The sequence below is a fragment of the Theropithecus gelada genome, chromosome 15, assembly GCF_003255815.1.
Source record: "Theropithecus gelada isolate Dixy chromosome 15, Tgel_1.0, whole genome shotgun sequence".
Taxonomy (NCBI): domain Eukaryota; kingdom Metazoa; phylum Chordata; class Mammalia; order Primates; family Cercopithecidae; genus Theropithecus; species Theropithecus gelada.
The window spans coordinates 103867542-104011720 of NC_037683.1; the positions used below are offsets into that span (position 1 = coordinate 103867542).

Consider the following 144179-nt stretch of genomic DNA (forward strand, 5'->3'; position numbering starts at 1 on the left):
TTGTGTTGCAACTTGGCCCCCAGGTCTATGGTATGGCGAACTGGGTCCCTAGGGCTGCTCACTAGGGAAAGGGAACCCAGAAACCTGGTATGTCAGCAAAAGGGTAAGAATTTCTTATCAGCAGACTTCTGGCCTGTCTCTCTCTCTCTCTTTCTCTCTCTCTCTCTCTTTCTCTCTCTCTCTCCCTCTCTCCCCCACCCCCTTCTCTGCAAACCATTTGAATGAATGGTAAAAAACAAGAAAACAAAAACAAAACAAAGAAACAAAAAAAAACCACACTGTAAAGTTTTGATTAATGCAAAAAAGAATTCTGAGGCTAGTCTTAAGCTGTAGCAAATCTTGTGTACTTTGTGCTATGAATTTGTCTTTCTGTATCATTCTGTCATAAAGAGGGGTACCTTAAGACATAATGCAGGCCTAGGGAAACCTATGAGCCTGCTGTACAAGATTGCCCAGCAAACTGGTCAGTTATGTCTTTCAGAGCTTGATCTTGTAACCACATGGCAGTACTTTCTCTTGGTCTCCACCTTCCAGGGAAAAGGTATTTTAGGGCTTGTGTCATAGTTAGCTTTAAAAATTATCTTGAGTGCTTAAAAGCCTTTGCTCAAAATTAACTACTCTGGACTCCTGGGAAGGGCAATGGAGACTGCCCAGTGCTGCAGCTCAGCAGCTAAAGTTTTGTCCTTTTACAGTGGCAGCTGGGCTTTCATTCCCAACTTAGGGAATGAGACCTTTCTGGTTTGATGTCTGCATTACCTTTACTGTTTATTTATTCTATTCTCTTCCCCTCCACAAACTGCACTGAATTTTCCTTTCTCTGAGCACCTGGGAGATTACTTTTGGTAAAGTTAAGAAGCCAAAAATATTGGCAGTTTGGTGTGGCTAAAGTCAAATAATAAGATATTTAAAAGGACTCCACCCTGGCTGCGCACGGTGGCTCATGCCTGTAATCCCAGCACTTTGGGAGGCCAAGGCAGGCAGATCACAAGGTCAGGAGATCAAGACCATCCTGGCTAACATGGTGAAACCCTGTCTCTACTAAAAATACAAAAAATTAGCTGGGTGTGGTGTCAGGCACCCATAGTCCCAGCTATTCAGGAGGCTGAGGCAGGAGAATGGCATGAACCCAGGAGGCAGAGCTTGCAGTGAGCCAAGATCGTGCCACTGCACTCCAGGCTGATCGACAGAGCAAGACTCCGTCTCAAAAAAAAAAAAAGAAAAGAAAAAGAAAGGACTCCACTCTAACGCCAGTAATCCAATAAAGAAACTTAGAAACTGGTAAATAAAAAATATTGCAACTAATGGACCTTGTTCCATCTATGGGTGTAATCACATATGTGTTGTGTGTGCGATGTTTATATAAAAGAGCTCTAATTGGCATAAAGAAAAATAAGCACTTAAATCAAATATTTTGAAAGAAAAATAAAAACTGTAATGTCTTTTAGTTCACATAACTTTAGTAATCTTTGGGAAATAAAAACAGCTTTAAAGATTATTGGAAAAATATAAACATATGGTCTAAATTATGCAGGTCAGATATAAGGTTTGCTAAATGCTTTAAGGTCATAACTGCTTCTTTGACTTTTGAAAATTGTTCAGTTTACCTATTTTGGAGCATCAGATTCTAGATAAGGCCTGGAGACATGTGGAATTAGCCATGTCCCCTAGCTATGCAAAGAAGGTTACAAAGAAAAGAGATTCTATAGAAGAAAGAATCTTGTATGGTAAATTATTGTTCTAAGGTAAAATAACTGGTTGCTTAAAAAGAGGGATGTTTAGGACAAGCCAGAAAATCTAAGCATGTCATAGATGGTCTGCGTAAGTCGTGAAAAGATTCATGAAAGGGAATTTATGCACCAGAAGTAAAAGTTGCTAAGAGTTACCATTATCACATGTGATTGAGATTACTGAAAACAAAGTCCTTTCAGTAGTATGTGTAAGGAGAGTTAAATATGTCTTTGGTAAAAGATTATAAAAAGGCATAGGAATGTAAATTTTTGCCTAGTTTATCAGGTTAAAGGACTGTTTTAAATTAGGTAAGATAAAGCTAAAGGTTTGAACAAGTTGTGGAAGGTTCATGACAAATTAATCTTGTAAAAAGAAATTCTGTGGGGACATTGGCTAAAGTTAAAGGGGTATTAAGTTTTTCTGTAAATTGAACATTAGAATAAAAGCACAACAGGTTTTTCTTGGAGCACTAATCTGCTTACTTTCACAAAAATTATGAAGAGTTATAAAAGGTTCATGAGACCCTCACCTTGTAGTCAAACTGATTAAGATTGATAGACTTATCTATAAGGTTTTATTAAAAATTGGGCCTGAGTGTGGTGGCTCACGCCTGTAATCCCAGCACTTTGGAAGGCTGAGGCGGGTGGATTACCTGAGGTCAAGAGTTCAAGACCAGCTTGGCTAACATGGCAAAACCCCATCTCTACTAAATATACAAAAATTAGCCAGGTGTGGTGGCACACACCTGTAGTCTCAGCTACCCAGGAGGCTGAGGCAGGAGAATCAGTTGAACCCAGGAGGCAGAGGTTGCAGTGAGCTGAGATTATACCACTGTACTCTAGCCTGAGTGACAGACTGAGACTCTGTCTCAAAAACAAACAAAAAATTTGAGTTGACATTAATAGAACACTAATGCAAGGGTGAAATTTGACTTTCTCTCTTAAACATGATTTTCCTATAATATTAAAGGATAATGACAGATTTTTGTTTGTCTTTTGAATAAACTACTGAAAAAAGAAGGGAAAGATAAGAGACAGATTGTTTGGAAACCTAAGTCTTCCCTCTATCAAACAGCAAAGGTTTTTGCCTTCTTAAAATTTTTGAGTCATCATTTTGGCTAAATGAATGACATGGTAACCTGGAATTCTATTTCATGATATCAAGTGTTTTAAACCTTTAACATATTTAATAGGCTTCCCAAAATCAAATTTCAGCTTCACAACTGTCTCTTCTGACCTGCAACTTTGGGAGGCTACAGAGGGTCCCTGAAGCATCCAAAAGAGGTAAACAGTCTGACATGTTCAGTCACATGGGAAGCATTGTCAAAATAAAGGATAATGTTTTACCTTCTTCAGGTTATATTTTACTGTGTGTGATCAATATGTTCCAAAATTGTATGGGATTTCTAAAATTCTTATATGTCTCAGTATATACTACCAATCATAATTATAATTATTAATATGTTAAGTTATTGTAGACCACAGAAATGACCAAATTTCCTTGTCAACTGTGTCTTTAACTATGACTATTTAAAATCATTTCACAGTTAATTGCATAATGCTGATGCAGTTTCTGGAAACCTCACAAGTATACAAAATCCTAGGATATGGTTTCTTTTAGGAAGTTCATGAAAGGATGGAAAGGACCCTGAAAATCGCTCTTAAATACAAGTTTCTAATTACTTTAATATCATATAATGGGTAAGAATTCCGCATGAATTCTCCAATTCTACAAGAATTGGACTGGGTAAGAATTCCTGAAACTTTAATAAAAGACTGATTGGTTTATAAAACTGCTAACCCAAGTAAAACAAAAATTAGTTAAATACCAAGAAAATACTTTGCCAGATTTTCATGCTAAATGAGTGAATACTAAAACTGTTTAGATATACAATTTGAATCAACTCCATGGTCTAAGTCAAATTACCTATGATAACCCATCAGTTACCAGTGCTATGCACATAAATTGGAGAAACAACTGGTATTCGAGAGGACATGAGTCCAATGTTAAGCATGGACTCATAGAGAACCAGGATGGCTGCCTTGTCCTTTCAGAGTCCTTATTGTTACTAAAAGTTCTGCATTCCATGACTCATCATGGAAAAGATAAAATAATTCCAATTAAATATATTGGTATGGTGACTTATAAAGTTTATAACCAATGTTTGGTGTGTTAAATCCATATTCCTGGGAAGACAATTAAAGCCTCAGGTATGTTTGGTTACCTGATGGGCCATTTAAACATTTTATAAAGGGATTTCTATTCAATTGTCATTTTCAATGCATGTTTTTTGGTTGTATAAAAGCTTTCCCATGCAAGAGGACTGATGTTATAACAGTAGATTATTATGCTACAGGGTATTTTCACCAGGTTAAAAAAAAAGCTTTTTATGGTTCACTGAGGACAGTTGATCCTTTCACAATCTAGACCTCAAAGATTGGATCTTCTGAGAACATCAGAGAAAGACTGTCCTTGCCATCCACACTACAGCAAAACTTCAGGAACTTTAACTTCAGGTTCATAATGTCACAGCTGAGAACAGTCCCTCTATGCTCTTGAAACCGTACACCCACTGGAACCCTGAAGGTAAAGCTAACCAGGGAAATTTCTCCTGAGAAGAAGATGGCATCCTTGATGTGAGCAGCTTTCCCCAAGGTCATGGATCAAGGCTTCTACTATCATGAGACTCTTACCTTCAAATCGTTTTTCCTTGTTCATGCCTCTATGAATAATAGAAATGAAAAGGGGGTCTGTTGTGTGCACTTATGGGGTATACTTTTATTTGTGAAGGTTTTTTTCAGCCAGCCTTATACATGGATAACCTTATACTTTGATAGATAAAAGATGAAGGCCCCTCGCAGGTGAGAAACTTTAATGGCACATACATTGCCTCATAATCAGTCAGAAATAGAACATTGATTCACTTCTCTTAACCCACATCATGGGTCAAAGAGAACATTGGCAGAAGGCCTTCACTCTTCTAAAAGGCATCATTTGGCCGGGCACGATGGCTCATGCCTGTAATCCCAGCACTTTGGGAGGCAGAGGTGGGTGGATCACCTGAGGTCAGGAGTCTAAGACCAGCCTGGCCAATATGGTGAAACCCCGTCTGTACTAAAAATATAAAAATTAGCTGGGCATGTTGGTGGGTGCCTGTAATCCCAGCTACTTAGGATGCTGAGGCAGGAGAATTGCTTGAACCTAGGAGGTGGAGTGCAGTGAGTGGAGACCATACCACTGCACTCCAGCCTGGGTGACAGAGGAAGACTCTATCTCAAGATAAAAAGAAAAAAGAAAAAAAAAAGCATCATTAGGTCCTTTTCCCATGGTTTGAAGTAAAAGAGGCAATGATTAGAAATGTATCACTCATGATAGGCCCTACAGCAGATTCTACTGTAAAGGCTATGGTTACACAACAGATTTTAAATTCTCTTGTGAAAGTTGTGCTAAATAGTAGAATTGGCTAAACAGAGAAGTATCTATGCAACTACTGGCACTTGTGGTCTATGAAAAAATACACGGGTGTTATACAGATTCAGTTGTAGGTGATAAATGAAAAGACCACCTAGTTAAGTGAGTACATTCTTTATCCAACTTATTCTTTAATCTATTTGATTCTAGGTGGTTTGGTTTATGGGCATCCTGGGTAAGGAGCATACTCTAAACTCTTGGTATTATCCTCCTGGTAGTCACAAATAGTAGTCTCCCTGATGCACTGTATTCTGTCAAAGGTTTTAAATGTTTGCACATAGCCATCTCTAGAATGCCAAATGGTCTCTCTTCAACTAGAATGACAAAAGTTGAAAGAAATGTGCAACTATTAGGACACCCTAACCTATGAATGACATGCTGAGACTAGAAATCTGAAATGAACACTGAGAGAGGTGCTAAGCCTAAGTTTTGGTCACACTCTCACCAAAGTGAGAACCTGAACAAAAAGGGGAAATTTTATTAAACAAAACTATGGGAGGCCATTGTTTTGGGCTGAGCTCATGCACTAGGCCCCAACAGACCAAACTGAACCAAAATGGAGCCGCTTGTGCTAAATGTGCCTAGAACAGACCAGGTTTTGTTTTTCCCCAACAAACAGGACGTTCCAGCATGAGTTGTTATCCTCTACCCACTCCTTGTTCCCTCCCTGCAAAACCCACTGTTCTACTGTTTCCCAGTGGGTGTCAAGACCATATAAGTGCATTTACAATGGTGATAGTGACATCAATGACCAAAGTTTTGGTCGTTTTCTGAAAACTGAGAAAATGACCCAAAGAGAGGAATTGTTAAAGCAAACTAAATATGGCCTGAGAAGGACCCCATACTTCTATATTTGAGTCCTTGTGGATGAACTGTAACCTAGCTTAATAGGCAGACAAGACTGAAAATCTAACTTAGGAGTATGTGCCTGTAACAATAGCTGAGTCTTCACCAACCCCAGCGGCCATACTTCAACCACTCATGCACTGTTGAATGTTCAGATTGTGTTGAAATAAGGCAAACGCCAACTTATAACCAGTTCAGCTGTTTCTCGACCTCACTTCCGATTTCTGTTCCTATCGTCCCCTTTTTTATCTATAAATTTGTTCTGACCATGAGGCATCCCTGGAGTCTCTGAATCCCCTGGGATTCTGGAAGCTGCCCCATTCGTAAATCATTCATTGCTCAATTAAACTGCTTTAAATTTAATTCGACTGAAGTTTTCTTTTAACAGGTTTAGAAAAAATAATGGCAAAAATGAATGAAAATCCAAAAACACTGGAAGCAGAAAAAGCCAAGGGTTCCAATAAGTGTAAATAGTCCCATCCCTATATTTTCTCCATGGCAATTACTATCCAGCACTATATATATAAAATTTTTTTTTTCTTCTTCTCACATTTTGGCTTAGGGTAAAGCTTTTTAAAACAGGCACTGCCAACCAGTGTTATTAAGAAGGTCTGGATACCGTTTTGTGGGAACATTTTAAAGAGGAATGTCCAACAGGAAAAGGAAGATGGGTTGGGAGAACGGTATCAGGCAGGTATCTCAAAACCATTTTTAGGACTGTAAGTTTAATTGATTTGGTTGTAGATGTCAGAGCCGTCTTGGAAAGAAGCAAAGACTGTTGTAATAATTGAAGCCTTCAGAAGCAGCGTGCCCCATTGCGCACTAGTGCGCCGTGAAGTCTGGTGTTCACCTACACAGTCCCTCTCGGCACTGCCCAGGCCTCCCGTGTGCTCCAGCAAGGCAGCTTGGAGCTTGTTGGCTTGGTGACCCAGATACACCCTCCAGGGAATATGCCATGCGGTGGAGTCTCTTCCCCAGCACCGCACAGCAAAAGGAAAGGGCCGCTGAGTGTCTGTGGGTCCTGGGCAGTCACAGAAGCCACTGCGCTGGCGGGGAGGTGGGGGACCGATGCGGTCCCTGTGCCGGGCAGTCCCACCTTCTCTGCCTACGAAGGGCCCTTACCCTGCGCGGGGAGAGCGCCGCGCCCCACCTGGGCTCCTCTGCTCCTGCCGCCGCCTGGGCCGATTCCGCGGGCCTCGCCCGGCGCTCCAGCCAGTGCGCGCCCAGCTCCCGGCGCATGGGCGCGGTCAGCAGGGCGGGCCGGGGCGGGCCAGGGCGGCGGGGCGCCACACCGGGAGGAAGTGCGGGCCGCCTGCCCGGGCGCGTTAAGGAAGTTGCCGAAAATGAGGAAGCGCCGCGGGCCCGGCGGCTGAGGCCACCCCGGCGGCGGGAGAGCGAGGAGGAGCTGGGGGCCCCGCGCTGAGCCCGCCCTCGCCTCACCTGGCGCAGGTAGGTGTGGCCGCGTCCCCTCTCCGGTCGGGACTTTCTGGTGAGGAGAGGAGGTTACGGGGGACGACGCGCGGCGTTCATGCCCCTTCTTGTTCTGCCTTTCTTGTGCGCCCAGTCACACCGGGTAGGTGCCCGCAGGGCCTTCACCGGCGGAGGTAAAAGTGTTGAAACCACGTGAATAAATACAGGTGGGTTCCGCCAGCTTCGCTACTGAACCTGCCGGCGCTCGGGATCCAGAAGCTGCGCCGGGAGAGAGGGGCTCGGGCCTGGGCGGAGGGGACCCGGGCACCCCAGGGCGCCCAGGCCACCAGGGAGCGCGGAAAGTGCCGTCGCGGCCCGGCCCTCGGGAGACGCGAGACTGGGCTCAGGCACAGCGCGAGGAATTCGATCTTGGAGCTAGAACATTTTCGTTTGGCCATTTACACGAATCCACTGGAAAATGCCGCAGTGTTTATCGAAGTTACTCAAAGTAGAAATGTCCCAGCCGTCTTATAAGCTTAGACAAATCTTTTACTACAGAAAGAAACAGCAGTTGCATTCAAACACCAAACTTTCTGAACCACTACTAACGTTTAGCATAATTACACTTGTGGGTACATTTTCATTGTCAAGCAATTTACTTAGCCAATGAACTTGGAGAGCAAGAAAGTTTTATGTAGTAAAATGTAAATTTGAGTTAAGAATTAAGGGTATTTCTTTTTGTTTGTTGGTTTGTTTTTGGCAATATGGCCCCAAAAGCTTAAGCCCACCTAAAAACTATAAAAATGCAATCCATTCTTTTGTTTGAATGTTCAAGGACTAGAAAGACAATTGGAGAAGTGAGAGTTTGACTCTTTTTATGTTGGAAACAGTGTTGCAAAATATTTTGAGTTTTGCCTGACTTACCAAAGATTCAGTTGAACTCAAGTAGAACTGTTGACTGGAAGACTTTTACTTTTCTTTTTCTTCTTCTCCTTCTTCTTCTTCCTCCTCCTCCTCCTCCTTTTTAAAAATCTTCAAAGCATTGCAGCTTGTAGTAAAAGAAAAAAAGAAAAAAGAAAAAAAGAGTTGAAGATGTGCCACATCTGATTCTTCATATTAAAAATAAAATTAAAAAAAAAAAAAAAGAACCGTTTAATCCCTGAGAGTTCCTGGAAGAAATGGAATTGATTCTAGCATCTGACTTCTTTGTCCTAGTAGGGACAAATTCATTGCCTTTACAGAGGCAGCATTTTAATTAAATGCAACTAAATACATTGAAGTCCTCCTTCTCCCCAATGAAAGTCCGAGCAGTGCATAGATAGAATTCTATTTGCTCGAGAAGGCTTAAATATATGTAAATTATTACGTGTTTTAAGTGAGAAATCTTTGTCAGTTGAAATTATTTTATCAAATCATTTTGTTCTATCTGAATGGCACTTTTGTTTTGACGTATTTAGAAAAATCTTGCACTAAAACAGAAATTGATTTGTGTTATCCCCTGTATTTGAAGTGCACTTTAAAGTGTATTTGAATGAGAGATTATAATCAAATTACTTGATTTATGTCTTATCCTCTTACTCTTCTATCTTGGATTTGAACAGGTTGAATTTGAACACTAGGAGAAAAGAGATTTTTCTACTGAGGGATTGTGGGAAGATTTTTTTAAAAGCCTCTGTATTTGAAGTGAAACATAAAATAGGATTTTATAATAGTCTTAATAACTAGAAAGTTTTAAGCTAGGATAAAAATGGGGTGTAGACTTTAGGTCTTTATCTTTCCTGAGAGATGAAATTGGTGGAAATGTTATTTTATTGCTAGATTTGCACTTTAGAAATGAATCTCCCTGATCTTTGTTGGGCCCCTATTTGATATTCTAAATGCAGGTCTAATCTCTCTGCTTTTTTTGATGGAAGACTTCTTAGTAGAACTTCACTTATTTAGCACATTGTCTGCCCATGGTTATAATCCAATATACTTGTGCCAAGGTGTATTTTGGAATTCAAGCTTTTTCAGACTTTGGAATTAAAATTTAGAATCTAAATTTCAGAATTGAGAAAGACATTGCTCAGAATTTAGGAAGGTAAACATACATGTTGACCTTGCCGGTTACATGCCATTCCAGTATTGTCTGGAGAGAATCCTGTAATTCCATGCATCAATATTTCTGCACTTTTACATTTAAGAACATGAATTCTCACTAAGTGGAATGAAGACTATAAATAGCTGTGTGTCCGTTTAGAGCAGGTGTTATCACTACAAGAGCTTCTCTAAAACTTACCAAAAAAAAAAAAGTCTTGTTTTTCAGAACTTTTTAGAGCTGAAGCTGAGGGACTGAGTCTGTATTAGACTCCATTGAACTATGGTTTGCTTTTGAAAGCAAAGTGCATTTATATTGCTCAATACTTCACACTTTCCAGTAATTAGAAGGGCAGTTCCTCTCTCTTTAGGGAGTCTAAAATAGCGAGATTTTACTGAATTTTCAATCATATCGATCAAAATAGAGGTCCTTCAAGTAAGAGTGGATGTCTCATCTTTGTAATATAATTTCAAACAGCAGAGTTTCTGACAGTCTACGATTTTAGAGAAAGAGAGCAGAAGTTACTTACAGGAGGGGTTACTGTCACCCTTTACAACTGCAGCCTGTCCATGGAAGAAATATTATTTCCTGTTAACTTTGCAACCAGCTGGGTTTGTGTCAGTTATCTAAGCCTAAGTGAGGGCTAATTTTTACTTTCTCAATTTTCCCTGTATAGATTTTTTTCCAGCTACCCCCTGACTTTTCTACTCTTGCTTTGCTGGTTTTAACATTTCCTCTACTTCTGGATTGGTTTATCTGTAACTGAGTGGAGAAAACAATAACAACAACAGGAATTTAGGCCTTTGGGGAAGAATTTGTTTTAAAAGCCTACACGTTGAGCATTACTTTTTCTTCTACAGCAACTAAAATCAGAAGGCAGAGTCCTAACGAGAGATTGTAATCAAATTGCCTGATTTGTGTCTTATCACCTTCCTCTTCTACTTAGATTTGAACAGGATGGATTTGAACACTAGGAAAAAAGGGTTTTCCACTGAGGGATTGTGGGAAGATGTTTTAAGAACTAGTCTGATTGGATTTTAGGAAAGCTCATTCATTTTGATATGATGTTATCAGGGAAATTTTTGGTTTGCTTATAATTTTATCTGACCAAATATTAACTTGTATCCATTTGAGGTTTTGTTTTTTTGTTTATTTGTTTTTTGCCTTTATGAATCAATTGTGTACATTTTGCCCTATGTCTCTTAAAAGGTGGTTATACTGGAATCTTAAAGACAGTTGAATTTAGCCAAGGTCAAAGATACCCAAAGAAAGAATATTTTGTTTATGTTATAGTACGTTTAACAAATCCAAATGGCTCGCTTGATTCTTTTCTTTCTGGGAAACCACGTATTGATTTCTGGCAGCTGGCCAAAGGCAGATGGTGGTGGAGCAAGCGAGGACAGTTAAGAACGTTGATGATGACTGGATTACTGAGGAGTACTGTGAGCTTTCTGGTCCTCTGCTCAGAGGTAGCTAGCACTGAAACTGGGATCCTGGCTCGGAGCTGGAGAGGCGCTTCCAGTCACTGCTGTCCTGAAGTGCTGGAAGGGAGTATAGGTGTGAGGAGACAGTGGGCCTCTAGCCTGGGATGCAGAGTGGGAGTGAAAACCTTGCAGGCAATCTGCAGGTCTACGGAGCAGGGTGAGGGAGGCTCTCAACCTGGATACTGTGAACTGGGGAGAGAATGTAAATTCAATAGGAGGAGGGCTCATGGCAGAGATTTAGGGAAATCCACAGTTTAAATATTGTTTTACTTAAGTGTACTCTGCCTGATTATAAGTAGCATTTGAATGTTCAACATACGACCTTTCATTTCCCTCCTTCATTGGTTTGTCTTAACTGGTAAATCTTTATTTTACTTTGGTCAGCCTGGTAGTTTATTAATATTACATCTATCAGTTCCTGTTGAGTTGACATGAAAATGTTTTGGTGTGACTTAAGTTGATTTCTCTTTTTGTTTAATTTTAATTTGCAATGAGTTCCTCTTTTCATTCTGCCCATCTTTTGGTACTGCTTTGAGTTATTTCCTTTAGAATTCTCATTATTTCCTTATGATTGGCGTATTTTCAAAGTTTTTTGGAGTACTAATTTTAAACAGTGTTTGTTGACACTGAGAATTCAGGACTTGGGAGTTTTAGACCACTGTCACCTTCCACTCCTTCTCACACCATCCCAGGATAATTATTCTCTCATTTGAGGTTAAGAAGTTATTTGGTTTACTTTATTATGGTTATATAAATATAGTTTACTGCTAAAGCAAAGTATATAATTCCATTTTCTGTCTTGTACCCCTTTTTGCTTTTCCTGGAGTAAACCCTTGCTTTGTTTTTGTGGTTTCTTAGTTTGCACTGTGCCTATCATCATTTCCTTCCCAACTTTCTGACATAAAGATGAAAGCCCTATTGACACCATTTTCTACGGTGTCAGATACACCAAATAATCTCATGGTTCCATTTTTCTTTCTTTTTTTCTGGAATCTTCCATCTTCCTCTTCTTGTCTAACAGTTGCTCTTCGGTCTTGCTCTTCAGTTATTACATATAATAATACCTGAAGAATGGTTGGGGGTTTTTGGTGTGGGATTTTTCTTTTTTTTCTTTTTGTTGGGATGGGCTCTCACTATGTTGCCGAGGCTACTCACAAACTCCTGGGCTCAAGCAATCCTCTTGCCTCGGCCTCCCAAAGTGCTGGGATTATAGGCATGATCCACTGTGCCCGGGCCTATGGGGAATATTTGTTGACCAAATATGTTTTCTGTAAATTGCTTATCATACTCTTTGTTGTACCATCTGTGGCATTAATATGCCACTTGTCAACACTCACCTACATTTTACCTGTCATAAATCCACTGTCATAATTATTGAAAATATTTCTCCAGAGCTTTTTAATTCTATGGTTATTTATTTATTGTAGCATAGAACTTTTATGATTTCTTCCATCAGGGTGCATTCTGAGTCGTGCTTAGTGAAAGATGATTTTTAACTCTACTTTAACAGTTAGCATCCACGTTTTACATCAGTGTCAATGTCACTTTTGTATTAGATACGAAACCAACATTTTATTATCTGAGTGATGAGGATGCTTATTTTTGTGGAAATGGAGATCCCATGAGACTTTAAGCAGATTGCTGGCCTTCTCCTCGATTTCCTTGATTGATTCCTGAAGTGGACACTGCAATGCTAAGTGGAATTCCCCATGAAGCTTGCTCAAGTAAGCGTGAGAAATGCTGGATGGAATGAGGTGCAGCAAGCAGGGATAAATATCATGGGCATCTTCAGAGCCTTTGTGCAGGTGACATGCATGGAGATTCTCCGAGAGGAGCAGTCTCAGCCAGTGGTCCTACACTTCCATGACCCTGCAGTACGTTTGTTCTTAGAGTGGCTTTCAGGACGGGCTCTGCCACAGCCTCTTTGGAAAACACTGTGTGGCCTCTTGCTCCTCCTTCACCAGCTCCTTAGGCTTTGCTTGGTAGAGGCAGAATGTTGTGGTTGTTTTCATCTTAAATGCTAACAATATATGAATTATTTGGTGGATACAGTGCCTCGAAGTGACATTTATTGAATATTTTTGTAGCTAGTGGTTGAGAGTAAGGGTCTGAGGCCCCACTGGGTTCAAGTCCCCCTTCTTTATTTGTGAGCTATTCTTGAAGCTTTTGTAAATGGAGCAGTCACAGGGGGCTTCGCTGTGGTACCTAACAGAGACCGTGCCTGCAGTGCTCGGTACCTGGTGTGTGGTTAAAACTGACATAACTGTCAGAGCCTCTCCCAGGCGGGCTAACTCTGGGAATCTGCCCTGCAGTCTTGGAGGGAAGGCGCATCCGGATAGGTTTCAGATGAGCAACTACAATTGCCAAAGTTAGTTTCTCTGACCTCCAAGATGGGAGAGCTTTCTAATATTTTCTTTTAGAAAAATTGTCAATTGCATAACTGATACACGAGTACATGTCCTTCAGTACAGGATTCAGATAGAGTGAGCAACAGAAAAGCCCTTCTTAACCTCCACCCTCAGTCCCAGCCCTGCCCCCAGTCGCACTATGGGGGAGCAGTTGGAGCTCTAACCTCCCCTCTTTCGTCCTGTGCATTCGTGTGTGTATGTGTGCATATCTTCAGAAGACATAATGGTGGGGTGTGTACGTCTTCTTAATACCTTTATCTCTCTGAAACTTTCTTTTTTATTAACAATATGTTGGGGTGCGGGGAGGTCTCCATATTCAGTGATTGTTGTATTTTTTATGACAGTCCAGAACAGGCATGTGGATTTGTTTTCTTGTTTTTGATATTATAAACAGTGCTGCAATGAATGCACTTTTACTTTTCATTCTTTCCCTCTCCTTTGCCATTTGCACTGTGTTTTCATGAAACCATCAGGTTAATCTTTATCTCAAGGAAGCCCTTCCTCCCTGTCCATCCTGTTCTTCAGCCCATCCACTTAATTTTTCTATGATTATTTTAGCAAGCAGGTGGTTAATTTCCAAGGAATGTAGTTACTTCTTTGGGATTTTTTTAAAGTGATGTATTAGGTTCCTGTGTATTTATTACTTGTTTGAGTGCACCATTACCCCTGTCTCCTGGGGCATCAGTTCATCTGCTTGCATGCTTTGTGCCTCTCACTCCTGATGTCAGCTTTCCTGATGTGCTGGGTATTTTTAGGTACCCTAGGCATTACTCTTTTTTTTTTTTTTTTTTTTTTTGAGACAGAGTCTCACTCGGTCGCCCAGGCTGGAGTGCAGTGGCACGATCTCAGCTCACTGTAAGCTCCGCCTCCCAGGTTCACGCCATTCTCCTACCTCAGCCTCCCCAGTAGCTGGGACTACAGGCGCCTGCCACCAGGCCCGGCTAATTTTTTTGTATTTTTTTGGTAGAGACGCAGTTTCATCATGTTAGCCAGGATGGTCTTGATATCCTGGCCTCGTGATCCGCCCGGCTCGGACTCCCAAAGTGCTGGGATTACAGGCGTGAGCCACTGCACCCGGCCTAGGTGTTAGTCTTTTAAGGCTACATTCTTGCAGCCTGCCCCACATGAGACAGGAGGAGGGCAAGACCTGGATGTGCACAGGGTAGGATGGGCCCATAACTGGTCTGTGTGGTGTGTGGGTGGCAGGAACTCCCCATTCTTTGTGGATGTGGCCGTGCCTTCCCTGTTCAAAGGAAGCCACACACATGTATTTTCCTTCAAGGGGGCTTCTGCTGCTTTCTTGGAGCTGGGGAGCATCTACTCTTCCGTTGTCCTCCCGCTCCTCCCTGTTCCTCCCTCAGGTCTCTGTCACTTCTAAGGCACTCCGCCTTTGGTCTTCTCCCACCTTGCACCCCCCACACTGCTGCCTGCTACACTGGGGGCTGTGATTGCCCCCTTCAGTGTGAGCCTGTCTTGCTTCATGCCTTTCAAGGACAGCATTCATCGCCAAGCTACTCATGGAATATCTCCTCAGCTCCTCAGTGTGCTATGACTTCATTTTCTGTGATATTGTTTTTCATGTTTCTTCCCCTTCTCTGCATTTATAGCTGTGCATAGGCTTGAGGTGGAAGGCCACCACTTCCTTTCGGTTAGCAACGCCAATCAGCTGATGGTCATGGCTACATGAAGGAACTCACAGTGAGGGCGAGGGGAAGAGCCTGGCTTGAGCAGGCTGCATCGCAGGCCTTGGCGTTAGGTTCCCCAAATCACTGCCGGTGATCTTGTAGCTCCGTCATGAAGTCTGTCCTGCTTATTAGGACACTGAGAGTCCAAATTCATAGATTTCTTAGAAGCCTGTTTAAATATGCAGAGCATCTAATTCAACCCGATTAGACACTGGCTCAGAAAGGTGAAGGGATTTGTCCAACCACTAAGTGATGCTGCTGGGATTAGAACTCTCAAAACGAGGTGTTTCTAATCCAGAGCCAGAATCCGTATCCACTACTCTAATAAGGCGTAAAAGAGGATCTGCCGTCCTGCATAAGTGGTGGGCAGGTTTGGAGTCCTGTCAGCAGCTCAGGAAAGCTTGGAGAGGCAGAGGGAGGACACAGGCTCTGTCAGACATGCCGATTTTACTCTTCACCAATGGTTACACAGAACTTGTTATGATCTTTGTGGCTTTTGCATTGAAAAGTTAAGCATATACAATAGGAATCAGACACAATCCCAAACCAATGAGAGGTTCAAGTGAGAACAGTGAAGCTTTTGTGCATGCCTTCCTTCCACAGAGATAAATTTATTATCCAGAGTGAACTAGAGCCTCGTGGGAAGTGAGCACTGAGCCCCTAGCAGTGAGTGTCTCTGTCCTTCCCACATCAGACCTCCATGTCTGTGGCTATCTCCCTACGGGCAGAACTGCTGCTCTCTGCCTGCGTTGCTGTCATGAGGGTTGGGAGGGGACAGGTGTGGACAGATCTCAGACCCATTTCCCTCCTGTTATGGAAACATTTGTGAGGCAGGAGGGATTTCAATGATTTGGTCAAGGGAAAGCAGCTTGGCAGCTGGGGAGAAGGACTCATGCTAGAAAGAAGACAGAAAGGCAAGTATTTGCAAGGGATGATTTCTCCGAAGGAACCAGCAGTGTCTGCAAAGACTTCTGTGTAAGGTATTCCCCAGAGCTTATTTCTTCTAAGAAGACTCTGGAAGCTGTGTCAGTGTCTGTTATGGAGGAATGGAGTATCAGTCCGATCGGGTTTTCATAGAGCACCGCGTACTGGACGGCTTGAACAGCCTAATATGTCGCCTCCCTACTCTGGGCCAGAGAGACTGAGGTCAGGGTGTCCGGGGGTGTCTCCTTCTGAGGGCTGGGTGGGAGAATGTGCTCCTGGTGTCTCCTTGGCTTGGTGGGTGACTGTCTCCAGTTCCACATGGCATGCTCCCTCTGTGCCTGTCTCTGGGTCCAGATCTGCTTTTCATGTAAGGACACCAGTCATGTTGGAGCAGGGCTCACCCTAAGGACTTCAATGTGGCGTAATCACTGCTGTAAAGACCCTGTCCTTAAATAAGGTCTCACTTAGAGGAGTTAGGGAGTTAGGACATCAACATTTGAATTTGCGGGGGACACAATTCAACCTGTAACAAATGGGTGAGTGAAGACTGGCACCTCCCCTTGATGGCTTTTCTGTGATGCCAAGAGCACCAGGGAGCGCTCCAGATACGAAGATGGAGAGATGTCTAAGGCCCCCGAAATGTGCCTGCTGTATAGATGATTCCAGAACTTTGTCAGTGTGAACAGCAAACACAATTAAGCACATTAAAATACTTACGGTAAAGTGTTTCTTTCACTTTAGATGTGCAAAAACTTTAAAAAAGAGAGAGAGACTTATGAGAAGAGAAGACTCAGGGAAGACATGTAAGATAAAGGTGTTGAGGGAGACAGACTCCACAAGATTGCAAGGTGAAGCTGCTGTGGGGAGTAGAGCCCAAATACCATGCAGGCATGGGCCAAGGGAGGCTTTGCATACCACGCTGGGGAGGCACAGGGCCATGGATGAATGGTCTTGGGAAAACTGCAAATCGTTTGGAAAAAAACAAAACTTTGCTCTTTATAGCAAAATAAATTCCAAGCTGAACAAAGAATAAAAATATAGCATTGAAACAATAAAGCTATTAAAAGAAAACTTAGGGTGAGTTTTAAAATAATTGTGAAGAGGCCTGCCTAAATGTGATAAAACATATGAATTTATAATCATACTCACCACAAGATTGATAAGTACGATTTCCTAGAATTTTAAGTAAATCCCCATAAAATGAAAACATATATAAATAAATGAAAAAATGGTAAGGTATATTTAATTTTAATGCTTGTGATAAAGCATCAATAGCTTTAATATGCAGTGAGTTTTTTCAAATCAATAAGAAAAAAAATACAAGGGGGTGCTGACAGGGCCATTTGGTAATATCTTTTAAAATTTAAAACACAAGTGCTTTCACTGAATAATTTCACTTTTAGGAACCTATTACATATATAAATTGACAAAAGTAGAGAAATACATATGCATACTGTAATTCATTACAACATTTTATTTTATAATAGCAAAAAAAAAAAAAACACTAAGGGAAGTGCAGTTGATTCATACGTTGGAATCCTATGCAGTCTTCTAAAAAATGTGGAATTTATTTCATTCACCAAATATAACAGTGTCCAAGTTCTACTAGTGAAAAAGCAAGATGTGACATATCATTATATTTGTTTAAAAAACTCATGCTGGGTCAGGTGCAGTGACTCACACCTATAATTCCAGCACTTTGGGAAGCCGAGGTGGGCGGATTGCTGGAGCTCAGGAGTTTGAAACCAGCCTGGGCAACATGGCAAAACCCCACCTTTATGAGAAATACAAAAAAAAAAAAAAATTAGCCTGGAGTGATGGTGTGCTCCTGTAGTCGCAGCTACATGGGGGGCTGAGGTGGGAGGATTGCATGAGTCCAAGAGGTCAAGGCTGCAGTGAGCCGAGATCATGCCACTGCACTCCAGCCTGGGTGACAGAGCAAGACCCTGTTTCAAGAATCATAATCATAATCATAATCATAATAAGTAAAAACTAAAAATCTCACACATGCACATAATAATTTAAGTGATATTGGATTGTTGTTTACTACTTATACATACATTTCTGCCTATACATATTTTGTCCAGTGTGTACACATGTGTATGTAAATATATAGCGTGATCTGGAAGTTTAAGCACCAAATTAAGAACAGCAGTTTTGGGGGGAGGGGAATATAATTGGTTTAGAGAAAAAGGTGAAATCTACATTTTTATTCTGCCTGCTTCAGTGTGCCTGCAGCATTTACAATGATCAGGAGTGTGTATATTTTTCAGTTTAGAAAAATGATAGTAAGGTTTCCTTGGGGCGGAAAGGGTGAGTAGAATGAGACCAGGAAGAGAAGTAACTTAGAAACACGTCATGCATTGTGACTGCTGGCACCATTCTGTCCTCCATTGAAGAGTGAGGCTTCGAGAGGTTCAGCGGTTCACCCAAAGGTATACAGCCGTGGTCTCAAACATGCTTGCACCCTGCTGTCACTCAGGTTCTGAAGCCCAGGCCACCTCCAAGGACACTGGGGTGCTCTGGTGTGCAGCCTGCCTTCAGATGTTTCTTAAAGCCACTCCTACTCCACCCCACCCAGTGCAGCAGCCAAGATTGAGGACCACCATTTGACAGCTAGTTCGTAGGATTTCATAGCACACAAACACATCTTTAAAGGCTGACAAGGATGCTACCAAATTGGGATTTATTGGTATGCTGGGTATATAGGCAGCTGTGTGTGCCTTTGACTGCAAAGACACTGGGCAGACCAGAGTGGCCCCTCCCCATTTGATGTGTGTGTGTGTGTGTATGTGAGATTGAGAGAGAGAGGGCTCGTGTTTTTCTGTTGCGAAGAGTCCTTTCCACAGGAACTTATATTCTCCTAAGGTTTGCCATTCTGCAGAATTTTTGGAGGAAGGCTGTAGAGTGAGAATGTCAGTGCCTTCTCAGCATGCAGCTGTAAGCCTTGCAGGAGGTGAATGCACAGGAAATAATTCTCAGAGGAAGAATATGTGCACTGGTCAGATAGGAAAACCGACCTGTAACATTTTCTACACAAGATGATTTGAATGGTTTTCGTCTTTAAGATTTTTTTTAACATTATGCTTAGTCCACCGTGCTTTATTCTGTCAGACTATTTGTCATCTGCATGCTTCGTGTGAAACGTTTTTTTCTTGTGAGAAGGACGTAAGCAATTTCGCTTCTGGTTGAGAACTTGGGCCATGGTTTCTTGGTGTCTGTGGCTTGGCTTCTGGGCCTCACTGGCTGCAGCTGATGGTGACCAGAAGGGCTGTTCTTGTGGGTCATTAGGGGATGGGCTGCTGCTGCTACCTCCCCACCCCAGCTGCCTCCATCAGCACTGTGCCATACTCGCCCAGGAGAGGCCCTGGAGTCATCGCCTGCCCCCGTGTTTACACTTTACAATAAAATCTCTAGAATTGTGCCTTTGACGTGTAAACGTCCAGTTCCAAGAAGTGGCTCTAAAGCCCTCTCTGAGGGCAGAGTGGTTGTCAGAAGCAGACCAGGCCCTGGGCTCTAGATTCCATCCTTCGCTTGAAACTTCTGGGGGCTGGTAGTACCCCATCTGCAAAATGAGGTTAAAAATACCTAGCCCTTGGGTTGCCATCAAGCTCAGAGATGCTCTATGCAAAGCACCAATCAGACTGGCTCACAAAGAATAGGCCCGCTGTCAAATGTTCATGGTTGAGTGCAGGATGTCAAGGATTAATAGCTACTGGTTACCAGGGAATTAAAGAGAGGGTTCTTTTACAAGCAAAAGATTTTGTGAGAGGGTCACAGAGACAGAGTGGCTCTTGCCCAACAGTATTATAAGCAAATAAGCTGTGTCTAGATCCTAATCATGTGTGTAGGGCCCTGCTGGGTTTAATAAGCAACACATAGGGGGTGTGTTGTCCTCCACTCTCACATCCCCAGTCACTAGACAAGGTCACTCCCCCAGGGGGCATCTTACTCAGAAGCTCTAAGAGACTTTTTCGCATGACTTTGGCCTCTGCACTTTTAAAATGTCCGGTTGGAGACCATGGCATGGAGAGTTTGTTATACTCTCTTCCCAGCATGGCACCCTCTTTGCATATGGTGGGCACTCTTAAAGTTATTTCTCATATTTTAATATATCAGATATGACTTGGATACAGTCAACTAGATATTTAGAGAAAAATGTATCACCCCCATTATCAAAAGAAAACCCAGAGCCTTCAAGTTTGGCCCAAGTAGAAGGAATTTCTGGAAGGGAGAATTGCCAGGACCACACATTCTCTGGTCCTGGGAGTGTGTTTAGAAGATGCAGCTCATCATGTCATCTGTCATCCCTGCTAAGGATGTTCAGTATGGGGCCACTAGCCACAGGTGGCCGTTGACCATTCAATTACTCAAAACCATTTAAAATAAATGTTAAATTTCATTTAAAATTTAAAATTCAGTTCTCAGTCACCTTGGCCATGTTTCAGGGACCAGTTGCCACACTGGTAGGTCTGTGTCAGGCAGAGTAGAACAGGTATTTCCATTGTTGCAGCAAGGTCTGCCAGACACCAAGCAGCTCTCAGCCCATCCCCTGAGGAGCCCAGGAGGGACATGAACTTCCACCCACCTCTCCGCTTTCCTAGCTCTCAGTGCCACCCCTTGCCTAAGTGCATGGTAACACTCGCCACTATTTCATGTGTTGATAACCTGCAGCTCCCAGTTTTCTTAAGAGGATCTGACCCTGGGAACTGATGAGGGCAGCAGGAGTGCCCTCTCCTTTGACATGAGAACTTGAGTCTTGTCCATGGGGCTCTGGCCTGGCCCTTTCCATCCCCAAGGCTGTAACATTCTCCTGCTCAACACGACACACACACACACACACACACACACACACACACACAAATGTTACTTCTCAGTCACCCAGGAACTGACATCGTTCCCAGCTACTTCCTTGCAGCAGTCCTCCAAACGGTAACACAGCTTTGAAGAAAGCTACGAAGTCACGTATCCTTGGGGTAAGCACTCTTGGTTCAGAATAGTTTCTGAAAGAACAAACCAAGTTTTTGCTCAAGAGGGTTTTGAGGGACTGGAGAAAACCTTAGTGCTTGTTCCTTTCTCTTTGGTTAAAAAAAAATCCAACATAGTTTCCTTGAAACATCTGGAACCTGAGGTTTTGCCCATTTTGAAAAGAAGATATGGAGAGGGAACATGTTTCTCATGAAGGCAAAACAAAAAAAAATAAGATTTTAAGCAAGTGGCCCTTGTACGTTCAAGTCCAAGAAACAAGGCGTTTGTTTCTGGGAATGCCTTCCATTTGCTCATTTTGTAAGTACTCAAGGCGGGCTGAGACGGGAGCATTCTGAGGCACTCCAGTGAGCAGAGGAGGGGTCCTGCCACTGGCCCCTCGGCTCCAACCTTGCCTCACTCCAGGCGCTGGGGCAGAGATGTGTGGCTGGCCTGTCTCTGGAGTTCCTGTGCTGCTTAATTTGAGTAGAGATAAAATGCCACAAGAGAAGTCGTTTTGAAGGGTTTGTGAATTATAGGACTTCCTTTCATGATTCAGCCTGACTCCAGGAAGTGCAGTCACGTGCTGCCCTCCTAGGGGAGCTTCACCCCACCACCAGCACTCAGGCTCCACTTGCTGCAAAAGGTGCGATCAAGATGCTTCTTCCTGAATTATTATCTTAACAAAATTAATATGTCTAAAAATTGAGTTAAACTTTCATTCACTAAAAATGTTTTTCGGAATAGTGCCTTTCATGTGACTTCTTTATAGTCCCACGTGAAACTGGGAATATGCTCAGCTCTGTGCTTGTTCCCCTCTGTTTGGGAGCCTGTGCGGCTGCTCACTTTGCAGTCAGCTCTGTTTGGATCAGTTTTGAACCCCAGAACCTTCCACATAGAGGTGATAATTCTAGATAATTCTAGAGCAACTGCTTCTCTATCCTGGCTGTATGGTAGGCTCTCTAGAGAGCTTTACAAGAAATACCGATGCCTGGGCCCATCCCCCAGAGATTCTGAGTGTTAGGGCTGGGAAAAGAGCACCCTGTGTGATCCTAACCCGCAGCTGAAATGCAGAGCCACTGTTCTCAGCTGGAGCTTTTCATTGTTGTTTTTGTTTATTTGTTTTGTTTGTGAATTGAGCTTACTAATGGAAGCAGGAGCTTGTTCTGCTTAGCGGTCATGAGAACCACCTAGGCAGTGGAGGCTGCCCTTAGAATCTGGTTCACTGGGCTGTGCTGGGCTGGACATGGGCAGTTTTAGGACACATCTAGATGGAGTGATTTTGAAGCAGGTGTTTAGAAGACAGATAGCTGTGCTTCTGTTCTTCTGATTCTTGACAGAGACACCAGAACCTTCCACAGTCATTTTAGTCTAAGTCCTGAAATCGTTCACTGCCAGCCCTGAGCCTAGCTGGACTAGGTGCCTCTGGTTGGACACATTTGCCACCTCTGAGAACTGTGTGGATGTAACTCTTCGGTCTTCTGGCTCGATGTGTTTCTAAGGAGAAGCTTGAGGCCCAGTAATATTTAAAACGTTTTTGGATAAATTTAATCTTACGTAATTATGGGGTACACAGTGATGTTATATCTGTACAGTGTGGAAGGGTTGAATCAAGCCAATTAACACACCCATCATCATCAACGCTTATCATTAATCCTCCTCTCTATCTGCAACTTCGTACTCTTTGACTGTCATCTCCTCATTCTCTCACTCCCCAGCCCCTGGTAACCACTATTTTGTTCTCTGTTTCTATAAGTTCAACCGTTTTAGATTCCAAATATGAGTGAGATCATGAGGTATTTTTCTGTGCTTGACTTATTTCGCTTTATGTAACTTTCTCCAGCTTCTTCTGTGTTATCACAAACAATAGAATTTCCTGCTTTTTCATGACTGAATAGTATTCCATTGTGTGTGTGCCACATTTTCCTTAGCCATTTATTCCTTGACGGACTTTTAAGTTGATTTTGTATCTTGGCTATTGTGCATAGTGCTGCAGTGAAGCATGGGAGTACAGATATCTTTTCAACATAAATTTGTAAACTTTCTTAAAATATTATGAGTTTTTGTTGTTGTTGTTGTTGTTGGTTTTGTTTTTGTTTTTGTGTTTTTGCAATTTTTTGTTTTTGGCTCATCAGCTATCATTAATGTTAGTATATTTTATGTGTGGCTCAGGACAATTCTTCTTCTTCCAGTGTGGTCCAGGAAAGCCAAAAGATTGCACACCCCTGCTCTAGAGGTTCCTGGATAATATGCTCTTTTAACCCCTCTAGATAAGACTTTTTTATTTCTGGAAATTTTATAACTTTAAACATGTGTTCTACTCCTTTATTTTAATTATCTATTTCAGGGATACTAATTTTATATATTTTAGATCTCCTCTGTCTTTCTCAATTTTTCTGTTGAATTTCTGAAGTCTTTGTTAATTCCTATTTCATTTTTCTCAAGCACCACAGATCCTGTCCCCCATGCTGCCTGCAGTGTTAATATCCATTCACTTCTCCTTGCTTGGTATAATAGCCATCATTTCTTTTCTGGCCTTTTCCCCTGATATCTGCCAGCTTATCGCTGTTGTCTTTTTTTGCCTCTTCCTCTCTTTTGAGCTGTTATTTTAACCAAGTGATTATTCTGTTAAGTTCTTTGATTCCATATCTGTGTGTGGTCATGGGTTCATCTGCCTTTTGGGATATTTTTCTAGTGAATGTCCTTTGCCATTTGTTTCTTCTGTTGCTTCTCTTCTTTAATTTTTTCAGCATAATTGTACAAACCCAAGGTAGGATCCTCATCTTTGAAATAAATCGTGGAGGGGCCTTGGATATATTCCGGCCGACCAGAATATTTCCTCCTTTCTCAATAATGTGTCTGTGTGTGTGTGAGAGAGAGAGAGACAGAGAGTGAAAGAGAGAGAATGAATTGGTTTAATATGTATTTCTCCCCAGTGAGGCTGCCAGCCATTCAGTCTCCTCTCTTCAGCATTCTAAGAAATGATTGACTTTCCATTGCTGTGTATATCCTTCCACTCCACAGGCCTTGTCTGAAGTCTACAGCAGCTGGTCCCCACTAAGGGTCTTCATAATCCCAGGGTGAACACAGCTGCATTGTGCTCTGCTTGCGGCATGTTATTGCTCAGGATCAGGAGTGCCCACTGGTTCCATTGTATTTCTCTTTCTGGTTCTTGTTGCAAGGTCGTTTCAGAGAGGAAGGGGCAGTGTCTCTGCCAACACCCAAGCAATCTGATATTTTGATGTTTATCTTTTTTTTTTTGAGACGGAGTCTCGCTCTGCCGCCCAGGCTGGAGTGCAGTGGCCGGATCTCAGCTCACTGCAAGCTCCGCCTCCCGGGTTCACGCCATTCTCCTGCCTCAGCCTCCCGAGTAGCTGGGACTACAGGCGCCCGCCACCTCGCCCGGCTAGTTTTCTGTATTTTTTAGTAGAGACGGGGTTTCACCATGTCGGCCAGGATGGTCTCGATCTCCTGACCTCGTGATCCACCCGTCTCGGCCTCCCAAAGTTTGATGTTTATCTTACAGAGTGACTTAGAGCATGTGGCATCGAAACAAAACCAATGGTTAAAAATCAACAAATAAGCAGGAAACAACTTCAGAATGACCAAAAAAGTTCCTGGGGCACTCTCAGCTTCCGCCAGCCTCTCTGCTGGCCAACCAGGCCATTTCACTGGCTTTGATCTGTTCAGCACATTGAGTTAAGGGGAGCCTCCCAAGTGTCAGGAGTGGGGTGAGGTAGCAGGGGCTGTCACAGCAGCTGAAATGCTTCCCTGCACTCGATTTGTTTATGGTCAGATCGTAAGGAAGCATGGGAGCCCAGCATCAGGCCCCGGTCATGCATAATCTCATTTATTCGTGACAGCAACCGTAGGGTTTTTCTTTGGGAAAAAAATTATAAAATACAGAAAAGTGTAGCACCATCCAAATTAATAAATGTTGCCATTTTACCCATTTATGCCTTTATTTTTCCTAAAGGAAGAACAGTCCAAATAAAGTAGAAGCTATAACCTTTTATGGATGAGGAAGTAGAGAGTAATCTGCTCAAGGCTGGCTAGCTGGTGAGCAGCAGGCCTGGCTCAGGCCCCTCTGGTGCCCCTTATTTAGGCTGCGTGGCCTTCTCTGCCCTGCAGGAATTGTGCTGGCTCGGCTGTGCAGGTTGGTGACTGCAAATATCAACCCCTCTAATAGAAAACCAGGCAGATTTTTCTCATGCCATCAGCTGATTTTTGATATATGTAAATAAAACCTATGTTTTTGAGAGTAGCAGGAAACATTTTGTTAGAAAACCAAATGAATACAGGGAGATATGACTATCAGGAGCTGAGACTGATATTATAATTTTTCAAGTACTAGTATCTGTGTATTGATTTTTACAGTAATTTGTACTTTCCCATCCAGCTTGTTTGTGACCACTGAGGCCCTTTGTGAACATCTTAGAAGTCACTCAAAATGGATAAAGAATGAATGTGAGTCACCCGTAGCAGTCTTATGTGAGATAATATACGGTTGATCCTCAGTATTCATGGCTTCTGAATTTGTGAATTTGCCTACTTCCAATCATTTATCTGTAATCCCCAAATCAACAACCATGGTGCTTTCAAGGCCATGTGAGGTCATACACACAGTGTATTAGTTCATTTTCACACTGCTGATAAAGACATGCCCAAGACTGGGAAGAAAAAGAGGTTTAATGGGACTTACAGTTCCACATGGCTCAGGAGGCCTCAGAATCATGGCAGGAGGTGAAAGGCACTTCTTACATGGTGGCGGCAAGAGAAAATGAGGAAGAAGCAAAAGCGGAAACCCCTGATAAACCGATGAGATCTTGTGAGACTTAATCACTATCACAAGAATAGCGTGGAAAAGACTGGCTCCCATGATTCAATTACCCCCCTGCCCTGGGTCCCTCCCATAACATGTGGGAATTCTGGGAGGTACAATTCAAGTTGAGATTTGGGTGGGAACACAGCCAAACCATATCACCCACACCTGGCCCCTTCAAATCTCATGTCCTCAAATTTCAAAACCAATCATGCCTTCCCAATAGTCCTCCAAAGCCTTAACTCATTTCAGCATTAACCCAAAAGTCCAAAGTCCAAAGTCTCATCTGAGACAAGGCAAGTCCCTTCCACTTCTGAGCCTGTAAAATCAAAAGCAAGCTAGTTACTTCCTAGATACAGTGGGGGTACAGGTGTTGGGTAAATACACCCATTCCAACTGGGAGAAATTGGCCAAAACAAAGGGATTACAGGGCCAATGCAAGTCTGAAATCCAGCTGTGCAGTCAAATTTTAAGCTCCAAGATGATCTCCTTTGACTCCAGGTCACACATCCAGGTCACACGGATGCAAGAGATGGGTTCCCATGGTCTTGGGCAGCTCCATCCCTGTGGCTTTGCAGGGTACAGCTTCCCTTGTGGCTGCTTTCACAGGCTGGCATTGAGCATCTGCGGCTTTTCCAGGCACATGGTGCAAGGTGTCAGTGGATCTACCATTCTGAGGTCTGTAGGATGGTGACCCTCTACTCACAGCTCCACTAGGCAGTTCCCCAGTAGGGACTCTGTGTGGGGGCTCTGACCCCACATTTCCCTTCTGTGCTGCTCTAGCAGAGGTTGTCCATGAGGGCCCTGCCCCTGCAGCAAACTTTTGCCTAGGCATCCAGGCATTTTCATAACATCTTCTGAAGTCTAGGCAGAGGTTCCCAAACCTCAATTCTTGACTTCTGTGCACTCGCAGGCTCAACACCACGTGGAAGCTGCCAAGGCTTGGGGCTTTCACCCTCTGAAGCCACAGCCTGAGTTTCACATTGGCTCCTTTCAGCCACGGCTAGAGCAGCTGGGACACAGGGCACCAAGTCCCTAGGCTGCACACGCATGAGGACCCTGGGCCCAGCCCATGAAACCACTTTTTCCTTCTGGGCCTTCAGGCCTGTGATGGGAGGGGTTGCTGTGAAGGTCTCTGACATGGCCTGGAGACATCTTCCCCGTGGTCTTGGGGATTAACATTAGGCTCAATGCTACTTATGCAAATTTCTGCAGATGGCTTGAATTTCTTCCCAGAAAATGGGTATTTATTTTCTATTACATAGTCAGGCTGCAAATTTTCCAAACTTTTATGCTCTGCTTTTTTTATAAAACTGAATGCCTTTAACAGTACCCAACTCACCTCTCGAATGCTTTGCTGCTTAGAAATTTCTTCTGCCAGATACCCTAAATTATCTCTCTCAATTTCAAAGTTTCACAGATCTTTAGGGCAGGGGCAAAATGCTGCCTATCTCTTTGCTAAAACATAACAAGAGTCACCTTTTCTCCAGTTCCCAACAAGTTCCTCATCTCCATCTGAGACCACCTCAACCTGGACCTTATTGTTCATATCACTATCAGCATTTTTGTCAAAACCATTCAGCAAGTCTCTAGGAGGTTCCAAACTTTCCCGCATTTTCCTGTCTTCTTCTGAGCCCTCCAAACTGTTCCAGTCTCTGCCTGTTACCCAGTTCCAAAGTCGCTTCCACATTTTGGGGTATCTTTTCAGCAACACCCCATTCTTCTGGTACCAATTTACTGTATTCATTTATTTTCAAACTGCTGATAAAGACATATCTAAGACTGGGAAGAAAAAGAGGTTTGATTGGACTTAAAGTTCCACATCGCTGGAGAGGCCTCAGAATCATGGTGGGAGGTGAAAGTCACTTCTTACATGGCAGCAGCAAGAGAAAATAAGGAAGAAGCAAAAGCAGAAACCCCTGATAAACTCATCAGATCTCATGAGACTTATTCACTACCATGAGAATAGCATGGGAAACATCGGCCCCAATGATTCAATTTCCTCCCCCTGGGTCCCTCCCACAACATGTGGGAATTCCAGGAGATACAATTCAAGTTGAGATTTGGGTAGGGACACAACCAAACCATATCACAGAGTGGCACAAAATTTTAGCCACATGCATTTTTCGGACACTCCAACTCCTCCTTTCACCTCATATTATAAGTAAGTGTCTTTTTCCTAGTCTACTTAGTGCCATATTTTTTGCATTTTTGTTCCTTTTTTCAAATTGTGGTGACTTTGCTGTTTAGAGTAGCCCCCAGTGAAGTGCTATCTGGTGTCCCTAGGTGTAAGAAGACTGTGCTGTGCCTTATAGAGAAAATATGTGGGTTAGAGAAGCCTCTGTCAGGTGTGAGTTATAGTTAGTGCTGTTGGCCATGAGTTCAATGGTAATGCATCAACAATAGATATGAAATAAGGTGCCTTTACACAGAAACACATAAAACAAGTGATGCATTAATCAGTTGATGAAAATATGTTGACCACAGGCTCTCAGGCACATAACCCCTGAGAAGCAATGGGCTACTACTTGCTAATTCAGTTTTGGGGGTGACTTTATGGAACATATAACCTGAAATAATGAGAATAAACTATATTTTACTTCTTTCTTTTACAAAACAAGGAAATAATTTTTAAAAGCAAGTTAAATTTGACTCTTTTTGTAAGAGATATGGTTATGAAATGGTTGACCTGTTTTATAATACAGAGAAAGTCTCTTAGCCTTACACTTTATATTAGTTAATTAAGTCAGCAGATTTTTATTGGGATGATGTGACTGGCACAGTTTTGGTACCAGAAGGGCATCAGCAAAAAAAGTCCAGAAGTAGACAGATCACAGCCTTCAGGATTAAAAGCAGTCTCATCAATGTGATATTTCTGTTTAAACTTAGTAGCAAGTCCAAAATAAGAATCTTCTAATTACCACACATTTTTCTTATGAAAGAATAATTTTTCATAGTCAATATTTCTAAAACATAATCAGTATCTTTCTCATTAGCAGAGACTGATTGTATGGCAGATGTACTTGCACCTGCAGAAGCTGGAGAAGGGTGATGATTTAGTGTAGTGCACACCCACCAGGCAGTCCTCCTGGCTCCCAATATTTAGGCCCACAGTATGAGCCTAGGTCATATTGGGCACAGGCTCACTCAGAGGCTATCAGGCAGAAATCTCTGCCTCACCACACAGCAGCTTCAAACATTGCCTTCAGTGGGAGTCTTACTTGCACTCCACACAGCTCAGGTACAAGGCCCTGAGGTCCACACCTGGAGCTAATTATCTCTTTGAATAACACCGTAGACAGAGCTACCAGAAAATAAAAGAAACTAAAAGGCATGATTAATACAAGCCTCACTAGGTTCTTAAGGTGAAGATCTGAGAAAGAGCTCCTCATGGCCCTGGAAGGGGAGGGGAAGAGTGATAACTGTGAAATACACCTAGGCTTTCTCCATGACAAAGGTTACTCTCCAAGGGAAAACACTTTGCAAGAGCCTTGCCTCAGCTGGGAATTCCCAAGGAAATTCCTCAAGTTCCAGCACCCTCCTCACTTTATCACTTAAAGGACAAAAAACTCATAGTCAACAGGGGTCAGGGCTTCAAGGAAATTGTTACAGAATGGTAAAAGGGTCGAATATCCAAGAAGACATAACAATCCTAAAAGTGTATGCACATAACAACAAAGCATCAAAATATGCAAGACTAACACTGATAAGACTGAAAAGAGAAATAGACAAGTCCTGTCTTATAGTTAGAGATTTTAATCTCTTTCTCACAATAGTTGATAGACCAAATAGATAGGATTAAAATGACCTGAGCAGTACTGTCAACTTGATCTAATTGACATTTATAAAATATTCCATTCAACAACAGAAAAATGCACATTCTTCTCAAGCTCACATGGCATATTCACCAAGATAGAACACATTCTTGGAAAACATGTTAACACATTTGAAAGAATAGATGTCATACCAATTATGTTCTCAGAACACAATAGAATTAAACTAGATATCAACAACAAAAAGATGGGGGTTTTAGGAAATTTCCCAAATACCTGGAAATTAAACAACAGACTTCTGTATAACCTATGTGTCAAAGAAGAAGTCTCCAAAATTAAAAAAATGTTTTGAAGTGAATAAAAATAAAAATATAATTTATCAAAAATTTTGGGATGTAGTAAAAGCAGTGCTTACAGAGATATTTATAGCACTAAGTGCACACATTAGGTAAAAAATATATAAAGCAAATTACTTGCGATTCTACTTTTAAGAAACTACAGAAAGAAGAGCAAATTAAGCCTAAACCAAGCAAAAGAAAATAAATAAATAAAGCAGAAATCATTGAAATTAAAAACAGGAAAACAGTAAAGTCAATAAAACAATGTTGGTTCTTTGAAATTATCAACCAAATTGATAAACCTTTAGCCAAGAAAAAAAGGAAAAACAACGTAGAAGATGCAATTTACCAATATCAGAAATGAACAAAAGGTCACCACTGTTGATCTAATAGATATAAAAATATGATAAAGGAAGATCATGAACAACTCTATACTCACAAATGTGGTATGCTTGAATGACACAAACTACTAAAACTTACAGAAGAAATAGGTAGCCTGAATAGCCCTATGTCTTTAAAATTTAAATTAATATAACCTTTAAAACAGAAATCTTCAGGCCCAGATGGGTCCACTGGTTAATTCTATCAAACAGTTAAGAAAGAAAGAATACCAGTTTTCCATAATCTTTTCCAGAAAATAGAAATGGAGAAAACAGTTTCTAATTCATTTTATGAGTTCAGATTTCACCTAATACCAAAACCAGTTAAGGCATTACAAGAAAACTGCAAAGCAATATTACTTATACATACAAAAACCCTCAGTAAAATGTTAGAAAATCAAACCCAACAATGTATAAAAAGATCTATGTGCCACAACCAAGCGGTGGAATTTATTCCAGGTAAGTGGAATTTATTCCAGGTAATGCAAAACAGGTTCAACATTTGAAAATAAATTAATGTGATCCATCACATCAATGGGCTAAAGAAGAAAAATCATATGACCATGTTAATAGAGGCAGAAAGGGCATTTGACGAAATCAAAACACTCTTTCATGGCAAAAAAAAACAATCTTAAACTAGGAATAGAGGGAAACTTTTGTAACTTGATAAAGAACATTAAGGGAAAAAAAAAAAAAAACCCTACAGGTAACATCATACTTAAGGTGAGAGACTGAACACTTTCCCTCTGATATTGAAAACAAGGTAAGACTGTCCTGTCTTACCACTTTGGTTCAACATCCTACTGGGAGCCCGAGCTAGTGCAAGAAAACAAAATAAAACTTATACAGATCAGAAAAGAAGAAATAAGACATCTTTATTCACAGATAATACACATGTCCATATGGAGAACTTCAAAGAATCCATAAAACAACTCTCATAACCAATAAGTGAGTTTGCAAGATGCTAGATCAATATACAAAAGTCAGTTGCTTTCCTATATGCGAGTAGTAAACTACTGAAATTTGAAATAAGAACAATTACCATTTATAATAGCACCAAAAAGACAAAAAACACAAAAAAATACTTAGGCATAAATCTAACAAAATATGTACAGGATCTGTATGCAGAAAACTACAAAATACTGATGGAAGAAATCAAAGAAGATGTAAATAAATGGAAAAGTAGTCCATGTTCATACATTGGAAGACTCAATGTTGTTAAAATGTTCATTCTGCCAAGCTTGATCTATAGATTCAACCCAATCCCAATCAAAATCCCAACAAGCTGTTTTGTAGATAATGACAAAATGATTCTAAACTTTACTTGGGAAGATAAAAGACCTAGAATACCCAACACAACACCCACTAAAAAAGGGACAAAGTTGGAGGACTCACACTACTCAATTTCAAGTCTTACTAGAAACAGATACAATTCCTGCCCTTATGGGACAAACAGACATTCATCAAAAATGCACATGCTAGAAAGTAAAGGTAAATTAAATCAAAACAGTGGTCAGTGGTACAAAAGGAAAGCATGTTGGTTTTGACGGTGGGGACAGGGACATGTTTATCCTGAGCTCAAAGGGTAGTCTGGACAGTGGGAGGATTTTTAGCAGAGAAAAGGGCCACAGCTTAGAACATGTGGGAAGGGAGCAAGGTGGGGGCACTGATAGCCAGGGCTACTCAAAAGAGATGTGGAGGGAAAGGATGTTATGTGGTTTTGGAGACAAGTGGGCATGTGTGGGAGGCTGAGAGGTGAGATAGGTGGGATTGGCAAGGGGTTGACTTTAAGCGGTGTAGAGAAGGGAGTGATCTAAGAGAATTTGGATTTTTATCTTCATAAATGGATGGAGCTCTTGGGCCAAAGTTCTCAAACTTGAGCTTTTGAAATACAGAGCCTAGAGCTTCACCCCAGAGTTTCTACTTGGCAGGTCAGGGTGGAACCCTAAGAATTTTCATATCTTCCATGTTTCCTGGTGATGCTGACATTGCTCGTCCAGAGACACACATTGAGAACCCAGCTCCAGGGAACAAGAAGGAGCTCCAGGTTAGGCAGGAAAGCCCCAAGCTTACATTTGGATAGGTTGACTATGAGTGCCTTTTTACCGCCACCTGAAGATGGTAGCTAAGAGAAGAGGTGGGCTTCAAATATTGGCTCCACTACATACGGTGTGTTCTTCAGCAAGCCAGTTGACCCTCCTGAGCCTCAATGGCCAGGTCTGTGAATTGAGGATGACAATAGTATCTACCATTAGGGATGTTGTGCAGATCAGTTGATATCTGTTGAGTCAGGTACTCATGGAATAGCTGTTTTGCATTATCCTCATCACCTTCATCATCATGGTCACTCTGGCCAGCACTAAAGCCATACACCCAACCTTTCTGTGGCTGAAGTTTATTTTCTATAAAATGAGAACCTGTTTTTCATGAAGCTGTCATTTTCACCAGTTTGGGGTGCAGGTGCAGATTGCCTACTGTTGCGTTTCTGAACACTCCCTTCGCGAGGCTCCTAACCCCACCCCAGCAAACTCATCAACATGACTCCTTCCAGCTTCCACCGCTCTGGGGAGGATTCCTTTTTATCTTGCATTTCCAGTGATGTTTCACGGCCTTTTGTGGAGTGGACCCTGGCTGAGCTTCTGGCTCTTCTTAAGCGTGGGGGATATCTCAGACTGCAGTGGGAAATTCAAAAGCTGCTTGCTTCACAAAGTAAGGGAATGTTAGTAGATGCTTGAAAAGTATCCTGAGGGAGCTGGTCAGAGGCGCTCTGTAAAGTTGCATCTGTTGCTAGCACCATGAGCAGCTGTCTGCCCAGGAGGCCTGGGAACAGGGACAGAGAGAGCTGGCACCCTTCCTTCCTCTGCCCTACACATTGGCCCTTCCACCATTAAGACCATCTCCGCTTGACTTTTTCAGTCTTCTGGCTGGGAATTAGCATCTTGAGGTCTCCATTAAGATCTTTTCAAGGATGCTTTTCCTATTTGTTTCAATCTTCTGGTTGAATTTGATCCATGTTATGATGTCGGACTTTTTAAAAAAACATAAAACAATCAGGAAAACGTTGCTATACCCATCCTAGCAATTCAAGACCAAGTTCATTTTGGTAAAAACACTTGGGAAAGGGCATTTCCAGGCTGGCTAATCATTAAATGGCGCAGTCCTGTCCACTGACTCCCTCTTCAACTGGTGTGTGTTCTGGAGGGATCTATGTCTCAGAGCATTACTTCATTTTGAATGTGCAATTAAAAGAGGCCCCATGCTGCTGGGGATCTCACACTTCTGCTTTCTGGTTTGTTTTGCATGCTGACACTTTGAGGAAAAGCCCACTTCCCTAATTACAGACATCGTCCAGCAGCAGGAAGCACTCTGGCTTGTTGATGCCTGTCTTGTGCTTTCTCTCTGTTTCAGCTGTTTTCCTTTTAAGATACTCCTCTCAGATTTGTGCGCTTCTTCCCTTCCCACATTTTATACTGCCCAGCACCTGGGATTCCAGACCTGCGTTTGAATCCAGGAGAGGGAGGTAGGTCAAATTTGTGGGAATCAGGCATATTTAGAAACCCTGACCTCAGGCTCTGCGCCTCTGTGGGTGTCTGTGGGAGGGATACTTAGCTTTCATGCCTGTGTCTGTGTTTCCTCTCCTCTGCCGCCAACAGTCTCCCACTGAGCACATGTCCATCTTGAGCTGGAAGGTTTAGCGGTTTGCCATCTTGTCTTGCCTGCAGTTGTGATGCAGCTAAACCATCTTTCTCTCCTTCCCATAACCTATGCCACTTTGCTTTAAGCATTGGGTATATTTATGTCTCAGGTTTATGAAAGACAGTTATAAAATCTCAGGAGACCATCATAAGCCCTGTAATATCTTGCAGTCCTGAGTCACCCACAATTATTTTTTAGCTGGCTAGGAAAAAGAATGCTAGCGATTTTTTTTAAATAGACATTCAGTAAACTCTGGATATTTCTTAATCCATGTTTACTGTGTCCTTTTTGCTTAAGTCAAGTGTTTTGGTTTCTCTGGCAGCTGCAGGGTCCCCATAAAGGTTATGCTAATGAGGTAGTGATAGAAAAGTAAAATAGAGCCTGAAAGCGGGAAACTTCAGCAAGGTACTAAGGCACAGACAGGAGATGTTAGGTCTGCCGGCTGTTGTCATTGCAGTCTGCTGTGGCCTCACCCCCAGGCCTTCACAGCTGATTAGGAAAGGGTCTTGGGATGGGTACCAGGGCAGGATCAAGGAAAGCCTGCGACTGTTCTGCCTTTCTCATCATCCATGTGTGGTTTGCCTAGATAAAAACAAGACAGTAAGATCTATCAGGCATATTCAACATGAGTTCTTTTGTGTAGCATCTTGTTAGTTGTTTGTATTTTTCCACAGAGAAGAGTGAGTGATGAGGTGGCCCTGGGACATAGTAGATGGTGCAGTTCACTGGGAAGACGTCCTTGGCCCCACTCAGGGTCAATATGGGCCCCAGACTGCTGGCTGCAACCCCACCCTGTCCTCTTCTGCTCAAAAGAGCATGCAAGGGACATTGCTAAGTGGCAACTGTGGTTGCAACCCAGCGTTCAGTTAATTATTCACAATGGCTAGCTCTCTTTTTAATTACCAATTGCATGTGCATTGCGTGTGCGTCCCTTCCCCCTCCTCTGAGCACACCTGTGTGATGAGGCGTGTACTTCCTCCTGGTGGAGAAGAACTACAGAGATGTCTCCCAGGTGGAGCCCGCAGCCCGGCCCCGTCACCAGCACAGCACAGTGACTTGACTGTCCTCCCTGGCTCCCTTCCCTACCCGTGGCAAGTGCCAACTTGCTTCCACTCACATTGAACGTGGTCAACTTGCCTCCCTCCCACACTGTAGCACTTGAACAGGGCAATACTAGATTATAGCAGAGGTTCTCAGGCATTCGAGTGCTTAAAAATCACCTGGGAAGCAGGCCAGGTGCGGAGGCTCACGCCTATAATCCCAACACTTTGGGAGGCCAAGTCGGGCGAATCATGAGGTCAGGAGTTTGAGACCAGCGTGGCCAACATGGTGAAACCCTGTCTCTACTAAAAATACAAAAAATTAACCGGGTGTGGTGGTGTGCGCTGTAGTCCCAGCTACTCGGGAGGCTGTGGCAGGAGACTCTCTTGAATCCAGGAGGCAGAGGTCGCAGTGAGTGGAGATCATATCATTGCGCTCCAGCCTGGGCAACAGAGTAAGACTCAGTCTCAGAAAAAAAAAAAAAAAACCACCTAGGAGGCTGTTTAAAATTTACATTTCTTGTCTGTATGCCCTATTTGCTGGGTCTGAGGTGGACCCAGGACCCTGCTTTCCAGAAGGGAGCCTGAGTGTGGGGTGCGCTGAAGACCACACTCAGGGAGAACTGGACATGTGGGCTTTCATGAGCCAGAGTCCTGCCAAGAACTAGAATCTGCAGGTGGCTTTGGCCGGTCCCACTTAGAGGCAAGAAGAGGTGTGGATAGTAGAGAACCTGGAAATCACACAGTCCCCAGGATGAAAGTGGAACTCTCGGACCAGATCCTTAGTCTCTTCCTTTTGTGAGCCATTTCTGCCTACCTGTTGTCAGGGAGGCAGGAGGTTCGTTTTTCTCTCACATGGCGCCTGACATAATGACTTGCACATGGTAGATGCTCAACAAGCGTATTGAGTGAATCAATCATTTAGATGTAAATTAAATGCACCAGATGGGCTGGTTGTTTATTTATAACTATGTAGAGAGTTAACATTTATGTTGACACTCAAGCATAATATCTGTTTTCTGTGTTAATTATGGCAAGGTGGGCATAGAAAAGAGATTTCTGAGTGTTTCTTGTGGAGCTTGAAAAAGTCTATGTGTGGGTTGAGATCAGCCTTTACTTGGTGCACTTTCAAGTCTTTTAAGTTCTGAAGGCACAGCAAGAGAATTTGGTGTTGAAGGTTTGGATAATGTTTCCAAGTATTTCAATATCCCTGTCTTTCTAAACATTAGTAAAAATCATGCCTCATGCTGCCATCCTTAGCTTCACTTTTTGTTTCTGAAATGTGTATCTCTGTATACTAAGAAGTCCCCTGTGCATGCCCACACGTACAGCAAAGTCAACTGCTCAGCGGAATGTGCACGATGTAAGGCTGTGCCTTGGAGACCAGGCACCCTGTGCAGTGTGATGCACTGGCAGGCCTCAGGATGGCGTCCTGGAGGACAAGTGATACCTGTTAATGAAGCCAGTGGAGTGGATGCAAGGCCAACTCAGGCCCTGCAGCTGGGTTCTGTTCCTCAGTGTTGAGGCCACAGGTCTGTGTCCACATGTTTTCTTTTGCACAGTGGGATCCTGCCGCACAAGGCAGTGCCCCCAGCCCTTTGCAGACGAGTCAAACGTGCTTGTCTGCAGAGCCTGGTACTGGGTGGGGTGGTCCCACCACATCACTCTTCCTTGGTCATTTCTCTGTAACTAATCAGCCAGTCCCTGACCAAACCAGCAAGATCAATTCTCCCTCTGGCTGGGCTCATTCTTCTGTTTTTTCTTTTCTTTTTTTTTTTGAGATGGAGTCTCGCTCTGTCGCCTAGGCTGGAATGCAATGTTGCAATCTCTGCTCACTGCAAACTCCACCTCCTGGGTTCATGCCATTCTCTTGCCTCAGCCTCCCGAGTAGCTGGGACTACAGGTACCCACCACCACGCCCAGCTAATTTTTTTGTATTTTCAGTAGAGACAGGGTTTCACAGTGTTAGCCAGGATGGTCTTGATCTCCTGACCTTGTGATCCGCCCGCCTTGGCCTCCCAAAGTGCTGGGATTACAGGCATGAGCCACCGCGCCCGGCCTCCTCTTTCTTATGAAAATTAATCTAACCCACAGATGAAGTATCCTTTCACCCAAGTCTTGACAATTTTCTCAGCTTCAAGCTTCAGAGGAAATTCCCAGGCGCATCTTAACAGGGCTGCTTTGCATTGAGGGGCTGTGTGGTTTGAGCGTGACAAGCCTGGATAGCTTTCTGCACTATGCTGATTTTGTTCCCTTCAATGGTATGGATTTGGCAGCAATTGTTTCCAGGTGATCTTTGCCCAAAGAACCACTTATTTCCCCCACTGTCACCTCAGTCTGTATGATAGCAGGGCTCTCATGGCCCAGGGATGTGAAAGTGAGACACCTTCAATTGCTAAGCGCTGCTGGAAATGTGCACTACAGGAAGTTGAGGGGGCTGGAGGGGAGGGAGCAGCACCTGCAGGAGCCATGCTTCAGTGGGTCTCAAGAAAAGCAGAAGGCTGGAATCTCAGGGCTGAGGCCCCTTGATAACTAGGACAGATGGGGTAAAAAAAAAGGGGGGGGGGAGTGTTTATAGAGACATAGGCTACCTCTTCTGGTTTGATGCCAAGCTAGAAAATGCTGAAATGAACACACATTTATGAGATAGGAGTAATGTATTTAAGAACACAGTCTTACATAGAGATAACTGTTTTCCCAAAACATCCAAGGTAAATTTATATATCTTTATGGATGAGGTTGGGTCTTTTCAGGGAAGTTTGGGGAGATGGAAGGGAAATTACTTATGCTCAGGCCTCATGATTCATGGATTCCATATCTCTACATTCACCTACTCATTTAAATCTATTTGCAACCCCAGAATCAATATTCACAGCACCTTTGCAGTCATTTGTGACATGCACAAAGCAGTGAAAAATTTGAGGTCACCCAATACATATGCTTAGGTTGCACAAAGTGACACTCTGCTTTCTTGTTTTAGCTCTTATAAACACATTTTCTTTTTTCTTGGCCCATTTAGTCCATGGTTTTTGCATTTTTGTGCTTTTTGGGGGTGATTTTGCTATTTAAAATGGCCCCAAGAACAGTGCTTAAAGTACTTACTGTCTGGTGTCTCTAAGTACAAGAAGGCTGTGATGTGCTTTACAGAGAAAATACATGTGTTAGGGAAGCTACTTTCAGGCATGAGTTATTGTGCTATTGACCATGAGTTCAAGGTTAATGAATCAACAATATATATGAAATAAATATCTTTAAATAGAAATACATATAAAACAAGGTTCTGTATTGAGTGACAAAAATGTTGTAACCAGAGGATCAAAAGAACCTAAGCCCGTATTTCCCTAGGAGCAACTGTTCAGGATTTGAAATTCAGCCTTCATGGTGACTTTACAGAGCATGACTACTGTGAAGAACAAGGAGCAACTGTATTTCGCTTCATGCATCAGATGGAAAGAGAATAGAACCAGAAGTAGTGACATTGATGAAATGGAGAGAGGAGAAAGAAGAGAAAGAAATGACACTATGAAGATTTATTAGTTAAAATGTTACTAGTGATAATAAATTAATCAGAACTTTGGCCTCTGCCTTTGATCCTGGTTCCCGTAATCTCTAAGTGCCAGGCTCAGATAATGTGGCCCTTGCAGGGTTTGGGCAGCTAGTCCTCTAACCATTTCTATAGGTAAACGCGGCCATGAAGGAAGCCAGGCTGAGGCAGGCAGCTTCCGGGAGCATACACTGGGCTCAGCTCCTTCCTTCCTAACCTCTCTTCTAGCCCCACATACCTCTTCAATACCAGAAAGTCTTCTTCTGACTCTGCCAGAGCCCAGCTCCTAGAACCTAGCTCATTCACTCACCAGCCTTTTTTGTCAACAATTCATTCAAATATTTATTTCTTTAAATATCTATTAAGCACTGTTGCTTCTCTCGCCCAACTCCATTGCACATGCTATATCAGTTATCTGTTGCTACATAACAGATCACTCTAAACTTAGTAGTTTAAAACAACAATAATTACTTATTATTGCTCATAATTTCTGTGGGCCAAGCATTTGAGATAGCTGGGAAGGCTCAAGCCCTCTGTAGGGTTGCAGTCAGGTGTGTGGGCCAGGGCTACAGTCTCACCTGAAGGCTTGATAGAGGCTGGAGGATCCTCTTCCGAGGTGGCTGCTCGTACGGCGGGTCACTTAGTGCTGGCTATTGGCTAGAGGCCTCAGTTCCTTACCACATGAGCCTCCCCAAAGAGCTGCTTGAGCATCTTTCCAACAAGGCATCTGGTTTCCCCAGAGTGAGCAATCCAAAAGCTGAGGAAAAGTGTTAAGTGCTCTCGTGAGCTAGCTTCAGAGACCCAACATTGTCACTCTGCAATCAGCCACTCTGTGTGCAAGGGGTGGGTGTACCAGGAAGTGAGGATCGCTGGGCACCATCTTGGAGGCTGCCTACCGTGTGTACATTTTAACTCTCCAACAGAATTTGAAGGCTGAAGACCCATACTTAAAGTAGCCTCTGTTCTAGGCAATAGGGAACAAAATGGTAAACGTACTTACACTAATGGAGTGTCTATTCTAGTGGCTTTGAGGAACGTAGACCAAAAAAAAAAAAAACAGAACTAAAACTCCAAGGTGGGACAGGTAGCTGGGAGGGTTAGTGTCAGGTAGGCCTGTAGAGCTCAGCCCCTCTTCATCATGCTGGCTGTTCCTCTGTAGGGGATGAAATTTTCCTCTGCCAGAGCAATGGCCTCTGGACAACTTGTTCAGCTGCTTGCCCAGGTGTGATCGTCTGTGCCTAATCTTCCAGTCAGACTGCCCCTAGAAACGTGACTTCTTAATTAGCTCAAAGGATATCTGAAACATTGTACTTACGGTGGCAAGCATGGATCTGTTGCTCTTCATCTATAAAGTTGCTGCCTGATAAGGTAGAACTACACAAATGATAGTTTCCCAACTAAATGCATTTTAAAGGGCAAAGGTTGTATAGTCAGCCTTAGTCCTGGCATAGGGGAAATGGACTACGGAAGTCTAGTTGGAAGAGAAGATTGAAACATGCCAGCAAGTGCAAAAGGATACAGTGTAATTTAAATAAAACACATGGAAGACATGAGGAGACTAGCGGGATATCATGGGCTCATCCATTTCTGCATGTTCCAGGAGGGTGGCTGGCAGGGCTCCTTGAGTGTGGAGCAGAAAGAATCAAAGCCTGTAGAATAAATCTGACTCTGTTCTAGATTTAACTCCTCACGATGTATCACATGCAGGGTGAAGCCTGACTGGCACTAGGGAGGATTTTGAGGTAAGGAAGCATTTTTTTGGTTCAGTCCAAGCCCTCATTGACTTTCCACCATCCTCAGGTGGGGGTGGGCATGTCTGTCTCCCGACCTCATGCACACACATGTGTGCACACACATGCACACACATACACACCCTTCTTATGAAGTGTGGGGCTGCCTGTGCTTTTCTCTTTTCTTCATCTCACCATGACTTATCCTCTTCTCTATTCAGAGTTCCCACTTGAGAGGGTCCAGTTGCCCTGGGCACCCCTCCACACTCCCCACTTATGACTTCAATTAGGTACAGTGGCTTTGGTATACTGTCATTCCCTTTCACCAGTGAGGAATTCTGGTGCTATGGTGCCCAGGTCACACAAAGCTGGGCTGAGTCACCGGCCTTCCCTCATTCTCACCTCTGTACCCTTGGGTTCCCTGCTCTCTGGCCCAGGGGAACCACCTCCATGGGGTTCCATTCCTTTCCAGCCCTCCTTGTCCTTTGTTCATTGGCAATGATGTTAACAAATCATATAGGGGAATATTTGTTCATCTAATTTATTGGTAAAAAGGCTGGAACAAACTTGTCCAACCCGTGGCCCACTGGCCACATGTGGTCCAGGATAGCTATGAATGTGGCCCAACTAAAATTTGTAAGCTTTCTTAAAACATTGTGAGATTTCTTTCCCTTGTTTTTTGTAGTTCATCAGCTATCATTAGTATTAGTATATTTTACATGTGGCCCAAGACAATCCTTCTTTTACCAGTGTGGCCCAGGCAAGCCAAAAGATTGGATACCACTGGGCTAGAGCAATAGAAGGGGCACATCAGATTTGTGTCCACAACAGCTAACACAGTGGTTTCCAGGCAGGGGTAAGTTACCCTTACGGAACACTTGGCAATATCTGGAGATGATGTTTGGCTGTCATGATTGGGGAATGGGGTGGGGAGAGGCCAGGGATGCTGCTTAACAGTCTGTACTGGACAAGACAGTCCCCGACCCTACACACATAACAGAGAAGGATCCAGTCCAAATGTCAGGAGTGCCAAGGTTGAGTAACCCCGAGCAAATATGATGAATGGTGCCAGATGGAAATGGGTGGAACCATCATAAGGAGTGGGAGCAGGATAAAGGCAACTGTCTTAATCTGTAAATCGAGGGTGGGGGATGTGTTTTGACCACATGCTTTTAAGGGAAGCTTTTCATTGTCCAGAAGCCCAGTGGGGATCCTGGATGGCTGGGGCCACCCACAGCTGCATTTGTGGACAGCTGGACACAGGCTCAGGAGATCTTGGCAGCATCACTGGGGTCGGTGCACTTTTAAGAGGGGCTTGAGTGATGTGAAATTGTTTGGACAAAATGAGCAGGACAGTGAGAGGTCTTGAAATAATGTCAAGGCAGGAAGAATGCATTGCCTTGGAGTGACTGCCAAGAGCGAGCATTTGCAGGTTGTTTGGGGGAAGCAGAACTGGCTGTGTTCTGTTTGTCCTGTGGGCAAGCGGAAGATGGGAAATGGAGGAGGAGAGATGGGGAAGGAGAGATGGGGAATCAGATAAGAAAGTGTTTTCCGGCTGGGCACCGTGGCTCACGCCTGGAATCCCAGCACTTTGGGAGGCCAAGGTGGGTAGATCACAAGGTCAGGAGATCGAGACCATCCTGGCTAACACAGTGAAACCCCATCTCTACTAAAAATACAAAAAATTAGCCAGGTGAGGTGGCGAACACCTGTAGTCCCAGCTACTCGGGAGGCTGAGGCAGGAGAATGGCGTGAACCCAGGAGGCAGAGCTTACAGTGAGCCCAGATCCCGCCACTGCACTCCAGCCTGGGCGACAGAGCGAGACTCCGTCTCAAAAAAAAAAAAAAAAAAAAAAACGAAACAAAGAAAGTGTTTTCCAACAGAAGCATCAGGCACACATTGGAGTGAGTTCCCTTCCCTGAAGAGGCCAGGAGCTCATGCAGGAACCAAGCTCCATCTGAGGCAGCCACAGGGCGGGGGCATCTAGAAGATTAGTTTCTGGGGCTCTCTGACTCTGGCCCTGTTAGCCGCCATCTGGACACACAGCAATTGCATGTTTAGCATTTTTGTTACAAAAGCAACATACGGTTGACCCTTGAACATTATAGGTTTGAACTGTGTGGGTTCACTTATATGCGGACTTTTTTTTCAGTAAAAATATTGGAAAATTTTTTGAAGGTTTTTGACAATTTTAAAAAACTTGCAGTTTAACTCCATAGCCCAGAAATATAAAAACTGTTAAGAAAAAGTTAAGTATATATTGAATGCACAAAATATATGTAGTCTATTTTTTCATTTACTACCGTAACATATATACAAATCTATTATTAAAATTAAAATCTATCAAAACTTACACACAAACACTTATAGACCATATATGGTGCCATTCACAGTCAAGGAAAAGGTAAATGAATATAAAGATGCAGTATTAAATCATAACTGCATAAAATTAACTGCAGTACACACTGTACTGCTGTAATCATTTCATAGCCACTTCCTGTTGCTATTGTGATGAGCTTGAGAGTTGCAAGTGCTCGCCTAAATCACTGTATGGTGCTCATCATCTCTGCATGAGCAGTTCATCTCTCCAGTAAATTGCATATTGCAGTAAAAAGTGACCTTTAATAAGTGATCTCTTGCCGTTCTCAAGTATTTTTCATGTCTAGTGCAATACCGTGCAACTTGAATAACGCCATGGGTCCCCTATAAAGGGTCACAGTGAGGCTGGAAGTGCTCTCAAGAAATCATGACATTATAAGAAAAATCTGAATTGCTTGATGAGGCTTGCAGATGGAGGACTGTAGCCACAGTTGCCTGCCATTCCAGATGGATGAGTTGTCTTGTAAACAGATGACAATAAATGTATGGCACTGATAAATACAGTACAGTATTGTAAATATATATCCTATTCCTTATGATTTTCTTAGTGACATTTTTTTCTCTAGCTTACCTCACTATAAGAATATCGTATATGATACATATAATATGCAAAATATGTGTTAATCAATTATTTATGTTACAGGTAAGCCTTCTGGTCAACAGTAGACTATTAGTTAAGTTTTGGGGGAGTCAAAAGTTATACAGGAATTTTTACTACATGGGGGGGTGGTCAGCATCCCCACATTGTTCAAGGGTCAGTTGTATATTCCTTGTGGAAACCCTAAAAAGCAAAGAACAGCATGTTTCCACTGAGCAGGATTTTGCCAGCCTCTGGTTACACCCTGAAGCCTGAGCAAGGCAGTGAAATCTCCAGACCTTTGGTGCTCACATTTTAGGGCAAGGGCAGTTTTGTGTTATTGCTACAAAGGTAATAGATGCTTTTGAGAAGTTAACTATGTGTGGGGGTGGCCGAGGTAGGCCGAAGCAGCACCTGAGACTGGATCATCATGATGCAACTCTTTCAGTACAGGCCTGAGAAGGAGAAAGCCAAGCAGGAGGCAGGAGAGGCCTCCACCCGGAGGCAGAAGCACAGTGTGGTGGAGATAGTGAGCAAGGTGAGGCTGCAGGTCTCGGGCCTGCTCAAGGAGAGCCTTGTGGAAGAGGGATGAAGATTTGCGATGTGATGGAGAGGTCCCTTGGGAGCCTCACTCCACCTTCAGGGGTAGGGAATGGTCAGCAAGGAAAGGAAGGACCAGGTGAGACTTCCATCACCTGAGAGATGGTGGTGGCTTTCATAAGGACAGCATCAAGGGCTATAGGGACACACGATGGCTTGGGAATAAATTTTAAAGAAAAGCTACTGAGAGGACCCTGGAGACCAGCTCATCTAACCTGCTTCGAGATTCTCCATCCCTGTGACTGCATCAGATGGAGCTCAGCTCCTGCGCAAGCTCATGGCTTCCCTGCATCAGTGTGAGTGGCCGATGCTTCTGGTAGAAAGCACGTTCCTTTCTGACTTGGTGACAGGGGAGACTCCTGAAAGCCGCTAGGGTCTCATCCTCAGCAACTGTGGTGCTCAGTGTCACTTCCTCAATTAGGAGAGACTGAGGAAGGAATAGGTTTGCTGAGGAAGTGACATGAGGAGTCAAAAGCCTCATCTGGAGTATGTGGAGGTCAACTTGTCTGCTACACATCCAAGGGGGGTGTCAGATAAGCAGATATGCAGATCAGGAGCTCAGTGAAGAGAAACAAATACCCGTTAACCAACAAACATTTTTGATGAGTTCTGCACCGGGAGCTGTTCCAGGCATGGTGATACGGCAGTGAACAAGGTCATCCTATTCTCGCCTCCAGAGCTGGCCGTCTGGTGGGAAGAATAAGACAATACTCAAATTCAACAGTGAATCATGATTTAGAGGACTGCTGCCTTATGGAGATATGCTGCGGAGAAAAATTAGGCAGGGAAGGGAGGTATGCGGCCCAGGACATTACAAAAGATTATTTCATGTCAAAAAACACCTTTCTACTACTAAGTGCACATTTAACTTGTGTCACAAAAAAGGTCTTAAAAGAGCAAGGGATGTGCAGTGTTTTCAGCTCACCTGACACCTGAAAACCCTCCTTGCTGAACCGCTACCTGCCCAGGTGTGCATTGACGTGCCAGACCCAGCAGGCTGAGGGGTACAGGTGGAGTTAAGGAGGAGCCAAAGGGCCTGGTTTGTTTCGCAGTTTTGTGCTTTGGAATGAAGTAGTTTCACATGTGGGAAAAAAAAACTGGGAATGTTGAATTAAGAAAAGCTGGGGAGCAAGTTCTAAACACTATTGAGAAGAAGATGATCCCTGGGAATGCTAAAGAGAATTTGAGCGGTGGGCTGTTCCTGTAGTCAGAGTTAAGCATTGTGAGTTGGCAGAAGCATCAGGTGGGAAGGGCTGAGTCTGTGTGTGCAGGAGGAATGCGTACAAGGGGAAGTCGCAGGCTCTGTCCCTGTCTCAGTTGGTGGGAGTGGCAGAGATGCCACAGCTGTGGACAAGACTACGGCTGGGTGAAAAGTGAGACTCTCTGGATTTGCCATACTGACTGAGAGCTGGTATCTGAAAAGTGGAGCTGAGAACAGCAGCCTGGGCCACTGTGGGCAGTGGCTGGAATGGAGATGGCCAACTCCTGCCAAGGTGGCCTGAGAAAGAGGAGGTTGGAGACCAGGACAAGGCCCCGGGTGGGTGCCGGCGGGTGTCAGTCCTGAGAAGATAGGCACAGGAACACCATGGACACTGTTTATTCCCCCAATTAAATAGCCCAAAAATGTGCCATAAGCTGTCCTTGCAGTGAAGCAGTGATTCTGCCCAAACCATCACCACCAACACGCCCAGGTCAACTCCAGCACAGGAAGTCACATGGCCAGAAAAGGGCCATCAGCCACATCGGTGCTGACACAGTGTAGCACATTCTTCTGCCGCCTGCTTGGGAATGTACCTGCAATGCACCATCAGAGCCACACAGTGTCCCTGGCATGTGCCTGGAGGTTGCTCCGGGTCTGCAGATGCTCCCCGAGACCTGGCCACAGCCTGTCTCACTTCCTTTCCATTCACTTCTATATGGGATTCATGCCAAAGTGCCAGCACCCATGTAATGATTAGTGACAAGCCAATGAATTTTAAAAATAGTAGCTATGTTAAGATTTATATAAGTTAAAAAGTATTTGCTCACATTTTATTTAAAATTTTGTTCTTACAAAATTACTGTCTCAGTTGGAGCTGATGGTGCAGTCTGCTGTTCTGCAACTACATAAAAAGTAACCTGGGCCCTGCAGAGGGGACACAAGCATCAGGGCCAGGTACACAGCAACAGGGGTATTTGAGCTGGGTCTGCAAGGATGACCTAGATGGCCAGGAGGAAGAGCTGTGTGCGTCAGCAGAAAGCACATGTGGTGAGGACAAGAAGGGGAAGCCACAGCATCCCAGTGCTGTCCAGTGTGGTCTGTGGACTGGGCATGTTGGAAGAGGCAGGGAGGGCTGATGTGTGCTTTGAGGGAGGACCAGGCAGCTGGAGAGGGAGGCATCAGGAAGCTGGAGGGCAGAAGGTGAGGGGTGAAGGGCAGCAGTGGAAAGGACAGGGTTAAGCCAGGCAGGGGTCATGGATACAGGCAGTAAGGAGCATGCACCAGGGGCGCTTGGAAAATGAACCTTAGAGAATGCAAGGCCTGCGGAGGACTCCTGGGTTCCTGGCTGGGGCACTGCCTGGGCAGGGAAGGCAGAGAAAATGGAGAGCCTGGTCTCAGATGGTGTCAGAACCTGGCATCCGCATCATCAGGATTGCAGGAACAGCAGCGTCCCAGTCCCTGGGTGTATCAGAGCCCCCAGACCACGTGGAAGTGTGAGACCTGCTGGGCTGCAGGGGAAACAATGGATATGGGGTTGGAGGCCTGAGAAGACCCACTGCAGGAAAAGGGAGGAGCGTGAGAAAGGCAGGCTGGGGGCAGTGACTGACCTTCAACCAAAGCATTGTAGAAAGGGGAAAGCAGTCAAAAGAGTAGTATTTCTTCCAAGAGACTCATCGGCACACTGTGTTTCCAGAGGCGTCTTTCTGTTAACAGCCTTCTTAGACTCCAAAGTAATGTAGATATACTTTAAAAAACAAAAACACCTTGCTAAGAGATGAAATTTTAGAAACCTGCTGGGCAAAGAAAAGTCACTGATAGTCAACTGCTGTGAGAGGCAAGCCAGGAAATGATGATGAATACCCTCAAATTATAATAAAACCCATGCCTCATTAGGGGCTCGCCCAGGAGTAGTGACTTGAGGACACCATCTGGGGAGAACTCTGTTGCCTGTGTCAGGCTGACGCTCTTACCTGTTGTAGCCCCTCGTAGGATAGTGCATGTTAAGAAGCCACTTCACATCATCGTGGTGCGGGGTCTGTGGTGTGGTGTGCTTCACGTGTGTGTTTTGTGTGTGTAGTGTGTACTATGGTGTGTGTGGCATGCATGTAGTTTGTGTGTGGTGTGTGCGCAGTGTGTGTGATGTGTATAGTGTGCATGTAGTGGTGTGGTGTGGTTTGTGTGTGTTTTCTGTGTGTAGTGTGTATGTAGTGTTTTGTGTGTTGCATGTAGTGTTTTGTGTGTAGTATGTATGTAGTTTGTATGTGGTGTGTGTGTGGTGTGTGTAGTGTGTTACCTGTGAAATGTGTGTGTAGTGTGTTGTGTGTAGTGTGTGTGTAGTTTGTGTGTGGCGTGTGTGCAGTGTGTGTGAGATACGTGTAATGTGTTGCATGTGTAGTGTGTATGTAGTTTGTGTGTGGTATGTGTGCAGTGTGTGCTTTGTGTGTGTAGTGTGTATGTAGTTTGTGTGTGTGTGGTGTGTGTGACATGTGTAGTGTGCATGTAGTTGTGTGGTGTGTTTTGTGTGTGTTTTGTATGTGTAGTGTGTAGTGTAGCATGTGTTGTGTATATTATGGTGTGTGGGTGTGTATGTAGTTTGTGATATGTGTGTAGTATGTGTGATGTGTGTAGTGTGTGGTGTGTATGTAATTTGTGTGTGTTGTGTGTGCAGTGTGTGATGTGTGTAGTGTATGTGATATGTGTATTGTGCATGTAGTGGTGTGTGTTTCATGTATGCTTTGTGTGTGTAGTGTGTATGTAGTGTAGTGTGTGATGTGTGTAGTGTGTTTTGTGTGTGTGGTGTGTGTGTGCAGTTTGTGTGTTTGGTGTGTGTGATGCATATAGTGTGCGTGTAGGGCATGGTGTGTGTGTAGTGCAGGTGTGGTATGTGTTCGTAGTGTGTGTGGCATGCTTGTGGTATGCATGTGGTATGGGGGGTCTGTGTGTGTGTGTGTGGACCATGAGGGGCATGCACTTTGTTCCCTGGATGAATGGATGGAGTCATCTAGATAATTTTCCATTCATGACGAGCCCCTTTTGGTTAAAATGTGCCTTGTTGGATACTTTTGGGGCTGGCAATATGTATCCTTCTCATTTACAACTATGATTGAGAGGAAATACTCTCCATATTAAATATGCATTGGCCGCCTTCCTTTTTGCTTCTGAAATGTATTTATTTACTGCAAGCAGTGTCTCTCCTATGTCAGATGTCCTCGTGGCCTGGGAACAGGCACTATCTCTTTAACACGAGCCCTGCAGATGGGAAGTGGAGTTGCCCAGGAAGTGGTCTGGAGAAGTGGGGAGAGGACAGCCTATGGGCCCCAGGCCTCAGGGGCTGGGAGGGTGTCACTCTTCATGTCTCAGGCAGTGGCTTGTTGCTGTCATAGCCCTGGGCTGAAGGTGGGAAGGCCTTGTGGTGACCACAAGTCACAGTTCCGTGTGGGCCCTCAACGTGGCCTCACTTCACCTCTGGGGCTCAGCACCAGCGTGTGACTGACTGCTCCAGGCAGAGTCTGGCAGCCCAGGTGGGTGAGGCGGTGGTAGCATCCTCCTTGGACACTGTGATGAGGAGCGGGACTTCTCTAACGTTGTCTGGACTCAGCAGGAGCAGGTGGTTTGTGCTCATGTAGACTCTGCCTCCTGTGTGCGCGCTGGGACCCTTAGGGTCAGCCCGAAAGTCCTGTTTTGCAATAGCCCTTCTGTTTGCTTCTCTTTGTGGCATGTTTATTTTTAGAATTCTTTGTCCTTCCCCACCCCGCCGACAAAAAGATAATTATTTAATTTGGTCACTTCCATCAAATACTCTGATTTTAGCTTAGTTAGAAGGCATGCTGGAAACTGTAATGATGTGAACAGAAAGACAACTGTGTGTTGGGAGGGCCAAAGAAGGAAGTGTCTGTTCAGGGCTGGAAGGGTTTGTCTCCGCTTTGAAAGAGTTTGAGTGGTTTTAGCAAATGTTCCCTGCCACGTGGGTTCCTCACCAAAGTTCTCTGTCTCTGTCTTGCCCAGGTGGACACCTGCGTAGGCGTGTGCCCTCCGGCCTCTGAAGCATGGCGAGCAGCGGCATGGCTGACAACGCCAACCACCTGCCCTTCTTTTTCGGCAACATCACCCGGGAGGAGGCAGAAGATTACCTGGTCCAGGGGGGCATGAGCGATGGGCTCTATTTGCTGCGCCAGAGCCGCAACTACCTGGGCGGCTTCGCCCTGTCCGTGGCGCACGGGAGGAAGGCACACCACTACACCATCGAGCGGGAGCTGAACGGCACCTACGCCATCGCTGGCGGCAGGACCCACGCCAGCCCCGCCGACCTCTGCCACTACCACTCGCAGGAGTCTGATGGCCTGGTCTGCCTCCTGAAGAAGCCCTTCAACCGGCCCCAGGGGGTGCAGCCCAAGACTGGGCCCTTTGAGGACTTGAAGGAAAACCTCATCAGGGAATATGTGAAGCAGACATGGAACCTGCAGGTGCGCCACAGCTGGTCCTGCTCCCTGGACCCAGGGGGCCCTGTGACCCCACACAGACTTCCTGGCTACATGCAACACCTATGCCTATGTACCCTGTGTGCCCAAATAACACAACCACCTCCTGAAGCATCAACTTTGGCCAAAAAGTGCCTCTCTCTAATACGAGTCTTTCCCCTTTCACAGCCACAGCTGAGAGGGTGGGCCCCTTTGTGCCAGCAATGTGAGTTTCTCCACCACAGGGAACCACCGTTACCCAGTGCATGGAGGGCCTTTTCAGAGAGGCATTGATAGGTGTTGATTGGTTTCTATTTATCTGACAAGGTCCTACTAGACACACTGATAGGCACTTGATTTTATGGCTTCCTAATATCTCTTGCAGAACTTTCTGTGTCAACACTCATGAAGCTGCATCACCTGTTCTTTGGCTATCTGGTGTCACCTGCTATGCACCGTAATTTATTTAATTAGTACCTATTGATAAACACATTTGCTGTTTATGAATAAATGCTGCTAACAACATTGCTTTAGACCTATCGTATACTATGCTCATATGCAATGTCTGCAGGATAAACTTTGAAAGGGTTGGGATTGCCACAGCAAAGGATATGTATGTTTTTTTTAATTTTATTTTTTATTTTTTGAGACAGAGTCTTGCTCTGTCACCCAGGCTGGAGTGCAGTGGCATGATCTCAGCTCAGTGCAACCTCTGCCTCCCAGGTTCAAGCAATTCTCCTGCCTCAGCCTCTCAAGTAGCTGGGATTACAGGCATGTGCCACCACACCTGGCTAATTTTTGTATTTTTAGTAGAGATGGAGTTTCACCATGCTGGCCAGGCTGGTCTCGAACTCCTGACCTCAAGTGATCCACCCACCTTGGCCTCCCAAAATGCTGGCATTACAAGTGTGAACCACCGTGCCCAGCCATGTTCTTTTTATTTATACACTTGAAAGTACTTAAGTAATGTGTAAAGATCTTTCTGGTTTTATTTACTGCATGAATGAGTGAATAAGGTTTGATCCTGTTTTACCATGCCAGGACTCGAGACAGACTGGAAATGCCTTCTGCATCATTTTCATTTTTCCTCGGTGTGGTTTACTCTGCTCTGCTCTCCACGTGGCAGGGTCAGGCTCTGGAGCAGGCCATCATCAGCCAGAAGCCTCAGCTGGAGAAGCTGATCGCCACCACAGCCCATGAAAAAATGCCTTGGTTCCATGGAAAAATCTCTCGAGAAGAGTCTGAGCAAATTGTCCTGATAGGATCAAAGACAAACGGAAAGTTCCTGTGAGTATTGTGCCTTCCCCCTCACCTCCTGCCACCAGGCCTGTGGGGACAATTGGGAATAATTCAGCTTCCCTGTGACTGGCCTCACATGACCCTGGGAAGAGGCCATACATTGTCGTTTGACAACATGCATGCTGGCCTGTCCTAAAGACATTTCTAACTAAAGCTATCACCTGTGACCCAGTGTTTATTTTGCCCAGTCTAACTCTAAAATGAACACTCTTTTTGGGCACCGAGGGACACAACGTTTAAAGAAAATGTGATTCAGCCCCATATTCTCCTTTTAATGGCAAATTATAGGATGCATAGCAAATTCTGTGGTTATCCAACTGAAATTAAAATACTGCAGTTTTTTTCACTCAAACTACCCCCTTGATCTCAGACTTTACTTCTATTTTTACATGAAACAAGATGCTAACACGAAAGATGTTCAGGAAAGTTTCCTGGGAGTAATGTCCATGAGTGGTGAGTGCGGGTTTGTGGGCTTCAGCCTTAGGCCCACAATCATTAGAGGGTCTGTCTGAATCTTGGGTTCTGTTTGTTATCCTCACTGGTTCAATGTAAATCTAAATTGTAGAAGGTTCTGAGATACAGGCCAACGTGGTCAGTCAGTTGTCCAGAGAAGGTAAAGAACTGTCTTTGGGAGATGTCAACCTTGTTCCTTCGAGGGTGCCTGGTCAAGGTGGCTCAGTGGGGCGGTTTTCTCTGGGGGAAATGATCCCCTGGTCACCTCTCAGTGTCCTTACAGAGGTGCTTACCTTGGAAGCATAACCAGAACCAGCGATGCAGCCTCATGGTTTGGCAATTGGCGAATCCCCAGCTGACTTTGTAAACTTTTCCTGGATTTAGAAGTCTTTTCTCTGCATATCCATCTAGTCAAAGGAATTTCCTCAGACTTGACTGTCATACCTTGTATTTCAAAAATGATCTTAGCTGAGTGCAGTGGCACGCACCTGTAGTCCCAGCTACTCCTGGCAAGAGGATCACTTGATCCTCACTGTGATCTCACTATGGTTTGAGGCTGGTTTGAGACCAGCCTGGGCAACATAGTGAGACCCTGTCTCAAAAGAAGGAAAAAAGAAGAGAAAAGAAATTGACCACAATACTATTAAAAAAAAAAGAAGAAGAAGAAGGAAGAGTGGCCCAGGTTGCCACGCGGCGGTGCCTACAGCGATAGTCTTTATTGGGATGCAGCCCCATGCAGCAGCAGAACACTGTGGGGAGGGAAGACATTGGCCCTCACTGGAGGCACCTATGGCTGTTTTTGCTGAGGTTTGGCCTCTTACCATCTTCTCAGCAATAATTTCCAACATGAATGTCATGGAGCCATGCACATAGCATCTTGGCATATGAAGTCAGCCCAAAATAGCATAATCCGCACGATGAGGTTGGCCAGCTTCCTGCTGGTTAAGAAGCCTGCTCATAGCCTCTTCAGCCACGAAGCCATTTCTTTATTCAGCGTTGTCTGTTCCTGAAAACAGTAGTTGCACCCTTCATGGCCATGACTTCTGCTCTCTCCTTCCTTTCCAGGGGACGTGTATAAACCCCATGCGGAAGGCTGGGAGGTAAAGCTCTTATTTGCCGAACATACCTTGTTCTCTATCTGCCCTGTGCAGACCGACATCTCATGTGTCCTCACAGCACATGCACCTGACACTGGGGCTTATGGTTTATGCAAGGGAGTCTCAAACTTGCTGTGCTTCCTATTCAGCTGGAGTCAGAGCTAACCAGGCATGGGCCTGTGGGAAAGGAGTCTGGGCTTCTGCATTTTCACCAAGCGCCCCCTCCTTAGCTGTCCTCTTCTCCTGGGTTCCTGTTCTACCTTATATTGCAGTTGCCCAGTTATCACCCCATAATCGCCAACCTCCCAGATAATAGCTTCCAAGGCTTTCTCCCTTGTGTTGTCCACAGCTCAGTCCCCCATCTTCTTGTGCTCCCTTCACACCTGCAGGGCTCACCTGTGGACTGGCGGTGCATAGCACCCCATGCCCAGGCCTGGCATCAGGAAGGGTATTAGTGAGAGGGAAGAGTAGAGCTAAACCTGAGCAGCAAGACCCAGCTTCAGAACCCATGTTCCCATGACGGTTGAAGAACCTTAGGCTAAGGGGAACTTTCCCCAGGCTCTGCTGCGCTGGGTCTGTGACCGTCTTGAGGATTCAATGAAAACGCACACCATGTACACAGCACAGTACATGTGGTCATCACCGGTGTAGCTTTTCTTCTCTCTTCAATGCTCTTTCTCCATCATGAGGACCAGGAAAGTCTCCTTGTCAGGGTATCTTATGGTGTTTTTAACAGAGAAAATGTGAGGAAATATCCTGGAAGGCTTTACCACCTGGCAATTTCACCTCGTGGCAACCTTTCATCTCCTACAGAACCTGGCTGGGGTTCTTAGCTATTGCCAAGTGTGTAAACCTTCCTTGTTGCAGTGTAGGGGGTGTGTTATCCTGTGAGTGTTTGAATATGGTTGTGTATGCTTGTGGAGAGCATGGAGAATTTGCCACTGTACTGAATACAGTCCAAATCTACCATGCTTCCAGCATGGGGCACAGTGTGCATCCCTGAATGCAATGTCTCCCAAGTCCAGGTTGCCTAGATGTTGGTCCAGATTCTTTCATCTTTGGAACTGTTTCTTTGTGTGTTTCTTTCATGGGAAATAGAGCTAAAAGCCTCCAGGGAACTCTTGTGAACCATCACCAGATGCTGTGGCTGCCCTTTCGGTGTGAGTGCGTCAGCTCCTGATCCACTGCGGGAGTCTGTCCTTTACTCCCCTGTGGGGTCAGGCCAACGCTGCAGGAAGTCCCAGACCTGGTTTTGAATCATCCAAATCTGCCCTACTTGCAGACAGTTTTATAAAAGTCCATTATTTGCAACGAATAGCCACAGCACAAGGTCTTTGGAGTGAGAACTAGATTCCAGTCACTGCTGGATGTCCTCACTGAGCCAGCGGCTGTTTTTTTCCCACCGTTCTTCTTGGGCCCTCATTTAGATTCTCCTAAAGAATGTGCCCATGTCTACTTTCCAACCATCATGTCAGCTAATCCATCCATGGACCAACGTTACTGGAGTCTGTAGTTGCTTGAAGCACTAAGTGCCAGGCACCATTCTGGACTTTGGGAAGGGAGAAGTCAATCAGCAAGCCCCTGCCCTCGTGGAGCCTGCATTTCAGTGGGAGAAAGGACACTGAACAATGGGAAAGACTGCATTTAAGTAAGGATGTAGAGCGTACTGGGGTCGGGATGCTGGGGCTTGTTTCTGCTGCGTGGAGAGGATGGGCCTTGCTGTGAGGGAGGCCACTGAGAAGAGGCCTGAAGGCAGCGAGGAAACATCCCTGCCCAGGGAATGGCAAATTCAAATGCCCTGTGGAAGGAGTGTGCCTGGGGACCTGGGCACCCACAGAGGCCAGTGTCACTGGCACAGAGTGAATGGAGAAGGGTGGAGTTGGGGGCCAGGTTGCAGAGCACTCACGGCACTGGGAGGACCCTACTTTGGGCGAGTTGGGGGGCTGTCTTTAGGAAGCAAAGGGCCAGGGTCAGCTGACATTCGGTGGGCTCTGCCTGTCTACACCGGTTTGCTGTAGGGAGGTGTGCGTGTTCATGTATTTGCAAACCAAATGTGTTGATTTCTTCATCGTGATTTCAGGGCCTTCACTTTCTCATGCCTGAGCATCAGTCAGTTTGTCTCCGTTCTGATCTCCTGTCCACCCCACCCACTGTGCTTTGACCTGGGTCCTGTACAGGCCTGTGGGCTGGCCCTTAGGAGGTGTTCAATGAATGCCTGTCGCCTAAATCAATGAATTGTTTGGACCCATTCTCCATCTCCCTGCTCGTTTTTGCTTTCCACTTCCTGACATGTAGTAATACCACTGCAGTTCTGTGTGGGGACAGCCCCACACCTGTCTGTGTTGGGGAAGGAATGGGGATTCTTGCACCTTTCTACCTCCTCTTAAATCATTACTGATGGACAGATGCAGGGACACAGCAATAGATATAGAAATATAAAAACATGACACTGTGCACTCCATGGTTTGTAAGATTTGCTTTCTCTGGGTAGGAGGCCGGGTGGACTGTTAACAACGTATCGTTCGGGTTGCCTGGCCCCAAATGCTGGCTCCACCGTATCACCAGCTATGGGACCTTGAGCAACTTACTCAGTGATCTGTCTCCTTCATTTCTTTGTCTGTAAAATAGCTTTATTGTCTGTAAAATAGCTTTAATGTCATCTCTGACTCTCAGAGTCATTCAGGGTTATAGTGTATCATAAACTGAAGGCCCTCTGCATGGTGCTTGGCACTGAATGAAGCAACTTCATCCCCCTCCCGCTACAGTGACCTGGAGTACACTTGGATGCATCAGTAACATACACTGAATGTCAGGTCCTCCATGCAAACTCTTCCCGTCCCTGCATCACAGGTGTATCATGGCCTCTGCAGGTGAGTCATTCTTCTGCAGGTGGGAAAACCAGGCAGGTCTCCCTTATCCTTCCCTTCTGTTCTTCAGTCTGCCGTAGGTGTTTGTTTCCACTCTGTGGCTGTGAATATATACAGTGAGAGTCACTGTCTGGCCATAAAAGGATTCACACTAAGCTTTTGCTTTTATGAAGTGACAGACTTAAATAAAGAATAATTATTTCTGCCAGGCACGGTGGCTCACGCCTGTAATCCCAGCACTTTGGGAGGCGGAGGCGGGCGATCACACGGTCAAGATATCGAGACCATCCTGACTAACATGGTGAAACCCCATCTCTACTAACAATACAAGAATTAGCTGGATGTAGTGACGCGTGCCTGTAGTCCCAGCTACTCAGGAGGCTGAGGCAGGAGAATTGCTTGAACCCAGGAGGCGGAGGTTGCAGTGAGCCGAGATCACACCACTGCACTCCAGCCTGGGCAACAGAGCAAGACTCTATCTCAAAAAAAAAAATTATTATTATTATTTCACAGAGGGGGTTGGAAGTTTATTTTTGCATTGCAAGTCATAAACTAACAGGATTTTACTAGTTTGGTAGATAATACGGGTAAACAAAATCCCAGCAATTACTCTTCACACTTCCATCGTGAGTACCAATATGCGGTCTCCACCATTCAGATGCCGGCATTTCAGCCTGAGAATCGCTTTATGTGGAAAGCGGCATTAGTAAGAATTGTACTAAAAGGTGAAAAAAACAAAAGAATTCCTGAAACACATGCACCCTCCATGGCCATCGCAAAATGCCTTTGCTCCAACAGACCTTGAAAACACTGAGGGTAAGGCAACCTATTTCGGAGAGCTAGATCAGATTATAAATCCTCGGTAATGCAGTTCAAAATGCAGATGATAGAAGCAGATTACGTCTGGAAGATGCCGTCCAACTCGGCTCCCAGTTTTCTCTCCTCAGGAACTATACGTGAAATCCACTTACAGTGACAGTACACCTGAGCCAGAGGGCATTTACCACTTACGGGGGTGAAATTTCTTGTTTTTCAAAGAAGAACTCAGCTGTGGAGGAGCTTGTCCAAGGCTGGAAGGCAAAACCAGGTCCCTGATGTTGTCTGCGGCTAAACAGAAACAGCAGCCAGCGACCAAATCCATCTCCAGAGACTCCACAACCATGGGCCCCTCCCTATTCCCCGTGCAAGGTGCAGCACCCAGGGATGTCCGTGTGAAATCTCAGAACACACAGAGGTGTCCATCAGCTTTCCCCTCTCTTGTGTCCTGTCCACACAGCTCACCCACACCTTTCAGGAGTGACTCTGAGAAGGTAGTTACAGGGCCTTTGCACATGTGCTTGAAGAATCACGAATATAGACAGAGGCTGTTCATGGAGGGGTTGGGCAGTACGGGCCAGTGGTTGTCCGTTGCAGTCGCCTGTGGCGTTTCTGGAGGTGATGTTCATCACCTGGCCTTTGCCATAGCGGCCCTGCCCTTGTCTGGGGTCCAGCTGGCTAGAAGCGAGCACTAGAGGGGGAGTCCTCCAGCCCACATTCGGTGGGTGAGGGTCAGAGTGCTGCCTCGTTGGTGACATCAGGGACCAAGTCTAGGGAGAGGGGCTGAGTGGGGAGGGAGATCCCCTGCCCCTAGAGGCCTTGTATGACAGCACAGGTTGCTATTTTGAGAAGCTAGTCACAGCTGTCTGTGAAAAATGAATTTGTTAGAAAAAGGAAACAAAGCTTACTTTCCAAAAATTATATATCCCTTCCCCAAAAGGGAGGATCCAGGATTGAGGGGTCCGAAGCATACACAATTTGAAGACCCTCTTATTTTTGAAAAAATATAAAATTAGGCATACAATAGAGCATATTTTCTAGACTAAGAAAAAAATTCAATAAATTAGAATTTTTTAAAGGCTAGTAAATACTACAAGCGTACAAAATTTAGAAAAGATAATGTCATATTTTACTTAATTGCCTGACACGTCTCTATAACACCTTTTATTTCCTCCATGTCCTTGATTTCACTGTGTTTGACTGCGTCTTAGTTCAACAATAATTTATTAATATATTTGTCTATATATAGAAAAAGAGACTTTTCACTCCTTCCTCTAGGTTCACACTTCATTATTAGTAATAGCATGTACATTTTTAGAATCCTTGTCATATTTGGGAGGGGAGGTTAAAGTAGAACAGAGTGATCTTCCCTGGCTGTGACTAAAATATATTTTACAATCTGTGCAAAACCTATGGCCATGCAGTCACATTGCTGGGCTCCTCTTGGTCTAGAGGAGGCTGTGATCATCTCTGACCCTCATCCACTTGGTTCACACAATGTGGTTTGTTGCCATTGTGCACAGCCAATTCTCCCACACACGTTACTCTGCTAAAATGTAATGGGATGTGTCCTTCATTTCATCTTATAAATGATCTTAGGATGGAAATGCTCTGAAGAGTCCATGCTGGGCAAAATTTTAAAGATGGAAGTGTCGTTTTCTTTGCGTTTAGTATCCAGGTAAATATTTTATTGTTTTTGGCTAAGAGTCCTTGTAAATCTTACAAAGCCAAGAATAAGTTCAAGGTGACCTTTAAGACACGTAAGTGGCTGCTCTCCAAATAGCTCAGTTAATGTTAAAAATAAAAGGTAGTATTTCAGATCTGTGGACAGAGTCGTCCAACCAGTAAGTCACCAATTCCATTTTAACTACAGTTTCTACCTTCTGACTTTAGAAATGTACTGTGTAAAAAAAAAAAAAAAAAAAAGTTAAAAAATAGTCATTCATTCAACAAAATAGACATGTTTTCAACCAGACATGCAGCAGGCATTGTGATAGGACTTGGATACTGTGGGGACTAAGTCAGACCTTATTCCCTGCCCTCACCGGACTTTGACTGCAGGGGGAAGATGATAAATGCAAGCTGACGGGCTGCAGAGTCTGCAGTGCTTGGCAGTAGGTCCTCTCCACCACGACACTGTGCCTACCCAGCATGATCTTTATTTTGTTTTCATTTACTTGTTTATTGTCCCCACTCCCGCTTGCTCTGGATGCACAAGGGCAGAGATTGGGCTGCTGCCTTCACAAGTGCAACCCAGCACCTAGAACATCGTCTTGGTGGGAAAAATTTCTCTGGGTAAAGGAACATTCTGGCTGCTAACTTGAACGGGGGCCACTACTTGGATAGGAGGAGGGACAGCATGGGTCATCGGGCCTGTCTCAGGTGCCCAGGCTGGATGATCATCTTGTGTGTCGCTAACTGTAGGAACTGGGAAGTGGCCGTCAGAGCAAGTGGGCTGACTTGGTTTGGCAGAGCTTGACACCTCACCAGACAGAGGCAACAAAAGCAGGGCCGCAAGAGATTCAGGGGTAGCATGGGTGTGGAGGCCAGGGCAGGCCTGGATGCCTGCGGGAGAGGGAGGGAAGTGAAGCAGTGGATGCCGAGTGGGCGTTCAGGAGCCCGGACATCTCCAGAGCCCCAGTCCGAGCCCCAGGAGACAGCATCATGTCATGGTCACAGTCACGTGGTGCCCTGAGACCATTTTGGTGCCCTGAGATTCTATGGATAGTGGCAGAGTTTTCCTGGATGGAGGCAGACTGGCCGGGTGGTGGAGGGAGTGGCACGTGGCTGCCCCAGGCCACACCATGGGGTGTTAAGAGAGACCCTGACTGCTCGGCTGCCCTGAGTATGCAGCATGAAACAGGGCAGCTGCTCTGAGAGCTCACAGCAGGAGAGGCACCTGGAGAGCAGGGCTGTGATCAGGCCCAGTAGTTTGCAGATGTCTGGAGAGAAACTGAGTCGGAGAGGAAGCCCAGGAGGTTGTGAGCCTCAGCGATCTGAGAGACACGCATGTTGAAGAGTGAGTGAGGAGGGTGGGAAGCCTACAGGCTTGGTGGGTCCTAAAGTTGCAAGAACATCACTGTCCCCTGCAGCTAAGTGGGCCTGATGTACTCTACTCAGGCCACAGTTGCTGTACATGATCTCTTGGGACCCTAGAAGTGCTCCTTTCCATGATAGCTCTTCAATACATTAGTTAAAACAATCACCAGGAAGCCCTTGTTCCAAGTGTGCAGGACAGGATAAAAAGATAGCGCAGAAAGCCCTCAGAGCACAGACCAACTTCGAGTGCAATTTGCCCTCAGAGGCCTTGGTAGCCACCCGTTCCCGGCCCCCATGCCACCATCGAATCCCTGTGTGGCTTGTTATGTGCTCTGCAGCTGAAATTCGTGTGGCCTCCTGACCTTCTTTCCCCTGTGCCTTTTGAGAAGAAATAAACAGTGTAATCTTCGAGTCATCCCTTTTGTACTAGCCAAGTTCCAGGTGCAGTAAGACACACTCGTTGTCTCCACCTCTCTTCTCCCCTTCCTTTCCCTAACGTCTGCACACATTCCCATCCTCTCACTTCTTCCCCCTCCACGCTACCATCTCTCTCTCTCTCTCTCTCTCGTTCTCTCTTTCTCTCTCACACACACACACACACACACACACACTTACTTGAGAACCACAGCTGCATATCATCTCCTGTGGACCTGTGCACAACCTGTGGAGCCCAACTTAAAGTACTGCATCCATTTCCCATGCTTTATCCTAATTTAGGGTTGTTTCCTGGTCATATAGAATACTAAAGTGTATGTCCTTAGGAACTGTCTCAATTTTGCAGAGAAATGGGATATACATGAATAAATTTTTTATGACTCCCTTATACTGAGTCCCACTTGCATTGCAACGGATTAATAACACCTGTTTCCAAAGCAAGGCGTCACCTGCCATGCAAGCCACATGCTGGGGTGGGGAGGTGAAGGGTATGGACATTGGTGAGAGGTGTTGTTCTGATGTTCAAGGTGACAAGTATGTTATCTGGTGTCCCCAAGCTGGGTCCCACCCAGGGCCTGCTCCTGGATGAGGGCTGTATGCCTCTGATTTGCACACCCCTGATTCTGATGGACACAACCCTTTTTCTTAGAGAGCCAGAATCACTGCATCTTCTAGTCCTCAACTGCATAAAAAAATGGGGTACAAACTTCTCTGGACTATCTATTCTTATTGTACATTGGTTTATCCTGCAGGGTCACCCATGGAGCCCGTAATCAAATGAGCTAGTGAGTGAATGTGTGTGTGTGTGTGTGTGTGTGTGAAAGAGAGAGAGAGAGAACCATCTGGAGGGCCGGCAAAAGCACAGATTTCTGCCTCCCATCCCCTGAGTTTTTAATTCACAGGTCTGCATAAGGACTCAGCCATTTGCATTCCTACCAAGTTCTCAAATGATGCTGATGCTGCTGGTCTGGGGATATGATGTGAGCCTGTTTGAGATACCTGTTACCTACCTGGGCTAGGTTAACAACTATGATCATTTGAGATTTTCATAGTTCATTGGAGGGTCTATAACTACATTTGCAGTTGCAATTCCTGCAAAATGTCCAAATACTATATTATTGGACTGGTTCCAATAAAGTTAACTTTGAAAATGCCTCTATTTGTAGAAACTTTTACATTTTTTAGAAAATTTCTAGCAGTTCTATTTGTTGTTTGTTTGTTTGTTTTTCAAATATTTCTGGGGTATTTTTAGAGTATTTTGTTGGTTGCTAATTTCCATAGTTCCATTTTTTATTTTGTTAAACATTTCATAGTTTATATTCTATATCTGATTATTCTACTACTGAAAGTTTTGGAGGATGTAAATCTCTATCTTTTCCTCTCTCTTTCCCTCCCTACCCCTTGTCTCATAACTCACGCTTCCTTATATTTTCAGTGATCTTTCTGAGCTTGTGCCTGGTTAATATTCATCTGTGGGAATCTTGAGTATCCAATGCCGGGAACGCTTTCCTCCAGAGTTGAGGGGGATTTCCTCCTCACAGGCCCTTGCTTTAAGGTGGGAATCCCACATCCAGGTGCTCACTGTGCTGCTGGCCTGAGATTCTGTCCCTGTCCACTGCCGCGCTGAGATTAGCATTGGCCCTTTGGCCAAACCCACTTTAATTGCTCTTATTTGCCACTTACTTTTGGCTGTTCAAGTTTCAGCTCACTTTTTGTCCTATACTTCAATTTCAAAAGTGAATTTGCAGCTTAGGAAAAACCTTCTCCTTGTTCATTGATGAATGAGACTGTTTGGCTGTCACGAGCCTCCTTTGCCACAACAAAAATTCCGCTCCAGCAGTGCTCTCATATGCTGCCGTAACTGATCAAAGTATGACATTTTATTTGACACACGTGGTTTTGCAGACCTAGGTCATCATAAAGAGTCATGACCTGTCTGAAGTTAAAAGTTCAAAGAGAGTTGTGATCTGATGTCAATATCACTTCATTGATGCTGATTAAAGTCTCCTTTGAGAGAAAAAGGAGAAAAAACAAACGGCAGGGGAAAATGAGAACACCTAGTGGGCTGGAATGGGCCTGGTTTTTCTATTCTGTCTACAGCAGATACAGGCAGTGTCCCCAGTAGCCCCGGGGAGGCCGCCTTGAGTGTCTCACTACTTCTTGGATCCTCACTTTCCCCTTGGTGCCCGGGCATCACCTCTGTCTATTCTCTGTCCCCCCAGGAGGGTGCAGGAGAGTACAGGAGTCCGGCCCTTCCAGGCCATGCCCCAGCAGAGTCAACACGCCTCACCTTTGCATAGTGTTCTAATACCTGTGAGGCACAAGGCCTGCTCACCCCAGAGGCCAACTTTGCCCACCCTGGGAAAGCAGCCGTGCCGCAGGTCAAGGACTGTCTCAAAACCAGTTAGGACAGCTTCTCAGCATCATCTCGAGCTCCAGCCCTGGAAATCTCAGGCTTTGCAATAGCAAAACACAAATCTGTTCACTTACTCCTCCCAAGACAATTACTGGGAAAAAATATTAAAGGCTTCTGTGAACAGCCTGAGGCCAGTTGACCTTGAAGGCGGAAGGCGACAAACCAGACAGGAGCCGGGAGCCCTGCCTGTGTGCACGCCTGCTCTGGGTGTCTGTGGAGCCATAAGCCTGGCTGGGTGTGCTGATGCCACCACCAGGGCAAAGCTCTCAGTAACAGGACACAGCCAAGAGGAGGAGCAAGGCTTCCAAATCAGTTTGTCTCCTATGTTAAATTAAAAATAGCCTGGTCCAGGATCTGCCTGCAGCCAGCAGATACTTCACAGTTGCTGGTGGTTAATGTCACGAGCCTTCTGGTCTTTGCCACCTACAGATGCTGGGCCTGTGGGTTTCCTTTCCCTGCTCTTGTTTCTTGCCACCTGCCACAGGGGGCTACTCAGGCTGCGTGTCCATGGTCAGTCCCTGTACCTTCCAGTTACCTGTTGCCGGGAGCTGGCCGGGACTGCTTGGTGGAGCACAGGAAGAGAGGGGATCGCCTGCAGAACCTGGCCTCTTGAGGAGCCTCAAGGAAGTGGGGCCTTTGCAGAAACTCCTGGTTCAAAAGCAAAGAGCACTCTCTGTTTCCTCTGGGTTGCTCTCCGTTTCCTCCTGGTACCAGCTCTCTTTTTATACTGCTTTTATTGTGAAATATAAAACACAGAAGAGTGCATAACTAAATAGGTACAACTTAATGAATGATTATCAAGCAAACACAACCCAGTCAAGAAATGAAATGCACCCGGCATTGCCGGAGCCCCTCCGCCCTCACGCACTCACACCCGTCTGCCTGGCTGGCCTCCTGGGAGGCACCACCTCCTGAACTCTTGTGTTCATCACGCCCTTGCTTTTTTTGTTGTTTTTTTTCATGTGTTTGTTTTTTTAGTTTTACCACCTAGGTGTACCTCACTAAATAAAACAGGTGGCTTGTGTCTGTTTGGGGACTTTGTGTATATGGAAGCATGAAGTGTGTTTTATGTTTGTGAGACTTATCTGTGCTTTGTATAGCTACCATTTGCTCATTTTCTTGCTTTATAATATTGTATTGTGTGAATTCCTACAATTTACTTGCTCTGTGGTCAGTGAACACTTAGGTTATGTGCAGTTTTTGATAAGCACAGATGAAGCTGCTGTAAGTAGCCCTGTAGTGTATGGTGCACACATTTCGTACACCTAGGGGTGGAATTCCTCATTCACGAGGGCTGTGAATGAATAGGTTCAGTTTCAGGAGACCGTCCCAAATTGTTTTCCAAAGTGGGTAAGCCATTTATGTTCCCACAAACAACGTAGGAGGGGCCTTGCTGCTCCCCACTCTCAGTAGCACTTAGAACGATCTTTCTAACTTCCACCAGTCTGAAGAGCGTGGAATGGTACTTTCCTGTGGTCTTCATTCGTATTTGCCTGATGCCTAATGAGGTTGATGGCATCATCACTCAGGGCAGTCTGTGCTTGTCTGTCTCAGTTTTTAACAAGAAAATGTCAATCAAGACATAGGGCAAGATGGAGTACAGCAGATTGGACATGGATTCAGAAACCAGAGTTCAGATCCCATTTGTTACTACTATCTTTTTTTGTAGATATGGAGTCTCACTCTGTTGTCCAGGCTGGAGTGCCGTGGTGCAGTCTTGGCTCACTGCAGCTTTGACCTCCTGGGCTCAAGTAATCCTCCTGCCTTGGCCTCCCAAAGTGCTAGGATTACAGGTGTGTGCCACTGCACCTGGTTCAGATCCCATGTATTATCTCCATGACCTTGAGGTCACAGACGTAAAAGATTAAATGATAGGAAATACTTTGGAGTGGCATATTGTCACCATTCTTTCAAGGCCAACTTTTATAGGTATATGCATCCACTCTTACTGCTGCGGTATTTGGATAGCTCTTTACACCTTCAAACTATAAGCCACGGATGTGTATCGAATAAACATAAATAGCCTCGCTTTATAAGATACTCTCCCTATAAAACAGACTCAGTTCTCTCTTTATATAAAAAGATGACAGTATGGTTTTTTGTTTGTTGTGTTGTGTTGTGTTGTATTTAACCATCACTAACTGCTGGCTGTAATCAGCCATGTGGCTGTGAAAAGGGAGCTCACACCTTGGGTGCTGACGACTTGGTTGGTTTGGGAGGAAGAGGCTGTTCTCACAGTGAGAAGGTTTCAGCACAGCCACCTGCTGAGACCACAGAGAACCTGGATGTGTGTCCTGCACCCTGGCCAGCTGCCCTGAGCTGTGGGGCGCTGTGCACAGGCAAGCACCGCTAGAAAAGACACTTATCCTGAAATTCACTCCTCCCATGCCGTCGTTCAGCTTTCAAGCCTTGGGTTAGCTTTTTGAGATGAGTCTCCATGGCAAGGGACAGGAAAGCATGGCCATGTCCAGTTCTGAAGGCCATCTCAACTCGCCCTGTGGCCATGTATCTGACCTCTTGCAACCAGGAGGAGGCATCAGAAATTTCCCCAGTACCCAGATGTCCCAAGGCAGCTGAGCACCCTTGAACTCTGCCCCAAGTACAGTGCATTTGGGCATGCGGCTTAACAATTTTGGACCTCAGCTTCCTCATTTTAGAAAATGCAGAGGCCAAAGGGGCTTCCTAGGCCTTCATGACTCACCCTCAGAACCTAGGATCTCATGATCCAAAGGGCTGCAGCTGTGGAGAGGGGAGAATGGGACTGTGGGTGTCACTACGAAGCTAAACTGGGGGATTCGCACCCATTTCATGCCTTTCCAGCCTCCACCGGGACCTCAAACTCCCCAAGTCCTACAGGTCTTCCAGGGGATCTCTCACCTCCCCGTGAGTTGTGAGCCTCGCGTCGCATGCACTGCACTGGGAGTGTTGCTCCCTGCCTGGCATCAGACTCCCTTGTCTCTGTTCACCAGGACCCAGGGCAGGGAGTGGTACTGAGGGTCGCCCAGCATGACCGTGAAGACAGAGCCTTGGCTGCTCAGCACGGCCAGCACAGCTCTGGTTTCAGCTCTGTCTCTTCACCCCACAGTGGATGTCATTTTCTTCTACTGGGGGTGTTACCCGACAATATCATCCTTTGAAAGTGTTTGAAGTCCAGCCCTGCCTCCCTTGCCTGCAGTGGGAGTGTGGGAGGGAGTGAGGAAGGCCCAGGGGATGGAAGCTTCCATATCCTTCCATCTCTGGTCCAGAAGATGGCTGGTTAAAATGCCCACCAAACACCCCCGCCCACACCCCAAGCCGGGTAGTGGAGCTGTCCGTCTTGGATCTGACCCAAATGCAGGCCCTGGTGAAGAAAGGTGAGTCCATTGGGCTCCACAGTAATCAGGACCCATGGAGCGCCCGTGCTCATTGCCCTGAGCAGCATCACTGCTACCAAGCACCAGGCTCTCCTGACCACTGCCCAGAGCTCCTGGGCCCTGCTAGAGCTTAGCCATGGTCCATTCATCACCAATCTGCTAACATTTCCTTGTTGCAAGCTCGCCCACTGGCATCATCCCTGAGTGGTAAACAGGGCCTTCCTGGGTTGGGCAAAGCCCTTGACCTGGAGGCTCCAGACTCTGCCCTCCGGCTGCCTTGCCGGGTGACAGGCCCCAGGGAGCGGCTGCTGACCACTCAGGCCAGGGTGCTTCCTCCCAGGTCCCACCTGGGGACTGGCAGGCCTGGGGATGATGCAGCTCCATCCTCTCTTCTAGGATCCGAGCCAGAGACAACAACGGCTCCTACGCCCTGTGCCTGCTGCACGAAGGGAAGGTGCTGCACTATCGCATTGACAAAGACAAGACAGGGAAGCTCTCCATCCCCGAGGGAAAGAAGTTCGACACGCTCTGGCAGGTACCCGGCCTCCTCTCCCCACCTTGTGGGTAGAGTACAGGGCATGTGGGGCTTCTTGTCCCATGGACTCTGAGACACAAGGGGAACCGAACCACCCACTCCCCACAGTGTGGTCCCCAGGCCAGCAGCAGCCCTGGAGCTCATGAGAAACGCACACCTGGATCCACACCTGGGCCCCTGCCCCACACCTGGGCCCCTGTCCCACCTGCCCATCAGACCCCACTTTCAGCCTCCAGGTGGCTTCTGTGTTTGAAAAGCACTGGTCCAGAGGCTGTCATGTGAGGTGAGCGAAGGTTCCATGGCTCGTTCAGGGCCGCTCAGTCCTCGGTGCCACAAGGTGATGTACGTGCAGGTCTGTGTTCAGAGTTTAACAAGACATCGTCTTTTGGAGAGCTAGAAAATATTTATTCCTAGGATATTCTAACTACAGCCCAAAACAGCCTTTCAGACAAAGACACACAAAATAGAGGAATGGATGCCTGGGGAAGGAGGCCTGGGAAGAGCTAAGCAGGGCTTTGTTGGTGGTGTGAGAGGCTGAATTAGACAGCAAATGTCAGGTGTCCTCCTCATTGTAAATCGAGTCTCCCTCTGTGGAAACTAAGGCGGTGTAGGAAGCACATCCTAAATTTAGAAAGCATACTCCCCGGGCTCCAGGCTGCTGCTCATACTGATTGCCACAGCCCTGGTCTAAAAAGTGCATATTCCTGACCCAGCTACTAGCAAACCCTGAAACAACTCACAATTTGGAAGTTCCTTAGGCACTAATAAGCACTAAAATAATGCTCGTCGCTGCTTTCCCTGAATCGCAGTGAGCACAGATTGCTTGTCTTAATTTTGCATCACAGCTACACTGGCTGATAATGAAGGAAATAAAAGTAACAGTACTTCACACATCATCTTAGCAGAGCATCCTGTAAACTGTAGTAGGTTCAGAGACACAGAGAAAGCCAACTGACTGCCACTACCCCACCACCCCAGAGCACCAGCTACCTCGAACATGTATGGGTGAGGGGCATAATCAAGGCACATTCGGATGTCCTCACCCAAGCCCAGCTGGGGCCACACATGCAGTCAATATTGAGGAAAGGACTCAACTCAAAATCTTGTCTTTTCAAAAACTGAGACTACAGAGCCTTAGCCCCTTTAAAGCACTTAAAGTTACTACTTCCAAATGTGATTTGGTTTCTAGTGCTGTAATTGGGGGAAAAAAATACTCCTTTTTTGAATGTGAATATGATCATATTAAAAAATGTTAGTCACAACATTTACATTGTCTTTTGATTTTGTGGCTCATTGCCATGTCTCATCATTGACCACAGGCTTCTTTCTTTTAACGCTATTGATTCGAAACAGTATTTAACCTTTCTACCCTCAATGCCCCAAAGCGTATCAGGGAGGTGAGCAGGGAATGTGGCCTTCTGGAATGCAAGGTCACCTGGAGTCCTCTATGCCAGCTTAATGCTCCAAGGTCCCAGGCCCCATCACTTATAAACAGCCATTCATTCACCTTCTCCGGAAAGGGCATCTTGTGTGTGTGGCGTTCTCTCACAGTTTCAAAGGCTGAGCGCTCACCATGGTGTTAAGCATCTCTAATTATGGAGAATGCCCTTCCCAAGACTCTTTACTGTTTTTATTGATTCCCCTGGTAGATCATAGCATTCATCTCTAATTATATATTCCTCATTGTATATTTTCTAGGGACTGTGTTTAGGAAACTACCTCAAAAATGCCAGCAATACATTCCAATTTCCCATGCATGATTTCATTGATTTTTCTTGACAGCATTGTAAGGTACTTCTGTACCCTACCCCAACTGCAGGGCCCCAGTGCCATTTCACAGAGAATTGGTGATTGCTATACTACCCTATTTCAATATTCTTTACTGTAGACCAGGGATCTGCAAACCCACAGACCAAATCTGGCTCTCAGCTTGTTTCTGTGTAGTCCTTGAAGAGAATGGTTTTTATGCTTTTAAAGATGTTGTTTTGGATAAATAAGTAAACAAAGGACACAGATATGGTATGAGGCCCACAAAAACCAAAAATACCACTTTCTGTTTACAAAAAAAATTTGCTGCCCCTAGCCCAAGAGGGAGGATGCCTATCTGTGGGCCCACTTCCCCAGCCACCCTTGTGGAGTGGACTTACGCACATCAAAGCATTTACGCGTCTTGGGGCCACTTTGAAAGCCCAACAGTCAGTCAGCAGCTCTCAGTCACTATTTCTCTGTTTCCTGACCTTGTTATTTACCACACTTTCTTACTTTTTTCTCTTTCAGCTCGTCGAGCATTATTCTTATAAAGCAGATGGTTTGTTAAGAGTTCTTACTGTCCCGTGTCAAAAAATCGGCACACAGGGTGAGTTCCCGAGACACCGGAGTCTCACTGTTTGAGGTATCAGTGACAATCAGCCTCGTTTTCGACTTAGCTGATTGCAGTTTCGGGTTGGATGAGGACTTCTTACGGATTGATTAATAACGTTATCAGAGCACTCCAATTTTGTAGATCATGAATCAAAAAATAGCTGGTTGCTTTAACTTTTTAAAAAATTGTAATTATTTGTCTTAATTGCATGCGGGAAAAAGTAAAAGAGGGTCAGAAGTACCTGCAGAAAACGTGCTCACTTCTCAAGCAGCAGCACATCCTGATCTCATTGACCGATCTGCAGGGGGTGGGGGGAAAGGAAGTGGTTTCCACAGATAGAGTAGTAATGGTCCATATTCTCTCAACCAGGAAATGTTAATTTTGGAGGTCGTCCGCAACTTCCAGGTTCCCATCCTGCGGTAAGTGTCACTAGGAATACCACTGAATGAGAAGCTGTTGCATATTTCACAAATGAAAAGCATGTTTTAGCTAACAGGAGTGGTGGTCACTGATATTTTGATTGCCCTTCAAAACATTTTCCTTAATGAGCTGGGATTTCTAGTGAGTGTTAGGCACAATCAGCCTACTGTTAGTGATAAACTAGCCACACTTTCTTTTCTTTCTTTCTTTCTTTTTTTTTTTTTTTTTTTTTGGAGGCAGAGTCTTACTCTGTCACCCTGACTAGAGTGCAGTGGTGCAGTCACGGCTCACTGCAACCTCTGCCTTCTGGGTTCACGCCATTCTCATGCCCTAGCCTCCCGAGTAGCTGGGATTACTGGTGCCTGCCACACCTGGCTACTTTTTGTATTTTTTAGTAGAGACGGGGTTTTGCCATGTTGGTCAGGCTGTTCACAAATTCCTGGCCTCAAGTTATTCTCCTACTTCAGCCTCCCAAAGTGCTGGGATTACACGCATGAGCCACCACACCCTGCCTAGTCACATTTTCTTAACTTCTTGTCTAGGTGAAATTCTCTTCATTTTTGGAGAATATACACAATGCGAATGAAACCCAATATTAAATCAGAAGTAGGCCTCTTGCAATATTTGAGAAATGGGAACATATTTTTTAACTTCATCCTTGAACCGTCTATGTTAACACACGTATAATCCACAGGACCCCAGCTCTCTCCTCCCTCCAGCCTGTTAGGAGGTCAGGTACAGATTTATTCTCTAAGTAGGAATTCTTTTCCTGATCTTTTCTTGGGGACTTCATATGGACTTTTTTTTTTTCTTTCTTTCTTTCTTTTTTTTTGATATGGAGTCTAGCTCTGTCTCCCAGGGTGGAGTGTGGTGGCACAATCTCTGCTCACTGCAAGCTCTGCCTCCCGGGTTCACGCCATTCTCCTGCCTCAGCCTCCCAAGTAGCTGTGACTACAGGCACCCGCCACCATGCCTGGCTAATTTTTTTGTATTTTTAGTAGAGACAGGGTTTCACCATGTTAGCCAAGATGGTCTCGATCTCCTGACCTCGTGATCTGCCCACCTCGGCCTCCCAAAATGCTGGGATTACAAGCGTGAGCCACCATATAGGCGTGAGCCCAGCCTATATGGACTTTTTATGCCCTTTAATGCCATCTGTGAAGTGTGCCCTCTGCACCTCACTTTTTGCCTGGTAACCCTTGAAAAACAAAATCTGCAGAAAGCCAAATACACATCCTGCCTCCAGTAGGGACAATTGGCTGCCCAGGAGCTGAGCCCAGGTTGAAACAGGGGAGGCCATCCAGAGGCAGCACTTGTTATCAAATGCAGGGAACATGAATTTGCTAAAATACCAGTGAACTTTGGGATCAAAATGTAATGCCTTTATGGAGGTGTGACTTTATTTTGCCCTTTACAGGGCTCTCCGGCCTGGCAACTCTACCTTAATATTATAGGCTCCATAAGACAGATCCGTATACCCTTCAGATGGATGAGGGCTTAGGGCTGAGAACTCTTAAAATAATGTCAAGCCCTGTGTTTAGCCATCATCACCCAATGGCTACAAGAAGTTAAATATTTTGGAATAACTTTTTAATTGACTGGTAAAATGCGTACGGAGAAAAAATGCAGAGGTCCTACATGTACAACTCAATTAATTTCCACAAAAATTTTCCACCATGGAACCAGCACCCACCATGAAGAAGCAACACAACTGAGCACTCAGATCTACTTGTGGTTTCTTTCGGGTGGTTTGTCTTGAGTTTGTGACTTAATAATTCCACATGAAGCATGAGCTAGTAAATGTAACAGCTCTAATTTTGTAGCCTTCAGTGGAACATATTTCCCAAATATATTTCTAGATCCTTCTCCCCAAGTGGCAGGCCCTTCCAGAAGCCTTCCCAATGATCAGGTGTTGCCCGTGGTAGATCTCACTGGCGGGGGCAGGAGGGGGTTAGTGGTGCGATTACAGAAGCAAGTTTAAGTAGCATGTCATGGAAGGGATCCTGTATTTGTCTTCTGAAACATTTACTGTTCCTCTTTGCCGTTGTGGTTTCTAGACTTGGTCAGCGGGTGGAATAATCTCAAGAATCAAATCATACTCCTTCCCAAAGCCTGGCCACAGAAAGGTGCTAAAGCATCCCCTGCTTGCTGTCCAACTAAGTGGTAGGACCAACCCGCACTCAGCTCCCGCCCGCCCAGCCTGCCCTGCGTGTGCGCTGCCCCCCACCTCTTGCCACTCTGCTTCCAGGCCTCTTTGCCCTTGCTCACACCTGCCATTCCTGGGCAGCCGCACCCCAGGTACATCATGTGCTTTTTGTGTGGGTCCTCCGTCCGTCAGCTGGAAGTCCATCAGTGTGAGCATGCTTTCTGTGCTCAAGTGTCTTTTTAAAGTCGTTTCAGTTGGCGTCATCTGTCATAGCTAATTATCATGTCGGAAAATCTTTTCCAAGATGGCCCACTTACTTTTTGGTGGCCAGACTCCGGTGTTGCAGTGTTCTGGTAATTGATTATGTAAGTTACGTTGTGATGGAGGGAACGCCCGGGTTTTGTGAGGTGCGCTGCACAGTGAGGTCAGGCAGTGCATGGTGACTTCCTTATGGCTTAAACGTCTAACACAGAACTGCAAATGTGACATGTAAAGAAGAGGTGTAATCTGAGGACTAGAAAAAACAGTTTTCTTTTTGAGGCAGTAATGTTGACATCTCATTGATTTCCATGTTTTGTTCTATTATTGGATTTTGAGGGAAAATAAAAATAAGTTCTTTTTAATGACTTTTATTTATAATGACTCATTTATTCCTTCCCCCAAAATATGTATATATGATGTGCTTGAATTGCTTTTTTTCCATTCTACTTTTATTATCAGTGGGGTAAAATTGATTCTTTTTATCAGAAATTCTTTTTGTTTTCATATTAATTGGTGTTTTTACCGATATTTTAGCATATAATTGAGCATCCACTCATGAAGTAGATTGCCTAAAGTATTTATTAGAAACAGCAGAAATAAAAGACATAAAACCCGTGAGGTTTTATATAGTAATAATTTTCCAAGTTTACTCATACTCAAGAAGTTCTCAATCATGTTGACCATAGAACAGAACGATTTAATGCAGTGTTTGAGAGGAAGAAAAGGTGTATTTTACACCTGAATAAAATAACTATGTCTGTTTTTCATGTTTACCCAAGGCAAACCACGCCCACAGATTACCCACAGTGGCTAACGAAATACCTAGAAAATAAGTTTTAGTGCATCTTTAGACTACAGGAGAACATGTCAGAAAAAAATTGAAGAAAATATCAGTTACCACCTAAAAATAAAGAAATATGTGTGTAGATAAGAACTATAACATCATCAAAAGAGAAATGAGAAACTGGGAGTAAGTAGCACTAATGCTGACACATAGATTAATAGCTTTAATATACAAAGAGATTCTACAAATCATTAAGAAAAATATTAACTGTCTACTTGGATAATGGACAGGGAATATCAGTAGTAGTTTATAGTAAAGCAAATATAAATAGTTCTTTTTTGTTTTTTGTTGTTGTTGTTGTTGTTTTGTTTTGTTTTTTGAGACGGCTGTCGCCCAGGCTAGAGTGCAGTGGCGCCATCTCGGCTCACTGCAAGCTCCGCCTCCCAGGTTCATGCCATTCTCCTGCCTCAGTCTCCCGAGTAGCTGGGACTATAGGCACCCGCCACCATACCTGGCTAATTTTTTGTGTTTTTTAGTAGAGACGGAGTTTCACCGTGTTAGCCAGGATGGTCTCGATCTCCTGACCTCGGGATCCACCTGCCTCAGCCTCCCAAAGTGCTGAGATTACAGGCGTGAGCCACCGCACCCGGCCATAAATAGTTTTTAAACATATGAAATGTTGTTTAACTTCATGAGAAGAGAAATGCAAGTTAAAACTATGGTGCTTCACTGTGTCCACCTATGGAACGGATCCACATTTTAAAAGCTTGGTAACTCTGTAGTAAAGGCGTGGTAGATTAGCACTCCTACTCTTCCTTGGGGAAGTCTGAAATGATGCAATCTGTAAGAAAGGCTCTGCAATTGTATTTCTAAGTATGTACAGATATTCTTGCATTTATGTGAAATCATGTACATGTGAAGGTGTTTTTTCCAAAACTGTATAATTGACAAAGTCTGATAATAATTTAAATGCTTATCAATGGAAGACAAATGAAATTAGTTACAGTAAAATTGCTACCGTGGGAGACAACTGAGATCTAGAATTGTTTTCAAAATATAATGGTAACTGTAAAAGACAATGTCATGTACACACACACACACACACACACACATATATACAGAATGTGTTGATATCGTATAGAGTATCCTAGAAAAATACAGCAAATACTGGCAATGCTGGTTGCCTCTGGAGTAAGAGATGGGAATGTTAAGAAATTCCACTTTTCATTGTAAATTCTGTTGTATCTTTTTAAATTTGAGCCTGTTAAAAAATTTTAATCAATTTTTTAAAACAAAATTAAATAGTAGAGAGTAATTAATCTTATTACTATTGTGAAAATACCTTTCTGGCAAAAAAAAAAAAAGTTTGGTTTCTATTTAAGTTTATAAGAACATTAAAGTATACATTGAATTTTTTATAGAAGTAAGAAACTGGGAATAAGTATTACTAATGATGACACATATATAGTGCCAAAAATATCAAGAGATAATTTTTAAAAGATCAAGGTTGTGTGGTTTAAGCTATAGACTAAAAATATTTTAATTGCTTATCAGAAATATTTTAGAGCTAATATGTATATTTTCACAAACACACGGGGAACTTTCCATTATGTAATCAGTCATGAGAAAAGAATTGTGAGAATTATGTCAAATGTCCCATCATGTTAGCTAAGAGATAAATAACTTTCTTGAACTTGTTAATTTTCTCAGCATAAATAGTTGTTTTAATAATTCAGGCACAAAAAATATATATATGTTAGAACTTGAATTATCTATACCATCTAGATAGTTGATGAAAAGTATGTGTTGATTTGAAGATGATTATCAATCAGATAATTGAAATGTTTCATAAAATTACTAACAGGCTGATGCATTTTAAACTTGTCTTTAGAAATTAGTATCATATTTCCAAGCACAGTGGCTCACGCCTGTAATCCCAGCCCTTTGGGAGGCCGAGGCAGGTGGATCACTTGAGGTCAAGACGAGCCTGGCCAATATGGTGAAAACTCGTGGTGGCACACACGTATACTCCCAGCTACTCAGGAGGCTGAAGCAGGAAAATCACTTAAGCCTGGGAGGCGGAGATTGCAGAGATCGTGCCACTGCACTCCAGCCTGGGCAACAGAGCAAGACTCTGAGAAAGAAAAGAGAAGAGAAAAGAAAAGAAAGTAGTAACATGCTTATACAATATAAACAAAATTAACTAAAGAATACAACTAGTAGTCTTTAAATGAATTAAACCCCTCCCAGTATTAGTCCTGGAATTTCTTTCTCTGCTGCTTTAAGCACAGAACCTTATCCTTCTTTTATGGAAAATAGGTGGAAATTGAAGAGCAGCATCCCTAAAGACTTCCAGGGAACTTTTCAGCTTTGCATTTCAAAGGCACATCCCCTAAGAGGATTAAACTGAAATGTGTCCCAGAATTTCCAATTAAAACCCATTTTTCATGTTTTATTCCAACACATACATTGGTGATTATAATATTTTAAAACTTACATTTAAGTACAGGGCTCAGTGGGAAGAGAAAAAAAAAGAAACATCCTCAAGTCATACTCTTTTGCTTGGTAATGCCTTAGTAGACTAGACCCTTGAGAAAATGTGTTTTCATATAATTAGAAAGGAACAGACTTTAGATCTTCGCTGTAAGAGAAGAGTAATTGCAGAGGTCAGTGTTATTTTCATGGATCTCGGAGCAAGGCTGATGGTAGCCTATTTCCTGGCCAACAGTCCACCCTCGCCTGTGGGGGGTCTACTGAACCAGGGTAATTCCTCCAAAAAAAGGAAACCACACCTAGTTTATTGCAGCCAATATTCTAAAGCCAACTGGCTCTTTTGTCACTATCATTGTGATGACTGATGACTATATTGTCATCTACATTACTGCTATTGCCTAATTTGAAAATGGCCCAAGAATCTGGGAGTAAAAATTAAGATCTAGTAAATGGATGTTAGGACCTGATACTCTGGAATCAGGAAACTCTGCATGGGCCTGTCAGTTCCATAGACCAATAATTTTTTCCTCTTTTGTTCACTTTTGGATCTCCAGCTTTTAAACATAGGCACTCAAAGAATACTTGTGAAGTACATTTTCTATTTGCAGTTAAACCTTACCAATAGGAAATCAGGGATAATAATTTATAACTGGACTTATTATTGCAGAGTGATGTCATTACCTGAATTCATAAAATTTAAGGAAAAATCACCAGTTGTTCTTTCGGAAGGTAGAAAGCTAAGGTGGCTCATGCCATCTAGTGGTGGACTGCGGGTTTGAGCCTGTTCTGAGTATTGGCGAAAATGAAGAGAATGGAATGGTCAGCATTTCATTTACACCTTGTTGCTCACCGTGCAGAACAGATGACACTTACTGATTAGGACAGAATGAATCTCTCAAATACAAACATAAAGAATAAAAGGCTAATAATAATGTAGGCTGGAAATACATTTTTTATTAAAATTAAATGTCATTACTTTTTTAAAATAATATTTTTACAACTTATCGTTATGCCACTGTGCTCATTCTTTACAAACTCCTCAAATTTTTCTTTTTTTTTTTTTCTTTTTGAAACGGAGTCTCGCTGTGTCTCCCAGGCTGGAGTGCAGTGGCGTGATCTCGGCTCACTGCAAGCTCCACCTCCCGGGTTCATGCCATTCTCCTGCCTCAGCCTCCCAAGTAGCTGGGACTACAGACGCCCGTCACCATGCCTGGCTAATTTTTTGTATTTTTAGTAGAGACAGGGTTTCACCATGTTAGCCAGGATGGTCTCGATCTCCTGACCTTGTGATCCACCCACCTCGGCCTCCCAAAGTGCTGGGATTATAGGCGTGAGCCACTGCACCCGGCCTAAATTTTTCTTTTTAACTGAGCATTTTCTTTTAGAGGTTGTTTTAGTTATTCTACTAAGTGGCATATTCACCAAGTGCTTTGGGAAAGATGAAACGTGGATTTTGCGTCATCTTTATCATAAAATAACTACTGTTCTTTTAACTGACTCAATAGGAAACCTCCCATTTCTTCCACATTCTTCCAACTGTGGCATCATTCTTTGCTCCAGTCCCATTAGTCACCAGAAAGCGATTAGGGGCAGGGAGCCCAGGGATCTGGGTAGGAGAGAGTTGATGTGGGGTTATTGAGAGCCGTGAGAGTTCTTTGTGGCTTGGCTTAAAAGGCTCATCATCACATAGTGGTCTGTGCTGGGCAGCATGGAAATGAAGCCCCAAGCTTCCTTGGCTATAAACATGGAGTTCTAACTTTCAAGGAAGATCTCCCATCTGTTTCCCGATCCATAAGCCAAGATAGACTAGGGCTGAACAACACACTGCTAGTAAGGGTATAAATTATTCATGCCCAGGGGGTTAGATTCTCTGTGTCCATCGCTACTAATTCTTACTCATTCCTGACACCCTAGTATCCCTTTCAGCATATTTTGACAACCCCATCTCTGTTTTAAAATTCTGCCCTACGGGATTCGTATGTCAGGGAATTACATTCTGGTTTAATTGGAACAAGCCATTTGGAAGTCCTCCTGGTCTGGAGAACATTCTGTGAGTGTAGAGAGGCTGCAACCCCAGGATAATGCCCTCAGTGGGAGGGACAGGAGGTCTTACGTCAAGAAGGGGTGATGCTCCCTCTCATCGCCTGTGATGGCTAGTCCGAGGACATCCTTTAATGCCATGTCTGTTCAAGTTTCGTCTTTGGATCTCAGAATGTGCCTACCTGCAAGGAAAATCAAAGGAGTTGAAATGACAGTAAATGTTAACACTTAAAGAGGCTTAAAAAAAAAAGAAAAAACAGCAACAACCTATTTTCAGCCTAGAATTGGTTGCAGGAGGGAGAGAACTGGGAAAAAAAGAAGGATGGAAAGCCTAGGGAATCACCCAGTTTCTGTCACCCAGTTTGCACCCTGGGCTGCAGAAAAAGGTGAGACTTGCTTTCATTCAAGGACATTCACAGAGCGAAGCGCGTGGTCACTTGTAAGTTTGTAGAGTTGGTTCCCGAATCCACCCCACATCTGTAATTTCAGTGCAGCCACAGTTAGCCATGGAGACACTCACATCTAGTGGCAGGCAGCAGGCACCACGTGCCCATGAGTGGCGGTGGTGCTATTGAATGAAATGGTCTTTCCCACCTGCCTCACTCAGCTTTCCAGAGGCAGGGTAATTGTATTACAAATCAGAAGTGAAACCACAGCACAGTCCTGTAATCATATGTAAATGTTTAAAAGAAATAGACTGTTGTTTGGAATTATTCATTCTTATTTCTCTTCATTAGCATAAAGGCTTGAGAGAGAGCTAGTTTTTAAAGCACATTAGTTTATACTTAATTCACATCTTCTAGTTTTTAGAAGTTATTTTCATTCATTCGCCCATCCATTCATTCATATGTTTGTTCAACACATTTTTATTGAGCGTCCTTGTGGATGTGGCACAGTCCCCAGTGCGGTGAATAAATGGCTCCCCCACCTTGCACTTATATTCTATTTTTATTCTGATGTATCATAGTTACTTCTGTTAATCAGTTCAGTAAGAATGCTGAGATAGTCTGTGAGAAAAATGGATCCCGTCGACATCATTGTTACAGATAAGACCCGATGTCCTTTAGCCTCGTCAACGGGCTTGGGCCATGGTGAGCAATGCCTGCCTCTGAAGTACTCAGCAGACCGCGTGAAAGAAGAAAGTCTGGGTGTTTGGAAACAATGGCTGAGTGGTGGTAGTGGTGCATTGTGACCTCATTATTCTGCTTTTGGTTTCTGGCCTTGTAATATTAATAAGGCACATGAGGATTTAGTGTGTACCATAAGATAAGTGACTGTCATGTTAAGCTTTATGTCTCTGTTTCTTTAACTTTCTCCAAAATCTGGCAGTATCTCATTTCTTCGTGGCCAGTGTTAGGGCACTAAAGAGGTCAATCGATACATAGAATTGTGACTCAACTCACACTGAAAGAAAAAAAAAAAAAAAAAATCTGAATCATGGTTCTCCTGTGAATTAAATTTAGTAGCAAGAATCTTGTTTTAATTTGGAAGAAAGGGTGGGTCAGGAAAACTCAAGACAGAGACTTTCAAAAGGGAAAGTCCTTAGGATAATGAGTAGATTTCCCTCCACCCAGTTGTTTCATGATATAAACTGATGTGGATCAAATAATAGGGAAGGTTGCTGTTAACAGGCTGCATAACTTTGTCTCAGATATGCCTCTATTACCTGCTGTGGGCATCAGGAGGAATTGCCTTCCTTTAGCTGCACAAAGAGGAGCCCCCGTCTCACAGGGGTACTGATTTCCAGCAGCAGCCATGGCAGCAAGAGCATTGCTGGCCTAGGTGGCAGCGACTGGCCTTCCCTTGGGACCTGTAGTCACTGACCAGTGCCACCCTCTGCCATCCACCCCAATGCTGCTGCATCTCCACTGAAGATAAAGACTTGGGTGGAGACTAGGAAAACATACGTGCTTTGGAGCTGGGAAGTAGATGGGAGCAGCTGATGAGGACAAATTTTCCTCTTTAAATAATGTCCTTGTAATATGAAATCGAAGAGCACGAGTTAAAGGAGGAAAATGCATCCAAGGCGAACATGCACATCGTCAGTGACCTTTGGTAGGTGGGAATAGGATGTGCCAGGGGGTGAGTGGGCAAGCAGCTCTATCCAGGCCAGTGGAGTTGACTCTCACCACACCCTCTGAACACCTCGCAGGATCCCTTGAGTTGTAGCAGCACAAGCTTGCTTTAGCCTTTGCAAGATCCAAATAATTGCCCGAAGAATGAGATCAGCCTTATTTTCCTCCCTGTTCTTTCCTTTGTCTTTTCTGCAAAAGTTAAACTGTGATTATTGGAAAATAAAAATAAGTATGCAGATCAATTTAACAGTTGTATGGATGAAGAAAAATAACCTGTTGTCCTTTATGTACTTTAGCCCTCCCCTGCCCAAGGGAACCGGCCAGAGAGTACTGTGTCATTCAATCCGTATGAGCCAGAAGTTGCACCCTGGGCTGCAGAAAAAGGTGAGACTTGCTTTCATTCAAGGGACATTCACAGAGCGAAGCACGTGGTCACTTGTAAGTTTGTAGAGTTGGTTCACAAATCCACCCCACGTCCGTGATTTCGATACAGCCACAGTTAGCCACGGAGACACTCACATCTGGTGGCAGGTAGCAGGCACCACATGCCCATGAGCGGTGGTGGTGCTATTGAATGAAATGGTCTTTCCCACCTCCCTCACCCAGCGACGTTGGAAACGTCCCTGCCGCTCTTCAGAATTTCTCATCCCTTGCAACACTGATGCTACTCTGAGTTCACACTCCCATGAAAATCATGTTCTTGGAATGATGAATCCTGATGTGGGGTCCAGCTCCGGGTTGTATGTTTCTTGACTGCCTTGCAGGCCCCCAGAGAGAAGCCCTACCCATGGACACAGAGGTGTATGAGAGCCCCTATGCGGACCCTGAGGAGATCAGGCCCAAGGAGGTTTACCTGGACCGAAAGCTGCTAACGCTGGAAGACAAAGAACTGGGCTCTGGTAATTTTGGAACTGTGAAAAAGGGCTACTACCAAATGAAAAAGTAAGTCACAATGCTCCACCGGTCTCACCCTCATGTGAGCTCAGGTTCTAGACACGACTGAGAATAACAAAATGTAACCTGGCATGACTAAACCCTTTTTTTTATTAATGCTATCTTTCTCGTTAATTTCTGGTACTATTATAATGAAAGCCTTTAATGGCGAAAACTGCAATTACTTTTGCACCGACCTAAAAGAACATGCACCTTATGGAAAATTAGGAAATAGAAACAAGCAGAAACATAAGAAAATAAAAGCATCAATCTCTGGTGTGGTGGCTCATGCCTGTAATCTTAGCAATTTGGGAGGCTGGGGTAGGAGGATTGTTTGAGACCCAGAGTTTGAGACCAGCCTGGGAAACATAGCAAGACCCTGTCTCTACAAAAAAAAAAAAACACACACACACACACACACACACACACACATTAAAAGATTAGCCAGGCATGGTAGTACACACCTATAGTTCCAGCTGCTCAAGAGGCCAAGAGGTCAAGGCTGCAGTGAGCCATGATTGCATCACTGCACTACAGCCTCAGTAACAAAGCAAGGCCCTGTCTCAAAAACAAAGAGAAAAGAAAAGAAGAAAAACATCATATTTGTATAATACCATCCCAACACTACTACTGTTAACTAAACACTACTGTTAATTAACCTTATAGTATATATTTTTAGATCTTTAGTTGTACACACACATATTACTTAATTAAAATAAAATCATTCCATTATAACAATACGGTGTTTACATTTATTTTCTTTAATTTTATAGTTATGTCTCGTTTTTCTTACTGTGAAAATTGTTGATTCCAAATATGATTAGTATAATTATTTATTGGCTTTATCCTATGATTTCAAATAACAATACATATTATACAACAGTTAAAATTGCTAAATTTCTAAAATATCTTTGTATTTTTTTTTTTTTTTGGTCTTTAGAAAGTATCCAACATGGAATGTACAAGTAAAAATACTGGTTTCTAAAGTCCTTTGAAACACACCCTCTCTTTGAATTGGTATGATACTAATATGAATGTGGTTGGATTTAGTAGCTTCATGGTATTTCAAATTTAAGGAATTTTTGTAAAAAAAAAAATGTATGAGTAGGTAATTTATATGATTCAAGTAGGTTAAAAATATAGACAAAAGTATACACAGACATACATGCTTTTCGGCCAGGTGCCGTGGCTCACACTTGTAATCCCAGCACGTTAGGAGTCCAAGGCAGGTGGATCACCTGAGGTCTGGAGTTCGAAACCAGCCTGACCAACATGGTAGAACCTTGTCTCTACTAAAAATACAAAAAATTAGCTGGGTGTGGTGGTGCACACCTGTAGTCCCAACTACTCAGGAAGCTGAGACAGGAGAATCGCTGGAACCTGGAGGAAGAGGTTGCAGTGAGGCAAGATCACACTGTTGTACTCCAGCCTGGGCAACAAGAGTAAAACTCTGTCGAAAGGGAGGAAGGAAGGAAGAGAGGAAGGGAAGGAAGGGAGGAAGGGAAGGAAGGGAAAGAAGGAAGGAAGGAGAGAGAAAGAAAAGAGGGAGGAAGGGAGGGAAGGAGGGAAGGAAGGAAGGAAGGAGAAATGCTTGCTTTCCAATCTGTCCCTTCCATTTGTTTTTGTGCATGTGCATCTCTGTGTATATACATATATACATATATACACACACAGATACACATACATGTATATACATATACACACACAAACATACACACACGTATACATTCACAAGTATATACATAAGCACATGTATAGACACAATCAAAATTGGTTGTGATACTTATTTTAAAATATATTTGTATATCACAGTCATTTTGTACAATGAACAAAAATGTTTCTGTGTTAATCATAAGCTTTTTCAGTTTGTGAAAGGTTGTGATCTTTATTCTCTGCTTAAATTTGTGAATTAACATAGACATGACGGTGGACCTAATTTCAACTAGAGAGTTTGGGGAGAGGAGAGGCTCTCTCGGTCAATTTTGCAAAAGTATGTCTTTACAATACTGAGTCTTTCAATCTATAAACACAGCCCATCCCCGCATTTACTAGGTCTTCTTCAGCCTCTCTCAGGAGAGTTGTTTACCTTTTCAAAGCATTACATTTAAATGTATCCTTTTAAATTCTGCACCTAGAAATTCACTTTCAGCGTTTATGAAAGGCATTTTATATTCACATTCATTACACGTAATCTGAGATGGTGAATCCCAAGATGTTACAGGAATTTGTGCATGTCATCGTTGGTGAGGTTTATTTACAAGTTATTTAAATATTTTACAGTTTAGGGTTTTTGCTTGGTTGGGACATTCTTCAGTACTGTTCTTCACCATTCTTTTTATTTTATTTTATTTTTTAGAAACAGGGTTTCCCTCTGTCATCCAGTCTAGAGTGAAGTGGCAAGAAACTCACTGCAGCCTTGAACTCCTGAGTCCAAGTGATTCTCCCACCTCAGCCTCCTAAGCAGCTGGGACTACAGGCTTGCACTGTCACGTCTAGCTGATTTTTTTTAGAGATGGGGTTTCACTATGTTGCCCAGGCTGATCTTGAACTTCTGGCCTCAAGCAATCCTTACCCTTCAACCTCCCAAAGTGTTGGGATTATCAGCATGAGCCACCATGCCCAGCCCCCACCATTCTTTTTTAGTAATGGGGCATTACTCTCATTGTCTGTAAAATTAGGGAATATAGGTTGGAAGGCCAGCCATCCATTACAGGCTTCTGAAGACACATTGTCACTCTGAGGCAGGTATTTCCATGGGACTGGTTCCACGCGGGGATTACGCTTCACAGGAGAAGATTATCTAGAAGTCAGGCATTTTGGAAAGTTTCTTGTGTGTTATGATTTCTCTTGCAGAGTTGTGAAAACAGTGGCTGTGAAAATTCTGAAAAACGAGGCCAATGACCCCGCTCTTAAAGATGAGTTATTAGCAGAAGCAAATGTCATGCAGCAGCTGGACAACCCGTACATCGTGCGTATGATCGGGATATGCGAGGCCGAGTCCTGGATGCTGGTTATGGAGATGGCAGAACTTGGTCCCCTCAATAAGTATTTGCAGCAGAACAGGTATTGTCAGGTGCCCCCACAGGTCTGGAAGCTATCCCCTAAGGGACAGGGCCCACCACTGGATGGGCTGAGCAGCCTGATTTCCGTGGGAAGCCTTCCCACCCTCCTGTGCCTTCCCTTATTGGTCCATACTCAGGGACCTTGACAGAGGGACAAAGGGAGACACAGTCTTTGGATTCAGCTCTGTTAGCTCTAGTTGTTCAGAGAAGAACTCATTCGACAGTTTTGTCTTTCTTTTCTTTCTGTACTCATTCAGTCTTGGCCTAGTGATAGACTCAGCCTCAGAATATCTTGACAGGGAATCTCCTTTCTCACTGGGAAGAACACATTCTTTTTAAAGAAACATTTAAAATAAGTGCTTTTCTAAGAGGTGACAGTTATGTTTTATCTGGCTGACCTTATGTCCTCATGAATAATGACTTCTGAAAATATCAGTCGCTGCTAATTGATTACATCCATCAAGGGAATAATCGTGTTCTCATCTAAAGCTGTTGTTGAGATGAGGAAACTCACTTGGCGTAAGACAGAATGATGGCTACTGAGGAGCTTGCTTTGTTTGCTGTGCTATGTTTGTACTTAGATTGTCTCTTTAGTCTCCATGGAAGGGAGGTGTTCTTACCCTTTATAGGTGAGAAACTGAGACTCAGGGTTAGTTCTGTGACCTGTGCAATACTGGAACAAGGATTTAAGGTGGTGCCTGGCTGTCTGTGAACCAGGCCTCACCGCTCTGTTATACTGCTTGTCTTGCAATTCCAAGCATGCCAGGAAACTCAATCCCATTGAACACCAGGAGAATATGGCATTCAGTCCTGAAGAGCTATATGCTAACAAAGTTATTTGTCACCACTTGTGAGTTTTGTTGTTTAAGAAGAGGGAAGGAGTAGATTCACCTACTGCCTGCATGAGGAGCATGGTTGTTTGTTGTGAAATGGGTCACTGTCGGTTATAGCTGATGAGATCGTTGTGACTTTCAGACATGTCAAGGATAAGAACATCATAGAACTGGTTCATCAGGTTTCCATGGGCATGAAGTATCTGGAGGAGTGCAATTTTGTGCACAGAGATCTGGCCGCAAGAAATGTGTTGCTAGTTACTCAACATTATGCCAAGATCAGTGATTTCGGACTTTCCAAAGCACTGCGTGCTGATGAAAACTACTACAAGGTAAGTACAACTTAGCTAATATTCAGAGCAGCCGGTGGTAAAAAATACAAGATAAATGTATGTTTTCTTTATTTTACTATTGGTATGGTTTTAAAAAGCAATTTTGCTACTTAAAAAATAACTATATAAGAAATGTTCTCATAATCTTTGATTTTACTGTTTAAAAAATAAAAATAATATATCACACCTTGAGATTTACTCAGTGTAGTATATTCTAAATTATGTTTCATGGAATGATCAGGAATCGAGGTATTAAGTGATGATTCATTTTGAAAAAAGAAGAATGGGATTCCTTCATTAAGTTAATTTCAAAAGTTTGGATTGGACAGCTTGATTCTTGCAGGATTTCCCCAAAGCCCTTTTCATGCTACTCAACATTACAAATCTCAGTAGAGGGTTTTGCTGCGTTGCATCTCTCAAACCAGATTCATCCATGGCATCCTTTTCTGATAGGACATTTCATAACATCTGGTGGAACGCTGTTCCACAGCATGGAGCTATTGGAGCTTGGAGCTCCAGTATTGCAGCTTGGAGCTCCAGTATCGCAGCTTGGAGCTATTCCAAAATAACCTTCTAATGAACACCTGTCTACACATGTAAAAGTTAGGAAGTGAAGATTTATCAAATAAACTCATCATCTGTGTATGTCCACTACATATGTAGAAATTGTTCTATTGGCTTAACTGGTATCCTGAGGAGTTGAAGTGTCAAAAAATAAATGCAGTGCTGGAAAGAAGAGATCTAGACAGTTATGTGACTGAAGCTAAAAGAAACCTATGCCCCTTAGTTTGGTGAGGTAGAGATTATCAAGAATTAAGGGTGGACTTCCAGCAAAACATAAAGTAGAAACTAGTTCTGGGTGCAGGCTTAGACTTCCTAAAAAATAATTTCACAGTGACCAATCCCCTTGCTAATATGACTTGACCCCTCTCTGAACCCTCAAATGAACCAATAACAACCAAAAGAAGAAAAGATAAGAAAGCTCCATCTTCATATTAACTCATCCATGGTGTATACCTAGGGTCTGTGTTGACCAACTGGAAAATGTGATGGGATTGGGTCCCACTGAGTCAAAGAGGGTGCCGAGGGCAGGTTGACAACTCTGCTGGTCTCTGGTGAAGTCCATGTGCTCAGAAATAGATGGCAGACCCTGAAAATCTACCTAGTGGATGGCAGATGGGGTCCTGAGTTTCATGCCCTGCAGTGGTCAGAGACTCCACCCTGAGTGACAATACCCGCCCACTCACCATTCCCTAAGAGGCAGTCCATGGACCAGTAGGTGATGGGGAACGGTGGACCTCAGCCAGCAAAGGGACTGCATGAAGGGTGAGCCACAAGAACCAGGCTCTCAGGCAGGCAGGCAGACTCCACCATCTTGAGCACAAAGGCCAGGCAAGAGTATAGCAGGGCTCAGGCTGGCCCTCCTCACCCCATTCTTCATACGGTAGCTTCCCAGAAGGAAGCCCCTTCAGAGGTGAGCCACTGTGAGAAGGGCATCAGCATGGGCCTGGACAGAGACAGCAGGGAAACGGAGCAAGGGAGACAGCAGCCTAGGATGAGCAGCACAGGATACGCTGGAGAAAGAAGCCTGTTGTAAAGCTGCATGTACCTCATCATGATCATTAGACAGAAGGAGACAGCCTGTCTGAAACAAGGACACAGACGAGATAGAGAAGATGAAACATGAATGCTGGTCACCTTATCCACTGCTGTATAACAAATCACCTGAAACTTAGTGCCAAAAACACCACCAGGTGTTGGTTTCCTTGCCATCCTGCTGTGTGGGCAGGGCCGGGTGGGCAGGGTTTAGTGTGTCTGCTCACAACAGGGGGTTGTACGGTGGCCCGAGGGACAGGAGGAACGTTTCCACTCTGCTCACTCACACTACTCAGCCATGAGCAGCTGGTTAGACCCGGCCCATGCTGGAGACCTCTGCGGGGCTGTCAGCCAGCTCACCTGCACACAGCCTCTCCTTGGGGCCCTCGGGCTTCCTCACAGCATGGCAGCTGCAGGCTGAGAGCAGTTACCCAAGAGGCAGGAAGTGGGGGCTGCCAGGCCTATAAGGCCGGGCCCAGAAACTGCCTCAGGGTCACTACCACCTGATCCTGTTGGTCAGAGCAGCCAAGGCCGCCAGTTTCAAAGGATGGGATAGATAGAACCACCCTTGTGAAGAGAAGCATCAAAGAGTCAAAGAACATGGGGCCAATTCTAAAACCACCATAGATATTAAACAGCATACCATTAGAAAGTAAACTAAACTAAAAAGTAAACCAAAGTTGTCTTTGGACAATCAATGAAGAAAAAAAGCCACTATGGAAATAAAAGCCATGTTGGAAGCAGCAAAAACAGACCAAACTACTGAAAAGACAGGGTAGTGGAGGATTTCTTTATGAAAAAAAAAGCAAAGTGACATGGAGAAGAATAAAAAGTGGGCCGGGAGCGGTGGCTCACACCTGTAATCCCAGCACTTTGGGAGGCTGAAGCGGGCAGATTACCTGAGGTCAGGAGATCAAGACCAGCCTGGACAACATGGTGAAAACCCGTCTCTACTAAAAATACAAAAATTAGCTGGGCGTGGTGGTGCACACCTGTAATCCCAGCTATTCGGGAGGCTGAGGCAGGAGAATTCCTTGAGCCCAGGAGGCAGAGGTTGCAGTGAGCTGAGATCGTGCCACTGCACTCTAGCCTGGCCAACAGAGTGAGACTCTGTCTCAAAAAAAAAGAATAAAAAGTGAAACAAGATCAAAGAAAAGTTCTAGCTGTGGAAGCAAACGAACTCTGGCACTCAGGGAACCATGTGTGGCAGTGTGGATTTGTGCAGCATCATGACTGAAAACACAAGTGCTGTTTGATCCAGCAGCTCCTTCCGGGAGCAAACACACACATCTGGTAATGTGCACTCTAGCACGGGCTGCCGTAGCAAAGATCTGGAAACTGCCTGACAGCTGCTCCACAGAGTTTGGTCCATTCAGCCATAGCAGATTCACAGCAAGCTCACAACGCAGCGCTTTTAAAAGTGACTTCATTTGCATGTGCTGACCTAGAAATATGTCTCCTATACATGGTTAGGCAGAAAAATTAAAGTACAGTGCAAAAAGAATATGCCCCTAGTTTGTTGACCAGAAAAAAGTAAATACTACCTATGTATGCATGTATCTAGGTTATTCTGGAGAGAGGCTAACTTTCATTGCATTTAGGATTTGTCAAAGGTTTACTTTTTTCATCCGTTCAGAATTCGGAAGAAACATGAAATAACACACATGGGTGTATTGTTCATGACTTATAAGATCAACATTTTAAAATAGCACACCAGGTGATGGAAACAGAAGTATAATCAGTCATGTCATTTGGAAGAGAAATGCCAGGACACCTTATGGTCTCCAGACTGATGTACTGAATGTCTCCTTGTGATCCACCGTAGTGCCATGAAATCAGTTTTCGCCGAAATCCTGTCCCTCCCTCCACCGCAATGAGACTTCACACAGGTGACGTCAGCAGAAGATAACAAGACTCCGCTGTGTGCCCCCGAATCCCAAACCCAGAAGAGAGGGTTTTGCTATACAGTTTTGACTTCTGTACTATCACTTGCTTTTTAAAATTAGGATATTAGAAAGCTTAGATCATTTTTTAATGATGCTAGCAAATAGCGTATGCTAAAATAATTGACCTGGGAGGAGAACTGATCAAGGTGGACAACTAAATGCAACTAGTATATGCTCCTCCATGGAGCGGGACCAAAATAACAAGTACATATTCACACTTCCAATAGATGATCTAAGAGAGAACACGAATGCAACCGAGGAGCGACAGGAAGCACGGAAAGCAAAGCAGAGGGAAACGAGGCAGCCTGCTTGGCCAGGAATGACTGGGGAGCTGGAAGAAGCTTCCAGATGTGGGGAAAGCATAAGTGAGAGATCCCCAGGGCTCCACATTCCAGCCAAGGACTTCTACAGTCCTAGCGACAGGAGAATCCCTCGACTCATGTGGGCCTTAAGACTACCACAGGGAGCTGCCTAGGGATCACACAGAGGCATTGCTCCATAGAGGGAATTCACACTGAGTCCCACAGGCTTCCGAGCTCTGAGTCGCTGCGGTTTGGTGCCATACTGAGAACCAAGCCCCCAAAGGACTGCATCTTGCCCTGGGACTATTGCTGATGCTGCCACCACCGGGCCAAGGACAGAGAGGAGAGTGGACACCGCCACACACCCCAGGGACAGATCCCCCTGCTGCTGCAGGCTGCTGTGGGACTGAGACACAAGCAAATCCCACCCCCTGTAGCTGCCTGCCTACACTGCTCCCCCTGAGAATGGCCCCAGCCTCCCCAGGAGCAGGCCCATAGCCAGCGCCATTCTGAGAGCCAAGCTTCCACAGGTCTGTGTCCTTCCCTGGGCCAGGGCTGATGCTGCCATTGCCGGGCCACACAGGGAGAAGAGAGGCCAGGCACTTTCACCTACCACAAAAGCAAATCCCACCATCACTGCTGAGGGCTGCTGTGAGACCAAGGCTCAAGGAGACTGCATATCCCACAGCTACCTGCCTACTCTGCACCTACTGAGAGTGGCCCTACCCTTTCTGGTGGCAGGTCTTCAGGGCCGCCACTCCTGGCAACCTAGAGACCACCCCTCCCTGTGTATCACAGCCAGCACCTGAATGCAGTACCAGGGAGCCTGAGCACAAGTCCATTGGCCTAGTCACATGCCCCAATACTTGAGCATGACATCCTGTTGCAGCCACCGCCAACACCAACATGGACCACTGGGGTTCCAGTGAGTTGCCCTACCACCATTACTGCCATCACCCACATCACACCGACTGCCCAGGAACCCAAGAACCCAAGAACCCACCCACATGCCCAGCCACTGCAGCATCCAGACAGTCTACCTGAAAGCCCAAGAGTCAACCTGCTTGGACCAACTGACACCAGTGCTAGTGTATACCGCCCTAGGGCCCAAGGACAGGCATACTCAGCTCACTGCTGTCACCACTGTGGTCTGAAGACTGGCCCACCTAGCATCCTATTCACAGTACACCTTCACGACAGCCTCCACTAATAACCATACCCTGAGCCACTGAGAAAATCACAGATGTCACTGAGGCAGTTTATGGCCAAAGAAATTATACATAGACTAAATACTGCATTCACCCCAAATCAAACCCAAAGAGCTATAAAGCTACATATATATATATATATCCAACAACATATATACATCTTCAGGAAAAAGACCTTTTCTACGAAAGCAATTTCAAAAAATTGGAAGAAATGACTGTTATACCATATGGGCAGATATCAGTGTAAAAACACAGGAAGCATGAAAAAGCAAGGACATATGATACCTCCAGAGGAACACATAATTCTCCAGCAAAACAATCCCAATCAAAAAGAAATTCACAAAACCCCAGATGAAGAATTCAAAATATTGATTTTAAAGAAGCTAAATAAGATATGAGAGAATTCTGAAAAACTATAATAGAGAGAATTCAGAAAAGCAGTTCAGGATATGAATGAGAAATTTATCAAAGAAATAGATATTTTTGAAAGAACCAAACAGAAATTCTGGAACTAAAGATTCGTTGAATGCAATAAAAAATATACCCCAAACTTCACTGATAGACTAGGTTAGGCAAAATAAAGAATCTCAGAACTTGAAGACAGGTCTTTTGAAACAATCTATTCAGACAAAAATAAAGAGAAAAGAATAAAAAAGAATGAGCAAACCCTTCATGATATATGGGGCAGTGCAAAGCAACTGAATATTCAAATCATCAATATTCCCAAGGTTGAAGAGAGAATGAAAGATTAGAAATCCTATTTAATGAAATATTAGATCAAAAGTTCCCAAATCTAACAACAGACCTAGACATCCAGATACAGGAGGCCCAAAAGTCCCCAACAGATACAATGCAAAATCATCTTCTCCACAGCACGTTACAATCAAACCGCTTAAAATCAAAGCAAAAGCAAATATACTAAAAACAGCAAAAGAAAAGCTTCTCATCACCCATAAAGGAAGCAGCATTAGACTAACAGTGGACTTCTCAGCAGACACCTTACAGTCCAGGAGAGAAGGGGATGACATTTTCAAAGTGCTGAAAAAAAAGTACTGCCACCCAAGGAGACCATGTCCAGCAAAACTGTCCTTCATAAATAAAGGAAAAATAAAGCCTTTCCCAGGTAAGCAAACACTGAGGGAATTCATCACCACTAGACTAATCCTAGAAGAAGTACTCAAATGAATCCTAAACGTGGAAGTAAAAGGACAATATTTACCATCATAAAAATGCACAAAAGTATAAAACTCACTGGTAAACCAAACATACAAATAATCCTGTTAAGTAGTGGGCTAAGAACATAGACAGACATTTCTCTAAAGAGGATATACGAATGGCCAACAGGTGTATGAAAAAATGCTCAATATCACCAAATAGCAGGAAATTGCAAATTACAAACACAGTGAGATACCATCTTATCACAGCTAGAATGGCTATATTAAAAAGATTTTTTAAAAAATGCTGGCAAAGATGCAGGAAAAAGGGGAACTCTTACACACTATTTGTGGGAATGTAAATTAGTATAGTCACTATGGAAAATAGTAGAGAGACTCCTCAAAACAAAAACAGGCCAGGCACGGTGGCTCACGCCTGTAATCCCAGCACTTTGAGAGCCCAAGGTGGGTGGATCATGAGGTCAGAAGATCGAGACCATCCCGGCTAACACGGTGAATCCCTGTCTCTACTAAAAATACAAAAAATTAGCCGGGCATGGTGGTGGTCCTGTAGTCCCAGCTACTTGGGATGCTGAGGCAGGAGAATGGCGTGAATCTGGGAGGCGGAGCTTGCAGTGAGCCAAGATCACGCCACTGTGCTACAGCCTGGGTGACAGAGCTAGACTCCATCTCAAAAAAAAAAAAAAAAAACTACACATAGAATTACCATATGATCTTGCAATCCTACTATTGGGTATTTATCCCAAGGCAAATAAACTTGTATCAAAGGGATACATACACTCATGTGCTTATCATAGAACTATTCACAATAGCAAAGATGTGGAATCAACGTAAGTGGCCATCAATGGATGAATGGGTAAAGAAAATGTGGTGTGTATATATATGTGTGTGTATGTGTGTGTGTATGTATACACATATATACATATATGCGTATGTATGTATATGTATATACATATATGTGTGTATATATACATATATACATATATGTGTGTATATATATACACATACATACACATATATAAACACACACATACATATATATGTATATATATATAGCACACACATACATATATATGTGTATATATATAACACACACACAATGGAATACTATTTGGCCTGAAAAAGAATGAAATTATGTCATTTACTGCAACATGGATGGAACTGGAGGTCATTATGTTAGATGGCATAAGCCAAGTACAGAAAGACAGATGCCACACGTTCTTACTCATGTGTGGAAGCTAAAAAAAAAAGAGAGATTTCATGGAGATAAGGAATAGAATGATAGATACCAGAGGCTAGGAAGGGTGTATGGATGGGAGTGGAGATGAAAGAGGTTGGTTAATGGGTACAAACATACAATTAGACAAAACAAATGAACTCCAATATTTGAGAGCAGAGTGGGGTGACTATAGTTAGCAACATTATATTGTATATTTCAAAGTTGCTAGAAGAGAGGGCTTGAAATGCTCCCAACACATAGAAATGGTAAGTACTCAAGGTGCTAGACATCCCAAATACCCTGACTTGATCATTACACATTCCATGCATGTAACAAATACATGTACCCCATAAATATGTAAAATATTTTGTATCAATTAAAAAAATTTTAAAAAGAAATAATTGAAATTGGCTTAAAACTGTGGACATACGCACATTAGTACTTAAATATACTTATGAACAGCCCAGTATTTCTCGGATCATAACCATAAAGCAATATTCCGACTTGACTTGTCTGTTGCCATCTACATTCCCCATGAAGCTGTGTGTGACCAAAAGAAAAGATGAGAGGAGAAGACTAAAAGATACAAAGATTTTATATTTAATATATTAAATAAATAATATAATATATTAAATAAATAATATAAATAAATATATTAAATATATACATTTAAAAATTTTTAAATAATTTTAAAGCTTTTAAGATTTAATAGTATCTTTAAAATTCAGACTAAACATACAGACACACACACACACACGTACACACACAGTATTTTGTGGCTTAGGATTTTATTCTTTGTTAAAGTTGTGATAAAATACATGTAACATGAAATTTATCAGCTTAATCATTTTTTTATGTGTACAGTTTAGCAGTGTTAGGTACATTCATGTTGTTGTACGACCAATATCCAGAACTCTTTTCATCTTGCAAAACGGAAACTCTGTCCCCATCAAATACCGACTCCCCATTCTCCCTCCCTACTAGACCCTGGCAACCAGCATTGTACTTTCTGTCTGTATGAGTTTAGCTACTCTTGGTACCTCACCAGAACCATACAGTATTTGTCCTTTGGTGACTGGCTTATTTTGTTATGGGTGGAGGGTGTCCAGCTTTTTGGCATCTTGTACGAAGAACTGGACAAAACGCACAAACACAACAAGGAAACAATGAAGCCATAAAAGCAGAGATTTATTGAAAACAAAAGTACACTCCACAGGGTGGGAGCGGGCCTGAGCATAGGGTTCTAGAGCTCAGTTACAGAGTTTTCTGGGGTTTAAATACCCTCTAGAGGTGTTCACTGGTTACTTGGGGTACACTCTATGTAAATGAAGAGGCTAAAGTGAAGTTACAGAGTTATTTACTTGGTGTACACCCTATGTAAATGAAGAGGATGAAGTAACGTTACAAAGTCATTTACTGAGTGTACGCCCTGTGTAAATGAAGAGGATATTTCCTGTCATATCTGAAGTGTTTCCATTCGATTTAGTTCTAGGAAGTCCTTAGGTTCCCTGCCTCCAGGCCCTATTCTCCTGTCTCAGTTTCACTCAGCATAATGTCCTCCAGGCTCGTGCATATTGTAGTGAATTCCCTTCCTTTTGAAGGCTGAATACTATTCCGTTGTCTATAGAGATGGTGTTTTGTGTATCCACTCATCTGCTGAAGGACACTTGAGTTACTTTCATGTTTGACTATTTGGAATAATGCTGCTATGAACATGAGTGTACACAATTTTATGCTTTTCTTTCTTTCTTTTTTTTTTTTTTTTTTTTTTGAGATGGAGTCTCTCGTTCTGTCACCCAGGCTGCAGTGCAGTGGTGTGATCTCAGATCACTGTAACCTCCGCCTTCTGGGTTCAAGCAATTCTCCTGCCTCAGCCTCCCAAGTAGCTGGGATTACAGGCACCCACCACCACACCTGGCTAATGTTTGTATTTTTAGTAGAAACAGGGTTTCGCCATGTTGGCCAGGCTGGTCTTGAGCTCCCGATCTCAAGTGATCTGCTCTCCTCAGCCTCCCAAAGTGCTGGGATTACAGGCATGAACCATTGCGCCCAGCCCACAATTTTATTCTTAATGGAATTTCTCCCTCTGCTTTGCTTTTAGGCCCAGACCCATGGAAAGTGGCCTGTCAAGTGGTACGCTCCGGAATGCATCAACTACTACAAGTTCTCCAGCAAAAGCGATGTCTGGAGCTTTGGAGTGTTGATGTGGGAAGCATTCTCCTACGGGCAGAAGCCGTATCGAGTGAGCCGCTCCTCTTTCGTTTTCTCACTGTGGGGCTGTTAGAACAGATAAGCACCAGACTGTCTTTACAGGAACTTAAAAACCCTAAAATCTGAGCACCTCTCTGAGTCTCTCGTTATCTTTTACCAGTAAGCAGTTAATGTGCCCTCAGTCTGTTCCAAACTGAGGACGAAATATGTGATGCTCGCTGAAGAGTGTGCTTTTCCCATTGTGTGTCAACGCACGTAAATACACACAAAATACAACCCAGCTCATTATTCATTAGAGTTGAAATAGAAATCATGACTCTTTACAGTATCTTAGTTACATTTTTTAGATCTTTTTTTTTTTTTTTTGAGACGGAGTCTCGCTCTGTCTCCCAGGCTGGAGTGCAGTGGTGCGATCTCGGCTCACCGCAAGCTCCGCCTCACGGGTTCACACCATTCTCCTGCCTCAGCCTCCCGAGTAGCTGGGACTACAGGCGCCTGCCTCCACGCCCGGCTAATTTTTTGTATTTTTAGTAGAGACGGGGTTTCACGGTGTTAGCCAGGATGGTCTCGATCTCCTGACCTTGTGATCCGCCCACCTCGGCCTCCCCTAGATCTTTTCATTAAAACATATATACCAAAAAGGGCACAACTCTTAGCATGCAGCACAGAGGTTTTTCCACAAATGAAACATACCCGTAAAATCAGCCCCCAGATGACGAACAGAACCCCAGAGGCCGTTTCCTCTGCACACACAGCCTTCCCCGCGGCTGACCCATCTGACTCCAGCATCACAGATTAAGTGCTCCTGTTTTTATACTTCATATAATTGAAATCATACAATGTGTACTCCTCCGTGTCTTGGAGTGGCTGTTTTGTTTTGTTTGGCTAACACCTTTAAAAAAAAAAAAAAAAAAAGCTTATGCATATCTTGCATGTTGTAGGGGATGAAAGGAAGTGAAGTCACCGCTATGTTAGAAAAAGGAGAGCGGATGGGGTGCCCTGCAGGATGTCCAAGAGAGATGTACGATCTCATGAACCTGTGCTGGACATACGAGTGAGTACCTAACACTGCCTGCGACGTATTTAAATGCTCTGGAGACAGGTGAAATGGCTGGGCGTCTGAAACAAGCATAAAGTTCACCTTTTCATGAATCAGGAATGTGCCCCCTTTCTAAACAAACAATGGTGGGGGCTGGTCCTGCTTTAAGTTTAGACAGGGACTCTAACCCAAGTGTCCAAATTTAAACGTCGATAATGGTGGAGATATGGGGCAAGGGCAGTCAAACTAAAAAGGTGTTTGTAAGAGTTTGGGGCTGGATGCCGTTTCTGGTAGCAGTACTCAGTAGGGGGTGTTATACTTTCCTGACTCCCTGATGACCATGAGCAGTGAGCGGTGACCTCGGACTCTGGCCAGGTCACAAATGGATTGGCTAAGGTTGCACTTCCCTAGAATCTACCTCGTCCTTGAAGTGGTGGCCTCAGTCCACCCTGACTGCCATCATATGTCTCGCTTAGTGGATCCAGGTGCTGTTATGCTTGTAAAGTACATCTGGCATTATTCTCAGGTGATGCTCAGGGCAGCTGAGCAGGGAAGGAAAATGCATTGTCACTGAAAATTAGGAGTACAGCTTTGCCAGGCTCAGCAGCCTGCTTGTGCGTGCGTAGCACGGTGACCCCAAGCTGCCGTCTCCAGCTCCCTGGTACTGAACTGAACACACAGAGCCCATGCAGCTTAGAATCGACGTGGTTTGTGATCAGGAGGACATCACAAATCCTGGCCATGGATTTGATGCTTTGTGGAATCAGGTTTGCCCTCAGATACAGCTGACATTGCCAGAGCCTCTGAAAGATGAGGGCTATTTCAAATGCTGCAGATGCCACCTGGGGTTCCGAGACCTCCCCTCCCCACCCTGGGAGTATCACTCTACCACAATTGTGAGTGATGGGGAAATAATCTCATTCTCCATCTAGAAACCACCCAGGGCACAGCCACAAAGGCAGCAGGCAAACTGTGGGTAGTTGCTACCCTGCCCCTGCTGCTGCCATGGCTCAGGAGAGGGGCCTGGCCTGGACCCTGGGGCATCTTCTCCAACCCCAAGTGTTAGTGCTACAGGGAGAGCTAAATGTCAGCAAGAGGGAAGTGTTATTCATGGATTTAGGAGGATGTTTATTCCTAAGTCTTGGCTTAATTCTCCCAGTGCCCAAACCAGAATTGTCAGAACCATTGGCAGGTAGTCACTGGCAGCACTGGACCCTGGGGAGGGCAGCCCTTGGGCACGTGGCAGCCTGTGACCCTTTGCTGGTAGTGTTCTTTGGTCCTGCCTGCAAGGCTTCCCTTCCTGTAGGAGGGTGAAGAGGGTAGAGTTTAAATCATTGTGATACAAATGCAAAAACTTGGAATTAAAAATGAACTCGCAGTGGGGAGTTTTTGCATTTAACGTTGATGCTGATCTATTTATTTCTGTCGATTCTTCTTTGTGGTGTGTGTTTTACAGTAAGGAGTGAAAGGTGGGTGGGGAGAGGGCTAGGTGCTGCAGCCAGGGGCACCACCTCCCACTTGGCTCCCGGGTGGCTGCGGTGAGGCTGCTGAATACCCTTTGGGCCATGGTGCATTCTTGTGACTCAAGGAATCAGGATGGGGGCCGCTGGGCCCACCTCTGTCCTCCATGGACACACTAACAGTGGGCACTGTTATTTCCAGAATGGTCCACCAGGGGGAGGCCGGGGAGGGAAAGCAGTCTACGTGATACTCACTGGATATTCGCCAGAATTACAGCGAAGTAGAGCAGTCAACAGTCTCCTTAAGAGAGCATTCTTTCTAAACGTATTTTCCCGCCTGGAGATTTAAGATGGAACCTGAGTGAGGTTCCCAGGCAGGCAGTGTCTTTCCCCTTTTGGTTCCCACCCCAGTCCGCTCTGCAGTGGTGCATTTCCGTGAGTTCTGCAGGCTTGGAGGAGTCAGCTCCCGGGCACAAGCCCCAGTCAAAGGGAAATCATGACAATGCCCCATGCCCCAGATTAGAAATCGCAGCTCTTTATCAGACTTTGATTTATTTCCCAGCAAAGTGATATTTCTGAAGGTTACAGTGTTCCTAGTAGTGACCTCAAACAGGGTTGGGGGAGGTGGGGAGATGTTCAGAAACTTTTGAAGCAGCTGTATTTGTCTGCGGTAATACCTGAGTTCGTTGCCTCACGCCAAGCAAATCGAAGATGCAGACACCCAAGAAGTGAGTTTAAGAGCAGAGGTTTAATAGGCAAAAGAAAAGAGAAAAGCTCTCTCTCCTGCAGACAGATAAGGGCTGCCAAGTGGTTCTTCAGGTTCCTGTGGAAATACACAGGGTTTTATAGATGAGCTTGAGTCTGATTTACATAGGGCCCAAAGATTGGTTGGACCAGGTGGGTCATTACATAACACGGAAAGAAACTGGTTGCCCCACCCTGATCTTTTATTATGCAGATGAGGTCTCTACTTGGCCAGTGCCATGTTGCCTGCTTTTTTTTTTTTTTTTTTTTTCCTGAGATGGAGTCTCGCTCGCCCAGGCTGGAGTGCAGTGGCGCAATCTCGGCTCCAGGATGGTCTGGATCTCCTGACCTCGTGATGCGCCCACCTCGGCCTCCCAAAGTGCTGGGATTACAGGTGTGAGCCACTGCGCCCAGCCTTTGCCTGCTTTTTTACTGCACACTTGGCAACAAGGAAAGTGGAAGAGGGAACCTCCATGTTGAATATCCCTGGCCTCCAGGTGTCCCTTTTCTATCGACACAGCTTCCAGCATTTACCTATGCGAGCTTTTAGCTTGCTTATCTATGCTTGCAGCTTGATTTTTCAGGCTGCTTTTTGTTAGAAAAAGACATGATTTAGGGGCTGCTTTTTATTACAAGGAAACCTTACAGAGGACTCTGTCACCCACTCTATATGCCTACATAATTTCTTTCTAGCTCCGTATCACTTTGTCTGAACATAAGAAATTCAATGAGGTGCAGTTGAATGAAAAAAAAAAAGAAAAACATTCCTTGGAGCAGGGCCACAGGGAGAACTCAGAAGTGCCAAGGGCTGGTCCTGGTAACCCGGGCTATTGCTCGAGGCCCTCCAGAAGGTGCAGGGGTCCCTCACCGCAGGCCTTGTCATCAGTTCCAGGGTGTGGTCCTGGAGGGATTTCAAAGGGACTTCCCAGCCTCAGTGACAGAGCCCTGAGAAGGCAGACAGCATCCCTCACTCACCATTGTAAGAGAGCCAGAGATTACCTCCAACCCCTTTTTGGTCTTAGCGGGCTCTTCAGCTGGACCTAGAAATTGATACCAGGCAGATTAATAAAAGAAAAGCATACCAATTTTATTAGTTTTACATGTTTATGGGGAGACTCGCAAGAGAGTGAAGTCTAAAGAAGTGGCCAAAGCAAGATGCTTTTATACTTTTTAGACAAAGAGCCATACATTTAAGAAGAAATGACAGGACGAATCTGGCTAGGAGTAAATTTTCTAGAGAAGGCACTCGGAGATATGAGGATGGTGTAAAACCAGTGGAAGACAAGGGATACTTTGTTAAACATGTTTACTCAGGCCTGTTGCGGCTCCAGTGCCCAGTCTCTGATGATAAGGGCCACTTTCTCATCCTGCTACAGGGAGGGTCTCCTTCCCAGAGGAATCTTTATGGCTTGCTGCAGACACAAAGAGACGGGTCAGCTCGTCCTTTCCAAAACTACAATTTATCCAATATTTTCAACTCAAAATAATCAATACCCCAATCTGGCATATTCTGGGATGGCCCGTGCTTCACTCCTTCCCCCTCCAGCTTTCCAAAGAGGAAACACATTAGAGTCCTGCCCCATGCGGGCCACTCAGGAAGGCAGCATGAAAGCCGAGAAGGAAACACTGGCCCTTAGAAAGCAGGACTCAGTCAGGAAGCCTTCCACTGCAGTATTCTCCAGAGCCAAGTCGTGCTTCGGGTGATTGAAGACACCCGTGGGGAAAGCCCTTGCAAATGGAGAGAAGCTGGTGCTCTTGATCCTGAAAAACAGTCTCCTAATAGTCCCAGCCCTCCAGTGGGGGCCTCTGTCGAATGGAGAAAATTCCTGGGCTGTCCAGTTTCTCTGAGAGTCAGGGAGGCTCGAGATGTGGCTCCAATTCCTGTTTAAAGATCAGTAAGCCCAAGATACAGCATGAATTCCCAGGACCTTGGTGAGATCTGCCCTGGCTCCCTGCACAGCCTCAGCCAGCTTTCCTCTGAGCGGCACATCCTCTGAGAGCCCGGGGTCATTCACAGGGTCGGTGGCCACTGCCGGAGCTCATGCTGTGCAGGCTGCCGCCCCAGATGCAAGCCTCACAGAAGCCTCAGACCCTGTCCTTATCAGACCTTATAGTTGGGACTGGAGCAGACAGGCAATAAATAATAAGCTAAAAATAAGTGTGTCCTATGGTGTGTCTTAGGAAAGGGATGATTCCAGTGAGAAATCAAAGCAAGGAGGGCCCAGGGGCCTGGAGGACATCACGTGTGTGTATGGGGTTTTTTAAGCCCTCTCATGTCGAAGTAGTTTCTCAGAGTTGCCTGTAGCACAGAAGCATATTAGAGCTTCTAGAATGTGGTGGATTCAATGAAGGGACTACAGGTGGTCCTAGTATATTCTCTGTTTTGTTTGGTTTTGCTTTGTTTTGCTTTGTTTTTTCATTTTTTCCTCAGTTGTAAACAGCCACCCTCTCCAAGGTGATATATAGAAACAGACAGAGAGAGCGGGAGGGAGGTAGATGAAGGGAGAGAAAGAGGGAGGGAGGGAGAGAAGCAGTCTCATTAGCACAAACCCGGGTATGGTTAAAGGGGGTTTATTATGAGTAACAAAAGATGCTGCTTTCAGCCCAACAATCAGGAAATTCCACGGGTTTTAGGAGCTCTGTGCCAGGAACCCAGGATGAAGACCGTTTATCTCTTTATATAAAATCACACACTGGAAACTTTAAAAGAGAACAGAAAATTATGGGGAGGGAAGGGTCACACATCCAATAGGGGCTCCAAATAGGCCACCTTTAGGGATTGCAGCTGACACGTGCAGGCTAAGAAGCAAGGTTGGGTATAGGGATGAGGGGAGAGGAGAAGGGTCACTGGGCATGAGGGGCAGAGCAGAAACTGCACTCTGGCCTGAAAGCAGAGTGGCAGGCCAGGGCAGGGCAGGAAGCTGGGCACACAAGAGCACTGCATCACCCTCCTGCTGCTGAAGCACAGCTGTGTCGCGGCTTCCCGGAGGCAGCATCTCCCATGGATGTACAGGAGAGATTTCCTAGGAGACCTGAGCAGGTGTTTTTCCTGAGGACGAGTCTGTATTCCTGTTTCCCTTTATTTGTTTGGTGCTTGGCTGCTGGGCAGATGAACCCCCAGAGCAAGCTCCAAAGGTGCTCTTTGTACCATTTGGATCCCCACAGTTGGAGCAGAGCCCCCTGTTTTGCAAAGATGCTAAAGTATGTTCTCTTTGACTGTAGAAGTTTAGGAGCGAGATAGAGGCTGTCCCTCTGGGTGGACGCATGCTCCTGTACCAGAGGCTTGGCCACCATATCCCCTCTTGGAACACACTTGGTGGCCAGAGACAAGGCCCCTCTTAGTGACACCGTGGGAGGCCCGTGTCCCCAGACATGACCACAGATGGCTGACCACACTGATCAATTCCAGCAGTTTTATCATTCTGCTCGCTATTGAAAGCTATAAGTGAAACCATGTATTTTGATGCCGTTTGACAAAGCTACCCATTTTGATTTGTAGAAGCCACTCTGCTCTTAAAATGATGAGTGAGTCTTGGTCCTGATGCACGTTCTATGGCCGTTCTCTTGTGTCGACATTGAACCATATGAAATTGCCATTGCCATAGGTCAAAATGGCTGAACGTGGATGGTTTCATACAATTTAACCTCACATTCTATTTCACTTTTTCACTTATTATATTTCAACTTCACCCACTTGTAATAGATCCAGAAATCTTGCAAAATAAGAAAAATAACTTCTAAGTGAGGATTGATTATCGGGGTTTTAGTACTTGCTTCCAACTGATCTGTAAAGGATATCTGTGTGAGAGTAAACAGAAGTGTCTGTAAATGTTTGTTTAGAGACTGCGAACTGTTAACGCTTTTGCCGGTAGTTCACTGACATCAGTGCCTCCCTGGCCAGCAGTGGCAGTAAGGACTGGCTATATTAAGGTGGATCATAGACAAGCCCCAGGTCTTTGCTTCTGCCATGACATGTTTTGGGTTTTCATAAGAACCCGTATCAACAGCCCATTTTCAGAAAATCCAGAGCCATGGATTAGAGCGTGGAAAGGAAGAATTAAAGCTATGTTCGTATTTCTTCTCTTAACAAGATTACGAGTCAGATGTTGACTATATCCGCAGTACATGTGCCGAGTATTTTCAGACACCTGTTTTGCTAAAATCACAGCGAGACAGCCTCTTTGTGTTGCCTGTGGCACAGAAGCGTATTGTGTGCCGCATATCTGAACCTGGGGCTAAAACACTCCCAGTTCTAATGCAAAAAGTCTCCTACTTTAAGGTGGACGTGAATCACCTGGAGGTCTTGTTAAAATACAGATATGGATTATTTAGGTCTACAGTAGGCATACACTTTCCGACAGCCTTCTGGTCACCCTGGGGCGGGGAGCACAGGGACCACACTGTGAGCTGCAGGCCCTAGAGTCAGCCACCAGGGAGCAGCACCACTGGTACGCAGCCTGCAGAGGCCCAGCTTGCGATCAGCGTTTTTTCACAAGCACATTGACAAACAAGAATGCATCTCTTCCCGTTCCAGTGTGGAGAACAGGCCCGGATTCGCAGCAGTGGAACTGCGGCTGCGCAATTACTACTATGACGTGGTGAACTAACCGCTCCCGTACCTGTCGGTGGCTGTCTTTGATCACAGAAACAATCTCAGGAAAATTAATCCAGAGGAACTGATTGTCAGCCACCTCCCTCTGCCAGTTGGGAGAGCCAGCCTTGGATGGAACACGCCCGTGACGCGTCACCCAAAGCCTATCCCAGGACTCACCCTCCACAAAGCAAAGGCAATGCTGGGGGAGAAGACGAATGGCAGGATCCCAGGGGCTAGATGGATTTGTTTGTTTTCTTGTCTGTGTGATTTTCATACAGGTTATTTTTACAATCTGTTTCCAAATCCCTTTCGTGTCTTTCCCCTTCTCTGGGTCCTGGAGTGCATTTGTTACTGATTGCGCCCAGGGGCATTGCAGAGTGGCCTAGAGCACTCACACCCCAAGTGGCCTTTTCCGAATGCCCAAGGATGCCTTAGCATGTGACTCCTGAAGGGAGGACAAAGGCAGAGGAATTTGGCTGCTTCTACGGCATGGCTGTGACAGCCCATGAGACTGATCCCTGGTCACTGAAAAGCTTTCATGACAATAAAAATGTTTTGAGGCTTTAAAAAGAAAATCAAGTTTGACCAGTGCAGTTTCTAAGCATGTAGCCAGTTAAGGAAAGAAAAAAAAAAAAAAAAAGGCCTGGATCCTGCTTTTACTGTCTCTGTTATGAGATGGAAAACTTACATGTTTGTGATAAAAGGAGACCGTTTGAATGAATTGGCTTGGCTTACTTTCCCCCCGAAATCCTCTCTCCTGCAGACTGTCTTGACGACCTGGTGACTGGTAAATAAAGCCCTGCACGGAGGCTGCAGAGCAGGGACAAGAGGCCCAACCCCCGGCGTCTCACTGAGGACAGCTTCCGGCTGCCTTCCCCTGAACGTGGTCCACACCTTCCTCTCCTCCACAGAGAGGGTGCTGCCAGAATCCCCTGTTGCTTTCTGTGTCTGTAATGGGGGACAGTACAGGGATCAAAGCCATCTAAAGAGTTTCCAAAGGAAGTGTTAATTCATAACAAGCCAAAGACCCTGAGCCTCACCACAAATAGGCCTTTTGGAGTGTGAGTTTGAGGTGAAGATACAAGACCAGAGAATTATTTTCTGGTCTTAACTAATCCTTTACTTATGAAAGGAGTGGTTGGATGTGCCAGGTTTGGTAAAGTGGTGACCGCATCTGAGAAAGAGGCTGTGAGGCTGAACTCCGGGTGGCTTCCTTCCGTAACTTCCACAGGGAGCCTTTAACACAGGCCCCGTGCTCGTAGGAATATGGTAGCACCTATGTAGGAAGTGCGTGCAGTTTTCTGTCTTCTTTCTGTGTGATTTTTGGCCTCTTTCTCAGCACTTCTCCCCTCCCAGGAGCCTCGGGATGCCAAACGTCCAGAATGTGATGGGGCAAGAGGGGGGGCAGGGGCCCCACCTCCCTGCAGAGGTCCAGCCGGGTCTCCTTGTCCCTGGACAATCTCCTGAGCCTGTCCGCTTGGTGAAGCAGGCACCTGTGTGCAGAATTCCCACTGTGGCCAGCACGAGGAAGTCTTTTCTAGTGAAAATGTGTCCTGCGGTCAGGAATCATTATCCTTCCCCCTGCAGCCACTAAGAAGGGCAAATAGAGAAAGGCAACTGAATTGAAGGATTGGTCATGTGAAAAGGGCTACATTTGGGAAGCTGGGAAAGGCCTCCGGGCTTCTAGGGCTTCTAGAGCAGCTAGCTTGGGCTGGATTCTCATACCCAGGCTGCCCCTTGGATTGTTCTACCCAAGCTTTTCCCTGGGGTCTGGGCTCACTCCATAAGGTAAGGTGCCTTTCACCTTATGGTCCTTGTTTAGCAGGGAACAAAGGAGCATCATGGACAGACTGCCCTAGAGGCATCACATTGGCTCCTGGGGCCGTGAATATCTTGTCCCCCAGCAGGGCTGAGTGTTTCTGTCACAGAAAACAGTGCGTTCAGTGGTGAAAATCGTTGCATGCATGTTTTCATCTGAGCACGTCCTTCTCCCATACTCCCTATCACCCAGCCCTGCCTGTAGTTGCTGGATGGTGATTGCCCTTGGACATCAGTCCAATGACTGCAAGTTGGCCTGGATTTCCACTTGCAGAAGCAACAGCTGCATTGTCAGGCCTCCCAGCCCTGCAGAGAGCTCCCTCCACTGGTTAGCAGTGTGTCATGTTTTCCATTCATTTCAGAAGAGCTACATTGTGTCACTGGACATTTTTAAAAACTGTGATTTTTAATAAAAACTTACCTTGAGCTTTGTGATGATTTTCATGGAAGTTACTAGGATACGGTAAGTCACACTGTCCAATAGTGTCAAGCAGCATTGTCACAGGGGTAGCTAAGTGTTTTCTAAAACATTAAGTCCCTGCCATGTCCTAAAAAAGTGAATGTGTAGGTCAGGTGCAGTGGCTCACGCCTATAATCCCAACACTTTGGGAGGCCCAAACAGGAGGATCTCTTGAGCCCAGGAGTTTGAGACCAGCCTGGACAACATAGTAAGATTTTGTCTCTGCAGAAATCAAAACATTAGCCAGGTGTGGTGGCATGCACCTGTAGTCCCAGCTACTTGGGAGGCTGGGGCAGGAGGATAGCTTGAGCCTGGGAGGTCGAGGCTGAAATGAGCTCTGATGGCACCACTGCACTCCAGTCCGGGTGACAGAGCAAGATCCTATCTCAAAAAAAGAAAAAAAAAAAGAAAGAAAAAAAGAAAAAAAAAAAGTGGATATGCACAGGCCACTCAAAGTTGTCTGTGAGATTCCACCACACAGAAGGGGGAGGCCCATCAGGGAGGGGCCCTGTCCTGCCCTGCCTCTATCTCTTATTCATGAGCAGAGCATCTACCCAGCAAGGGCCTGACAGCCCATGGCCTGCCTAATAAAAGACAGACCGAGGAGACCCAGAAATCCCCCATCAGGGCGAAGCAAGGTTGTGGGTTTTGAGCTATTCCTTTCTCTATGAAGACAGCCTAAAGGAAACTGGGGTAGACAAAGAAAGCCCCAATCTCTGCCTATTCTAAGGAGGTTACACACATGCACAGACATGCACACATATACATATACCTGCACACACGCATGCACAAAAGGCATGCGCACGTGTACATGTGCACACATGCATATATGTTAATGCATACATGTATATACACACGTACACATACATATGCATGTGCACGGGCACACACATTTATGTGCACACATGCATCCACACACATAAGCACATGCACAAATGTGCACATACACACATTCACACGTGTGCACACATGTACATACATGTACACACACTTGTACCCACATGCACACATAAACATACACATATGCAGAGACAGGCACACATGCATGCACATGCACACAAATACACAGAACATGCATGCACCACACAGTACCCATAGACATATAGCAAACACATACCACATACACCTTCACACATTATGCCATACACACACACCACACAAGCACACACACACAAAACGCACACACCACTGCACATACTGAACCTTACTCCAAATAACCACTTAAAAATCCATGTGAGGCAGTGGTCCTGCAGTGGACGCACCCTCGTGTCTATATCCATCATCGCCACCACCCTCTCTGGGGTCAAGCAGTAAGAGTCTCTCCCTCACACTCTTCCATCCTAGCCTCCCCTGGATCCCCTCTGCTCTTGCAAAGCCAAGTTAGGTTTGGAGGAAACAATGAATTTGGCTGGGCCAAGGCTCCCTGGGTCAGCTGGGAGATGGGAAGGACAGAGACTGCCCAATAACCCAGTGGCCTACAGGGGGCTGCTCCAAATACAGTGGGATGGTGAAGCACCCTGAAGTCAGAGAACACAGCACGCAACACACCACTGGGCTCCAGCCCTGCCCTTGGGCACGTCCTATAAATTGAACCCCCGAGCACCACAATTTCAGCTGAGGGTGGCTGCACTGACACATGCAAGTGCCAGCACAGTGGCCTTATTCTAAAAATGTCAGCAGATGCCGTGGTCTGTGCTGATCATGCCAACTGCTGAAAGGAATGCTGCGGGCAGCAGACAGCGTGCGCTCTGGGATGGCTCAGGAAATAAGCACTGGCCTTTGGCTTCAACCCCAGGGTGGGGAAAGCTTGTGATGATGTATCACTGCACTGCAGTGTGAGATGGCTTTACCACTAGCCTGAGCTGCAGCAGAGAGGCGGTTTAAGACCCCCGGGCTTGTCCTTCAGAGATGAGGAGGGGACTTTAGAACTGGTCGATAAATATGTTCTCATTTTGGGGAGGAAGGGAGCACTTTGAAAAAGGGAAGTTTTGGTTTTTGAATTATCTTTTAGATATTATATGGTCTTTCATTATCTCTCTCTCAGATACACACACACACACACACACTCTCTCTCTCTCTCTCTCTCTCTCTCTCTCTCTGTCTCCGGGACATATAGACTCAATCTTTCCTCCAAAGAAAAAGAAGAAATGATGACAACATTTTGCTATGGAAGGGTGTGGACGGCAAGTCACCCAGGTACCGAGGCAAGAGACTGAAGGCACAAGCTGTTCCAGTATAATGAAGAAAATAATAAGAATAGTTGTACTAGAAATAGAATATAGATATGATTATGTATTAATATTATTAATCATTAGTTTGTAGAATTACTCTTTGTTCTGCTATTATAATAATCCCTATTCTAGAATTATAACCTAGGAAAAACCAGGTCATATGGAGTTAGGAGCTGAAGGGACACGATAAGAAGTGACCAGAAGGCAAGAGTGTGAGCCCTCTGTCACACCCGGATCAGGGCAACTACAGGGCTCCTTGGTCTAGTGGCAATGCCAGTGCCTGGGAAGGCACCCGTCACTTAGCAGAGCGGGCAAGGGAATCATCCCAGTGATGCTGTGCTTCAGCGCTCACACTCCGGGTCCACTTTCACGTTCCGTTCTGTATGCCTGGCTCCGTCTTCTAGCTAGCAGTAGCAGAATTAGTGAAAGCATTAAAGTCTTTGATCTTTCTGGTAAGTGCTTAGAAGAAATGATGACGCGTGACATATGCCGTCCTCTCTCTCTCCGTCTCGGCTGCCATAAAGGGAAAGGCCCCCTGTATGGTGGACACATGACTTGCGTGACATTATCAATCATTGGAGATGACTCAGACTCCTTGCCCTGCCCCCTTGCCTTGTATACAATAAGTAGCAGCGTGGCCAGGCATTTGGGGCCACTACCAGTCTCAGCATCTTGGCAGTAGTGGTCCCCCGGCCCCAGCTGTTTTTTCTTCTGTCTCTTTGTCTTATGTCTTTATTTCTACAATCTCTCGTCTCTGCACACGAAGAGAAAACCCACAGGCCATGTAAGGCTGGACCCTAGACCTGGCGCCCAGTGAAGATTTCTCTTTCATTGTGTGATGGCGCGCTTCAAGCATGGAACTCAGTGGAGGACATCAATGACAGATTCCTGAGAATTGTGGTCAATAGGCTTGGTGGTAAGCTTGGGCACTCAGAGTATCCCGGGCCACCATGGGACAGGCCAGTACTAAGTACTCAGCTTATTTAAACTTTATAAAAACTCTCCTTAAAGAAGGAGATGTAAAAGTCTCTGCCGATAAGTTAATTGAATTGTTTGAGGTCGTAGATCTCCTTTGCCCTTGGTTTCCTACTGAGGGAACCTTAGAACTCAAAGAGTGGGATGAGATTGGTCGACAATTCAAAATTGCTCATAAAGGGGGGCGTATTATTCCTCCCACCATTTGGTCAGTCTGGACTTTGGTTTGCTCTGTTCTGGATTCCTTGCAGACTCAGGAGAACAACCTGGAGACTGAGCCCTCTTCCCTCTCCTCTGAGGAGGTTGAGAAGTCCTCAGTTCTCTTTCTCCTGAGGATACTGCACAGATTGAGGCCGTCGTTTTACAGACAGACCTCCATTCTGACATTCCTTTGGCCCCGCCGCCTGCACCAGAACCTACCGCGCCCCCATTATCGCTTTATGATGAACTTTTACATGATTTAAATGATCTCATTTCCCCAAACCAGCAAAATCCAACCAAAATATATTATCAACACCATTGCAACTGGACCCTCCTGTCTTTCCTCAGCCCTGCTGTAGGGCCCCCTACCTTCCATCTGCGTGGCCTGAAAATGAGGCTACACTGCCTGAAAAAGAGGCTCTGAACTACGTTTCTATGCAGCCCGGTAATGAGGCTCTCAACTCTGTCCCTGTTCAGCCCTGCTGCAGTGCCCTCAACCTTCCGTCTGTTCAGCCTGGTAATGAGGCTCTCAACTCTGTCCCTGTTCAGCCCTGCTGTAGGGCCCTCAACTTTCCATCTGTTCAGCCTGGTAACGAGGCTCTCAACTCTGTCCCTGTTCAGCCCTGCTGCAGGGCCCTCAACCTTCCGTCTGTTCAGCCTGGTAACGAGGCTCTCAACTCTGTCTCGGCTCAGCCCTGCTGCGGGGCTGTCAACTTTCCATCTATTTGAGCTGGCAATGAGGCCTTCAAACCTATCCCTCCACAGCCTGGTTATCCATCTCTCACTTCTGTTTCTCCTTCAGCACATCAGGCTCCCTTGAAGCCTGTCCCGCAGTTACTGCAGCAACCTGGACCTCAGGCCCCTGAAAGACCTGCCCAGCAGGTCATCTCACCTCAACCTGGCTTATAGGTTCTCAATTCTTCCTCTGTTCAAAACCCTAACTTCTTTCTCCTTCTGGTCCGGTCACTCATGCAGTTGCCACCACCACCATTGCCGCTCATAAGCAACAAGTTACATACATCCCTCAAGATGACACTCCTCTTATGAGAGCCATCGCTCAGGTAAGAGAATACGGGGCTCCTGAAGCCTGGCAATTTCCTGGAATTTTACAACCTCCTATACCTGCCACCCCTGCGGCACAAAATCAGCCACAGCCAGCTGACCCTGCTCAGCAGGCGACTGATCCCGTGGCTTCTCCAGATGTACAGCCTGAGAGTCAGGTCCCTCAGCCTAAGAATTGGACTCCTCAGGTGAATAATCAGCCCCCACAACTGCCTGCTGCCGTGGCGCAGCCAGCTCCAGGTATACCTACAGTCCAGGCAGCAGTCCAACCAGATCCTATTCACTCAGGCCAGGTTCAGCTATGCCCTGCTGCTTGGGAAAGTTTTTCTTTTAACTTCCTCAAAGATTTCAAAGGATGAGTGAAGCAGTATGGCACCAACTCCCCTTTTGTCCGTTCCATACTAAAGGCCCTAGCAAAAGGTAAACGTCTGGTGCCCTGTGACTGGAAAATTCTAGCAAAGTCAGTCTTATCTAAATCCCAATATTTACAATTCAGGACTTGGTGGGTTGATGCTGTCCAGGAACGCATTCGTCTTAATCAGGGCTCTAATCCTGTTAATGTTACGGCTGACCAGTTACTGGGAATGGGACAACAGGCTGGAATTCGAAACCAAACTATACTAAATGATGAGATTATTGAACAATTACGAAAATGTTGCCTAGATGCTTGGGATAAGATTCAGAATGACGGCAAAATGTGTCCATCTTTTACGGCCGTTACACGAGGACAACATGAACCCTATTCAGAATTTATTGTCCCTCTTCAAGATGTGACAGAGAAAGCAATCCCTGATGGCCATGACCAGTGACTTGTTGTAGAACTTACAGCTTATGAACAAACAAATGCAGACTGTCAGGCAGCTATTCACTCCATGAAAGGCAAAATTCCACCAGGAGGTGATGTAGTCTCCTCCTACATTAAAGCTTGTGAAGGCGTGGGGGAACTCTACGTCCAGCAATGGTCATGGCACAAGCCATCGCCACTATTAGAATGCCTGGATGATTCTCTGGCAAACACTTTCAATGCGGCCAATCAGGGCATTGTAGAAAAAATTGTCTTCGGCTTTCAGGCCGCCATTTTTTTCAACGCCAACAACAAAACCCTATACAGAAACAAACCTTCCCCTCCACTCTGTGCCCACGATGCCGTAAGGGAAATCATTGGGTCGCTCAAAATTTCACATTGATGGTAACCCCTTTAAAGCCATTCAACAACCAGGGAAATGGAAGGAGGGGCTGGCCCCAGGCCCCTCCAAATAATGGGACATTCCTCAACGCACAGCCTTTGGCGGCCGGTCAGATGAGCACTTTCCCGGCCCAATCCATTCAACCTGCCCCCCAATTCCCACTTCAGCCATTTGTACCACAGGATCTAACGACTCAGCCCCAAGACAAATCTCAGTACAATGCTTGTCCCCTGCCACCACAGGCTCAGCCGCTGTAGCTCTCTGCTGCGCTCAAGATATTTCTCTCTTACCCGGAGAGCCACCTATTGCTGTTCCCACAGGTATGTTTGGCCCTTTGCCACCTGGCACTGTCGGCTTGCTTCTTGGTCGCTCAAGCCTAAATTTAAAAGGTGTTCAAGTACATGCTGGTGTAATCGACTCTGATTATTCAGGTGAAATTCATATTGTCATTAGCTCTGCGGTACCTTGGTATGCAGCAGCAGGAGACCGCAATCCTCAACTTCTTGTACTCCATTACATTCCACTAGGATCTAGTTCTTGTAACAGAACTGGAGGTTTCGGAAGCACAGACTTTCAGGGCAAAACAGCCTATTGGGCCAGCAAGATTTCTGATACTCGTACTGTGTGCTCTGTGCATATTCAAGGAAGGAAGTTTGAGGGAATGATTGACACAGGTGCTGATATCTCCATTAGAGCCTTACATCAATGGCCTAGACACTGGCCCAAAGAATATGCATCCACAGCATTAGTTGGTGTTGGTCAGGCTTCAGAGGTTTATGAAAGTTCCACTGTTTTACACTGTGTGGGCCAAGGGGGACAGACTGGTACTATTCACCCCCTGGTACTATTACACCTATTCCAGTTAATCTTTGGGGAATAGATCTTTTACAACAATGGGGGACACAGATTTCTTTTCCACAAGGTAATTACAGACAACAAAGTAAAGACGTTATGGCAAAAAAAAAAAAAGGATTTGTTCAAGGTACAGGTTTGGAAAAATCAGCACAAGGTACTACTCAGCCTATTATACCTACTCATAAATCGGATTCAACAGGACTTGGTTATTCTTTTTTTTCTTTTCTTTTCTTTTTCTTTTTCTTTTTCTTTTTTTCTTTTTTCTTTTTTTTTTTGAGACGGAGTCTCGCTCTGTCACCCAGGCTGGAGTGCAGTGGCCAGATCTCAGCTCACTGCAAGCTCCGCCTCCCGGGTTCACGCCATTCTCCTGCCTCAGCCTCCCGAGTAGCCTGGACTACAGGCGCCCGCCACCGCGCCCGGCTAGTTTTTTGTATGTTTTAGTAGAGACGGGGTTTCACCGTGTTAGCCAGGATAGTCTCAATCTCCTGACATCGTGATCCGCCCGTCTCGACCTCCCAAAGTGCAGGGATTACAGGCTTGAGCCACCGCGCCCGGCCAGAACTTGGTTATTCTTTCTAGAAGCAGTCACTATCAAGCCTCCAGATCCCATCCCCTTAACTTGGAAAACTCAGAAACTTGGGTAGATCAGTGGCCACTCCCTAAAAATAAGCTGGAGGCCCTCCATATTTTGATCCTTGTACACTTAATATTGGGACACATAGAGCAATCTTTTTCCCCTTGGAATTCACCTGTTGTTGTTATCCAAAAGAAATCTGGTAAGTGGAAAATGCTTACTGATCTCAGGGCAGTACATGCTGTCCTTCAACCCATGGCAACCCGGCTTGCCATCCCCTGCTATGATTCCTGAGTATTGGCCACTTATCATCATTGATCTTAAAGACTGTTTCTTTAACATTCCTCTGGCCCCTCGGGACTTTAAAAAATCCACAGGCCCTGTAGGGCTGGACCCTACAGAAAGGTACATAATTTCATGTTTCATTAGAGTGCTTTTTAAGGCCACTTATTATTTTGTAGCTTTGCAAAATTAAGCGGCAAAAGGAAGAACGCTTTCTCAGAGCCCCACCCACCAAACCCAGCGAGCCTGCACTGCGGTGCCCATCACATCCCCACGATGGCTGCACACGTCCGGCGTTTGCCTGAACCCCCACCTCACAGCCTGTTGCTGCCACCACCCTGTTATGGGGCATCCCACAGCTAAGAGATGCTCACAGTCCCCACACGGCTCAGCTGGGGATGTTTCCAGGAGCTATTTTTCCTATTAGTTAAGCATTATTTTACCAAAGCCGTGAGTCACAAGACTTTAAACATCTGCAAATCTTTGAGGTCTTTGAATAACTCAGTTTTCCATGACTATCATCAAATTGTGGAACAATGAGTGAAAAATGTATTTTGTTCGTAAACAACTCATCCTCTTTCATAAAAATAGAGCCAATGTCTCATACTGTTTGTTCTCCACAGCTCATGTCAAATGACATCATAAATTTCTGTCATCCAAGCCCGCTGAAACACAGTGAGGTGAACATGCCCCTGCTTGTGAGCAGCTGCTTTAGTTCTTTCCTTCCCTGAAACAGGAGTAGAGTGAAGACCTCAGCCTCCAAGGGTAGTGAACAGGTTAGGAAATGAAGGGCCCATCACTATCAAGAAAATGGTTTTGCTAGAGTCCTTATCAAGTGGATTGTACCAGAAAGAAAGTGATCCTCATAGGAGTAGGCAAGTCAGCCTCGCCAGCTGCACAGGACATGACCTTTCCATTTCCTGATGAATCCAGAGGTGTAAGGTCACACCCATAGCAATGGCTCCTCTCGTACCAAAAGCGCCTGGTGAAGCACACTTTCTAGACACAGATGTGTTCTGGGGGATGCCAGAGAGCTCCCTGCAGCCGGCGGTATCCAGGTGGGCAGACTTACACAGCAGCACGCTGTCCCTCAGGGCATCGATCCGAATTTAGGGACACAAGCTGCCCAGTGCACCTCCATCCATCACCTCTCTTCCCCCCTCTTCTTGCTTCCTTCATTATTCAACCTTGAAAGAAAAAAGAAAACAAGATGCTTGGTCAAGCCAATCCCAACTCCCGAGACCGTCTACCTCACACTACTGTGTGCATGGCAGGAAATCTCAACAGAGGCGAGGAAAGACTCCTCGGACAGACCTCAGTGGACCAGGATCTGAGCAGGATTTGCTCACCTCGGAAATAAGGCAGACCTCCCAAGATGGAGAGAATTTAAGTGGAAGAGATTCATGAAAAGAAAAATATCACCCAGTTAAAGCATGGCCGTGAACAAACAGCCATTTTAACTGGCTTGTTTTTCTACAGTCAACACATTAGACGCTTGTCCATTCAATCTTCTCTTTTAAAATTAATGAGATATCCGTTCCTTAATGTCGTGCTATGAATTTTTTTCTCAGCATCTCCCCAGTTCTTTACTCTTGAGCACTAAATAGTAGCTTTCTAGAGGATGCTTTTTTTCATTTGCTGCCAGGGCTTCCTCTAATAGGCCGGTGGGTTCGTCCTGTTCGGAATCGGTGCTTCCGTGTGTCAGGATTTTAAAATGCATGGTCTGAAGTCGGCTAGTGGGGCCTGTAGGCTTTTGTAACGTCCCCAGGAATCTGTGTGTGTGTGGGAGGAGGGGTATGTGTGCATCTGTTTGTGGTATGTGTGTGTCCATTCATGATGTGCGCATGTGGTTTGGGGGGGTCTGTGTGTGTCCACGTGTGTCTGTATGTTTGCATGCATATATGGTGTGTGTTTATGTGTGTATCTGTGTGTGGTGTATCTGTGTTTGTATATGTGTGGCATGTGTGTGTCTATGTATGTAGTGTGTGCATGTGGTATGTGGGGATGTCTGTGTATACATATGTATGCATATTTATGTATCTGTGTGTGTGGTGTATGTATTTGTGTGTGTGGTGTGTTTGTGTGGCATATGTCTATGTGTGTGCATCTATGTGTGGTGTGTATTTGTATACTTGTGTGTATGCATATCTGCGGGTGTATACCTGTGTATATCTGCATGTATGTGTGTGTGTATGGTGTGTGTACGTGTACCTGTGTGTTTGTGTGTGGTGTGTGTGTGTGTACCTGTGTGTGTGTGTATGGTGTGTGTGTACCTGTGTGTTTGTGTGTGGTGTGTGTGTGTCTCTGTTAAGCAGACATCTTTGTCCTTTCATTTTTCAGATCTTATGCTCTCAACATGAAAATGACCTTTTATTATTAACCAGCTTGGTCATCGTTTTCCCCCTTTTGGGTCACGGTGTGCAGAACCGGTTTTCCATCTTGCTGGCATCCATGGCAGTTAGCCCTTCCCCGGAGGATTTGGACATGACACCACCACTCCCATCTCAGACCACCTGCAATTGGCTCTATGATAGATGCCACCATTGCCACAGTAAAAATAAAACAATGGAGAGGCCATTACTTAGGTCCCTGAAGCCCAAAACAGGCCAGTACACTTTTACCTAAGCCTTCACGAGAGCCAAGCGCCTCCACTCACGGTGGAAGGTCTGCCTCTCCTGCACAACCCAAAGCAGGACCCCTGCCCCTGCCCCTGCCCCTCTGGGGCATGCAGAGGGTGGGAGGGCACTGAGCAGCACCCACTTCACACCCATGGGTGCTTTCTCATGGAACTTGGGCTTGCCAGGACTGCCTGCTCTCCTTCAGACAGCGTCTGCCCTGCCGCAGCTTGGACTGAGAAAGCAGCCAAGCGGGAAGCGGGCTTTGAGCCTCGAGACAGACTCCATCTCTCTTGTTTCTCAGTGGTCTCCTGCTGCGTGGTCTGAAGGAGGGGCACCAGCCCAATGACTCCTGGCACTCAGCAGTGTCAGCAGCTGCCAGGGCCCAGTGTGGCTCAAAGCCATGCCCTGCCAGGCTCCTGGTACGGCTGGTGGGGCAGGGACCCTTCCCAGGTTTCGGCTGATGTTTCAGGCCACTGGCAGTTCTTGGCGATGTCTTCTTAAAGCCAGAGCAGGTTTCTGTAGTAGAAAAACCACAGTTAGACTATTCATCCACGTCGTTTGACAGTGACATTAGAGTCTGGCTGTCACTGTCTCCCTGTGTCCCCATTCTCAGCCTTTGGAGAGTGAGTACCCAGGTGAGTACCAAGGATCAAAGTATGCTCAATGATGCCCTCCAGCAGCTCATCACTAACATGCAAATGACTTTACAATCAAAACATCAAAACGTGTGAATGCCCAGAGCGTTGCTCACACATGCAAATGCTTTAACTTGCTGTGATAGAATAGATGCATGCTATGTTATTTCTGAACACTGCAATAGAAGTTGCATTTGCATAATATTTTATAGCTCATGAAGCCTTTTCAGGTAAATTTTCTATTTTAAGTCTAAAGACAACCAGTTTTAGAGATAGTTGCTATTATTAACTCCTCATTTTACAAATGAAAAAGCCAGTAAGTAGGCTGACTGCTGACTTAGTAGACAGCACCAAAAAGAAGAAGCAGACTGCCATTTCTTCCTAGAACATCGCTGGTTCTCAGGCCCAAGTGCCCACTGAAAGCAGCTGTAGCCTTAACAGTGCTGGTACCCAGGCTCTGTTCCCTGAGAGCCTGGAGTAATGGGTCTGGACTGGGACCAGAGACCAGGCACTGAAAATCTTTAAAAGTGTACCAGGGGCTGGGTGCAGTGGCTCACACCTGTAATCTCAGCACTTTGGGATGCCAAGGTGGGCAGATCACTTCAGGTCAGGGGTTTGAGACCAACCTGGCCAACATGGTGAAACCCTGTGTCTACTTAAAATACAAAAAATAGCCAGGCTTGGTGGCACGCATGTGTAATAGCTACTCAGGAGGCTGAGGCGGGAGAATTGCTTGAACCCAGGGGGCAGAGGTTGCAGTGAGCTGAGATCGCACCTCTGCACTCCAGCCAGGGCAACAGAGTGAGACTCCATCTCAGGAAAAAAAAAAAAAAAAAAAAGTGTACCAGGAAGTGAGGCCATCACTGCTACTCCTCCCTGCTGTCAGGGCTCGGACCTTAGGGATGTGGAACCATTTGGGACCCTGGTACAGGAAAGTGAGGGTCAGACCCAGACGTGAGTTCCAGCAGGGTGGGCTCCTTCATTCTCGGCTGAGTAGTGTTGGCCTGAAGTTTCCAATGCTAGGTCACCGAATACCCCATAAATTCCAAACTGGTTACATGATCAGGGTCTCTGATTCTTTGGGCTAAAAACTCAGTAGTTTTTCCTGTTAAACCTCATCTCCTTTCTGTGACTTCTAGTCCTATGTTCTGTGGAAGAACGGGAATCTACAGACAATCTGTAGCATAGAGAGGTCCATGTCATGCCCAGAGTGTCAGCTCAGCACATCTAGGAACAGAGCCGGGAGCCTGGCCACATCCTTTCACCTCTGTCTGCAAAGTCACACAAATAGGGGGCTTGGATGCCAGGTGAGGCCTGAGCTGGACATCAGGAAGCTGTGGTCAGGCTAGTGTGACTCTCTGTAAGAAGGCAGATCACTTGAGGTCAGGAGTTTGAGATCAGCCTGGCCAACATGGTAAAACCCTGTCTCTACTAAAAATGCAAAAATTAGCTGGGTATGGTGGCATGGCAGGTGCCTGTAACCCAGCTACTCGGGAGGCTGAGGCAGGAAAATCACTTGAACCCAAGAGGCAACGGTTTCAGTGAGCTGAGATTGCGCCGCTGCACTCCAGCCTGGGCTACGACAGAGTGACACTTCGTCTCAAAAGAGTCTCAGGTGGCCTGTGGAGTCCAGGCCTTGCTTGGAGAAGAACCCAGGAGATCTCAGCCTCAAATACCATTAACATCACCATCTCTATCCCCAGATAGCTTTAGAGATGCCCCAAAATGAGCAAATCCCAAGGAAGTTTCAGCCTAAAGTGATTCCTTTCCCAACATTCCCCTGGAGGTTTGCATCTTTAGTGCTGAGCTGCAACCAGCCCCATTTCAGAGGTGCTATTATCCTGGGATGATACCTCACTCACCAGGAGAACTAAATCTCCTTTATGGCTATACCCAGATCAGGGCAGATTCAGGCTTCAGGAGCCTGATGTGCTCACAATTCTGAGGTCTGATGCTTACTTGATTTTTTTTTTTTAATTTTACTTTAAGTTCTGGGATACATGTGCAGAATGTGCAGGTTTGTTACATAGGGATACATGTGCCATGGTGGTTTGCTGCACCTATCAACCCATCATCTAGGTTTTAAGCCCTGCATGCATTATGTATTTGTCCTAATGCTCTCCCTCCCCTTGCCCACCACTCACTTGATTTTTTGAGCCCTCTTTAGGAAAGAGAATTTTGAAGACCATAACTGGCTCCAGCCAAGCTATATCATGGAGTTAAGACTTGGTCCAATAGTTGGGAGATACAACTCCCCACTCTGTCACTGAATATAAGACAGCTACAGGCTTGGGCTCAATACAGGAATGCTGGTAAATTCAATTCTACATGATTCTACATGACTCCTATTGAAAAAGAAAAGGAAAAGTATGGTGTGTGTGTAACTGAGTATGCTACATGGTATCAAGTCTATGCCTAAGTGGATGGTGGCCTTGGCTACACTGCATGGTTGACAACAATGTAACCCCACATCAAGTGACTGTAAACCACAGCCTACAGAGCTCACACCGCATGTCCTCTAACTCAGCTGTCTTTTCCTTGAATGTTAAAACTGACCAAGGCTGGCCAGGCACCACAGCTCACACCTGTAATCCCAGCACTTTGAGAGGCTAAGGCAGGTGAATTGCTTGAACCCGGGAGTTTGAGACCAGCCTGGACAACATGGCAAAACCCCATCTCTACAAAAACTACAAAAATTGGCAGCTTGTGGTGGTGCATGCCTGTAGGGTCAGCCACTCAGAAGGCTGAGATGGGAGGATCACTTGAGCCCAGGAGGTTGAGTAGTGAGCCATGATCACACCACTGCACTCCAGCCTGGGTGACAGAGCAAGCCCCTGTCTCAAAAAAAAAAAAAAAAAAAAAGTGCCTAAGGCTATTCCAATGCTACAACAAGGAACATGGAAAGGGAAAAGGCAGTCTTAGCAGATTGCAGATAAAATTTCTTACTTTTGGACATTTGGTTTTAAAAAGCGACTTATTGCTGGGTCCTTTTCCAGGATCTTGGTAGGAGCCCATGCAAACTCAGGGTCTTCAAGTGAATTATATTGCATTAGCTTTCTGGTGAATCCACCTATGCCCACGGCGAATATGATGGTGAGAACAGGAGTGTTAGGAGACAGTGAGTGAGAGAGAAAAAGGGAAGGAGGGAGGAAGGGAAGGAGGGAGGGAGATGAGAAGGCAGAGAGAGAAAAAGGGGGTGGGGGAGAGAGAGAGGAGGTTGTGACTGGGTGGAGGTGGAAAAGCAGCAGATGTGGAGTGACCAAAACCAGGAAAGGAGTCACATGCTTTCTTGCCAGGGACATGCTCTGAAAAGCCCAGCAATAGTTCCTCCTGGATCCTTAGTCCTTCCTTCTGCAACCCGGGGCTGGGACCCCTGGCGCTCAGCCCCACTGGTTCATCATCAGCCGCATGCTCCCAGAAGGCCTCCTGTGGGCCCCATACATTTCCCATCCTCTTTTTCCCCAGGCCTTATCACCTGTGGATAGAACCAAGGGGTCAAAATGCGCCCCGCCACTCCCCTGCTGAAGCCGAACCCCCCTTGCTGGGCATCCCTGGGTCTCAGCTGTGGCTCCAACAGGCTTGCTGTTCTTGAGGACAGAGACGCTGTTGGGCAGAGACATGCAGGGCCACCTGCCCTGAAGTCTGTATGGAGAACAAGGCCCAGCCTGGCCGCTCTGTGCTCACATCTCATGGGCCTTCCCCAAATGGGTTCTTCAGATTGTGTCTGCTGCACCTCCGTAGAGCTGGATGTGGTGATCAGGCCGAGCTTCAATTTTGCATGCCGGTCCCCAGTCTCCAGCATCCCCTCAATCCAGTGACACCCAGCCCTCCCTGTCAGTCTTTCTGCCAGTAGTAGTCAGTGACAGAATGAGGGTCATGTCTGCCCAGGGCCACGTCCCAACCAGCTTCTGCTCCCTGGGTGTCAGGCCTGTCTGTGTGGGTTTGTCCAGACAGACTGGTATAAAGATCAGGGCAGGTACAGCTGGCTAGTTCTGGCTTTGCCCTCTAACCCTGCAAGGCCAGGGCACCCCCAGGTGGGCAGCTCTAATCCCACAGCTGCCCTCACCACACAAGCCCCACGGATGGAGCTGCCTCACTAAGTCCCACTCCACCCATGTCTCCTGGTGCTGTGAGGAGGAGCCACAGAGATGCTGTCCCCAAAGTGTGACCAGAGCCTGAAGCTGAGGGAAGCCCAGCGTGGCACCAGGTCTCCCACTCCAGGGCCGTCCCACTGGCCACCAGCCTAGGTCACAGGTATTCAGCAACATCTGCAGCACAGACTCTGGGTCTGTCGGGCGTGGGGATGGCTGCTGGCTCACTGCTAGGTCAGGGGAACACCCACGTGGCCCACGTGTTCCAGCCACTGTGTTCCAGCCCAGTGCCCAGCCTTAAGCATCCTGTTATAATGACCAGCGACTGCTGTGACCCAAGGCAGCCTCCCATCCAGAGCTCCTGGGCCAGGGCATGAGTCTCAATCCTGATGAGTGCTTATTCCTGAAACCCCAAGATAAGACCAGGGACCCTGTGCTCTGGGATTTCACCGTGCAGACCCCCACAGGGCTGGGGTTTACATACAGAAAGACCATCCTCAGGGTAGTACCTCAAGTAAGCAGTAGTGGCAAATACGGCCCACTGCTGCTGCGCTTTCTCAGTCTTGGTTTGGGAATTTAAACTGGCTTGCCAATTTTAAAAGGCAAACATTACCAGGAGAACAGAGGGAAGGAAAAAGAAGGGAAAGGACAAGAAGTGGGGGGGTGGCCATGGGGCCATGTCCCTGGCATGGGGTGGGAAGGCCTGGCCAGAGGGCTGCTCTCCAGGGCAGGAAGGTGGCAGTTTGCAGGGTTCCCCTCCGCACCAGGTCGGTCCACTTGGGGCCAGACAACAGAGAGTTGGACGGCGCAGTCCCTCAGTGCTACTCCTTGAGTGCCCACTAGATGGCAGCCGACACCTGGGCAAGAGCTGGTCTTGGTCCACCCGGCAGGAAAGAGACAGGCTCTCTCCTAGGTTATGCCTATTTTTATGAAAACGGAAGAGGCACCAACTGCATGCACTATTGGGAATCGTGTCTCGACAGGTACAGAAATAATGTCAAGTGATTTATATTCAAAATAAGTGATTGGCAGATGACTGCTGTATTCAGGGAACCCATTTCTAATCTTTGAGGTCATAGTGTTGTCCAGCAGAGGGCATTGGAATGAGTTTCTCTAACTCCCCTTGCTAAAGTCAGCTTGGTGTGGACTTGTTTCTGTTAGTTCGATATTGAAATGCGGTCATCTTGGAGTCTTTGGTTCCCGAAGGTGGGATGTAGCATGCTTTAGCTGGAAGGGAGCCTTCACCCGGGTCTGCCAGCCCCCAGCCTGGAGTCCTTGGGCTGCTGGGAACTGAAGGACTCGTCACACGTTCCCCGGAGGTATTCCAGGTGACAGGCGTGCTCAGGTTCCCCAACTGCAGCTTGCTAGTCCAGGCTTTGATTAAGGGAGATGTGAAAACCAAGTAATGAATTTAGGTACTACTGAATCAATATGGTGTGGAGGGGCCCTACCTTACAGAATGTAGGGTCCAAAGAGGTGAAAAAAGAATCTCAGATCTAATCCAGCCTCTGCTTTCCAGGTGAGGACAGTTACTTTTTAAAAATCTGCAATGGACTGAGAGCAGGGATCCCATCAACACCTGCTCTGAGCCCCACTGCAGTCCCAGCCCAGCTTTCCAGCACCTTCCCAGGCGTGGCGTCACTGGCAGTTTTGAGCAGATCCCACTGCAGGGCTGGCTCACAGCTGTTCTTGATTTCCAGACATGAAGCAAAGCCAAAGGTGAGCCACTTTCTTGACACAGCCAAAAGAAATTTTGAGGAATGTCAAGAGGAGTGACTGGCGGTCCTTCTTGAGTGATAAGAAGCTATGTATTTTTTTTTTTTTTTTTTTTGAGACAGGGTCTCGCTCTGTTGCCCAGGCTGAAGTGCAGCAGTGCAATCTAGGCTCACTGCAACCTCTGCCTCCCGGGTTCAAGCAATTATCCTGCTCAGTCTCCTAAGTAGCTAGGATTACAGGTGTGTGCCACCACACTCAGCTAACTTTTTATATTTTTGGTAGACACAAGGTTTCATCATGTTGGCCAGGCTGGTCTCGAACTCCTGACCTCGTGATCCACCTGCCTCAGCCTCCCAAAGTGCTGGGATTACAGAGAAGCTATGTATTTCTATGCATGTATTCTCGCCACCTTTCAGCTAACTGACAAGGGGGCCTATGGACAGCACCAAACAGAGGTAAGGGACTTACTCGGGCATATCACTGTGAAGCCAAACACGCTGCTCGATGTGTCAAATAACCAGCTCCCCACAGCTCTTCTGGGAAGTTCCCATCCATGCCCAGGGAGATTTGGCTCCAGGACATAAACTATACACTCTGAATCAGCCTTCCATCGATGGTGTGTTTACCCCATAGCCAGGACTCACTGGTCCAGGAATCAGGCAGTGGAAATGGAAGATACACCACTCACCATCACCCCTAGTGAACCACTGGCAACATTTTTGCTTCCTGTTCCCACAACTTTATGCCCTGCTAGCCTAAAGTCTTAGCTCCAGAAGGAGGAATGCTTCCACCAGGAGATGCAGCAATGATTCCATAATTTCTACAACCTCCACAACTTCCAAATGGAAGTGAAGACTGCCACCCAGCCAGTGTGGGCTCTTCGCGTCTCTGAGGCAACAGGCCAAGAAGAGAATGATGGTGCTGGTTGGGGTGATTGATCCTATCAAAGGGAAATTGGACTGCTACTCCACATTGGAAGTAAGGAAGAGTATGTCTAGAACATAGGAAATTCCTTAGGGCATCTCTTGGTACTACTATGCCCTGTGATTAAGCTCAGTGGAAAATTCAGGAAGGAAGGTTTGGGTCACTGCACCAGGTAAAAACTCATAATCACCTGAGGGGCTTGCTGAAGGCAAAGAGAATACAGAATGGGTTGGTGGAAAAAGGTGGTTATAGATACTTACCGTGGCCATGTGATCGGTTACAGAAACAGGACTGTAACTGTCATGAGTATTTTCTCCCTACTTTGTTAAGAATACCTTTTTGTGTATATAAAGTAAGCAAATATCTTTTTTTCTTTCCTCTTTTATTTCCTTATCCTGTAATACATAATACATTGATTTTATATGAATATTTAAGTGTTGTCAATCTTACATTATAGTATTTAAACTAAGAGATATCAAGGAGAAGCGTAAGCATCACCGAAGGCCCGTGCCTTCCCTTGTGGGGAAGGGATTAGTGAGTTTTGGGTTGTATGCGAGATCGTTAGGCATATAGCATGCATTGGTATTGTCTTTATTTGAAGATTAGCATGGTTTAAGAAGATGCATTTTGGTGTTGAGTTGATAAGAAGTGGACTTATGATGCTTAATTTTACGTGTCAACTTGCCTGGGCTAAGGAATGCCCAGATATCTGGTAAAACATTGTTTTTGTGTGTGTCTGTTAGGGCATTTTGTGAAGAGATGAGTATTTGCATCAATAGACTAAGAAGATCCACTTTCACCAATGTGGGTGGGCACCATCCAATCTGCTGAGGGCCAAAGCCAAAGGGCAAATTCACTCTCTCTGCTTGAGCTGATATCCCCATCTTCTGCCCTCAGACACTGGTGCTTCTGGTTCTAGAGCCTTTGCATTTTAACTGGGCCTCACACCATCAGCTCACCCGGTTCTCAGGCCTTTGGACAAGGGCTGAGTTACGCCACCAGCTTTCCTGGGTCTCCAACCTGCAGACGGCAGATCATGGGACCCCTCCGCCTCCATGATCGTATGAGCCAATTCCTATAACAAATCTCACATATCTATATATGTCCTATTGGTTCTGATTCTAGATCAGAGGACGCACATCCTTCTAGATCTGTAGGGCTCCTTATGAATCATGAGATCCCCAGAACAACTGCAAAATTAAACAAATTCAGTGAAACAAAAATTAGCTGTTTTGCAGATAATTGGTGATCTTTAACTTTCAGTTTTGTCATGATGTAGACATCACTGGAGATGCTGGAGCTGGAGTTAGGGTCACGGCTGTCAAAGGAGAGTAGGATAGGCTGGGAGGGAGACAGAGCAAACCTTCATTGGCTCCATATTACACCTGGTGGCTTTTCAGATGCTACAGGAAGGTGGACTATGTCCATGGATTCCTAGAGCACCTCAATTTGAGGATCTTTTAAAAATGTTTCTTACTGTCTGTGTGAAACTGAACAAGTTGCTCAACCTCTCTGAGCTTTGGTTTCCTCTTCTGCACAAGATATTGATGATGATAATAATAATACTGACCTGCTATAATATTTGCGCATCACTTTGCCTCTATAAGGAATAACTCTTAGCAGCCACCGTTTTTCCATGGTCATTTGCAATGCCCAGGGTGTGAAATCTCGCTGGACAGAAGCCCAATATGGGTTCTTCAGGACATGTGTTCCATAGAACCAAAGCACCCAGATACGTGAGGGTGGGAGTTAGTGGCCAGATGACCTGAGCCTCTTACCTATGGGGAGGCCACAGGCGTGTCACTCTGCCCTCCGTACCACCTGAGCCACAGTTACCGCATGTGCGTAGTTCACTGTGGAGGTATGAAACCAGCCATATCACAGCCATCTGTGGCACACACCTATAATCCCAGCTCTCAGGAGGCTGAGGGAGGAGAATCGCTTGAACCCAAGAGGCGGAGTTTGCAGTGAGCCAAGATTGTACCGTTGCACTCCAGCATGGGCAACAAAGCAACAGAGCGAGACTCCATCTCAAAAAACAACAACAACAAAAGTCAATGTTGATGACCACCACTGTCCTCCCTGCATAGGGTCCCTCTTCACATGTAGCTATTTACCCTTCACGAGTTGTTCTAGAAAGGCATGAGTTCTCTGTACCAAGGAGGGCAGGCACTGCCCTGGGCCAGGAGTGTGAACTCCCACCTGGAACAGCCTCTGAGTGCCCAGCCCATGGTGACCCTGGTTCTGGCAATGCCCTACAGTTACATGGCCCAGCCCAGGGGTCCCTGTGGATGGAGAGCCCTTCGCCACCCCCATCCCCATCCTGGGGAGCCGGGGCTGCATGGGCATCCCCAGTGCCTCAGCCCTGTTCTTATGTGATCTGCACGGACGCCACTCCAGGCTTGCCATTGCCCCCAGATGGCTGAGGACCACCTGTTCTCCTCAGCCAGGGCCAGGGCTGAGGTGAGAGAAGGGACACTGGGGCATCACTTAAGGACACCCACTTGCCTCACCTGGCCTAGGCCTGCCGTGGGGATCCCCCCAGCCATGTGCTTGCTACCCAGGAAGCCACACTGAGGAAAGAGACCAGGGGGCAAACCCAGCCTGGGTGCTCATCCTTTGTTGCTGGGCTTTCAGCTTCAGCCCTCCGTCGACCTCGCCGGGTGGGCTTCATGTGCTGTGCAGTAGAGTGAGACCCTCCGAGGCCGGAGCCTCCCCCCTGCTCCAGGACCATTCCAGCCTCTGCCGTGTTCTCACATGGGTATTGTCCAGACTGTTCTGCTCAGTGGAAGAGAAAAAGCATTCCATGGTCGATGACTTCTGGAAACCTCTGTGGACTTGCATTCCCTCGGTTGGAAATGAAGCCTCCTCAGGACGCACAGAATTCCGGCCGCACGGAGACCTGCCTGTGCTCATTTCTCCCAGCAGGTCCTCCGCGTCTTTGACTCCTCACAAGGCGGCTGTGCGAGGCGCTCTCCCACGCCGGGGCTCGCTGTTGGCCTGGCGTGGGCTCCCACTCAGCCCGTGCTGTTCCAGCGAGTCCTTCCTGGGGCCTGAAACCTTAGCCCATGCCTCTTTCCCCCACACAGTTTTCCCTCTTTCTGTGGCTGACGACCTCTCCCTTGGGCCCAGAACAGCACGTCCCCACCACACTGAGGCTGCCGAGTTGTTGGGAAACGGGTCGCTCTGTTCCTCTCTTGGGCCTCCCACAGTCCTGGAACAGTCTGGGGGCCCCGGGAGGGACCCAGCCAGCCTCTCCTCGCTGGCTGGACTCCGTCCAAGCGTTGTGCTCCATGTGCCCCTCCTGGACAGCCTTGGCTGCCGTGCTCATCAGTGCTTCTACCAGGGCAGTCAGGGAGAAGGACAGCAGGCAGAGCTGCACTCCCTGCATTGGCTCCCGACTCCTAATGCCGGCACAAGTTGGCTTAGCCAAAATGAATTGTTTGGATGATTTTTCCGTATTTGAAGGGCCAAGGAAAAACTTTCCATTTTGTGTCTGTGTGTGTGTCTGTATATACGTCTGCATGTATGTCTGTGTGTGTGTCTGTGTGTCTAGGTGTCCCCGTATGGGTCAGTGTGTGTATGTACATGTGTATGTCCATGTATATGTGTATCTGCGTGTATCTGTGTGTCTGTGTGTCTCTATGTATGTGTGTATCTTATGAGTCTGTGTGCCTGCATGTATCTGTATCTGTGTGTCTGTATGAGTCTGTGTGTCTGCATGTGTCTGTGTGTCTATGTACATGTGTCTGTATGAGTCTGTGTATCCGTGTGTATCTGGGTATCTGTGTGTCTGTATGTACATGTGGGTCTTATGAGTCTGTGTGTCTGCATGTATCTGTGTGTCTGTGTGCATCTGCATGTGTTGTCTCAGGACACAAACCCACAGCACACAGAGCTGGCCCTGCCCATCCACTGACACAGGAAACCTGAGCCTCGAAAGCAGCCCGGGGCGCGCCTCAGCGCTGGCGCACTTGCCTTTTCCAGCCTCCTGGTTCTTCGGCGGAGCCCAGCCCTGGAGCAGCAGAGCTCAGGGACACTGTGTTCCTCCTGTCCTCACATGCTGCAGCCCACCACCTTGCCAAGCTGTGTCTGGGCACGTTCCTAGAACCTGGCTTGGCTCCAGCACTGGCCCTGCCAGCTCTGTGCAGACAAGCTCCCAGGAGACGCCCCAGGATTTCACAACGAGCCCTGTGTGCCCAGTCCACCCCTGGCCCACAGCTGCTGTCCGCTCCTCCTTCCTTTGGTTTCCAGACCACACGAAGACACGGGATGAGCCTACTCAGAAGCCCTGAGCCACACAGAAGCCCTGGCCAGCCACGGTCTGGGTGCCCTTTGCTCAAAGAGCTGCAGCACTCTTGACCCAGCTCCACATTGCTGCCCCAGGCACTTCATTTCTTGTAAATTAACCCTTCTTTCTCTCTGGAAACTTCAAAAACTTCTCTTTACCTTTGAAGTTCGAAGATAAATCTTTTTAAAATGCATTCTGCCATGCATTGGTGGGCCCTTTTAAATAGGACTGGCTCTCTAGTCTGCAGGAAACAGTGCTAAACTAAAACGTGGAACTCCCGTTCAAAAAGCAAGAAAAAGGCATAACAATACTAAAGTATACAGCTTTTTCCTCTCTTCCAGAGTCTCTTTCTTGATGCACTGCGTTTTTCATGTTATTCAATGTCATTCCAAGTAAAGTTAAAATTTTAAAGTATTAGCATGAATTTTATCCTTTGTGCAATGATAGTTTTAAATGCAAATACAGAGGAATCACTGAAGTTATGGTTTGTGTTATGGTTTGTGGCTCGAGCATACATGTGTATTTCATTTTTACCATAACAGTGACAATGCTCCTCAAAAGTAGCTCAACTATTTGTGTTTTACTTCTTGCTACATGCACGTGCACCAGCACCATCTACCTTCAGCTGACTAATGAGGGAGAAAGCACCGAAGGACAGGAACTCTGGGTTGCTCTGTCCTCATCTTTCCTCATATGTCATCATTTTCAAAGTGCGTGGTTGTCTAATACTGGGAAGTAGCCCAGGTAAGAAGGGATGCGATAGGGTGCCTTCATTGTTCTGTTTCTTAGAAGGCCTTTGCCTTCTTTAGGCGTTTGAAACAAGTTCTGGTTCCAACAGATCGTGTGTGACTTTGTGGGGCTTCCATATGCCCCTCCTTCAGTGGTAGAGCATGCTTACCTTCTGCTTGTCTTCAGTGTCGCTGAACTCCACCGAATCCACTGGAATTCTGTGTGCATGGGCCTTAGAAACGTGAATGGAGCAGCAAGAAACGGGGACACATATATTACCTGTGTCTCTGCACATGCACACAGTTTGTGGCCCCTTTGGACTTCACTTACAAAACCCAAGTTCAAAGATCAAATAATGAAGCATTTCAAGATGGCAACAGATGAGAATCAGACCATCATAGAGTCCTTCTGAGCTTAGAGCCTTACGTGACCACAGGGGCCACATACCCAGGAAGCTGGCCCTGCTTTTGAACTGGAAAAGTTCTGATCAATTTTCTTCTATCAGTTATTGAATTATTTTCCTCCCTCGAGTCTCTCTGTTCTCTCCTCCTGGAACACCTAGTAAATACATAAAGAAACTTCTAGCTCCCTCTCATATGTCAATTGTCTCTTACCTGGATTTATTTGTCCCCATGAATGACATTCTACAAGAACCCCTTGGTCTTTCAGATCACTAGTTTATTCTTCAATCATGTCTGTTTTGCTAGGTTTCATTAATAATCATCTTTTAAATTTCAAGGTTTTATAGTTCTTTTTCATAAAAGCCTCTTCTTGTTTCATGGATAGTTTACATTCTCTAATCTTCTCAAACGTATTAAATATGATCACCTTTAAAACTTTAAACTGCTGTGTGTAGCTGTTTCCTTGAGCAGGGACAAGTTCCGTTTGTTGAATCTGAATGTCACTGTTCCGTAACATTCATTTTGCTCACATGTTTGACAGCTCTCATCTATCCGCTTATCTTCCTGTTTGAGAATCCCTGGCCGGTCATGTTTCTCTCTGCTCAGGTAAAATAAGAGCCTCAAATAGATCAGTGGTTTTCAACTCTTTTTAGCATAGATAAATGTAAAATAAAATTTTATTTGTGGAAATACAGCATGTGGAACGGCAATAATTGAGGCCGAGACGCCCTGCAACCCTAGAGGTGCCCACTTGGACCCTTGGTGTTCCCTCTGCAGCCTCGCCATGCAGCGAGCCTTCCCTGTGATTGCTGGGCTGGGCGATCCTGGATCCTCACAGCCTATGTCTCAGTAGTTAGTGAACCAGGTGATCTGCACAGGTATTTCAAGCTCCTGTATTATCCATGATGAGGACATCTAGATTTGGACTTCTCTGAAACTCTTTCATAAATATTTGTTTTGTCATGGTTCTAGATACAGAACGGTCCTCGTGGCAGATAGACTCACCGGGACTTACGCACCACCACACTCTTCAATGGGAACAGAGCTCCCATTACCGGCTGCCCAACAAAGTCTTGAAAAAGAAAGCTACAAATGAAAATGAGGATGCAAGTCACCAGGGAAGGCAGAGGAATATTTCTTTTATTTAAGTAGACTTGCTGATTTCAAAAGAACCATTTCCAGAAAAGACTGGGCTAAGCTCCAATCTTGGCCTCTGTATGTAATACAAAAGTAGATGCTATAAATTAGTAAATTCATGGCATTCGATCATAAAAAAGAAGAAGAGATGCATTTTCTGTTAGACCCCGAGGCTGTACTTTCCTAACCGCTGTGCAGAACAAACACCAGGTGGGGAGATGGCTTTGTGGACATGCAATCCAGTTTCTGATCCAGAAATAGGTCACAGCACCAGTGTGAAAATACCTGTTGTTTTTAACTAGGTCTGTGTGTTTGTGTGTGTGTGTGTGTGTGTGTGTTTTCCTTAAGCGCACTTGAGATTCTGCAAAGAAATGAGGAAGTGGAAGTTTTGAATTGGTTTTTCTTCTTGTCTAGGGAGGATTTTTTTTAAAAAAAGAGTTTCTAAGAGGTAAATTGAATCCCTTCCTCAGGAAAAAGTCAGTTTTTCATGAATCAAGTGTATTAATAATAACTTTTTAATTGCTGGATTATAACTTTTAAAAGTTTGCAAGTTGGGAACCTGTTTCTTGGCTCTGCGACGTTCCCTCCTCTTCCTGGGGTTCTCTCCTCCTAGGACCCTGGGACCAAGGACTGCCCCTCAGGTCTTTGATCTCTCTGATCTCCTTGTCCTTTTGAATACATTCTAGAAGAATCTTTGGATCCTCCTCTTCAAAAGGCCACATGCTCTTGGGGGTTCCCATTGTTCTGGATAATCCAGAGTCTTCATGTTGCAAACGACAACCGCCACACCAACATGTTTTTCTGTTGCCCTCTTGGCAGCTTGAGAAAAATGACACCATAAGGAAAGCACTTAGGGATCCCATTACAGTTCAAGGGCCAGGGCCGGTGGCCTCCGCCAAGTGCCAGGTCCTCCTATCCCTGAGTGAAACACTCACATTCCCTGGGAAGGGACATAGGGACCAGAGCACAGGGCAGCGAGGGAAGTGATGTGGGCCAAGGGCGGTGGTTTCTGAAGATGGCTCTGCCTTTAGAAGGCCCACTGGAGCTTTATGTCTGCATGCCCCATAGCAGAACTGTCCTTGCTCTTCTTCAAGTTTAAAGTTATGGTGAGGTAGGAAGATTGCTTGAGCCAAGGAAGTCAAGGCTGCAGTGAGATATGATCATACTGCTATACTCCAGCCTGGGCGACAGAACAAGAGCCCATCTCAAAAAATTTAAGGGCCAGGCACAGTGGCTCATGCCTGTAATCCTAGCACTTTGGGAGGCCGAGGTGGGTGGATCACTTGAGGTAAGGAGTTTGAGACCAGCCTGGCCAACATAGTGAAACTCCATCTCTACTAAAAAAAAGACAACAATTAACCGGGCCTGGTGGCGCATGCCTGTAATCCCAGCTACTCGGGAGGCTGAGGCAGGAGAATCGCTTGAGCCTGGGAGGTGGAGGTTGCAATGAGCCAAGATCAGCCACTGCACTCCAGCTTGGGTGACAGAGCAAGACTCTGTCAAAATAAAAAAAATTAAGGTATATAGACACACGTTTAAGGTATATAAACACACGTACACACACATAAATGCAGCACCTTTCCTAAGCGTACAGTTTGTTGAATTTTCACAAACTGAGCATGTACACGTATCCAGCCTCCGAACAAGAACAGTGGGTCACCCGCACTACACATAGAGGCACACCACATACCCCTTCCCGGTCACGACTGGGCCCAGCATTATTCTGACTTCTGACAGCACAGCCTAGTTCCACTGGATATTATACCTTGTATAAATGGAATAGTACAATTTGTACTATTCTGTCCAGCTTCTTTGGCTCAATTTACTTTGCAAGATTCTCATACACATTATCTTAGACCATTGTAGATCATCATGTCACCGTCTTGTAGTCATTCCTTGGTGGGAACAGACCAGGACTTGGTTATACATTCCACTGCTGAGGGGCAGTCACGTGGTGTCCTGTACTTATTCTTACTAATTAGTGTGAGGCACGAGGCTTCCGAAGGTATTTTCAGGCCAAAGCAGCTGCTATTGTCCAAATAATTTAAGCAACAAATGAAGAAGGGGGGACGGAGAAAAGGAGATGCTGGTCAGAGAGTGCAAAGTTTCAGTTAGACAGGAGGAATTGTTTTAGTGATCTATTGGACAGCATGGTGACTCTGGTTATAATAATGTATTATATATTTCAAAATTGCTTTTAAAAGGTAGATATTAAATGTTCTCATCTAGGAAAAATGACAAGTATGTGAGATGATAGATATACTAATGTGCTTGATTTAATCATTCTACAATGCACACATGTACTAAACCATCAGGATGGGTGTGGTGACTCATGCTTGTAATCCCAGCACTTTGGGAGACCAAGGCAAATGGATAGCTTGAGCCCAGGAGTTGAAGACCAGCCTGGGCAACATGATGCAACCCTGTTTCTGTGAAAAATACGAAAATCAGCTACACATGATGGCATGCACCTATAGTCCCAGCTACTCAGGAGGCTGAGGTGGGAGGATGACCTGAGCCTGGGAAGTAGTGTCTGCAGTGAGCCATGAGCGTGCCAGTGCACTCCAGCCTAGGCAACAGAGTGAGAATCCTTCTCAAAAAAAAAAAAAAAAATTACACGTACAATATCATGTGTCAATAATAAAAAAGTGTAAAAGTAAGTCAGAACAAAAGCCACACCAAACTTTCAACAACTAAAAAGAAAGAAATGAAACAAATCTAGCCTCAGAAAATGTGCTGTTTGATCAGTTTACCCAGATAGCACAGGAGCAGAGGAAATGGTTGTTTCTAGATTCCTTGGGTACTGTCCAGCTTCTCTTCCTTTCAGGGCAGGCAGTGTGGACAGAGACCTTAGAATACAGAGAGCTGGTGATGCTTGGGAAGTTACTCGCCAAGCCCCAGCCTTGATTTGCTGAAAGATCTCATCAGAAGAGGAAAGAGTGGGTAGGCATGATTGGGATGGTGGAGGCAGGCAAATGCCTTCATTCACTGGAAGCAATTTCAGAAACACCTGGATGCTGGGCTCCACAGGCGTTTCTCCCATCTAGAAGACTGCGAAAAACACATTAGACTAACTTGTCCCACTACCAGGAAGATGCAACTAGGTTCCCCTTCTTCTCCTCCAAAACAGTCCCCTTGGATTCAAGGTGGTAGCAGTCGGCCCTAGAGACTGACGCCAGAAACCTCAGAAAGACGTCAAACCATTCAAGGAAGTTCAGGAATGTGCTGCACAGAAACTTCTGACAGGAAATCCAATTTCCCTATCTAGATTGAGCCCTAAAAGACAGTAAATCACGGAGGTCTTGGAGGTTGGAGAATTCAAAAGTCTGGATGTTTGTATTCTTTGGTTGGTGCTAATATAACCCTGACATTACTGCTTCTGTTGAATGCATATTAACTACGTGGTATTAGCTGGTATTTGCAAGCTCCAGGGAATGCTTCCCTCAAGACAGCAGCATTTTGTAAATTAATTCAATAAACACAAAAGTAAATGCATCTGTTTAATGGAGGAGGCAATTAATGTTTCCAGATTCCCTTGGCCTCCAACTGGAAGTCTGGTTGAATTTTGAGATGTGATTCAGTCCCTCCCTCAATGGGCAATGACTGGAAGTCTCAGGTTCTGGAGGCATTGGCTCACAGGGGTCAGGCCCTGTGGTCCTCGCTGCCAGGTCCCATCTGTGTTCAGGGAGACGCTATCTCCCAGGAATACTCCATTCTCATGCAGGAGGCTGGGTCTCCTCTTGAGGGGTATTAGGTGGTACCAGCTCACTCCTGGGCCAACAGCGACATCAATGACAACTAAAGCTGTGGATCCCTCTGAGTCGGGAGCTTGTCGGGCAGCCTCACCCCTGAGGCTGGGCTTCATCCAGGGCAGCAGGTCCAGGCCTCGCAGGAATAAGACAAAGATGCTCAGTTTCACTATGTCATTCAGGAAGTGCTAACCAGTGTGATAAAACAGGATCATAGCGTAAGAAACATAGGTTTTGGAAAAGAGAAGGCTTACTATTATTCATTGTGGGCAATATACTTAAAGCCGAAAGAAAACCCTGAAAAGCAATTAGAAACACTAAGAGATAATAATAATAAAAGGCAGCTCTTACAAAATTAATATAAAATAAATACCTTTTTGATAGACAAATAACAACTCTTTAGAAAATATAATGGAAGGAAAATGTCACTCAGAATAACACTAAAAAACCAAAGTCCTAGGAATAAATTTAAGAAATATGAACACGTGATGAGAAGGAAATGTTAAGTCCCCAGTGTGAACATAAAAGAAGATTATTTCAATATATAAAAATCTCTATCTTTCTCTTGAATAAAGGGCATAATATTATGCAGTTGTCCATTCTTCCTATGTACTCTATATCCTAAACACTAATAGAATCTATTAATATGTTCCTGTAATGGAGCTGGAGAAAGTCTAAACAAGAAAAGAGATGACAGGGCACTTACCAAATAGATATGAGTATTTGTTATAAAGGAGGAATTGACCAAGCCAGCTCCTGGGCTGTTTCTGTATGTGCCATGAACAAAGAATGTTTTTTGCAATTTTAAAGCTTTTTTTTTTTTTTTTTGAGATGGAGTCTCGCTCTATCACCCAGGCTGGAGTGCAGTGGTGTGATCTCTGCTCACTGCAAGCTCAGCCTCGCAGGTTCATGCCATTCTCCTGCCTCAGCCTCCCAAGTAGCTGGGACTACAGACTCCCGCCACCATGCCCGGCTAATTTTTTGTATTTTTAGTAGAGACGGGGTTTCACCGTGTTAGCCAGGATGATCTCGATCTCCCGACCTCGTGATCTGCCCGCCTCAGCCTCCCAAAGTGCTGGGATTACAGATGTGAGTCACCATGCCTGGCTCTAAAGCATTGTTTTTAAAAACCTGTGTGTGACCCTATGAAGCCCATAAAGTCTGATAGATTCACCATCTGGTCTTTTCCAGCAAGAGTTTGCCAATGTCTGTTCTAGAGCATCATTAGTTTCAATAGTCTGATAATGGAACAGAATTAGACCACACATCAAAGAAATAATATGCAGTACAGAAATAAACAGAAACCAACTAAGAGTATAGACTAAGCTGCCATTTAAAAATCACCAGCCTGGTCAACATGGTGAAACCCCATCTCTACTGAAAATACAAAAATTAGCCAGAAGTGGTGATGCATGCTTATAATCCCAGCTATTCGGGAGGCTGAGGCAGGGAGAATTGCTTGAACCCAGGAGACGGATGCTGCAGTGAGCTGAGATCATGACACTGCACTGCAGCCTGCGTGACAGAGCAAGACTCTGTCTCAAAAAAGAAAACAAAAAACAAAAATCACTTAGAAAAGATGGCTTATCAGTATCTCATCTTGGCTCACCTAGATAGTCATTTGGCAGAAAAAACAAAACTGGTGCCCCGTTCTATTACTAACTTTGGAGAAGTGGAGCCTTTTCTTAGTTCCACACAAAATCCAAAAACATTAAAAGAAAGCATTAATAACTCTGACTACGTAAAAACCAGTACCTTTTGAGAAAGAAAAATGCCTTAAGCAAATGTAAAAGTCAACTAACCAACTGGTATTTGAACTGAAAGGTATATAGAAGAAATAAGACCAATAATTTCTTTAATATAAATAAGTTCCTGTGAATAAATAAAAAGGAACAACTCCATAAAAATGATCTAAAAGTACCAACCAGCTGTTTATGAGGAAACAAAAATGGACAAGAAACATGTTCAACTCAAACACAAAGAAATGTAGATAAAATTATTGTATGTAGTTTTTCTTTTATCAAAATGACAGAAAAATTTTGGTAATGCCAGTCCCTGCCATGAAAGGCATTCTGAAGAAACAGCGTTCAGGTTGGGATCTGAAGGGCGTGTGGGAGTTATTCGGGTAGAGGGCGGAAGCATCCCATCCCACACCGAGAGAACACTGTGTCCAAAGGCCTGTGCTGTGGTGGCGTGGAGCCTTCTTGTTCAAAGAACTGAAGGGCCGTGTGCCCATACTGGATGAGACAAGCTGGACATATGGCAAAAACCTGGCACAGAGGCAGGAATTTTGTCTTTGTGCTAACAGCCATAAGAAGTACTTGAAAGGAGCCAACAACATACCCAGAGGCATCTTTGACCCAGTCTCTCTTTCAATATATAAAAATCTTTTTCTTGAATAAAAGGCATAATAGTATAAAGTTGTCCATATGTACTCTATATCCTAAGCACTAATAGAATCTTTTAATATGTCCCTGTAATGGAGCTGGAGAAAGTCTAAACAAGAAAAGAGATGAGAAGGGACTTACCAAATAGATATGAGTATTTGTTATAAAGCAGGAGTTGGCTTTATCACAGGGAGTTACAGTGTGAGGAGGAGGTCCAGGGGGGTTTACATGCATAACCTTCTCCAAGAGCAGGATTGATTTAGAAAGCACTGACTTCCTATCTGCTGTGTAGATCAAAGGTATCAATCCACTTAAAGGGCTAATTTAACACACAGCACATGAGAAATGCTCAATACATCCTTGCTATTCTGATGGCTTTCCATCGTCTGTCCTGCTAAGCGAAGAAGTCCAAGATGTACTAAAAGTTACCGAAGTGCTAAAGAAGAGCTAAAAGTTACAGAATAGTAAGCTTTCTAAAGTCCTACTTGTGTAAAGATAAAGTAAAACAAAATAATATGCTTGTGTATAATTGTATATGCAAAAATATTTCCTTCTTGGGAAGCAGGGGGTGAATAGAGGTTATGTTAAACTTTTACACTTAAAACCTGAAAATAACATGTTTATTGTAGTAAGCTTGGAGAACACAGAAAATCACTTGTTATTTAAAGTAGATAGGCTGAATGTCGAACTTGGTTAGGACTTAAAGTAAATCCCTTTAATGAAAGGAAATATGGTTCCAAGTAATTAAATCCATGGGCTGCCTTTGTGCTGTAGTTAGAAAATAATCTAATACAGAGGAGAGAAAAGAGAAAGAGAGGCTGAATTTCAGGGACAGGACAGCAAATCTGATTCCACCTAACACTCACCTTCCAGGAGTTTTTTTTAAAGCCAATGAAGAAATTCCTATCATCCCAACATCCCAACACTAGCACTTCCAATTTATTGTGACCTGTTGCGCATAGAGACTTAACTAAGTCATGAGATACGCAGCTCTTTTGAAGAGTCTTCCAGATGGATGCATCATTTATGCCCTCAAGATTGAGTTCCATTGCGCAAAGAGCTACTCTAGGCAGCCTAGTGGATGTGCCAGATGACTGCACCCATGGTGCTTCCAGCAAGAAGTTAGACGATGGGGCGCGGAGGAAGGATGCTGGGCTTCCTCGGGCTCTCAGATCACCCACCTTTACTGTAATTAGGAAATTGGAAAACCAGCCACAACCAAATGCTTCAGGAATACCTCGCCTTAGGAACTAGGGATCAAAAAGAGGCCCAGAACTATGAGTGGCTGCAACTTGCTCACGAGCAAAATGACTGCTCCAGGCCCTGCTCTTCACACTCACAGAGCCACTGCCCAGAAATCAGGAGCTTGTGCTAAAACTGCTGCAGAAAACCAGGACCTCTCCACTGTGCTTCACGATGGAAACGGCAGACACAGCAACGCGCAGCCCCCACTCCCTTCTGTCCTGTAAATGGCAAGCACGTGCACCTAGTCAAAATGAAATAAAATCAGGCCCAGAATCTAGCTGCAAGGGAGTTTGGAGAATGTCATTTTTCGTATTACAACTTCTGCACACAGGCTGGAGAGTAGAAAGCGTGCAGAGCTCTGGTCCGCCAGGATCCAATGCAACTCAGAGTGCAGATGCGTTGATTTCCAAACCAGAATTGCTGTTGATTGACTTTGGGGTAGACCATAAGCATTCCGGATCTCATGGGACTGCACTTGTCTCTCTTCTTTGCCTGCAAGATCTCCTCCAGCTCCTGTACTGGGCAGTAGTCACCCCTGCAGTAGGTGAAGGAGGATGCTGAGGTCAAGGAAGAATCTTCAGCCTCGGAAACATCTTTGATTGTGAAGTCACAGAAGCTGCCTGCGTGGGAGACTGCTTGTGCACTCCTGTGCCGATCAGGGGCTGGAACCCAATTCTTGCCCCACGGCAGGTGTGTGAGGAGGCAGACCTACAGATCAACGTGTGCTTGCTTGATATGATTCGTTTCATTTAACTGGCCAGACAGCTGAGGCTTAAGTGGTGTTATAAAAATACCAAGGCTAAAATAAATCAATATAACAGAGTTTGAGAACAAATGATCAATATAAAGATAATTAAAAGTAAATACATAATATGAAATAATTTGGGGGAAATAATTCAGGAACAGAATGAAGAAGGAAGCCCTCAGGGTCCTCCTCGAAATACTGTAAGTGAGTCAGACAACAGGACCAGTAATGGCAGAGGCAGAAGAACGGCAGGAGAGGCAGGAAAGGGCGGTTACCCCGCAGCAGGACGCTGTTCTGTGAGAATCCCCCAGCGGGATTCTCCCATTCCAGCTGTGGTTCCCCTACAGGCGGTCAACCTCCCTGAGCCTCTGCAGAGGGCAGGGATAGTAGATGTGCCCTTTGAGACCCACGCCGAGCCGCTGAAATGACAGTATTGGTACTCTGGATACAATGGGAAGTTCATTAGGACTGACATTAATGGTAGTCGTTGCCATATTTTCAGTTGCTTTCAGCAGTATTTGGGCCCCAGAATACTGATGTTTGCTCAACACATGAGCCTGCAGCAGTAACTGCAAGCAAACACCGGCTATCAGTATTAAGCATATGGTGCCGAGAACAATATGTTACAGAATACTGCAGACCCACTTAAATCATTCTTTTATCTAAGAATGTGGGGTGTTCAGTGGGTGAGTGAGAGTTCAGGGATTTTGCTCTATGGCTGATGAAAGGAACGTGACGTGTGATATTTAGCATCGGCGTCAGGAATGGCTCTCCTATTGGCACACTGACATCACCAGTGCCTATTCATCATCTATCCTGGGCACCTCACTCAGGTCCTCGTGAGGGCCCGTCCTCTCAGCAAGCATTACCTCTCTACTCAGACCAAGGCCTTGTGAGGGATGGATGATCACTAAGATGCACGTCCTATCCTGAAGACATTGTCGGTCTCCCGGGGAAGATGGACTTCAAGAGAACAAAGATGAACACTGGATCCCAACTGGATTCAGAGGTCTACAGAGATGGCTGCATTTTGTCCAGAATTTGGAAGATAAAACTGGCCAGAAAATGCAGGGAGGGAGGTTCTAACCCAAAGGAGCTGTATCAGTCAGATGTTCAGTATGGTGCTGCTGTAACCAACAGTTCGCTTGGAACTGACACATGTCATATGTGTCCCCAGCTTATCAGACACAGGGGCCAGGAACAAAAGCCTCCCACAAGCCCAGAAGGACACACTTAATGCACAACACTGATTGCTACAGGGACCAAGATGGGGACCTACAGGTGCATTTGGGGAAGAGGGCACTGGCCAGAAAGCCAAATCTACGCAAGGTGTAGGTTTGGGGAGAAGGGATGTGTCATAACAGAGTTCCCAGGAACAGCCCCTGACTTGTGCATAGGCAGTAGACTGGGAGTGCCCCCAGGGTCAATCCCCATAGGGCATAAGGAGGCAGGACTGGACAGCAGGAGAATTTGAGGTGTGGAGGCCCAAGGAAAGGCTCAGCTGGGGGTACTTCATGCTTGTCCTAATACACCAAGCTAGACCTTCGTGCACCTCCTAAACCAGCCATTGGATGGGGGCAGCTCAAGGATGGAGTAGACCCTGGCTGAGGGCAGACCCCTGGGGAGGGTTCAGCTACAGACTCCAGCATCATTGCTCCATCAGGAGGGGGATGTGGGTGCCAGCCATAAAGGAGTGTCCTGTGGAGCACTATGGTCTCCAGCACAGAGGAAAGCCAGAGGCCTGGAGATGCCAGGCTAGAGATTCTCAAGCAGTCATTCTTGTATTGCTAGAATCACGGGGGCAGAATATTTCAGAAAGGTCAATGGGTAATGCCTTTCCTATGGGCTTGACTGGGATGTACGCTTTCCATAAAGTATATATTGTGAGGGTTGAACAACACACAAAGGACCTTGGCAAGAGAAGGTCCTTCTTCTGCACCTTGGCAAGAGAAAACGTAACAGTATGTGTAATATACCATCTGCTTTTCAGGTGTAGGACAACTGTATGCAAAAACAAAACCCAAAAAGAGCCTGAATTTCTGCCCCAGTTATAGCGTGATGTAGCCGACAGACCTCGCATATTTGACACCCTGAGCAGATCACTGCCAACACTCCTGTCTTCTATAAGACAAAATTATTGTTAGTAACAATCACGACATGAAACAAATATGCATGAGCTGAAATCTGAACTTACCCAATAAAAATGGTGCACCTCACAGTTCTAACCCTATGTCACTGTCTGGAATTTTAAACACAAACGCAGATTCCAAGTCACACTGAAGGAACGCCAACGTGTTTCTTCATCTTTACCTTCACTGTGCGGTCGCTGCGTAGGTCATAGCTGCTGCCTCCATGCAGGAACAGGAATGTGTCGCTCCATAGGGCTGAGGACCCCAGCGGTGCCTGAAGCGAGCTCGAATGATCCAGGGCCCTGATAAACGTCTCTCACGACGCACCTGTGGAAGCTCAGTCCATGTGTGTCAGACGTGACCGTATTGCTGGGAGTTCTCTGAACTGACACGGTGTTTATTAAACAATCAGTACTGACTACGTGCTCACTTGAAGCTCATGTACCGATCGCTGAAGCTTGGGTAACAGCAGCAATTGTTCAGAATTCTCACCAGAAAAGATTTTGGGGGAAAAGAGTATGTCATGATTGACATTGTGAGAAATTCCTAGTGTGCAGTGACAATAAAGAGCAGGCTCATTGGTGCTTGGTTTTATTATTGTTTTAAAATCCCCCACAGATGATGAACCCCCTTCTAGCCTGCACCAGGGCAGCCCCTTGCTCACCCTGTCCTTGGTGCTCTGCTAGGATGGCACGTCTCACTGCCCTTGTGTTATTTTCTTGCCCCCAAGTTCCACTGAATTCTGGTATAACATCTCCAAAATCGAGCAGCATGACTCAAGAATGAAAGCGGGAATAATTCAGAACATAACCGTTGTAAGCCAAAAACTCCCTTCTTAGTGTCTAAAGGGATGTGAGAGAGAAAGTGAGGATGTCTGTGTGTGTGTGCAAATGCCAATGTGTGTTAGACGTCAGTGGGAACCAAAGACTGTGGGGACGGAACCAGGAGAAAGAGGTTTCGTTGGAAACTTGAATTCAGTAAGCAATGTATTTGGCTTCCCTAAGCCTTGCTTTCCTCTTCTACTAAACGCTAGGGAAGGATTGTGAGAATTAAGAGATAATCTTCATGAAGGCCTTCAGTACTTTAGCTGCCTGAGAAGCAAGCACTCAATAAAAGTTAGCTCTGCAATAACAAGGCTATAAACATCTCTGTGTACCTCTCCTGGGAACAAAACCACGGAACGACATCATGGACACTAACTGGGGAGCCCCCCATGCTGACTGTGAGTCGGGCATTGTTCCACCTCGAAGGCTTTTCCACTGAGCATGACCGAGATGTGCTGTTGTCATGGTGCCACGACATTAACCACATCCCACACAAGCCATGGGGCAGTGACTCATAGCGACAGGTGGCAGGTGGTTTACACAAGGAGAGTGAGGTCTCTCAGATCTTGGAGAATTAAGCATTAGACAGGTACAAGCACAGTTTAAGTATCAAATCCATCCAGGAATCAGGTCCTTACATTTCTTTGGAATTTTCTACAACCATGTTGTGAAACTAACCATGTTACGATATAAGGCATTTCCAGAATGCAGTGATGGCAATAATTGCTAACACTGATTGGACACAGACTACATGCCTTCTCCAGAGCCCCAGACCTAGCTTTCATCTTGGTTTAGGTGTCCCCCAAAGAAGATGCTGCAACAAGGACTCAAGAGCAGGTGGTTTACTTGGGCGGTGATCTGGGAAGCCCAAGCAGGGAGAGGAAATGCAAGACAGGGATGGAAAGGATGCCACAAAGGGTACACTCAGGAACAGGTCACTGCTGGGGCAACTGGGCTCAGTCCCCGGGAGACCTTCCAAGTCGTGACCTGGACTCTGCCCCAAATCATCCTACCATACGATGGGATTCTGGGGTTATTTACTCCCTCATCACTCCTTGGCTGAGGATGCCTTTGGTGCATTACACAGCTGGTACTTCTGGGTCACCTGCACACGTGCACAAGCTCCCGAGACACCCAGGAAAACCCTCAGGCAATGATGCAGAGTAGGGTTTGGATACCAGCCCGGGGGACTAGGAGTCAAGGCCGGGTTTGCAGGGAATCAGTAGAGGGTTTTGATTGTCCTCAGGTTCCTCCCACTTGGATCGGACCCTGCTGCAAAGTGGATGGGAAAGACTAAGACACCACCCACCCCCAGGGGAAGTGAGGAAGCTCAGAGACCTCGGCATTTGTGTTGCTCTGTGGTTCTTGGCACGTGGTCCTGATGCCGAGAACCACAGAGCAACACAGACTGAGCCGCCTGTGCCGTCCTCTGATAAATAACTTCCCTCCACATGCTAGACTGGACATTCAGCCCCTACTGGGGATGGCTTGGACAGAACTGTCTAGCTCACAATGTTCTCTCTTCTAGAGTCAGGGTCATCCATGGGAAGGATGGAAGAATCTCGGGCAAGTGACTGGGACACTTCTATGAGCGGGGCCATCGCTTAGCAGGGTCTCTAAGGGGAGCCTAGGGAAGTAGTGATGGGAAGGGCTGCGCAGGGCGCTCTGCGGTCTCACTGCAGTGGGCAAGGCAGGCCTGGGCCAATTCTGGAAAAGGGAAGCCTGTGACACTGGTGGGTAAGTGGTCAGTAGTGTCACAGTGGGGAGTGGGGCCCCATGTCACTGATGCCACCGGTGGGGAAGGTGGACCTGGTGTCACTGGAGGGGAAGCTGAGCCTGCTGTCACCGGTGGGGAAGCTGAGCCTGGTGTCTCCAGTGGGGAAGGTAAGCCTAGAGTCACCAGTGGGGAGGTTGAACCTGGAGTGAGGTGAACCAGGTGTCCCAGGTGAGGAAGGTAAACCTGGATGGGGAAGGTGGACCTGGTGTCTCCAGTGGGGGAGGTGGACCTGGTGTCTCCAGTGGGGGAGGTGGACCTGGATGGGGAAGGTGAGCCTTGAGTCACTGGTGGGGAAGGTGAACCTGGTGTGACCGGTCGGGACGATGAGCCTGGTGTCTCTGGTGGGGAAGATGAACCTGGTGCCTCTGGTGCGCAGTGTGAACCTGGAGTCACCAATGGGGGAGGTGAACCTGGAGTCACTGGGTTTTCTCCTCACTTTGGTGATAACAGAGCACCTTGTTTTACAGCTTTACAACATTCTAGTCAGATTACACAGAAAGGGCACTAACCATTTCTCTTCCTAACTCACCCTTCAATTCCAGAAAACAGTGGACAAGTTTGAATTCCGTTGTCTCTCGGCTACCCACATTTGCGTGAAGAAAAGAAACTGCATATTACTGGACCCTCAATATTCAAACCCGTGTTGTTAAAGGGTCGGCTGTAATTCCATGAGTGATATTAGCTGCATCTGGAGATAAACACATGGGCACCCTCGAGTTCAGAGGGGGAGGAGATTTTCCCAAAATCTTACTTTTAAGCAAAGGTGGAGCAGAGCAGACCTCTGAGGGAAAAGGTGGGATTTGCTCCATGTTCCTTCCACTGTCAGAGTGCGGAGCCCCCACAATCTCCCAAACCTGGAGAGAGTAAACTGAAGCTTACTGTCCACCAAGACTGAAGGATGTTCCACCTTGTAAATAATTGACAGTCCGATGACTCTGTAGTTGTCATGGCAGGTGCTGAAGGGCCAGTGCTAAACTCTGCTCAGTGCCTAGCATCTACTAGAACTCCCTCATGCTGTCCTCCTTTCCTAACAATTGTTACAAAGCATTCAGCTATAAAGTCAGTGCCTGAGGAAGACAGAGTCACTTGCTTTCCCTTGTTTAAGACCCTCTTGCCCCTGGCTCCTTCTGCTGGGTTGTTGCCTGGTTCTTTGGCATGAATTACCCCAGGATTACTCAGGGTAGTGGGCCCTTATCACAGCATCTGAGAACTCGCTGGAAATGCACATTTCAGAACCCTTCGCTAGAGCTTCTGAAGCAGCAACAATAGGGGTGGCCCAGGAGTCTGTGCTTTAACACGGTTCCCGATTATTCGTATGAATGCTGAGGTTGGACACACATAGACTTTAGCGCAGGTATGGCCTGCCCACTCAGGGATCCCTTTCTCTGGGATCTTGCCAGAATTCATCTCTTCCTAACCACAGGACAAGCCAATTTACAGGACCTATAAGAAACAAAATCATATGGAGGCAATAGCCTTACTACGTGTTCAAATAATAGATTCTAAAAGTTTTTCTGCATGGTTGAAATATAGTGCTGGGATGGATTAAGCAGAGTGCTATGGGCTGAACTGTGTCCCCCCAAAAGTTCATACATTGAAGTCCTAACTCCCAGAACCTTAAAATGTGACTGTATTTGGAGACAGGGCCTTTAAAGAGTAGGCTACATTAAAATGAAGTCTGTAGGATGGCCTGGTGCCCTTATAAGAAGAGGAGATTAGGACACACACACAGAGGAAAGGCAATATAAAGAGACATAGAGACAAGACACCATCTGTAAGCCAAGGAGAGAGTCCTCAGGAGAACCAGCCCTGCCAACATCTTGATCTCAGACTTCGAGCCTCAAGGAACTGTAGGAAACCATTCCTGTTGTTTGAGCCCCCGGCGTGTGGTACTTTGTTATGGCAGCAGAGCCGACCACAACACAGTAATTCAATTAACTTCAAGTATTCTACTGAGAGGTAGCTTTTGAGTTAAATAATAGTTAAAGAAAAGAGGGAGCGCGATACTGACCTTTTCATAAGATGAAGACACCTGCCTGTTGTAACCAGACTCTGTAGACCCCAAGCTTGCAGCACAGAACCACTTATTACCCAACTCACGAGCGATGTGAATCACTCCACGGCAGCCTTCACATCACTGCACCCATGTCTGACAATGAGTTCAACTGTATAATTAAGTAAATTAGGATGGCCAAGGCCACTGGATCAGATAGCTTATCTTTAGATCCATGAGTATACTTGGCAGGAACATCAAGGCTTCATGCAGATGGTTTCAGAATGTTTCATCTGAATTCTTATCGGCAGCCGTATCGAGCACAACCAATTCACTGTGAAACCAAAAGTGCCAATTAGATCTTGTTTGTCCCCTGTTGCAGTTTTATGAGGCTGTCGAAATGAGAGTAGCCAGGGCCCAAGGGTAGGGTGGCGGGCAGCGTGCGGCTGACTTCTATTTAAGCTTAGTTGGCCACCCAGGAGTTGCATTTCATTGAAATGGACCCATTCTGGCATTGTAGACTGGGGGGAAATAATGTTATTCCCCATCTCACCCACACAAGCCAAACCAACGTGTCTAAAAACATCCTCCCATGTGAACGAGATACTAATGACATTGCTCTAAAGAAACTTACCTAATGCCCACCCGAGACAAGATTTTGAGTCATCGTTTACCCTGACTTACAAACTAATTTGTAGAACAGGTTAAGACCAACAGCATCGGTGGCTCCCAGTTTATCTACAGCGTAAAGCTGATTGCAAATAATTTAAACCAAATTATATAACTGACATCTAATCTGTACACATATCTGAAAGTTGGCAAAAATCAGAGCTAGCCTGTATTGAACCTGCAGCCACGCACGTCCCCAGCGTGCCTATGTGTAGATCTGAGTGATGTTCTCTCTAGTGCCTATCATTCCAGGGGTGTCAGGCAAAGCCAAGAAAAGAATCCATCCATTCAATCTCCACATAGACAAGGTGCAAAGGTTACTAAATGGTCTATAGTAATCAAAGTACTCATTTCAAAGACTTGTGCTCAAGCGTGTGCTGCACAGCAAACAGGAGTTGGCTAAGAGGAGGGAAGTGAAGAACACTTATCAGGCACCAGCTTGTGTCAGCAATCGGCCCAAATCTCACATCACACCACAAGGCAGGAGTCAGAGCCCATTTCACAGACGATGACCCTGAGAGGCTAAATGCCTCTCCCAAGTGGGAAAAGCTAGCACTGGACACAGGTGGTCTGACTCAAATCCAGCCCTGCGGGTGACCCGGGGATAAATCACACCATAGACAAGTCACTTGAGTGCCTTTCCAGCCAGTGGTGACAATGTTATTTGCCTTTTAGGCAAATCAGAGTATGCTGTGGTCACTTTGCCTCTTGGTATTTGCTCCTGCACTAAATTGAGGCTGGCCTACTGTGACAAATCACATGTAGCAGGATGATGGTGTGTGACCTCCAAGGCTGGGTCATAAAAGGCCTTGCAGCCCCCACCTTGGTCTCTTGGATCACTTACTCTGAGGAGGCTAGCCGCCATGTCATAAGGACATTCAAGTAGCTCTGTGGAGAGGTTCACAAGGAGAGGAGCCAAGGCCCTCATGCAGCAGCCAGCATCAATGTGCCAGCCACGTGAGCAAGTCACATTGGAAGTGGATCCTCAGCCCCAGAGGAGTCTTCAGATGAGCCACATCCCCAACTGACATCCAACTGCAATTGCATGATTCTGAGACAGAAGCACCCAACCAAGCTGATCACAAATTCCTAACCCATAGAAACTGTTTAGGGGTAACTTTTTGCATGGCAGTAGATCATCAATGCCCATATAAATCTCTTCACCCTATTTCCATGTATTAAGGGCAATGATGTTAGTAGGATGTGGCACCATCTCTGGCAGTAAAAATAAGTAAGTAAGTAACACTACCTGCTGCACCAGTCAATGACAGAGTACCAGGACCCCAAGGAGCTCAGCAGCTCCCAACTTTTGGTGTTACCATCCTCGAGGTGTTAAAGAGCCCATGGTTAGGACCCACAAAAGCCCTGTGTATTCTGATAGCCTTATGTATAC

General features: G+C 45.4%; 1 protein-coding gene across 3 annotated transcripts; it reads left to right on the forward strand.

The window, feature by feature from the left end:
* The first annotated feature begins 7178 nt into the window (after positions 1-7178).
* On the forward strand, positions 7179-101707 carry SYK (spleen associated tyrosine kinase). Of its 3 annotated transcripts, none has more exons than XM_025360151.1 (14): positions 7179-7494; positions 49085-49542; positions 50663-50823; positions 65708-65846; positions 68124-68202; positions 68578-68627; positions 70686-70754; positions 78724-78811; positions 79192-79369; positions 82214-82423; positions 83398-83587; positions 93135-93275; positions 94186-94298; positions 101022-101707. In XM_025360151.1, the coding sequence occupies exons 2-14, from the start codon at positions 49126-49128 to the stop codon at positions 101092-101094; spliced, it is 1908 nt and encodes a 635-aa protein (XP_025215936.1). In that variant the 5' UTR covers positions 7179-7494; positions 49085-49125; the 3' UTR covers positions 101095-101707. The 3 variants fall into 3 exon arrangements, with proteins under 3 accessions (XP_025215936.1, XP_025215938.1, XP_025215937.1); XM_025360152.1 differs by lacking the exon at positions 7179-7494 and adding an exon at positions 33672-33831 and having other exon boundaries at positions 101022-101656; XM_025360153.1 differs by lacking the exon at positions 70686-70754.
* Positions 101708-144179: the final 42472 nt, after the last annotated feature.

Bases quoted from the DNA above. Each gene is read 5' to 3' on its own strand.
- SYK (XM_025360151.1), top strand. From the start codon at position 49,126: ATGGCGAGCAGCGGCATGGCTGACAACGCCAACCACCTGCCCTTCTTT. The intron at 49,543-50,662 runs GTGCGCCACAGC...TCCACGTGGCAG, and splicing joins AGCAGACATGGAACCTGCAG to GGTCAGGCTCTGGAGCAGGC. The intron at 82,424-83,397 runs GTATTGTCAGGT...TGTGACTTTCAG, and splicing joins AAGTATTTGCAGCAGAACAG to ACATGTCAAGGATAAGAACA.